Below are 144,179 nucleotides of genomic sequence, written 5' to 3' on the forward strand. Positions count from 1 at the left end.
TCCTCAGAGTTATGGTAGTAAGAAGGAATACTGACAACTATTTCATTTCAAATGATTCATATCTGTCCTGACAGGCTCACTGGAAATGCATAAAGCAAATTAAATACTTGTAGTCTCAAAATTACCCACAGTAAACACATTCGTGTTGCCTAAGCCACAGCCCATAGAGGTACATTGCACTGTTGTTCTCAACACAAGAAAATGCCATTCAGTTAATCAGCAATGGTTCAGCCTGAGTGTCAACAAGGTCACAAAGCTTATGCTACAGACATGAGTACTTAAGAGTTAATGATTAGACCCTCAAAAAAATACCAAACCAAATTAAATCCCAGCAATCAGCACACTGTGCACCAATTACACTGAACTGTGATGTGTTGCACGAGGCCCAAATTCAGTCTTATTTTACACACCTCTTTTCATAATGTATTCCCTGTAGAGCCAAGAAACCAGTAAGATGTTCCAGAGGGCAGTTTGAAAGACCTAGCTAGGTACTCTACACAAGCTGTTGCTTACATACTCTTCAGAGGCTCTGCTGAGCATGCAAAGAACAAAAATTAAACAACATGACTAATATTTCCACTCCTCTTCCTCACCCAATGCAAATATACCTTTAGATTGAAAGATGGTGTTTTATTGGTTTTTAATATTGCAAACAAAAGAAAATAAGAGGTTTATAGTTACTTTCAACAGCTAAATCCATAAATGATTTCATACTTTATTTGCATCTGCAGTTCAAAGGAAGTAAAAGTGACAGCTATAATGTTAAGAGCTTTGTGGTTTTTACTTACAACTGAAAATCCCATACTACAATCTTTTGAAGTATAGATAATATCACAATAGGCTTAAGGCAGTTAAGGTCTTCCCAAAGGCCAGTGAGTCTTAAGAATATGGTGGTTTAGGATACATTCAGGTACCTGTAGAAAAAAAGTTAGGCAAAATGACACAGCATGTAACATGCAAATGCACATTTTATTTAAAAATAGTCTACATAAATGCCAGTAAAATTCAAGAAGGGAACCAAGTGGAAAGCAAAATGAAAATAACAAAAGAAATTATTCCCTTACAGATTCTTTTTCTTACTAGAACAATAATAGCTATCTTACAAAGTTCGGATGTACTAGTGGCAAGGTACCTTGAAGCTGAAGAAACACACAGTACAAGAGCTACTAAGAAAGCAACACAAACCTAAACTGATTACAAGCTTTTCAAAAGTCAGTCCAAAATATTTTGGCTTAAATTCCCCAGACAGGCTTTAATTCAAGTCTTCATCAGCCTTCACTGCAGAATTGTTCGTGTGGTGCTTATAAGACAGTTGGTGCCTGAAAACACTGTCATCAGAAGTTGATAATAGGAATCTCCTGGTGTCCTCCAGTTCCTGGATATGAGCCTGTGCTACAAATAACCCCATGCAACACCTTTCATTACCTCCTTAAGGACAGAAATGTCTGCCTCCGAGGTATACAGAACTGAAATCTTTGCTGCGGCATGACATGACTCAGTACGCATCTGAGGTTTGTTTTGGTCCCGTGTGTCGTGTGTCTCGTTCCCCCCCGCCCCCGCCACCTCAATAAAAGATGACCAGGTGAAATTCCCCAGAACATCTTTCTTATGTGCCTAACACCATCAGAACACTCAGTCTGATACAGAATGCTTGTTCATATGTCAGGAAAGATATTTGTGTGCAATTGACAATAAAAATCACTTGTCATTCTACTAAATCATCATTCAGACTGGAAGTTGAAGAACATGTACTTAGAATTAATTGCATATGGTCATTTGTGACTTCACTGAGGGGATTATATTTTCCAGATGCTTGAAAGACATATAGAAAGGCAAGATCCACAGATGGTCAGAACTGCAAGAGTACAAAGTATTAGTTCTTCCATCTGAAGAAAAATGTTTATATTAAAACAGTGCCTCCTACTGTGTATTAGGATCCAGACATTCAGAAAGTTATTCTAAACACATTTGTTCACTAAAAGCTTCACTAAAATTCTGTATAGCATAAGCATTTAGCAGAGAAAACATAGAATAAATCCAGACAACAGAACTAGTTAATACTTAATCCTATGTCATGCCACATATCACTACTAGGAGTAATTTATGTCTGTTCTGCCTCTGCTTTCTTAGCATTTAAGTACTTACAACTGAACAATTACCTAATAACTCAATCATTTCTTAGAAAAATCCTATCCCACTCCCCCAAAAGAATTCTTCTGGTCTGGAACTGCCATCATGATTAGACAGACTAGCAAGAAGAAAAAAAAAAAAAAAAAGCCTTGAAACTTCTGAAGAGAATTAACAGACAGCACTCCTAGACATAGCCATGGAAAAAGTCAGCGCCTTCTAATAAGTGGCTCAACTCCTCTGTGCTGTTTAAACTATCTGTCATTTTCCCTACTCCATTATTTAATGGATTAGAATTTTCAATTATTAGTTCTTTCCTTGAAAGAAAAAGAGTTCTTTCCTTTCTTTCCACAAGCACTTGATTGTAGTTTAAAAGAATTCTTGAAAAGTTTCATTTTTGCTGCAATTGTTAATGCCATAGGGTTTTAATTCTTATTCTTTAAAATTGGAAATGTGGGTGATTACTCTATAGGAGAGGATAAGGGTCCAGATAGGGGGAAATGTTTAGACACCTATGCACTGCCAAAAGTGTTCAGCATTTAGATACCCTTGTGGAAGTAAGACTATCAGTTTCCATGAACATGATCTTTTAAAAATATCCAAGCAAAAATCATGCTGCAGCAAGGTTTTTTTTCAGAAGTATAGAAGTGACCATCATTCACCAGTGAATGCCTCTAAGGCCTTCTACAGAAATACACAATGAACAACAGTTAACAAATTAAGATCATTATGGGTCAATCTTGTTCTATTAGTACTTACAAAGGTAGAGTCAAAAACCTTCACATTACAGTTCAGAAATTAATAGCAGAGAACAGGTGTTGCATCTTACGGACTGAAGAACATTACCTTCTCCCAGTTAAGCTAACAGCTCAATTTCAGTTCTAGAGAACTCCCCCCCTTACTAAACAAAACCACAACATAACTTTTCAGTGGAAAAATACAATTTATTCAAGAACCCAGTGAAAATTTGAGACAATCATCATGAATAACAAGGAAAAATATTCACAGAATCATAAAAGCATTGTCCTCTGAAGCTCTCTGTTTCTTGAGGAAAGGTAAAGGTCATCAAGAGCATAGAAAATTGACACAGTGATCAAAACAAAGTATGTTCTTCAGGTTTCAAGACACCAAGGCTGGAGTGCTGCATTTCACCTTTGAAATAAAAGGCAGTCCAGCATAGGTATCTTTTACCTCTAAGCAAAACTGGAAAACAAAAGGTTAGATTTTTTTATATATATAATATATATAATCATGGTTACAACACCATCTTCTTTTGCCAACTGAAGTTACTTCTTCCTACAGCCAATGGAATCAAGTTATTTCTCCATAGCATCTGTGTAGTTAAGTGTCTGTTTTCTAAACTTGGACTTCTTTCCTTTGCCTCCCTCTCTTTTTGGAAGCAGCAGCAAGAAGATGAGAGTGTCAGTCTTTGAATACTTATAGATTTTTTTTTTTTCTCTCTGTAGTTGGAGAAGCAGAAGGCAAATGAGTACAGTCATCCTCATAAACGATGTAGACAAGGTCTTGAAACATCATCTAATCCATCCTGCTAGACTGAGCCAAGAGCTCAATACTGAAGTACCCTCAGCATTCCTAACATATTTTTAACACTCTACCCAAGGCAGCTCCAACTGCAGCTTATTAGTAAAAATTAAATTGACTTTTTGGTTCTATACAGCAGCCACTTTCGTGAACTTCCCCTCCCACAAGCTAAACAGGGGATTCCTGGGCAAACAGACTCCAGTAGAGGTACTGTAGGTACTTTTTCTTAGGGTTAAAAAGAAGGGAAAGTAATTGAACAAAGCACCAAGACAGGAATGAAAGGAAAAATAAAGAGAATTAAGTCCCCTTATATTTTTAATTACTTTGAATATATTTTTATACATATAAATAAAAGATAGAGACTATTTCATGCTCTTGAGCATAGAAATCACTTTTACATGCACTGAAAATTACTTTAATTTCAAGTATTTAAGTCACTAATATGGAAGAATCAATTAAGCTAAATAAAACCATCTGTCATCCAAACTCAGGTGAAAGTACTTGCTTTCAGGAGAAACGTGAAGGCCATACCCACAGATACTTGCAGAAGGATTCTTGCTCAAAGCGTTATGCATAGACCTGGCCACGTCTAGGTTTCCACAATCTCACATAAAGTATTTTACTATTAAGCCCATAATTTGGTTTTGGGTTTTTTTGGGTTTGGTTTTTTTTGTTTGTTTTGGGTTTTTTTGGGGTTTTTTTTTTTGTTTTTTTTTTTTTTTTTACTTTAAAGAGGAACTTTATCTGCTTCATGGTAACACATTCTCTGTCCCACAGCGAAGTCTCAGTAGAATTAGAGCACCACACAAGTCAAACACTGAAAAGTTTCTCACCAACCCAAGTAATAAGATGGAAATCTTTCTCACAGTTAGCATGCCCAACAGTTACTGGTAGAGTCGCTCTGATTAGGTAATAGAAGACTGGGTTGAAAACCAAAACTGTCCCTCATCATGTCTGTTACCCAGAAAGATTCAACTTATCCTGCAGGTACTCTGCTTTCACTTAAGATATTTTGCCATCAAAACCAGATAGCTTTACTACACCTAAGAAATTAAAATGCTTTCCTTTAGATCATACTGTTCACCAGTCATCATACTTTATGACTGCCTGTGCCAGTTCAAAAGCCAGCTGTCTTTTCAGGTATTAGTTGGACTTCATTCCACTGGGGTTTTTTGGGGGTTTTTTTTTTGTTTGTTTTGTGGTTTGTTTGTTTTTTGTTGTTGTTGTTGTTTAAAAGAACACCAAAAACCACCACACTGCTTTTTCTTCTAAGTCACATTGCATACATTCAAAAAAAGTCTTATTCAAAATAAAAATCAGTTGTAAGTTAGCACGCATTTTATGTGGAAGAATATTCAATCAGAAAAGTTATGGAATAGCAAGTATCAGTGGAAGCATATGAACATTATGTAGTGGTTTCATATGTAACCAGGTCAAGTGAAGACCAAAATGTCTGGGGTTTTTTTTTTTTTTTTTTTTTTTAACTCCTTTCACCCCAGCTAGGGGGGGTGAAAGCTGTTCCCTTTAAAAAGAGATGAAACAAGCATGAAAATAGATAAAAATCTTAAGTGTTACAATGTCAATGTTCTTTCCATTCAAAAGTAACTTGGTTATATCTTCATTTACCTCTACATTCTGAGTAAACTCATTTATTCCGTAGGAGATGTACACTTTCAAGAAGCAATATAAGTCATGATGAATCTTGCAGTCCTGACTCAGGCAAAACTGCCATAAACCTTAAAGCAGACTGAGCTTCAATCATTATCACCAGTAGTACAACTGCAAGATTACCGTATTGACCTAGTACAAGAAAATGGAGAATTTTCCTTGTGTTATGACACACTGCATACAGAGTATTCGTTTTTCCCCGCTTACAATTTTCAGGATCCAGCCTTCTTCACACCTCTGAGACGGTAAAGGATAGGCACATTTAAAGGCTTTTGTTTTTAACAGTGTTTCGTATTTGTTACAAATAAAGCAGAAAAAGCCTCACCACATTTTCTGTGAGGTCACATAATGTGCATAAAATGCAACCAAGCACCTTCATCAAAGAAGGCGGCCCTCATATTGTTCACCTCCTCGTATTGTTCTGTCAGTACCAAGTACTGGTAATTTTCTCACTAATCTCCTGTCAACGGATGTTTACAACAACCCTTGAAACATGGTCTCTTTCCCACCGACACAAAACATTTCTGACCTGTAACGTCGGCCCCGTTCTTCACTCAATCGCTAAGTGCGGCCCCTCCCGGGCCCACGCGCGCCGCACAGCCAGCGCACCGGGCGGCAGCCCCAGGCAGGCTCCGTGCACCCGCGGTGGGCAGCGTCACCGGGGGCTGGAGGGAGGCTCACGGATGGGCAATAAACTCTTTGCGACATGACCAAACGTGAGAACCCTTAGTGATTAAAAAAACCCCAAACCATCCTCAGAAGCGCTACATATAATTAACAGAGGGCTGAAGTGTGAGGCCGGCTGCCCGCACCTGCGGCGCGCAGAGCACCTGGCCAGCTGAGGGGATCCCCTCAGAGCCCGCCGTGCGGCTCCGGGCCGCCAGCCAGCGAGGCGGTGCCCAGCCCCTCCTCTGACGGGAGACGCTTCCCTCCCAGCCCACTTACCCCTCCTGATTCGGGGACACGCCTCCCCAGACCGCCTCCCGGCCGGAACGCCGCAGCAGCAGGGAAACCTCCCGCAACTCTCCTCCCGCCCGCCCCCGTGAGGCGCCCTAGCCGCCGTCTCACCTCGAGGCGCCCGCCGAGCGTACCGCATCCCCGGGCTCCCGAGCCGCCCCTCCCTTTTCTCGCTCAGACCTAGCGCTCTCCTCTTCCCCCGCCGCGGGCTGCCCCGCGCGACCCTCTCGCCGCTGGCCTCGCGCTGACACGCTGGGCTCTCCCTCCCCCCCACGCCCTTTTAACCACTGGGCGGGCGCGCGCATAACGGCCGCTTCTCGCGCAGAGGCGGGGCCGCCTCACCTGATTCAGGGGCTGCCCGGCGCGTGCGCCGCCTCGCGCCGCCTCTCCCTCTCCCCCTCCCCCTCCCTCCCTCCCTCCCTGGCGCGCGCTCCCGGCGGCAGCGAGGAGGGCCTCGGTCCGCGGGGCGGGCGGGAGCGCGGAGCCATCCGGGTCTCGTCCGCTCGTTGCCGGCGGAGGCGGTGGCCGCGGCGCTGCTGTCCCCAGGAGAGCGGCGCGGGGGGGCGGGCGGCAGCGAGAGCAGGCCGCAATGCATCTCCACCAGGTGCTCACCGGCGCAGTCAACCCCGGGGACAACTGCTACTCGGTGGGCAGCGTTGAGGACATCCCCTTCACGGTAACGGCGGAGAGGCGGGGGCGGCTGGGCCGAGGCGGGGGCAGGGGAGGGTGTTTTCTAGGCCCGAGGAGAGCGGTGGGAGGGGCCGGAGGGGAGATTAACCTGCCGGGGCTGGGGCGTGCGGGCTGCGGGCCCTTGTGCCGGGGTCAGAAACACCGGGGTGTGAGGTGGGGGCTACAAGCCGGGCGCGGCGCAGGCGAGTGGGTGAGCGGCGGGGTATTGATGGGTGAGATGGGGTGGGAGCGCTCCCGGGGGGCACCGGGGTGCTCCCGGTCGGCAGAAGGCGGGCGTGACCCCGCCGCGCAGCCTCGCCGCCCGGGAGGGGTCTGGCTGCTCGCTCTTCCCGAGCTGCGGCTGCGGATGGAGGCGGGGATCCGCGGGTGCGCCCGTCGCCTCTAGCGAGCGCTCCGTGGGTCCGCTCGGTTCGAGGGGGGAGCCAGGGAAACCCCCTAATCGTACGTCTCCGAGTTTTGCTGGGTGCTTTTTTGGTTTCCCCCCCCGCTCCTGCAAAGAGAAGATAGTCTGTTGCACTGGGCTTCTTAAGAAGCCTGTCCACTACTGATGAGCGTTTGGCTTCAATTGCTGTGGTCAGTAAAACACAAATTTGTCAAATGTGCCTCTTAAACTAGAGGAGTAAAGACATTGAAAGAAATATACATGAAGTAAATTTCAAGAGTTCGGTAATTCATATAATAAAATCTGTTTGTCATCACAGGCTACTTTTGTCAATTCTCATGTCAATTTCCACTTTTTTTAGTTTATGATATGCTTCTCTGATTTTAATGAGTTTCTGCAGTGTTTTGCATAATATCATCTAATCAGTATGTTATTATTTGGAAATAAATTGTCTCATTAGATTTCCTGTTAACATTTACAAGATATTATCCCAGGCACAAACCGATTCCAAGCTAAATGATACAGAGCATCATTTTTAGTCTAAGATAACTGTCAGCAGACTTGTCAAACATTTAAAAATTACTTTAGATTATCACAGATATCCAATTTCAGTAATGAATGCTTGAAAGTCTTAAGAAATAAAAGATGCCATGTCTGTCGTTAATTTCCTTGTTCTGCTGCTATGCAGCCATGCTGCTATTAAAGGGACCTCTGTTACTTTTGATATTTATATAAGAAGTTGTTTACTTCTTTACTTATTCATATTCTAATGTAGTTTTTTTTTACTGTGACAATTTGAAAAGTCAATCAACTGGTATTATAAAAGAGAACTATATGCTAATTCTCATAATAATTTTGATAACAAAAAAAAATGAGTAACAATATATTATGGTTTTTACAAGAATTTACCAAGAACTAAAGTCATGTTTTACAAAAAAAATATAGAATTATTTGGTAGCTTGTTAACTATGGAACTGCATATAACAGACCTCACTGTCTTGTCTGGCTGCTGCATCCAATTTTTTTTTATAATAAAGTAAAGAAGGAACTAAACGGACAAGTACATTTTAATAAAGGTATCTTCTGGACTTTCACAGCTATAACTTTTTTCTTCCCTTTTTCTACTTTCTCTGTATTCATGGTATTATTTTCTGCTGTTCTAGACCTTGATCCTGTAGTAAACTGTACAGTTAAAAACATCTGCTTGCAAACAGTTTGGGGCCTTATATCCAGATTCTTAGAAAATTAGTCACCTGTGTGACTCTCAGTAGCATCACAATGTACCATCTACTGCAGGTGTCACCTTTTACAGTGACTGACCTTGAATTCTCTTGATCAACATCAGTAACACTAGATTGACATAGGTCTGTCCCCCCAAACCACTAAGCTGTTTGGAGTCATAACTTTAACTGATCCTGAAGCAGCATTTGTGGTTTAAGCAAGAGATCATCTGTATTGGTGGCAGACATGCTCTTAAGACCCAGTACCTGTCAGCCTCTAGAACACGGCGGAAGCAGAGCAGTAAAAGGCAAGAGGTTAAGGGAGATCTGCACAGTGTGTGCTGTACTATATGAATCTGTGTGGAGTTAGGCTGTGGCAGAGGAGCCATTGTTTCTGTGCGCATGTGTTTGCTTATGTTTTGTTTAGGGCATTCATTTAAAATGTGTGAAAAAATAGTTCAAAATTGCTGCAACTGATTCATCCCAGGGACTTGAAAATACAGCTTTTTCATGTGCAGAAATGAATCACTCAAAGTTACTCCACTTAACAGTAGAATAACGGCTTGGCTATGTGTATATTCACTAGTTAATAGTTTCGGAGCTATTTCCCTTTTTTTTTTTTTTTTTTTTGAAGGAGGAGGAGAAATATGTTCTTAAGAGGAACTTACTTTAGATGCCTAGCTCCACCAGTCTTAGGATTCTGAGAGAAGGAACACATTTTCTTCTGACCTGTTTAGGGACACTGCAATTCTCAGGTGCTTCTTCATCCTTCCTATCCTCTGTGGTTTGCTCTTGGCTTGTTTACATTACTTCTTGCTGGGGATGAAGGTAGGCTTTTAATTTCCAAGTCAGCATAGCTAGACCTAAGATGATAAGATGTTCTGGCTCAACTTTAAAGCTTTGGTAAAAGTCATGTAGTTATTCTGAGAATAAGAAAGAGAGAAGAAATAATTTTGCCATTAATTTTATTTTACCTACTAAAAAACAAGTATTAGTGACTTCATAAAGCAAAACAAGTAAGTCCAAAGAAACAGAGCTAGGATCAGACAGCTACTGTAGGCTGGCAACAAAAGTTTTGTGCATCCTTTATCTGAAATGCATGTAGTGTTCTTTCCTCCCTATGCTCCCACATCTGCCTGCAGCAATTCTGACATATATCTAGCATTTCCCAAATAAGGGATGAAGCACAGAGATGTTTGGTAACAAACTGGCTTGTGGATGTTGTAGCTGTATTGCTCCCAGTCTAGTAGAGTGGGTAATACACAGGAAAAAATGAAGCAAAATAGCTTCATAATACTGTTTTCTACCAGGCAATCTCTTCAGCCTCCTTTTGTTTGAGCTCCAAATGGGACACTGTATAAGCAGAGGGTTTAAGCACTAAATGACAGAAGTTCTGGTTTTGTCATTTCTGGTAATAATTCTGTGCACTATTCAACTTGCTGTTGCTTCATGTTCTCATTTCAGCAAGTATTGCTAACTGTGTTTCACAAATGAGTTTACAGAGTTGAGCCTTATACAGAAAGGCCTCACAGCACACACCCTGCTTAGACAGAGGAAGGGTATATTATTTGAACCTCATAGTCTAACTGGCAGCTAATAAGTTTTTAAAGGTAGTAAACTGCATTTTTCAAATCATGGTTGATTTCACTTAGCTTTTGTTGTTAAGCAGCTAGTTTATGTTGAGCCAATTTCAATCACTGACCCTAACTGAGTGGGATGTATGTTAGCAACCTGACTTTACACAACATGGGATAAGGTGGTTTCAGATAAAGAAGAGCTATTCTGATTCTGTTTATATGACTTCTGCCCTTTGTCCAAGCTCAGGATTGTTGTTTTTTTTTTTCCGCCCTGAAACTCCGAACAGAATGTGGCTGTTTGTAAGGTCAGTCTAGGTTTAAAAACATTTTTTAAATCCATAGGCATGTCAATTACCTAAAGGCTAGATTATATGAGTCTAAAAATTCCAAGCTCCAGCTAGTGTACCAGGAACAGAAAATAATTAATATTTACTTCTTGTAAGAGGTGTTACCAAATGTACAAAATACCAAACTATTAATGAAAAAATCAGAATATCAGATTTTTAGGGATCTCATAAGAAGCTTTCTAATAGTTTTCTGATGTGTGTTTGAACTGGTTCACAAATACTTAACATTTGAATCCTTACTGAATTCTTTTTTCTCTGAAACTCTGTGTATAAGCATATTATAAAGTATTTAACCATGAATTCATCTCAAATATCAATTTAGGAGAGCCTGTTCTACAAGCCACAGGCTAGTAGTGGTTTGGATTTATTTTCAGTTATTTTGCTAGTTTGCATTAAGTGTATGCAATTCTGCTAGTACTTAGCGGGGGCAGGGAGGAGTGTAAATGTTGTGTCCATTGATGATCGTTTGGAGGTGTTTGAGAATTCAGGTGTCTTAATCGCTAATAGGAGGGTAGAGGAACTTCTGCATTTTATATGTTTACTATCCATAGCCAGGAATTACCAGTGTTGTTATACTGGAGGAGTACCATAAGGCCAATACAGGCTTTAATTCAGGTTTTAATTTATGTCATTTTAGATGTTTATGAACAACTTTTTTTTTGTTTGGTGTTTTTTTTGTGGGTTTTTTTGTTTTTTTTTTTTTCAATGCCACTGTGGTCTGATTCTGTTTCTTCCATGTCACTTACCATCTTGAAATGCCTCTGTACCCCTAGTAGTACACACTGGAGCTTGAGAACTTCTGGTCTATTTCACTGATGCCAAATTTGTAAAGAGTTGCAGGTTATGGAAAGAGAAGAATTGTTTTTTATACAGAGAAAAATACTTATGTAAGATGAGAATGTGAAGGAATAATTGTTTCCCTATCTGGTAGTTCCAGTGTTCAACATTAAAATTAGAGAACCAAACAGGAAAACATGGGCAGCTGAAAAAGAGAGATGCATATGCTGCTTTTGTATTATCTGAAAATTGAGGATATAGCATAAACTCTTACAGTAGGACAGAATGTCCTACTTCTGTCTAGTGCTCCTGCATTTGATTAGAGCTTTGTCATCGGTCATTTAGTGGTCCCAGACCTTGACAGTTAGAGCAGACATTGGCAAACTACAGCTTAGTAGTTGCTTATGGATCCTGCAAGTCATCCTTGCATTCTGGCAGTTTTGCAACTCCATTTAATTTTCTCTTTGAAGTTATTAGTGACATTAGAAATTGAGGTTGGCAGATACTCCATGTGGGTGGTTTTTACTGCATTTGCTTCATTCAGTGACTACTTATAATTCTGTTTATCCAAGACCTCTGTGCTGCTCTCATCCATTACAGTATTTCAGCATCTAGCTTACCAATTTTCCATTCCTTTTATCAGGCTATGCAGATTGTTAAGTCTGTTGCCACAAACAGTGGCCACTGTTACTCTGGCAGGAGAAACCTGTGGTGGCATGAACGATCTCCCTGAAGGTGTTGTCAGATGAATACTTAAGGAGAAACTACTGATGTTACGTATTATGACACTTCCCTGTTCTTTGCCAATGTAGGGTGCTTCTACTTCATTACCAGCTTAAGGAGTGAAAGGACAAAACGAAAAGAGGATTTAATAGAAGTGTGTTCTGTTCAAGTACAAATATGTTAATATATTGAGTGTATTAGAAAAGTGTCATAAAACTCGTCAAATGGAAAACTTGGATTTAGACATATAATGTGAAATACCTTTCAGTACAGAAAAGTATATTGACCTTTTCTGTTTTGGAAATTTGGAGACTATAAATGTAAAAAAGTGAACACTTGTTTTAAAATGAGGAGACATCTTTTCTCAAAGGTGAGGTTATAATAAAGGTACTTCTTAAAGTAAATTTAATATTTAAGATAAATATACTTTAATATATTTTCAAGAAATGAGAGGCAGTCTCAGAATAAATGTCTACACTGAGAAAGTGACCCCAGAACAAAGAGACAGCACTTGCTCAAAAAACCTGTAGCTGACAGCTGATACCCTGCTGTTGGGAGTGTGCTCTGACACACTCTAGCAGACTAAATCCTCTCTGTTGGTACAGGATGCTTAGGTGTGCTGAATCACTTGTTGGTGCAGTGCCAAACACAGGGCAAACAGTAGGAAGGGTATGAGTGACAGTAATAAGGTTTCACTTAGGAAAAAGATCTCTACATTTTGATGATTCTTTAACAAAAAAAAAAAATTCTACTGTAAACTACCCTCTTAATTAACAACCACCTTGAATCTCATCTTTCTTTCTCTTACTTTCTGGAAATGATCCTATTGCATTTTAATAATAAATTATTCCCTTTCAGACGGGGTCTAATAATTGCATAGCCTAGACAGCAAGGAGCTAGGATATTCTGTTACATAGATAACGTCCCTCTAACAATCTTTTATCAGGTTGGGGTTTTTTCCCCCGCCTCTACTGCTTGCATTGTGAGTAACTCCAGTATCAGTTCCTCAGAGCTTCCCAGAAAAACAGTTGTGGGCTTGAGGACTCAGACAACAGTGTGTCACTTTATTTTTGTGAGGTGACCTTGGAAGTCTTTTACACAATCTACGTTTTATAAGCAGTTTTCATTTTTATGTGTGCAGTTGTATGGTGTGTTAATTTCAGAGTCCTGAGCTTCTGCTTTGCTGCTTGTATTGCTGTTCCTTTCTTGTTTTCAGCAGTGACTGTACTTTCACTAAGTTAAGCCTTTTTCTACAGACTTTCTCACTTGTTGCTCCTTCCCAGGAGGATCAGATGTGGACAAAGAAGGTCATGAGACCTAAATTGTCTGTTCTAGTTCCAGAGGTTATCTTGCACCATTGTCTTTCTGTGCCCGTCAATGGGCACTGATCCTGTAAATCTGTAGAAACAACTTCTCAAAAACACACTTCTCAAAAATAATAAAGGTAGCCTTTAAACTGATTGACTTCAAAGGAGAGGGCTAGGAGTACTGCATAATTTGGAAATTATTGTGAAAGAAGCAGGGGACGAGTTAAAATGACAAAGTAATTTGGTACCATCTGAAGTTGACTGTTGAGGACTTGCACTCTCTGCTTAATTCAGCAATTGCTACCTACTGTATTGGAATCTGTGGAAAACTTACTTTGAGGAAAGAGACTTCTAGGTATAACTATTTATTTTAGAAAGGCTTATTGGTAGATTGATGCCAGGGAGAGATTTCTGTGCCTGAATGTGGGAGTTCAGTGGAACAGATCATCTGAAGTGATTACACTTTTTAGAATATTCTGGCATACTAGGACAGGTGAAAGGATGGCAGACAGATACATATTTATCCTGCTAAGAAAAAGTACTGCAAGCTATCATTGTTCTGTAACTTATTCTTAAACAAATTATTTAGCCTATAGTGTGCATTGCACAAGATACAATATATTCAAGGCAAGTCTTTGCTGTTCTACAGTCTTACAGTAATGTGCACTTGTTAAAACTCAGAAAGGCCCAGAAATTAGATTCTTATATAAAAGAATCCCTTCGTATTCTTTTTTTTTTTAAGGCAGTGGGGCAAGACACAAGTATATAAGAAATTTATGTGCAAACTCAATAAATGCACCTGAATAGTAAACTCTTGGCTGCCGTGCTCTAAGAGGCAACAAGAATTGGAGGAGAGAGAAAAAAAAAAGGAAAAAAAAAAAACAATTAAAACCTAAAAAACCTCCACAAAACAAACAAAAGTGAAAGTACGGACAGAGCTTAAACTCTAGAATAAGTTTGGGGTTGGTTTGGTTGGTTGGTTTTTTACTGTTTCTGTTTGCCATGATTTAAACCCTAGAAAATTCAAGGTTTCTTTTGCTACTTTGTTTTTACTTGTTGCTTATTCTGCTGGTGCTACTGAATTGGAGAGGAATAAACCCGCTACATAGTAACACCTTGTTCCAATGGAGATTTTCAAAGAGTTCTCAAAAACATAAGTCGTCTACTAAGTATTCAGTTAGTTTTTTAAATAAATTTTAAATTTTGTTTCTTTTAAAAATATTTCAGGCATATGGCTCTGGTTGTGACATTGTTATTCTGGCAAATGACTTTGAATGTGTGCAAATTATTCCTGGTGCTAAACATGGAAACATCCAGGTCAGTTGCGTGGAGTGCTCCCAACAACAAGGCAGGGTAAGGAGTTTAACAAATTTGTATAGAATTTTAAAAAAATTTGAATACTGTAACTGAAATAATTAAAGAGCAACGTAACACATTAATGGCATTAATGAATTAATTTAATGACAAACCTTTTACTGATCTGTATGTAACTTTCTGAGTAACATCTCTTGTGTTACTCAGAGAATTGTTTTAAGTTAATAGTAATTTATTTTTTAAAGGTGGGGACGAGGGGAAGCAGAAGGCATCTTGTAACAATGTTTTTTATTTCTTTCCAGGACCTGCAATAACAGGTCTCACAAAATGTGGAAACATGTATTAGTTATAGTATAGTATCAGAACTGGAATGTTGCTAAAATTATTGTTATTGTCTCCATTATTGTATACTTTCATCTAGCTAAAGAAGAAATGGATAAATCATTCATGAATACGTGTATATACACATACATGCATGTGTTTGTGTGTCCTGAAAAGTAATGAATTAGAAATACTTTATTTTTCAGAAAAGCTTAGGCATGTTCAATGTGTTTAGAAGTGCTACAGTATGAGCCATCATAACTGCATGGCCCCTTGACTGGCTATGTAGTCTTATTTTTAATCCCTAGACAATAGTAAAGAGAGTTTAGATTGTGAACAAACTACTTTCTATGGGTTATGGTAGTGCACTGAGCAAATTTTGTTTGTCAGTTGTCACTGCCTACTAATATTAGCTAGTTAAAAATTGGCTGCAGTATTGAGAAAGCCCTACTTAGGATTCAGGCAAGCTTAGCTGGCACGGCCCCTGCACTGCAGCAATGCAGTCCCAGTAGGACTGGAAGAGAGGTTCCAGCTGCGCAGGTGGCCCCCAGAACATCACCATGAACCCCCTTGGTGGTTCTGCATTCAGGACTCTGAACTCGTGGTCTGTTCCTTTCTTTGAGTGTGTGTTGTTGCAACCTGCCCTCCCCCCAAAGAGGAAATAAGATTTCATAATAAATGTCATGAAACTTTTACATCATTTCTGTATTGAGGAAACCAGGTCCTGAATGGGAAAAACTTAAACAGTTTTTCTTTTAAAATTATTTTAAGGAAGAAAAAGGAATTTTAAAGATAATCAAAAGTATTCATAAGCATATGAGTATTAGGAATGTGACCAGATAAATTCCTAATAAAGACCACTTGGTGTATGGAGGTTTCTGTGAAATTGAGATGTGCGTCAGTTTTTCCATTTACCATGTCTTCCCTGAAAATGTACTTAACTGTTCAAAATAGAATTGCATTTCCTCCTGTTTCTTATAATTATTATTTAGTGCTACAAAATAGAATCTGGAAACACAGAGACCCAGACACTAATAATTAATTTATTAGTTAGCTGTGAAGTAGGCAGAATGTGAGCAGAAGTAGTGAATTCTCAGCTTTCCCTTATGCCTTAACAGTAGTTACCCTAGAAGAATATATTAGATTTGATTGACAGTGTTTATCCCACTGAATAAGATGTCTTCCTTACTTAGAGAATCTTAAAGATGGACTTGTTCAGAAGTATATATTTCTCAACTTCCCTAAGAAAGTATACATATAACACAATTAATGATATTTGTATTAATTTAACTGTTCTTGAACAACAGCACATAATGGAAATTCTTTAGCTATTTTGGAATACTAAGGAGCACTTACACTTATCTCCTAACCTTACATTTTGAATCTTCCTTGGTTTTTTTTTCCAGATTGCAGCATCATATGGAAATGCTGTTTGTATTTTTGAACCACTTGGTATAAATTATCATAAAAGAAATTGTGTAAGTATTTGTTTCATTGTTATAATTTGGTTTAGGTTCTTGGAAGAAGCAGAAGTCTGTCTGCCAGTTATTAATATTATTATATTACACTGACACATTCATGGATAAACGTTTTCCACCATCCATAATAAAATTGGATGGATAGAATCTTCTACTGCATGAATTGAACTGGGGACTGCACTCCTACTTTCAGAACAACAACTTGTTCTTGAATAATCATACTAGAATGACACGGTGACAAGTTGGTGTTTCTTTAACTTGAAGAGGTCATCAGATCTGTGGTATAGAAATATGACTTAAATTTGTGTATGTGTTCCCAGGCTTGTTTTAACAGCACAGCCATGACCGAGCACTTATCTTTAAGCATGTTCTCAAGCAGGTTTCACCATCTTTGTTGTATCTATACTGCCATCCCTTACGTTGTTAGAAATGTATGACCTTACTAGTTTAAAGTAATGTACAGATATAGTTGTATATGATAGGTGCAGGTCTGGTTTGCAGGGCACTTTGTGATACATTTAATTTTTATAAAATGGTTTAAAAAATATTAAAAATAGATTCAGCAATATACCATGGGATCCTGAATGTTTTTGCAACAGGCTTAATAGCAATTTCATAGAGAAAGAAATACTGATACCTTTGCATTTTGCTGTTAATGTTAGAATTAATCCTTTACTGTTTTTAAACTGCAGCAACTAAAGTGTCAGTGGCTTAAAACAGGACAATTCTTCCTCAGTTCTATGACTTACAATCTGGCATGGGATCCTCAAGGTAATGTGAAGTTTGTGAATTATTTTTTCAACATTTGTAGCTAGAACTTGAACACAGATTATTTTGATTGTAATAAAGTGTGAGCATGAATATGGAACTTTTAGATTATCTGTTCTCAGGCAGTGTTGCCTAAAATGTGAGGCTACAGCTAGCATTTGTAAGGATGCTGTCCCAAGTGTTTGAGCATCTTATGCAAGATTTTAGTTCGGGAATCACAGTGCTAAGTTGATAACTGACTTAAATTACCACTAATTATAATTTCAATAGAATTTTATCACAATTAAAGTCAGCAATGTACCTGGACATAGATATTTAAGTCTAACAACGTGTATTTATTTGAAATGTGAATGGCTATTTAGCATCTCCAACATTCATTATTAAATATGATATATCATTTGCAGTTACCAAAAAACCCATGATATTCTTTCCTGAAAGGTATAATAAATTCAAGATGTTTTAATAAAAACAGCTGTATAATACGATTAATACTCTATCATATTTAAAATGAACTTCATAAAGTTGAGTTTTCAACCTGTTTTGAAAAATTCTCAACAAAATATGCTGACAGGCTTGATCTTGCAATATACATGCATCATCTTGGTTTCACAGGTTTGATATTACTCACTTGCAGGTAACAGGCTGCTGACAGCAACTGACTTTTTGCAATTGTGGGCCCCTCCACCTAGTGACATTCTAGAAGAAGACGATGATGATGATCCTGACAATCAGATCAAAAATGATAAAGTTCTCCCAGTTCTAAATGACTGGAAATGTGTCTGGCAGTGCAAGTAAGTGAGATAATTTTTATTTTAAGACAAATTGCTATGCTACCTCATCTATCAGCCCTATCTTCTCTCCAAAACAATATTTTAAAATTTGCTTTTAAATCAGTTTAAAATACCATAAAATTCAAAAAATGTAAGTTACCCCAAATAAAATTGCTCACTTTTTCAAGTGACCTGTCACCAGATACCCTATTCAAAGGCTTACTCAAATTGTAGCACTGGCAATGTATCAAAATTGTCCCTATTTTCTCATCTTTGAAAATAGCGCTGAGATACTGGATGAGACTGAACAGAGGAGGAGTAGCAGGCAGATATACTACACAGATGAAATGAGAGCTGTTCCCTGAATCTTAGGAAGAGGGTCCTGAAACTCCTTCTGCCCAGTTCTATTTGAGATCCGTGTTACAAGAGTGCTTCTATTCAGCCATTTCTATATAGATGCAGACCTGGGAAGCAGCTGCCTGTGTACCTGTTTTCTTTTGACTTTTCTGAAGCCCTTTTAGATTTTGTGCCCATAAAGCACTGAGCAGTAAGCTGTAGTCGTAGACAAATAGTATCACAAGCTATCTAAAAGATTGTCACTTTCGTTTCTTCCTACTATTTCTCTTGGCTTCACTAGGAATAGAGGAGCAGGTGGGACAAACTTCATTTCTGTGATCTCATCGGATCTAGCCTAGGCTTGCCGTACTTAAAGCAATTTATTTTATGGACTGTTTTGCTGTAAAACTCTGAAAATACTACATATTTTGTTTCATTATAGCAAATACTTTTTATGTTTCTGCTATTTCTAAAGTATACTTGAAGCAACAACTATAAAAACTAATATATTTCATTTAAACAATAAACAGCAATACATATGGAATAATACTATATAAAAATAGGCTTTACTTACAACTTAAAATTTACTCTCGTGTTCTTTAGGACTGCAGTATCAGTACATTTGATGGCATGGTCTCCTGATGGTGAATACTTTGCAACAGCTGGGAAAGTAAGAACAAAAAAGAATAATTAAATAAGTGTTTGCCATGTTTTCCATTTGTTTGAGAAAAGTAAATCAGTAATATAGAATAGTCCTGGACCATACACTTTATTGTAGTCTGAGCTAAGTTAAATTATCTCATGTGTAATGCTGTATTGTCATGTAACTCCATGAATTTCAGCAACAAGGAATTGGATTTAGCTGAATACTTGAGAATCAACCTGGAAGTACAGTAACAGTGATACAGACTTTTGTGTGTATATAAATTTTAGATAAAGTATACGTGGATGAACTTTCAGATATGCATAAACATTTTTCCACTTCTGTTGGAAATAATGAGGGGATAAGTATTAGATCATTATCATAGAACATATACACATTTAAACTGGTATAATATGCACACCTCAGTTGGTTAATTAGAAAGTATTTTCTATTTGAGATTTCTCAGTTCTTAACATCTATTTCAGTTTGGCATATTTTTTGTCGAATTGCTATTCAAAGTAAGTTTTGAATTAATAATTCTGTTTAATGTCAGAGTCTCATTTGATTGATTCCCTTTGGTTTTCAAGTCTGGATAGGTATGTGTTTACTGCTTGAACTTAATGTTGGTTGAACAATGAGATGAATTTTAGGAACATTTGTTTTCTTACACTTATTAAAGAGGACAACCAAATCATGAGCTGCATTGTCTTATGACTAAAAATGTACTTACAACACCTTAATAAATCTTACATTTAAAATCATAGCGGTTAGAAAATTATCACAATATTTACTTCATTTCATATTTCTATTTCCCATTCATGTACTTTTATATAGCTAAGAATGTGACTGAGTCAATGAGGCAGATGGTTCCAGAATTTTCTTTCTGTAGGATAGCTCTATATTAGTTATTCCATGAGATACACAGGTTTGATCATAATTCTTAACAGGGCTGCGTGTCAGAATGACTTCTTGCAGAATCTATGGTCAGATACTGTACTTTTTGATGCTTGTCAGGAAATACTGTCTTGTATCTACACTCGAAGGTTTGTAATCTGTTCATTTAATTACTTTATTCTGTATCTCCACTCCAGCAGCAAGTCCTGAAATCCACGGATGTGGCATCCAGCTGTGCACAATGTACTGTTATCATACTAGTAACATTGTCCTTAGCTTACATCAGTGTCGTCATACTCCAGGCTCGCTTATCAGAATGTGTAGTATTGCTGTGTCAGCATTTCAGTTTGGTTTCAATTAATTATGTCAGCGGTGCCAAATCATTCAAACCAGAAAGGTAGCATAAGTTGTGCTGGTGGAGGGGAAGGTTGTAATATACATCTGCTCCTCTGTTGTGTGTCTATGCTAAGTAGGTACAGTGCTTTCCATGCAAGTGAGGCTTCCGATGCATGGGAACCAACAGGGACTTACAGTGTGAATAGTCTCAGCAGAGAAGCTGTTAATGAGCTTAATATTGCAGTGTGAGTGGCAACCTATTTGTGGCTTCTGTCTTTGAAGGGAAATGGACATGGGATTTAAGCATGCATATGTGCTATGCATAAAATGCATAGAGAACCAAGAGGAAAGTAGGGGCCTGTGGTGGGTTGACTTTGGCTGGACACCAGGTGCCCACCAAAGCCGTTCTATCGCTCTCCCTCCTCAGCTGGGCAGGGGAGAGAAAATACAACAAAAGGCTTTTGGGTTGAAATAAGGACAGGGAAAGATCACTCACCAATTATCATCACAGGCAAAATGGACTCAACTTGGGGAAATTAGTTTAATTTATTACCAATCAAGTCAGAGTAGGATAATGAGAAATAAAACCAAATCGTAAAAACACTTTCCCCCCACCCCTCCCCTCTTCCCAGGCTTAACTTTACTCCTGAATTCTCTACCTCCACCCTGCTCCGAATGGCACAAGGGCATGGGGGTTGTGGTCAGTTCATCACATGTTGTCTCTGCTGCTGCTTCCTCCTCAGAGGGAGAACTCCTGACACTCTTTTCCTGCTCCAGTGTGGGGTCTCTTCCACAGGAGACAGTCCTCCAGAATAGGTCCTTTCCACAGGGTACAGTCCCTCAGGAACAGGTTGCTCCAGCATGGGTCTTCAAACAGGGTCACAAATCCTGCCAGCAAGCCTGCTGCAGCATGGACTCCTCTCTCTGCTCAGGTTCACAGGTCCTCCTGGGCTTCCCATGGTGCCACAGCCTCCTTCAGGCATCCACCTGCCTGAAGGTGTGGGGGGGTCCTTGACAGGTTGCAGGGGAATATTTGCTCCACCATGGACCACCATGGTCTGCACCACTGGCTGCACCCCCCGCTGCCAAAGCCTTGCCCCACAAACCAGATACGTTCTACCCCTTGCCTCTGTTAATAATTTATTTAAGAATTATCATTAAAATCCACATACATCACACAAACTTCACTCACATCAACAAAAAAGAATTCCTCATCTCAAAATCAAAATAATATTATCACAACATGGAACAAAAGTGGACAATTTACACACAAGCCACCCCTCATCCCTTCACCACAATTACAACACACTAAATTCCCCATGATCATTCCACTCTTTGCTCTCTAGCTGTGTTTAGTCCATGTTTTGCTTGTTACCTTTCCTAATTACTATCCTTATCTCAAATTTCTCTTGCCCCATTTTGGGCACCAAAAAGGACTGTGGTGAGTTGACCTTGACTGGATTCCAGGTTCCCACCAAGCTGCTCTATCACTCTCCTCAGCAGGACAAGGAGGGGAGAAAATAAGATGGGAAAAACCTCAGGCATCAAGATAAAGGCAGTTCAATAAAGCAGAAACAAAGGAAAACAAAATATTTATTCTCTACTTCTGTGTGAGCTGACACAGGAACAACCAGAAAACTACAGATGAAATGCAAAGAATAAATTCATTTTTGTTACCTTGCCAACCTGGGGATCCCCAAGGCAGCGTCTGGGCAGAGGCACACAAGCGAAAACACAGGCAGTGCAGAGCTTGGTCCATGCTCGAGGATCACCAAATCTGCTGTTTTCACCTGTATTTCAAGGATTCATGCAGGCATAGTTTACCACTGTTTGCTGATCTTGCCTACAGCAGGGGAGGAATTTCAACAGGGTGCCTCTAAGTCTGTCACAGGCCTATGTTATCTAAACACAGATGTCCTACGTGTCCAACACACAAGGCTAAGCAACAATTAGTACTATAGTACTATACCCAGGCTGCAAGTCACTTGAGCATGTTTACAATCCTTCTCACCAATCTTCCATTATTTTCTCACAACTTTCTATCAGCAGGTGATGTCCATCCACTTTCCCAGGAAGTAGGGCTTTAGTACCAGAAGCTTTTAGCTCCAAAAGACAAATGTCATCCCCTACCTTTCTCTTGGTTTTTACTGCTGAGTAGACATCATATGATATGGAATATCCCTTTGGACAGTTTGAGTCAGCTGTCCTGGCTATGTCCCCTGCCAAGATCTTTCCTACCCCCAGCCTACTGGTGAGGGGGGAATTTTGAAGGGACAGCTGTGATGGTGTGTGAGCACTGCTCAGCAGTAAGCCAAAACATTAGGTATGTTATCAACACCTTTCTAGCTACCCCTACAAAGCACAGCACTATGAGGGCTGCTGTAGGGAAAATCAACTCTGTCTCAGCCAGACCCAACACAGGAGCCAACTGGAAAAAAAATTCCTTATGGGATTGGAGTGTGCCAACAGAATATTCCTTCAGTCCTGCAACTCATTCCAGGATGACCATCAGTGAAATAAGAAGTCTCAGAAATGGGTTTTCTGAAAAACTGCAAATAGTTCTGGGCCACAGATCAAGTTTTCATGAAAGATACCAGAACAGCAGTTTCCTTATTATATAGAATTTTCTTTTTGTGGTATTTTTAATTAGAATTAACTAACTCCATGATTTTTTTATTGTTTTACCTAGGATGACTGTCTCTTAAAGGTTTGGTATCCTATGACTGGTTGGAAGTCATCTCTTTTGCCCCAGGAAAATGAAGAAAAGAAAAAATGCTCAGAGGTTGTCCACTTCTCGTTTGTTTATTTGGCACATCCTCGAGCAGTGACAGGATTTTCATGGCGTAACATTAGCAAGTACATGCCCAGGTTTGAAAGTTTTCTTTTTTTAAAAAAAAACAAGCAATCCTTTGACCAAGTATTTTTTAACACTGTACTTAAAGTTTGGCCATCAAGAGCATTATTAGATTTCTCTGCTTATACTTTCAACATCTTCCCATAAGCTTCTGTATTACCTAGTATAAGATTGGTAGTCATGTTAATGGGTGAGATTTATTCCAAATATGGTCTAAATTTCAGTGCCTTCTCAAGTTATGCCAGGAAGCATGGATATAAGGCTTTGTTCACCAAATGATGCTATGACATTGGAAATAAAATATTTGTTTAAATTATTAGCATTTTAAGCTATTTTCTGTGCCTTCTTATATATACTGGTGTTCAATTAGTTGTTCAATTTCACTTTTAATTATATAGTAAAATTTATGCCTTCTTCACCTAGTCTAGCAAGTCAGATAGTTTAGGCAGTTTCAAAACTGCAGTTTTATAATAACTGTTGCATTTATCAAATAATAACCATTCCATGTTCACATGTACTTTTGGCAATAACCTATAGGTTTATCAACATGCCAAAAATCACTACTGATATAAAACCTGTAATTAGGGGAGAGGCAGAAATTTGGAGGAAACAATAACTACTAAACACTTGTGTGCTCCCTTGATTTCTGCTGTGTCCATATATCTAATTTAATTACACTGGGTAGTAACCTTGATATGTCTATTGTTAGGGGTTTGGTCTGTAATGTATTACTCACATCGTGTCTTGATGGCATCTGTCGGCTGTGGGCAGAGACGTTGTTACCAGAAGATACTCTTCTTGGTGAGCAGATCTGTGAAACTAGCACTTCCAGCATTAGCAGCACCATCTCTCAATCTGGAAAGCAAAAGGACAAAATACAGCATGCACTAGAGGTACAAATAAATACTTACTTTGTCAATTTTTTATTTCACGGTTCTTAAAACTTAAATATTTAAAGGGTATGGAACTCTAAGAATGTGTACTATCTAGTTCTTATAAGCATAACAGAATAGTCTGAATTATTTCATATCAGGTTTTGAAGTCTATTACTAAACACTGAAGAAGTCAGAGACTTTGCAACTCTGCAACCAAGCTCTATGTTCTTAAAACTCAATCTACTTTTTCTATGGCTAACTAATAGCATTGGGAAGAGACAATATTTAATGCGGTTTCATTCTGATTGGGTCTGAAAGTCTCTAATCATCAACAAATAGGATGAGTGAAACCCAGTATGCGTTGGACTGTGGAATCAGTTGTGCTCTCCATGTGCTCTCAGCAATTTTCAGTTACACAAAAATAATTCATTATAAAATTATATTGCAAAGGTTACTGCTTTAGATTGTTGTAATCTTGTCTATGAATGTTACACAAAATAGTGTGTATTTTTGTGTTGTTGTTGGAGCAGATATTAAAGGAACTGTTAGAAGAACTTTGCCTTTGGCCAGAATTGATGTAAATAAGTGTTACTAATCTTTGTTGAAATCTATTCAAAACAATCCTTTTGAAATTAGTCTTTACTTTTTAGGTAGAGGAAGTTTAAAAACTTTAGGCTTTATGTAAGTGTGAATGTTTACCTTACAGTTTTTTAGTATTTCTAAATTTATTTTTTATAACTATACCAGACAATTCACCATTTGAAAAATATGAGAAAAGGACAAAGGAGATCTTCAGTTCTTGTTACCCACACGGATGTATTGCCAGATCAGCAGGGTACTCATGAAGTTCAGCGTCACATTTCACATCACGCAAATGCACTTGGTCACTTCCATATAGCAGCAAGCATCAACCCTAATACAGGTGAAATACAGCCATTTATTAAACCATAATAATATATTTGCACAAAATTAAAAAAAAAAAAAGTCAGAGATGAACATTCTTTGCTTCGCCTAATTGAATACAGGGAATTTGTAGGAAATTGAATACAGGGAATTTGTAGGAAGACTGTTATTTCACAAGTCTGTTACTTGCCATAGAGTTTTGTAATAAAAATGAGGCTGAATTTTTTCTGAATACCTTCAGCACTTCTTTTAAAAGCCAATTAAATTCATCTTTGCACATCGGAAAGCAAAAGAAACCTAGATTTCAAGTCTGCTTGGCATTTGTTGGGTTTTGGGAGGCAATGGTATATAATTAATAGAGTATTTACATCCTACAGAATATATAGTGAATGAAAAAAACCTGTACCAGATTTTTTGGCAGGAAACCAGCTGCTTTTTTTTTTTGTAGAATAATGCAGACTATTTTAAACAAAGAAAAGATTAAAGAGCAATCATGTGCTTTATCTAAAATCTGTACATGAAATCATAAACACTGCAACATATGAAACTGAGCAATTAGAACTGTTGAGTATCATTTACTGTTCACATAAGAATCAATTTTCCTGTAAATGTGTTGATATTCTATGTTTCTATATTAAAATATCTTTTTTTAAAATTACAGTTCCAAGTAGAAACTTAATCTGTATCTTTCCTTAATGTCTTAATTAAGAAATCTGTGTATATATGCATATGTCTGTATCTCTCTCTCTATATAAAAGATGAGTAGTTTAATATATAGCTTTTTTATTTTTTTCAAAATGCCCACAGATATTCCATCAGTCTTGTCTGGAACAGCTTTTAATATAGATGAAGGAAACGGAGGCTTCGTTGTTCACTGGTTGAATAATAAAGAATTTAATTTTACATCCTCTATTGAAGTATTTATGCAGCATCTAAGAAAACTTTCTGAAATAGAACTAGAACAAGATTTTGCTGTTGAGGTTGAAGAGGAAGAAGAAATGGAAGAAAAAGAGAGAGGTTTACATATGAAATTAGATCATGGTTAGTAATATTGAGATATGTAGCACAATAATTATTTTTAAGCACATTAATGCAATAATTAATGCAATTATTTTGCACAAGAATTATAAGTGCTAACATTTTATCACTGATCTAAATTAAATAGACATTTGCACCTGAAATTTTGGCTGCTGTAATTATAGGCATGAAGAATTCAATTATGTACTCTCTGTTGGAATGCAATAGTGATACACACAGTGAAAAAGAAAGGTAGCTTTTGTCTTTCATTTTTATTTTGGATATATTCCACTAAGCTATGAAATTATGACTAATACCTGCTGTCTATTTACCTTACAATCTGATTGTCAGTAATGACATACGAATTTATGGCAAGCTTTAAGAAGGGCTTGACATAGCTTCATTTTAATGCAACTGCACTGTTTCCAGTACTGGTAAGATTTGCATCTTAAACCTTAGATCACTCTATGATCCCAACCATAGCTGTTCACAAAGGAACAGAGAAACATATTTTGAAATTAATGATGGAAAATATATTCTACCAGAAATACTTTACACTGCTGTGAGAGGGTCACTTAACCAGTAAGAATGTGTAAAAATAAAAATCTGTCTACAGAAACCAAGAAGACTGATTAGTGACAGTAAACCTACAATACATTGCATCATTCACAATGCTTAGGTTTCTACAATCTAGATTACCAATGCAATAGTTAAGTGTGTGATAATTCTTACTGAACATGCAATACATACTACTTCATCAATTATCACATACCATATATTTCACCATTACCTTCTAAATAAGAAACCATGATAATTTGGAAGCAGCATTCATATAGAATGTGTGGTTTTATATAGGTCACCAGAATAATTTTAGGCAGGGCAATACTCAAGTATCTGGATTTTTAGTTATATTTATTATTACTTGTTTTGCATAGTTAGGAGCAAAGGCCAGAGCCTCATATTTTTGTACAGACAGAATGGTCAATGTGCATTGATGTTCTTTTCAGGTAGTACTGTTATCAGCATAAAAAATACTGTGGTGTTTTGAGTAGAAACTGATAGGGAAATCTTTGCAATGGATAAAATGGCACATTTATTTTCTGTTGCAGACTTGTCTATAGATAGAGAATCGGAGACAGGGACTGGTACAGGCTCTTCGGAACATGAAGATGGAGAAAGACAAGGAAGCCCCAAAACATCTCTACTAGCAGGCCCATGCATGCCTCCTCCAACAGTTTTGTTAGATCGGAAAATTGAGTTGCTCCTAACTGAATGGAACAGAAATCCAGATATGCTTTTTACTATCCATCCAATTGATGGTACCTTTTTGGTGTGGCATGTGAAATATTTAGATGAATACACTCCAGGCATCTTTCGACAAGTTCAGGTATTGTATATTTGAAATTGTTTTATTATTTATGATCTTAGTCAATAATCATTGTGTCCTTTCTTTTATATCTGAACATCAGTATGAATTTTATTTTAAGTATTAAGTACTTCTTGTGAAGCAGCTAACATTTGTTCAGACTTAAGCTGGATTGTTATATTCTAATTTTTTTTCTTTTTTTTTTTTTCTTTTTAGGTTTCATTTTCTTCTAGGATTCCTGTTGCATTTCCGTCAGGAGATGCTAGTTCCCTTAGCAAAAATATTATGATGTATGCTTGCCCTGTCTTTGTAAAAGATAACAGTAATGCTGTACATCAGAAGAGAATGGACTTTCCAGATAAGACTCTAGCAAATAAAGGACCAAGCTTTGCCCAGGACAGTGCAAATGTGAATATAATTTCTCCCATAGTAATGATGATTTCCAAACATATAGATGGCTCTCTCAATCAGTGGGCAGTTACTTTTGCTGATAAATCAGCTTTCACTACTGTGCTAACTGTATCACATAAATTTAGGTACTGCGGTCACCGTTTTCATCTCAATGATCTAGCTTGCCATTCTGTTTTACCATTACTGCTAACATCTTCTCATCATAATGCTCTATTAACTCCTGAATCAGACAGTTCCTGGGACTCTGACAAGATAAACAGAATAATGGATCCTATTAAACATGTGAAGGGTTCTTCTAGGCAGCAGCTTAAGAATGCAGCAACCCGTACATTCTATGACCCAAACGCAATCTATAGTGAGCTGATTCTGTGGCGTGTAGACCCTATAGGACCTTTGTCATACACTGGAGGAGTATCTGAATTGGCTCGAATTAACTCTCTCCATACCTCCGCTTTCTCTAATGTAGCCTGGCTTCCAACGCTTATTCCCAGCTATTGCCTCGGTGAGTACACTTAGCATGTTTCCATATAGAGTTAATACTTTGAGTCATAGAATTAATTTCTTAAAATAAATTACTGTTGTATTTGGAGTATATTAACTTTTTCAGCAACCCCCTTATATTATGCAAATTAAGCATTTTTATTTCATTTGAGGCTAAGCTACTTCAAAACATTTAATCTGGTCTGACTGTGCATAGTGGCTGTGGATCAGGTGACATTCAGTAACTTCTTTGTGTAAGCAATTATCACTCTCACAAAGAACAAGACGGTCCCTTTCCTCAGTGCTTTAGGCAGCTTTACTGACTGTTCCTTGCATTGGCATGGTTTTAATAATCTAGATGTTCTGATCACTTACACATCCGAGTTGTTGGCCACATACAGCTGCAGGAAGCAGGGGTTGAACAGAACTAGTATTTGTATCACTTGAACATCTGAATTATTGGGAAAGATTTTCAGCCAAAATTTACAGTATCAAAATCTTATTTAACATCATAAGAATTCTAGATCCTGAAACTATACCGAAATTCTTCAGGCCATCAGCCCGGTTAGAACACAGAATATTTTTAATGAGAAAGACTACATTAACTTTACAGAACTGCAAACAATACTTTTTCAGAGGTCAGGCAGTACAACATCTCATGTGTAATGCCCTAGGACAATTCTTCATTTTTTATTTAATTTTAGGGCTTTTTATTCTAGTTAGGAAAATTGCCTCCACATATGTTAATCTATTCAACCACTCAGACACTTCTTTTTGAATTAGCATAAAGATGCTATTGTACTAATTGTTGTCTTTGTATACAGTACTAAAAATGTAATTTGTGCTGTGGATGTACCATTAAATTTTATACTAATAATGCCAGGTTATTTTATTGTGGTAAGGCCAGTCTGACTTTTGCAATGATTAAATGAGTGTCAAAGATGTTGTGCAGCCTCAAAAATCCTAAACATGCTTAATAAATGCATAACATCTTTGATTTAAAATAAATTCATTCTCTCTGCTCACACAGTAACATTCTGTGCTGTCTGAATCCCACGAAGTCTTCTAAACACAAATATCTATCTGCTTCCCTCTTATAATGTAAAACGTGTATCATAATAGAAAAAAACCATGTGTCAAGCCTGTTCTATATACTGTAGAGAAGCAAAAAAGACACTCTGTCACAGTTTTTCATATGTTATCACTACTGTAGATATAATTCTCCCTCCACTGTTATATCTGCACTTTTAACTAGAGGGTAGGAGGAATATTTATAGAAGTTAATTTTATCCAAAAAGCATAGAGACAGTAAACATGGAAAAAAGCTATCGCTAATATAGCTTTTGTGAACAGTTTACCTTGCACTTGTACTCTAAATCGTCTCTGAGAACCTAGGGAAGCTAGAGTTAGCCCTTTCAAGCACCTCAGAGGTGACAGTAAAGAGCATGTAACCATTTTAAGGAATGTCAGTGGTTCCTTTAGGTGTACTACACTGGTTTTTGCATGTGTTGAGAATGTTTGTAAACATATATGAATTCTGCTTAGAATATTCAGCTTTTTTGAGGAGTTTCAGTTACATAAATGAGCAGAAAGGGAGTTATTTAAAAGGTCAAATAATGGTGTTTTAATACACACATTTGCTTAGGTTTTTTGCTTCAGTACTTTATGAAAATTATGTTAGAAACATATTCAGATATTGTGAAGTGGATTGTAATAGACTACCTGATGCCATTTGACTGCCATTTTTTTCTTTAACTATGAAATTTTTGTGTTTTCTATTAGGTACATACTGCAACTCTGCTAGTGCTTGCTTTGTTGCATCTGATGGCAAAAACCTGAGACTCTATCAAGCCGTTGTAGATGCACGAAAACTTCTAGATGAATTATCTGACCCTGAATCATCTGTAAGTTTTATGTAGCAATGGTTTGAAAGTACTAAAATAAAACTAATTAAGGTAACTTATTTTTTCTACCCTCCAGTGGTTTGTCTTCACTTAGCTCTAAATAATTTTTGTGCCATCCCATGTATAGGATCTTATGCATTATACCTTGCATAATTACATCTCTTGCAGCTGTCTGTAAACATTAGCAGACAAAAGTGCAGCTTTACTGCTAAAAATGGCTGGACTGAAACAAAATTTCCCTGAAAAGTTTTCTTAACCTGTAGCAAGTGGGGAAAGGAAAGACAGGATTTCTTTCTGTGTCTTCTCAAAAGAGGGGAGTCAAGAGCAGGTGGGAAGGTGAAGACAGGAAAGCAAGACTTACGTGTATACACCTAAGTTACATCTATACATGAGGAAGGGCAGAGATGGTGGGATAGGAGGGAATTGGCAAGTTATGGCTAAGGGTAATATTTTTTTTTTCCTGTAATAAGCAATTTTTAAATCCTCTTTTATCTTTCTTTTCTGTGATTTTAAGCAAACAAAAGCCTGACCTTGTACTGTTATTGTATAAAGAAGCACATCTTTCTTTTTTTCCTTTCTTCTGTTATTTTATAAGCTATTCTGCAAGATACAGCCTGTCAGTATTTAGATCAGTCTGAGAAACCTGTGCTAGGAGCAATGATTGTGAACATTCCACCAAAAATCAATAGAGCATTCAGTTTATATAAAAGCTGTACCGATATTTTTTTTTTACGTGTAGTGACAAAGCCTGAACCTTTAAACAAAAGTGAAGCAGTATATTTGAGTTTCTCATAGCACAGACACTAAGTTCTGTTATGAAAGGATAAATCTTTACTTAAACAACCTTGAGTTTCTATAAAAACTGGTGTGCTATCCCCATGAACAGCTGCAGACTCATAACAGTGCAAATGTCCCAATAAATGCATTTTTCTTAAGTGTCAAACTGACAGCAGGAAGAAGTCTGTTACAGGTTAGGCCAACAGGGAAATTAAAGCATCAGTTTACTGTAAATGACTGCAATTTCCTTTTGTCTGAAGGGAAAATATACTAACTCTTCTCATTTTGCTGTTTCAGAAACTTATTGGGGAAGTGTTTAACATTGTGAGCCAACAATCTACTGCTCGACCAGGATGCATTATTGAACTTGATGCAATAACTAACAAAGTAAATAAATGGTTAACTCTTTTAAGGGTATCACAAAAAAGTGTTTAATAGCTTTGTCTGTTAATTAACCTAATCTGTTGAAAAGAGGTAAAAGAGATGACATTTCTCTCTGGTGATAATGACTGCCTTGAATATTTGTGAATGTTGAGATACCTTGAACATTTTAGTCAGACAACTTTCTCTTAGCTGCTAGGAGCTCCAAGCCCGTTGTTAGAGTGTAACAATATTTTCTAAGCATAAATCTTGACAAAAACAAAAGTTAACTAAAGAATGGTTTACAAACTATCATAATTTAAAGAGGAAAAAAATTACAATCCCCCCAAAATCTAAGAAAAAAAAAAAAAAAAAGAACATGAAAAAAAAACCCCAAAGCTAAAAACTAGACCTAATTATTCTGAAACATAGGAATAGTAGCCATGTATGACTTCAATTTTTTTGTCTTGTAAGACAAATTTTTGTCTATTAACTAAAAAACTATACATGTCGAATAATGAGGAAGTAGTATTATTACACCTTGTTCTTACTCACCCTTATCTTGATCATACATGTTCCAGTGCTGTTTTTTGTTAGGAAGCAGCCTGTGAAAACACGTGGTTTACCATTTCTTAATTAGACATCTGGATGGTTTTGACATATATATATATGTATGTGTGTGTGTATATATATATATATATATATATTAAAAAGGAAGTATTTCTCTATTTGTCAATAAATTTCCAAGTCTCTTAAGTGTTAATCGCATAGGATCTTCAAGTTCAGATTTACAAATATTTTTCTAGAATTTTTATAGTTGAGTACAGGGGTTACTCTCTTTCCATGTTTCTCTGGATAAAGAGGGTGTTTTGCAACATGAAAACTTTGCCCCCACTGTCTTTGGGGGACATATTTTTCCTTGCCTGCAGGAAAGGATTTTACTGCCAGCAGCCTCCTTTGTAGAGAGGTGGAGGTACTGCAAATAAATCTATTGCTGTCAAGGACAGCTGTTGAGATATCAGAGAGAAGGAAAATCTGCAATTCATTCTCTTTTTTAGATTTCCCAAGCAATTCACTGCAGACATGTCTTTGCACTGAAGAGGGATAAAAGTCTTAAGAGTTTTTGCCTCTGTCATTTATTCAACACCTAAAGAAATAAAAGCCAATCAGATACTAATTCATCCGTCAATAACTGCAAAAAAAATGTTATTATGGAACTTGTCTGGCATGGTAGATCTCAGTGAAATTATTTGAATATACAGACAATAGGTTCTAAAATATGCTGTTCTTAATATAAGAGGAAAATGTTTAGTTTTTCTGATGCATTAAAATAATTTTTAACATTGTAAAAGAAAGTGATCCTCATCAATAGCTAGATTACACAAAAGAAATAATTGCATTAGTACAAAATGTTGATATACTATTCTGGAAGTATAACTGTTGCTTAATGTTTCAGTGTGGCTCAAACACACAATTGCTTCATGTCTTTCAAGAAGACTTCATTTTGGGATACAAACTGCATAAGGAAGATGTGGAAGGGAAGGAAACGGAGATATTTTTCCAGCCATCACAAGGTATAAAATAAAAATAACTAATATGAATGGATACCAAAAATATTCTTAAAGAATACTGAAATCTAGCTGGCATATACTAGTTTCCTGTTTAATGACATTCTAGAATTCAGTAAAATGTCCGTTTCATGTTGCTCATATGAATTGTTTACATGGTGATTATATGACATAGTCCATTTTTAAAAATACTGTATGTTATATATAAAAATGTGTACAAAATAGAACAGAAGAATAGTTTTTGCATCAATATGTAGTTCCAGGTGGTAAGGTGAATATATGTGACTTTCAAGTTAATACAATAGAAAGTAACCAGGGAACTTGGTAGTAGACTTAAAACATGAAAAGGAAAAGGAAGAAAGCAAGCAGGTGGAAGAGAGTGTTTACAATCTAGCAAAATAGTTCAAACTGTTGGGAAGGCAAATATATCTAATAAATTAGATTTGCCGTTAATACTCAGGTTGTCTGTAATTCAGTGTCTTTATTTTTGTAATTCTTCTGTAGCCATGAGCAAACAAAACGTCAATTAAAAAATGTTGGTAATGGTACTGTTTGAGTATTTTGTTTTATAATCAAGCAAATTCTTTCCAAGAGAAAAACAGGTTTTTTAGTATCAATATTTTTTAGAGAGTCTTCTGTTACTGAAAATTACTTATGTTGAACGTAAACTTCGTGATAGTGATAATATGTTTAAATTACAGGGTATCGTCCACCACCTTTCTCAGAAAAGTTCTACCTAGTAGTAATTGAAAAAGATAGTACTGGCTGCTCTGTTCTTCAGATGTGGCATCTTCATCTCAAATCTGTGCAAGCCTGCTTAGGTGAGTGACTGACAGTAATTGTCTTGGAGTCAGACATTTCTTTCATAGTATTTTAAAATAAAACCTAAAGTTTAGTCGTTTATTTTAAAACAATTATGTCATCTTTGCCAAGCAGAAGACTCAAAGTCAGGAACCTTCAGAATAATTTGTTAATGCAATAGAAGCAGTAAGATTCCTTACAAACATTGGTTGCATTCTATACCAATAGCAATATAAAAACTTGTTGATAGGGTGAGGAATGTACTTAAGCACTGGATTCTTTATTTTAAACTATCAGTATTTCAGAATGTTATGGATATCTTAAAACAAATATTCACAGCATGCAATGAAACAAACACAGCCTGCACACATCATATAATTATTTTCTGTGTAACTTAAGCACTGATAAAAAATAAGTCTGATTATAGGATATCCATGCCTTGTCCTTACTTATAAACATTTTTTTTAACACTGTTGGCAATTTTTTTTATATAGCAAAACCAACTGAAGCTACATCATCAGAGAATAAGCTTACTGTACCTGAGCAAAAGACTGTGGATTCTTCTCCAGATATATCACCTGGCATAAGTCCCATTCCACGATCTTCATCAATTGCTAATCTTCAAACTGCTAGTAAACTCATTCTGAGCTCCAAACTTGTGTATAGCCAACCTCTGGATCTTCCTGTTGGTGTAGAAGTAGTAAGAGCAACTCCTTCAGCAGGTAAATTTAGCATTTTTTCTGTCCACTTGGTCTACTCATTTACCTGCTAGTTCATACAATGGTATTTCCTCAGCCTGTCACATTCTGATTTACTGATACAGGGAACATAGGACTGAAAAGGCTCCAATAATTGTCTCCATGTCATGTTACCCTTTTATAAATGTATCAAGTGCCCACAGGAAAACTGTTTCTGAAACTTACTGCTCTAATAGTTGGAAACCTAACTTCTAGTCTTAATTTATTAATGAACAATTTATAATTGCTCATTCATTTGCAAGCATTAATGTGTTGGGTATATAGTGTTTTTTTTCACCTGATGCACTTACACTTTCTTCCGTTTGTCTCTCTTTCTGTGTCTCTCCTGGTTTGTTTTTTTTTTGTTTTCCCCCTCTTAGGGTTCATTTTGGTAGGCTATATGAACCTAATCTTAACTTCCTTAATCTCATCTGATTAAGGCTTTCTTTTCCTCTCATTATTCTAACAACCTTTCTCCGAATTAGTTCAGTTCCAGCTTATCTTCTTTGAATAGTGATCAGAAATGCAGATGATTAGTAATGTTCAAGCTGCAAGACTGTTAGCAGTCTTCATACATTTGCCCTTACCCAACTCCAAATTGGAAAAATAATACCAGGCTGTAAAGTTCTCTATCAGCATTTAGACAGTCTTGTCTCTGCCTTATTCGTATAGGCATTCTACTTTATATTACTGAAAGTAAATATGTTTGTTCTAACTTCAGGTCACCTGAGTTCTTCATCAATATACCCAGTCTGCCTTGCACCTTATTTGATAGTGACATCATGTTCAGACAACAGAGTGCGGTTCTGGAGATGTACTGTAGAGACAGACCTAAACAGCAACAATGAAGAAAGGAAAACATATCATTGGAGAAAATGGCCTTTAATGAATGATGAAGGAGAAGACAACAGCAGTACAGTGAGCATAGTAGGAAGGCCAGTTGCTGTTAGCTGTTCTTATACGGGACGTCTTGCAGTAGCATACAAACAACCCATCCAGCATAATGGTTTTGTTTCCAAAGAATTTTCCATGCATGTTTGTATACTTGAATGTGAGTCTACAGGAGGATCAGAATGGGTTTTGGAACAGACAATTCACCTGGATGATTTAGTTAAGGTTGGAAGTGTACTTGATTCACGGGTCAGTGTAGATAGTAACTTATTTGTTTACAGTAAATCAGATGCTTTTCTGAATAAAGACAAATACCTAGTGCCTAGTATCAAGCATTTGGTGCATTTGGACTGGGTATCAAAAGAAGATGGTTCACATATACTGACAGTTGGAGTTGGTGCCAACATCTTCATGTACGGAAGACTTTCAGGAATTGTAACGGATCAAACTAGCAGCAAGGAGGGAGTAGCTGTCATTACTTTACCACTAGGTGGTAGCATAAAACAAGGTATAAAGTCGAAGTGGGTGTTGCTTAGATCAATTGATTTGGTATCATCTGTAGATGGCACTCCTTCACTGCCTGTTTCTCTATCCTGGGTGAGAGATGGTATACTGGTAGTGGGAATGGACTGTGAAATGCATGTGTATGCCCAGTGGAAACACGCTGTCAAGTTTGGTGATGGAGAAAGTGATGTTTTTACTACTGAAGACTCAACAACACAAGATCCACTCAAAACAAGCTTGATAGTGAAGAAGACCAGTGTAATTGATGGGGCAGGTGTTGTGGATGATGTTTTTGGCACTCCAACTGTAATTCAAGATGGTGGCCTTTTTGAAGCTGCTCATGTTCTTTCACCTACTCTGCCCCAGTATCATCCAACCCAGTTATTGGAACTTATGGATCTGGGTAAAGTTCGCCGAGCCAAAGCCATTCTATCACATTTAGTTAAATGTATTGCAGGAGAAGTTGCAATAGTTAAAGACGCAGAAACTGGAGAAGGAACTGGTCCTAAACGCCATCTTTCTCGCACCATTAGTGTAAGTGGTAGTACTGCAAAGGATACCATCACAGCTGGAAAAGACGGTACTCGAGACTACACAGAGATAGACTCAATTCCCCCACTGCCACTGTATGCACTGCTTGCTGCGGATACACAAGATGCCACTTATGTTTCTGAAGAAACTTCAAAAATACCTCAGGGCTCTGAAGATCATGCTAAGAAAAAAACAGAGGATCAGTACTCAGATCTATTCCAGATTCAGCCTGTTACAACTGATGACTTTATTGATTTTGAGCCTGAAAAGAGGGAGAGTAAATCTAAAGTTATTAATCTGTCACAGTATGGTCCAACTTACTTTGGCCGAGAACATGCTAGTGTCCTTTCAAGCCACCTGATGCACTCAAGCCTGCCAGGCCTCACTCGACTGGAGCAGATGTTCCTTGTAGCTTTGGCAGACACTGTGGCCACGACAAGCACTGAACTAGATGAAAACAGAGATAAGAATTACTCAGGTTAGTAACTGACATATTATTAAATTAACATTCTTAATCTTCTTAGCAAAAGTAAACTTAGTCCTTGGGTATTTTGGGATAACAAAGTCAAAAGCTAGCATCAGTTATTCAGATTAGATACAGTAAGAGAGAAAAACACTTAAATATCAATCTCTGCTTATATTTCGTACATAATAAATAACTTGTCCAGGTTTTCAGCAAGTTTAGAAACATATATTCCTCACACACTGCAAATGATAAGTTGTATATATGCTGCTTGTAGTCACCTGCATGTTCAAAAGTCAGTGTTTTATATTTCACAGGAAGAGATACCTTAGATGAATGTGGCTTGCGGTATTTGTTGGCTATGCGCCTGCACACCTGCCTTCTGACATCACTCCCACCTCTGTATCGAGTTCAGCTGCTTCACCAAGGTAATTCTTAGAGCAAAGTATTGCTTTCATTTGATCCACTTGAGCTGACAGGATCTGATTATGTTTGATTTATAATATTATGATATTTCTATTATCTGCATATTCATTCTAGATTATATCTATTCCATTAAGGCTCTTATCCCTACACGCACTGCAAATATCAGAAAAGTATAGCTCTATAACAGAAGACAGATTCTGCCCCATTCTGTTTGAGGCATGAATAAGTTCCCCAGCCAGACAGCATACAGATTGTATATATGTTTCATTGTGCCTGCTGGTGGAATGAAGATATTGCTTTATAAGAGCATGTCTTTTATCTTACCATAAAGATTATTTTATTATTTTCATCACAGCAGGTTTTTCCCTTGATCTGAGTAAATGCTGTTGCAAAATACAGGAAAGAAAAGCCGTTACCATCTAAACAGCAGACAGAAAGGTTTCTGGCCCAGAATGGGTCTGCCTCAGAGATAAGAGAATATTTTTCCTTCAGTCTTTCATATAATTCTAGTACATATATGAATGAGCTACTGGAAAAGAATGGAAGAAGCACTGAGGAGAGGACATCCCTAGTAAGGAATAAGATATTTAATCTGTTCCTTTAGCAGCTCTACTTCCTGTTCAGGGAATCAGTCCATTCTCAGATCTACCGAACTCTTGGGCTGGAGATCCCACTTTGCATTTCTGACATATTCCATTTGCTTATTAAAACGTCTTAATCTTCTGAATGTTATTATGTTATTGTTTAGGCCTATCTACTTGCCATTTTGCATGGGCTTTTCATTCTGAGGCTGAGGAAGAGCTGATCAATATGATTCCTGCTATCCAGAAGGGAGACCCACAGTGGTCTGAATTAAGAGCTATGGGTATTGGTTGGTGGGTCAGGAATATCAACACACTCCGAAGGTGCATTGAGAAGGTACATTTATTCCTTACAAATGATAGTTACATGCTGTTAGGTATGCATTAACAGCTACGCTCAGTGACTTGTATATAGCAGATTCCTTTGTACTCCAGGCCAGCCAGGAGAATGCATAACTAGGGGGTTTTTTGTGCTAACTGATGTTGGCAGTCCCATCTCACAAATTTCATTATTCAATAGTAAGATATAATACAATTAATCTAAGGAAAAGCGATTTCTGAAGCACCTAATTTCTCCCTTCCACATATTTTACAGTATGTTAAAGATCATATTATCTACTCTATTTTAAGAATCATCTTGTTTTCACATGTGAAACAGTATATATCTGTAGATTAAACAGGGAATTATGCTTTGAGTTCAGTAGTGGGTTTTATTTAAGAAATAAATATATCTACAAATATTACTCAAAAACTATATAAAGGGTCTTTTTGCAAATTTTGTATTTTTTTATCATGGACTACTATAGAACATAGAAGATCTGAACTGCAGATAAATGCAGGTTTTACTTTTCTGAAGAGTTGCAAAATTACTGTTTTATAGAAATATGCACCTATATTATGTAAAACCAAAATAACACCACATCTCATTTGCATGCAGAGTTTTCTTATGAGAGATCTAATAATGGATAAAATGCAATATATTTTTGAGATAATATCGTAACACTGTTTCCCATAGGTACTAATGAGATTTAAATCTTTAATAAGAATTTCAGCTTCCTTTTCACTTGCAAAGTTTGATTGATTTGGATAATTGCTAGCTTTTGCTTTAAATTACAACAAATAATGAAATCTCTGCAATATCTGTGGAACAGAAGTACTTATGGTTTACTAAAGTTTCAAGAAATCTGTTGTGAAAATACATTTTAAAAAGTTACAGGATATTAAAAGAATCCAGGAGGAAAACTTCGTTATCCTAGTACTCCAAATCAAATGCAATTACATCTCCGAGTCTTACACAAAAAACAGTGTTCATTAAAGAAATACTTGTATTAAGTATATGTAAATAATGGATTCTAAGAGGAATTTCAGCTAATGAGTTACTGTAACATTTTTAAACAAAGTATTTTTATTTGCACATTTTTAATGTCCCACTGTGGTTGAAAGGGGTTAATGCCTGCAGTAGTGCTGGTTTTAGACGCATAAGAACATTTACAGTGTAATGAGAGCTGTCACATAGGAATAAAACATTCTGACTGAAATTACTGTTGCTTTGTAGATATAATACAGTCACCTAGACCATCCTCCCTGACAAAGAACATATGCTATTTAGCTAAAAGCAGCCTTTATACTTTCAGTAATAATAGTAGGTTTTGTTTACTACAGGTTGCAAAAGCTTCATTCCAGAGGAACCATGATGCCTTAGATGCAGCACTTTTTTATCTTGCTATGAAGAAAAAGGCAGTGGTGTGGGGTCTGTTTAGGTGGGTTCTGCTAACTGTAAGTTTGATTAAATTGAACCAGGAATGCAAAGTGGAACTCATTCAAAATTAAAGTGATGTTGTTCAAGTGTTTGTATGCAAAGTTATATAATAAATACTTGTATACATTGCATTTCTTTCTGCAGGTCCCAAAATGATGACAAGATGACTGCCTTTTTCAGCCACAACTTCAGTGAAGACAGATGGCGCAAAGCTGCTTTAAAAAACGCTTTTGCTTTGTTGGGAAAACAACGCTTTGAACAATCAGCTGCATTTTTCTTGCTAGCAGGTTCACTAAAAGATGCTATAGAGGTATCCACTTTTGAGAAATTAAGTTTCAGTTTCTAATTTGACCTATGTAACCTCATCCTTTCAAGCTTTTCTCTGCTGATCTTTTCACAAATGGTGGCAGCACAAATGGTATGGTATGTCTACATGGGCCCCCTCATGCCCTGGAGGCATACCATATACCTCCACACTACTGTCAAAAGCAGCTTGCAAGCTGATCTAAAAGCCAGAATAATTGTTCACATACATCAGTCCTCAGTAGAAGCACTCTTGGGAATACCGTTCATGACCCTTCTGGCAAAACTTCCTATTTGATCAGCACAGTTAAGTTATAGCCTCCAGCTATTCTGCATGACCTATTGTTACAACATTAAGTTAAAAAAAAGTCAGAGTTCTCTCCTGAAGCAGCCCTAAGATCCCTTTATAGTGGAGTTGTGATGTTGCCTGCCACAAGGGAGGTGAGGGCTGTAAGCAGGATCATAACCTAAGCGGTACCTCTCAGATTAAGAATGGGAATTAGAGAACCTTTAGTTATCCTGTGTATTTATAAGCAGTATGTTTGTCTTTACCTGAGAATGTAAAGAATTTTCCTCAGAGATGTAATTCTGCAGATGAAACACTGTGAAGAATATCTTACCTGTGATGTATTCACATTAAAGTTGGAAGTTCTGTTTATTCTACTAGGTAGAATAAAAATAAACATTTTCATCGTTACTTCTGCCATATTAATTTTTGACATGGTGATGTACTGCTATGCATATCATAATTCTTGAAATAGAAGAAAGTACACCTCTTTCCAGAAAGAGAACAAAATGTGTTACTTATATATGTATCACTTACCACATTTTTGACCCAAAGATGAATATATACTTTAAAGATCAGCTATAATGAGAAAATAATTATTTGTTCTTTAAACATATATTGCTGTTAACCTCATTGTTATTTTAAAGAACTACCTTTCCCTCATAAAGCAACCTTTTCCCCACTTCTTATCGTAGGTATGCCTTGAGAAAATGGAAGACATCCAGTTGGCTATGGTTATTGCTCGTTTATATGAATCAGAGTTTGAAACCTCTGTCACATACACCTCCATTCTTTATGAAAAGATTTTGGGTTGCAGTAAGGATGGAGCTGGGTTCAGCTGTACTAAATTGCATTCTGATCCATTTCTGAGAAGCATTGCTTACTGGATAATGAAAGATTACACTAAAGCACTGGACACATTGTTGGAACAAACACCTAAAGATGATGATGAAAACCCAGGTAAGGGGAAAACATTAGTCTGATGAGATAAACTTACTAAGACAAATTAGAGGAGAAGAAATACTTTCTGTGTATGTATGCAGTCACTTCTCCTGAGATGCCATTATGCTGAAATCATTAACTGGCTTATGTACTGGCCTGCTCAATTTCTTCATATTATTGAAAAAAAAAGTCTTTTTCCGATATTTTCCAAGGGGCTGTCTCCAGCCTTCCGATATTGAACTTAGTTCTGCTGTCAGATAAGCTTGGGAGAGCCTTCTTTGTTTGGTCTACAATATCCCTCCTACTACTGAATGCTGGCTAATCTTTATTCTCATTCCTGCTTCTAGGAATTAGCAGTATTCTAGCAGGATTTCCTATCCTATCTCTTCTGAGATTAATGTTGATTGGTATTAATGACAGAAGGCTACATATGTTTCTGTGGCATATTCGCTCCCTTGGGTGATGGCCGATCATCTCAACTTTTTTTAGGCTTAGCTGAGTGCAATATAACAGTGAGGCAAATAAGAGAATTTAGTATCTTTCTACTCATTCGGCTCATACTTTTAATCTTTTTGTGGGGAATTAATAATTTTTAAATGTTGTTTTGGCAACTAGATCCAAAACTGTCTTTGTGTTTTGACAAACCTCCGTAATGCGGGAAATACTGCAAAACAGAATACCACCATTTTAAAGCCGTTTTCAATAGATGTCGTATCTGTTTGATTCCTTAGTTATCGTCAAGTCGTGCAATCCTGTGGTATTCAGTTTTTACAATTATCTTCGGACTCACCCTTTGCTCATCCGGAGATACTTCAGCTCACCAGAAGGGACTTTGGCCACCTTAGGTCTAAAAACTGAGAAAAGCTTTGTTGATAAAATTAATCTTATTGAAAGAAAATTATTCTTCACTACTGCAAATGCTCATTTTAAAGTGGGCTGCCCTGTACTAGCTCTTGAAGTGCTTTCCAAAATTCCAAAAGTAAGAAAAAAGTCTACTGTAGCTGCAGAGAAAGATTCATCTAGTCCTCCAATACAGGCTGGTGTTTCAGATTCCAAAGCCCTGAGGGATGGTGCTGGAAATGGTGATACAGACTGGTCAAAGCCAATTTCAACTTCCTTTGCTTTGGAGAATACTGTTGAATCTTCAGCACAATTTGACTGGAGTCAACCAGCAGTAAAATTTGATGATGAGCCCCTTACTCTTGATTGGGGTGAAGATAAAAATGGGTCAGATGAAGAGGATGAGGATGTTGGTATAATGATGAAAGACTCAAAATCTGATTCTAAGAATGGAGAAGATGATGAGAGAACCTCAGACACCAACATCCAACAAACACCACATGAACAGATTTCTGATGCAGGAGACACCGAGGTTGATGTTATTGCTGAACAACTGAAGTTCAGAGCCTGTTTGAAGATCCTTATGACTGAACTGAGAACTTTGGCTACGGGTTATGAAGTAGATGGAGGAAAGCTCAGATTTCAGCTGTACAACTGGCTTGAAAAAGAGATTGCTGCTATGCATGAAATATGCAACCATGACACAGGGGGCAAAGACTATTTTAAAACATATACCAAAGTAAATGGGGATCTACTTGATCACGATGATATTATGGATAAGCCAGACATTGGTTCGTATGAACGGCACCAGATAGAAAGACGTAGGTTACAAGCAAAACGAGAACATGCTGAAAGACGAAAGTGGTGGCTGCAGAAGAACCAAGCTCTTCTAAGAGTTTTTCTAAGTTATTGTAGTCTTCATGGGGCACAAGGTGGTGGTTTAGCATCGGTAAGAATGGAGCTGAAGTTCTTGCTGCAAGAGTCACAACAGGTAAAACAAATTCAAATAATTTCTGTTCACAAGTGTGAACAGTTCTGGACTGTCAGTTTTGTCAAATGCTTAAGTTTGTGCCTAGATAGATGCTTTTTATGTTTTGCAAGTTTATGATCAAGATAATTTTAATGTTCTTGGAGAAAAAAAACTTGGTATTTAAGTGTGCTGCTTTTTCACATCCTGATTGCTTGATTCTTAATGATCTGTTATAGGACACTGAGGATTTGGCTACCTATAACTATGGAATGTAAATGTTGCTGTTTATATTATAGTTGCAGCACTATATGTGTGTGCCAATGAACTTCTGGGTACCTATATAATAAATTAAATTCACAGTTGCTGAAATATGACTAAATCTCGTTCCCTACACCTCTTCAAGTCATACAAGGGAGCTATAAGGAATGGGATCTTGGCAGCAAGGCTCAACAAATACTACCAAGTCAGAAAGGGTAGTGCTCCTTTTTACTATATTATGGTATTTTCTACATTTATTTCATATAAAAAGATATTATTTTCCAGCAAATATTAATGACTAACCTGAGCTACAGCAGATAATCTGACACTGGGCAAGTCATTTATCTTGCTGTAGTCCTAGATTTCTCACATTTCAAGTAGGAGCAGTACAGAATTGTTTTGGTGGTACTAGGCTTAGCACATACTTTCAAGAATTAAAAAAAAATACCAAAACTGTTTCCACTTAAGAAACTCAGATTAGTGCAAATTTGACTTTTGTTATTAAACTTAGACCAGTGAGGAGTATGTCAACTTATGCTACTGCAAGTGTGTTTTTAGTTAGTGTTTCTTAACAGACAACCTCAACACTTCCTAATGAACTACATAAAAATACTCTTCCTGCACTAAATCGAAAACTGTCAATACCAAACTAAATCTTCCAGCAAACTTGGCTATCAAGTCTGATCCATGTTATTACAGTAAATAAGAACTTAATTTTCATCAGTCACAGTAAAATCTCATCCATACTGAGTAGACAGTAGTGAAAGAGAATAAATAACCCTGAAAAAGCATTTAAGATCTAAAATTATCAATTTTTTAACCATTTTTCTCAAAGCAATAATTTTAAATATGATCTTTTCTTTTAAACAGGAAACTACCGTAAAACAACTTCAGTCTCCACTTCCGTTACCTACAACACTACCGTTGCTTTCTGCAAGCATAGCATCCACAAAAACTGTGATAGCTAATCCTGTGCTGTATTTAAACAACCACATCCATGATATTCTTTACACTATTGTGCAGATGAAATCACCACCACATCCTAATATTGAAGATGTCAAGGTAATGAAAAGCTTTCAGGAAATGCTAAATTATTTTTTATATAATGGAGAGTGAGCATGCAAAAATAAAATATGGTGTTTGAATTAACTTTTCAACACTTAGCCTTTCACAATACTGACGACCTCTCTTAAATCTGGCGAACTGAAAATGCTAACTAACCACTTGCTTTCTGATATCTTTTTGAATCCCATTAATTCCTTTTCATCCAAATCCTAGTCATGCTCAGGACACTATTCCAAATGTGAATATTCACTAAAACACTGAATTATTGGCTCTTAAAACAAAACGGTCATGAAAGTTAACTAGTTATTATCATTCTGGTCAATCCTGTAGGGGACATTAATGAAAGTAGAGATAGGAGACTAAGTTACGTTATAACCTTCTATTGATATTATAAAACTTACTCCAGCACAAATTTCCTCAACTGTACTGTTTTTTAAGGAATTGTAGTGAATTACTTTATCTGACTCCATACTCTGGGGTGAATATATTCTGTTCAGATTCAGTAAGTAGGGGGGAAGCCAAAGAGCCTGAAACTATGACAGAATTAATTAGTAAGAAGCTAAAAATCATTCTTTTGTATGTTTAAACCAGTACACATATTCATTACATTAATTTGAATTTCTATTGACTAAATTAGGAAAGTAAATGAGCTGCCCCACTGCAATGCAGTTAAGTTTCTAAAACTGTAACCCAAGCTCATCTACATCTCATTTTCTCTCTTATATCAGTTGACTCCATTTCCATTCTGCATTAGGCTATAGCAAACATGTTTCTTACTCTAAAAACTCCTGCTTCACATGTGTTTTCTTTTAAAAGAGCATTCAGAAAGAAGAGCTGACACTTCCTAACTGCAAAGCAACTATTTGGATAACTCATAGCTTTAATCTGAGGTCTAGCATTTGATTAAATGGAAAGATGGAATCTAACAGAAGGCAGATTTAAGAGAGTTTACATTTTTAACAGTTTGACAGTACCATTTTCTTCATACTGTAGATTTCATCGGACTTTCCAAGAAATCCTTGCATTTCTTCTGTTTAAGAATTGGAGTGTTTCTGTTGCATTATGAGGCAATAACCAAGTATTATTCTTGTTCCTCCTGGAGACTTCTGGAAATTTATAAGTGCATAATCAACATTAAAAAAAGGAGATTATAGATAAAACATACAACAATTACACAAACTTTTGAATTTTCTGCATATTGAGAAACTACTGCTACACTGAACTGTGATGTTACATAATATGGCTTTCAGAAACCATTCTATCAAATTCATTATCATAAAAGGCCATACTTAATCACTCCTTCAGTATACTCATTCATTGTGACAGTTCTATATTAAAGTTAATTATCTTGACATAATATTACAAGGTTTTGACTGCAATGAAATTATCTTGAACAAGCAGTTGTGATTTTCAAAGTACTATAAACTTAAAGTAACAAGATCTTCAGGATAAACTCAGTTACTAGTTCCTGCACCTGTTTTAAAACTAGGACATTCCTGCATAACACATTACAATGCTGTTTAGAAAGAATTGTAGTTTACCCACCTTTTATCTATAAATTATGTATAGCTTATTAGTTCTTTTTATTTTAGGTGTACACACTTCATTCTTTAGCAGCTTCACTTTCTGCATCCATTTATCAAGCCCTTTGTGACAGCCACAGCTACAGGTAAAAATGAACATTTTCTTACTGTCCTACATTTGGAGTATACTTTGTGTCTCCAAAACGGAAATTCTTCATGCACGTCTCTAAAAAAGGGATTAAATATATTTGTATGGGTATAGATACTTACACAGTTTACACATTACTAGCTTTGATATGCTAGGTCAGGTTTACACAGATAAAATAACACCAATCATTCAAATTTTTTCTAATAAATAATAGGAAAATCTGGTGTCGCTCTCACTTAGGATGCTTCTGAAAAATATCGAATGCTGTTTTCTGCAGCACATCCATTGCTGAATAGTGGTGCAGGGGAAACATGAGCCTAAATAAAGTCATGTTTCAGGTAGTTTATATTCCAAACTGGAACTGGAAGAGAATGCTTTAAGAACATTTTTTAAAGTTTTCAGAACAAGTATATTATTAGCATTTTTGAAAAAGCCTTTGTGGAGCTATGCATATAACATTTTTTAAATTGATAATGGAAACATTTGAAGTTGTAATAAAAAAAAATATTTTGTATACCATGAAATTATAACATTCTTGACTTAGTCCTAGAGAATTTTAAATGTTGCATCTTCTGATTAAAATGAGAAGCATGTATATATACTATACTTTATTACAAAAATATTCTAAAATCCTTTCTCATCAGAAAAAAAAATTAATTTGTATTTAGCAGTCAAACAGAAGCAAATCAGTTTACAGGGATGGTTTATCAAGGACTGCTTTTGAGTGATCGACGCAGACTGAGGACAGAAAGTATTGAAGAGCATGCAACTCCAAACTCATCTCCTGCTCAGTGGCCTGGTGAGACAAAAATAAGATTAACTTTTAGCACCCCTGGACCAGCTCCACATTTCAAAATTATCTCACTGTCCCGTAATATGATGGATGAAATTGTGGATGATCAATGATAGATAAATGTTTCTGATCTAGTTCTCAAACTAATAACAGCCTTTAAATTTTTCAAAACAAATAAGAATAAACTTTCTATACAGCAAACAACTTTCTTTAAGAAGAGACCATGATCTTCAGGATAAACTCAATAAGCTGATATTTTTTCATCGTAAAATGTTTTCTTCCAGTCTGCTGCACCCCCTAGCAAAGATATTTCCGTTAGCTGTTTCTACACTACCGTCTTACATCTGTGCTTTACTTGGTATAGCTATCAAAGCAACAACTCCCAATGTACAAGCATAAGTTTAGTGTTTTGAGGTCAGCTGTAGAAACAGTGCAGGAATTTCACAGGCAAGCCGAACTGCCCATAGTATTTGCAGAGAGGTAGAGTGCAGAAGTCCCAGACCAAAGAAGGCTTTTTAAAATTTTCATCTTTATGATTTTAAGAAAAAGATTAGTAGTATGTTTCATCTGAATAAAATTATTATGTGGCTATTGGTATATGTTTAACATAAAATGTAGAGGTGAAATATTTCCTTTTTTTTTCTATTTGTACTCCTACTCATTTAACGTAGAACGTTTCCTCTTTTCTGTTTGCAGGTGTGAGTTCACTTATAAATCTCTTAAGTTCCGCTCAGGATGAAGATCAACCGAAGTTAAACATCCTTCTTTGTGAAGCTGTTGTAGCTGTCTACCTGAGTCTCCTTATACACGCCCTTGCAACCAATTCATGTAATGAATTATTTCGACTAGCAGCCCATCCTTTGAACAGTCGAATGTGGGCTGCTGTTTTTGGTGGAGGAGTGAAACTTCTTGTAAAACCTCGAAGGCAGTCAGAAAACATTCCAGGTACTTTGTTCCCTAAAGGTCATACTAATGATGTGCCTTTTATATCTTTTAGTAACCTAGTAGGAGAGATTTCCTTCCTTTTAAAAACAAAAACCTAGAAGAATTTAAGTATCTGCTGGCAGAAAAAAAAACATCAGTCTTGCAGTTGTCCTTTGTAGTGGCACCCAGCACATTTTGATTTTGCCATAAAAACTGTACAGTTATTATATTGCTAATAGCACTGTTAGATGCTTGCTTAATGCTTTTCAGGACTTTCAGTCTTTTTTTTTGTGAAAAAAAAAAAAACAGATGGCATAAATCAGTGTTAATACCTATGGTTTTCTGTATGTGAGCAATGAGTGTTATTGTTTCGCAGTAACTTGGAAACAGTATTTCTGAAACCAATTTCTATTGCAAGATATTACTTTCACCTTGCACAAGACTACAGAGAAGAATATCAACTTTATCTGCCAGAAGAATAGTTCATGGATATATAAGCTCCAACTAAAACCAGTAGTTTTGCAAAGACAGAGGAGCATGTCTTTAATATACTGCATGAGGAAAAGAAAAAGTGGAGACTGAATTCAGGCTCTGGAGACAAAGGCAAATACAACCACTTGTCATAGACTTCACACTCTGCAAAATCCTGAAAATCATGTCGCATAGACTTTCAAAACAATGACAGGTTTGAAACTTAGACAAAAATTAGATGTTCTATATCTCAAATATAAACCAAAACAGTAGTGAGGTAATGTACCATTATAAGTATGCACAACAGATATTTGTCATTCATGAAATACCTTAAGCTCATTTAGGGCAGTTATTTTTACAAGATATTAATATGAATAACATATAAAGTCGTCTTCATTTGAGATGTATTCTGTTTTCCTTTAATCTACAAGCTGCTATAGCTTCTGATGTTTCAGAGGATGGTAATGAAGGTTTGTAAAAACTTGCAGTGTAGATGAATGTTAGTAGTGGCTTTAAAAAAAGAAAAAGTTTTTAAATATCTAGCACCTTTGTAATAAAGTAAGTGTGATCTTCAATGTTGCCTAGACAACAACACTTTCAAAAATAAATTCTACATTTATATTTTGATAACTATTAAGACATTTTAAATCATTACACTTTAAAATAGACTTCAGTTGTCAAAAAGCCTGTGTGTCTAATTCAATTTTTTTTCACTATCTTAAGAGTTCCTTGGCTTGTATTCTGAATAACTGCTGCTACTTGTGCAGTTTACTGAAATTGTACATATTACTTATTTCTCAACAAAATTTCTTTCTTAATTTCTTTCTTGAGAAATTTTTCAGATAAAAGCTTTTTACTTAAAAGCTACATCTCCTGAGAACTTAATCCAGATAATAAAATTTATTTCTTATGATATAGCCAATGTATAAATGCCACAGTTATTGAATTTATCGTAAGTGAACTTTTTGTATGATTACACTTACTTTATTTAGGCTGGCTTTGATTTCTGAATCAGTAGAAATTAGTACCAATAGCAATGTTTTCCGTTGCTTCAGTTATAAAATACAGCTATTTCTAAAGATGCAATATTAATATCAGCTTTTCAAATTACCTGAATTTAGCACCACCTCTTCCATCAGAAGAAATGGATAAACATCGTCGTCGATTTAATATGAGAATGCTAGTGCCAGGAAGACCAGTAAAAGATAGCACTGTACCGCCACCGGTACCTGCAGAAAGACCCTCTTACAAAGAAAAGTTTATCCCTCCAGAGCTCAGCATGTGGGACTATTTTATGGCAAAGGTAATTTAAAATTGAAAATATGTTACAATTCATAAAAGCATACTTCTTCTTCTCTGTAAAGTTTTAAAGGACAAAAATAATGTGAAAATGTTGAGTGCTGCAGAATATTATCGTCATAATAAAAGATGAAGAGCCTACAAGTCTGTTACTTAACTTTCAAAACATGTCTCTTGCCAATAACAGAGATTAACACTTTTGGCCTTGCTACTTTTTTATTTTTTAGGGAAACTTATTTATAAGTTAAGCCGTTATTACTGTCATAGAGTTTAAATGACAACTAAAGAAAGAGTTGAGTAAGAGATTAGAAAATTGCTTTTATAGCAGACTTTTATTTTGCATTGCAGCCATTTCTTCCTTTATCAGACAGCGGTGTTATATATGATTCCGATGAAAGCATTCACAGTGATGAGGAAGAGGATGATGCTTTCCTCTCTGATATACAGATCCAGGAACACAAAGATGCCAATTCTTACAGGTTAGCAGAAATTGCCACTATTTTAGAATAATTATGTTGTGTGCTTACCTTTTCTTCCAAATTAAAGAAAATACAGGTCCTCTGCACACCCCACAGTTTAAATCAAATCATTTTAGTACTAGTGGCTAGACTTATCTGCAGTAACAGGATTACAGGGGTGACAAATTCTCATGACAGTAACAGTTCCCCATTTACTTTGCCTAAAAAAAAAAAAACAGATTAGGAAGTCAAAGCTCTGTGGTTTTTGGTTTTTTGGGGAGGGGAAAAAAACAAATAAAAAACCCCCATCTTCATTTTTAAGACACAAAGAACATGAGGTACCACGATGCCAGCTCTAGAATGATGTTTCAGAATACTGATTCAAGCACGACCTTTAGTTCTTGAATGAGGGGCAGATTAAATAGAACACTTAAAAGAGAAAGTGTTGCGAGATAAAAATGAAATAAAGTGGATGACCTCAGCATTATAATAATGGAGAAAAAAATATTGCTCTTTTATGCAATCCTTAAGTCTCCCATTAGTCCTTACAGCTACGCTGTATAGAATTTGCATCTTTAATATCTGTGAGAGTCTTTCAGAGTGAAAGCTTCTGCCATGAATGCCAAACTAAAGTAATGTCTCATCTGTATTCACTGTGATTTTGTGGAGAGTTGCAGGAGGTGTTTCAGGGGGCTTCTCAGTCTTGTAGAGGCTCCTGCATGCACACTCTTTTATCTAGGGGAAGAGTACAATAACCTAGGATTTGTAAAAGAGAGAAGGGGAGAGTATCTGTTAAAGCGAGATGCCCTTAGTGGCACCCTTATGTTGCACAGTTGATATAGCAGTATCTTTATGTGTCCGATACACCTCAGTGAGCCCTCTATACTCTGTTTTTTAATCTGTGTATTTGGTAGAAGGAGAAAAATATTCTGCAGATAACTGTGTTAATGTTGCTTTAACACAACTAAACCTACTCTTTTTATACAGTTGGGCTCTTCTGCATCTGACGATGGTAAAATTAGTTCTGCACAATGTTAAGAACTTCTTTCCCATTGCTGGTCTAGAAGTCACTGGTACGTTAAATGCTGCTTTACGTTTTAGTTTTCTGTATAAGTAGCTTTCTGTCAGACTTGCTTTTTAATTTTCATTTTTAAATTTAAAGAATTTAATACATTATTTTTTACAGTTGTCAACAAGTACATTTCCTTTCAAGATTTTTTTTTTAATGTTTGTATTATTCTCTTTTTTTATACATGCTGTAACTTAAATGTTTTTTTTCTCTAAGCCTTACTTTATTAGTATTTCTGTTTAGATCTGCCTGTAACATCACCATTGGGCATTGCTGTAATTAAAAATTTGGAACACTGGGAACAGATTCTTCAAGATAGAATGGACCAGTTTGAAGGCCCACCACCAAACTACATCAATACTTACCCTAGTGACCTTGGAGTAGGTGCAGGACCAGCTATTCTCCGCAATAAAGCGATGATTGAACCTGAAAATACACCATTCAAGTAAGTATTTTTTTCATAGCAAAACCACATTCTTTGATCACAGAAATACTAAAGACTATTTCCACCTAAACAGCCAAATAAAGGTTGGCTAGATCTTGGTTCTAGCCAATGCTTTACAGAAACCACTTTCCCACGTCCCTTTGTTCCTTCTTATCTAGCTGTCTCCTGCTGCAGCCTTTACTTATTCTGTTGCACCTTACACAACTGCAGCAAAAAAGGAAAATAAAAAGGAAAGAGTGGAGCATGAAGGACTGCAAATCAAGGACAATGGCTGCTGCTGCAAAGACCCTATTCAACCTCTTTTACTGTTCCTCCAGTAGCAGCTGTCTTCCCACCCTACCTCAGCAACAAAAGAAGAGTTATATAATACATGCAGATATCAGGAAGAGGAAAGAAAGTTGTAGTATGGTCCTTGTAAAGGCAACCCTCCTATGTTTAGAGTAATGTCATACCTCAGGTGTCTTTAAATGCAGATAGTGAACCACATTTTCAACGCAGAAATAGCTTGCTTTTCTCAATATACTAAAATACAACTTTAGGTTTGCTCACTATATATGACTTTGGATTTGCATGGTTGATACTGCTACAGGATTTTATTAAAATATTCTTACAAACAAGCACTGCTTCTTTAGAAATAGTTGTCCTTAAATCTGAGCCAATTAATTTTATTTGGCTCATATTTGAGCTAAATATTTGAGAATTCTTTTGAATATTGAAAGAAATAGGTAAGGAAATTCTGTGGGGCCAGCATAATTTCAATATAAAAGCAGTTTTAGTACAGTGCAAATATTGACATAAATGCAAGCCAGCAGATTAAACTGTAATACTTGGAAGTTAGTAACATAATGGGGATTTTTAAGAAATGCAAGAAAAGTATCTCTTAATATTTGCCTTAAACAAATTAGAGCTTAAACTCAGTTGTTTTTGTTTTTTTTTCTTCAAATTGGAATTTCATCTAAAGTCATTGGTAGAGTCTTTCTTCAGAATTTTTTTTTCTACTTTTAATTACATTGCAGCTTTTTCCCTTCCCCCTACCCCCTTCTGTGTCATCCAGATCAAAGGATTATTCAGCTCTTCCAGCAAAAAGGCTCTGGCATTTTCTTGTGAAGCAAGAACTTCTTCAGGAGACATTCATAAGATACATATTCACAAAGAAAAGAAAGCAAAGTGAGGTAAACAAAGGATGTAACTTTTTTTTTTTTTACAAGAAAGCTCAATTATAACTGTTCCTCAGTCTCTTCAGTATTTCTTTTCTTTTTTTTTTCCAATTTTTTTGTTGACATTTCAATTTCCTTTCTTTCATTTAACAATGTTGGATTTTTTTTTTAAATCAACATGGCTGTCAAGTTGTTTATTGATATATCAACTGAACCAAATATTTTTAGACAAGACGTATCTCACCTTACATTTATGTATTTGAATACCGTGCTAATAAAGAAATAGAACACTTGTGATAATAATAAGTAAATAAATCTTATTATTCATATATTTTTTGTGTGCCATATTGGAAAAATAAATTTAAATGAGCTATTACTTTGTGTATATGTATATATGCATGAGTAATATATACATATAAAAGTAATATTATATAGTAATATATAATATGGGGCTTTACAAATTGTACTAGTTACAACTGTAATGAGTTGTAATTGAAAATTTACAACACATAAGTACTATGAGAAATAAGTATACTTTTTAATATCTTTAAGACTTCCTGTAAGTATGGAGTTTGTGTGTGTATTACTCCTCCATTTATTTACTTATATCATACATTTTGTGTTCATCTAGGAGGCATTACATTTTAAGTGAGTTTGTTTAGATTCCTGTCTTAGTTTCTGTGCCTTTTATAAAAAGTTAAAAATACATTTGTCATCATTTACTGACAGAGTGGCCTTTAAAATCTAGTTTGGAATGTTTCATTCTTTTTTTATATTTGTTTGTGCATGTGTTTTGTGTTTGTGACTGTGTGATGTTATGTAGTCTGTAGAAGATCGTGTGGAGCAGGTCAGCGTAGCAGAAGATCACAAAAACAAGGTAGTATCCCTTCTCCCAAACCTCTAGCACATTCTTAAAAGTTCTGTGGAACTGGCTTTTCTTTTTCTCTTGACTAACAGAAGCTATATGTTCTGTGTAGTCTGTGTGGCAGGCTTTTAATCAGTGAATTAACTTTGGATGTCCTGATAATTGGAATGAGTAAACACCTTGTAAATAGTATTACACACACAACTTTGTGTTTCTTACACTCAGATATAACACTTTTGGCTTCTAGAACACCAAAAAGTATGAGAAGTCTAAAAGTTTAGCCTCCTAAACAATGCTGAGGCCACTGAACTTTTCTTGCATGAATTTTGTATAGATTTTTTTAGTCTGAATGTTCTTCTACAAAATCGATTTTCATGCTAATTGAAATTTCTTATAAATGTTTTGTAGGTTGAAGCAGATCTTGGCTACCCTGGAGGAAAAGCAAAAATCATTCACAAAGAATCAGATATGATAATGGCATTTGCAGTTAATAAGGTAAGCCTCAAATACTACAAGAAGTATAATAAAAAGATCTTAATTATAGTTAGTATAAATTTTCTCTTTGTGCTGCATAGGCAAACAGCAATGAAATTGTTTTGGCATCTACACATGATGTTCAAGAACTTGATATTTCAGCTCTACTGGCTGCTCAGTCATTTATATGGATTGGGGAAGAATATGACAGAGAGTCTAAAAGGTACGATTATTTCTTTGTGTTTATATTAGGAGTATTAGCTTACTGTGAGGCTGCATATACAATACCTGTGTAAGCACAAATGGATCATACAAAAAAAAAGTTAATTATTCTTCTTCAGTAGGTTTCAGATCGCTTTAGGAGTGAAGGAAGGCAAAAGAATATTACTGTCTTTGTCTTATACATGGAGAAACTAAGGTTTTGAGGGGTTTGACTATTTTGGGCATGTCTGCACTGAAGTAAAATCCCATGATGCATAAGCTAATAAAGGAAGCGCTACCTCCGAAACACTGCACTTGCATCATTGCAGTGTTGAGGCTAGTTGTGGTAACTGATGCTAGAAGTATAATGCAGTGGCCTGAATTACTGTCCCCTCCATTACTGTGCTGAGAACTGCGAATGTATCAGCTGCAGCAATGCACTTGCGTAGGACTCTTCAGTGCACAGAATTGATAAACAGATAGACACGTAGGTCAGGAATATTCCAACAGTATTCTTCTCAAGAAAGCTTATATTCTCAACGTCTACCACGGTTAGGATCATCTTTTGAGGTTAAACACCAATAGATTTGGAGCATGTGGAAAGTGTTTGTACAGTGTAAGTGCAGGAATTATTATCAATTTATGGTCTTATTATAATCACTTCCTCTACCCACTGCCATTAGGCTCTTGACAATGAGATAAGCAAACAGCATTCATAGCAAAGAAACATTTGTTTAAAGGAGAACACTGCTGCTCTTTTACAGTTCTGATGATATTGACTTTCGTGGTTCTACCACAACACTAACTCAGTCAACTGCACCATCTTTTGGAGTGAATCAGATACAACCATCTTCATCTATGCCATGGTTAGGCAGTGGTCAAACTAGCACTGGAGCTGGTGTGGTAAGTACTTTTGTTGCACGCAGCGCAGGAGACTGTTGCTTTTTTTAGCTATTATTTATTACAGAGACCTAGCATGAATTAGTCATCGTACTGTTAATTCCACGTAGACGTAAAAGGGCTACAGTGACCAAGACTTGGCCAAAAAGAAGGCCAAACTAAGCATTTTCTTGTATATTGTGACATAGAGTTATTGTGACACAGAAAATAATAGGATAAAATAATAGGACAATTGGGTGTTTCTCTTTCTTACAGCAACTTTAAGGTAGGACCTGGAGTTTCTAGGGACGAAACAAAATAAACAAACAAACAAAGCCAACCAGAACTAGAACAACCCCAAACTTGAAATTCTTGCACAGGGACTAATATCAAAAGCATGCACATCAGCACGTACTTAAGTTCTTGGTGTAACAGAAGATAATATTAATACTATTTGTTTCATGTCTAAACCAGCTGTCATAAACAGGCTTTAATTACTATATTGCAGCTAAACATAGTTAGATGCAAATAATGTTAGCTTAACAGGCTTTTTTAACTGGGAGACATTCACCATGTAGCAGTATAAACCAAACTGAAGAGTGTGTTTGTGTCCTTTTTTCAAAAATATTTTAATTTTTGTTTCTTTTATATGAAGCTTATTAAAAGAAATCTGAATAACGTCAAGAGAATGGCTTCACATCCCGTCCATCAGTATTGTAAGTGAATCATACTTACCAGTATGGGGTAGATAATTTTCTATAAAATTATTCAGTATTAATGAACATCTATCTTTTAATTTTAGATCTTACAGGAGCACAAGATGGTAGCGTTCGAATGTTTGAGTGGACAAGGCCACAGCAACTGGTATGCTTCCGGCAGGCTGGGAATGCCAGGGTGACAAGAATGTATTTCAATTCACAAGGCAATAAGGTAAGTACAACATTTAGGATTTTTCCTGTTTTTTTGTTCATAAAGAAACATTTGGTTATGCTATGACCTCTAAACCAGTTTTAAATGGTGACACAGAACTGTTAAGGTGTCTTAGAAAAACAGCATAAGCATTATCATATCATTCATTTTGGTTGCATATGGAAGCTTTGTAATAAACACTGACCTTATTCTCCTTTCTCTTCTGTCAGCTTCGCACCGCTACCCCATTTGCCACATTTTCAGACTGTTCTCCCTGTTCTGAAATCTGTGTTCCTATGTGGTGACTTTTTTAAATTAAACATTTAAAAAAAAAAACTAGCTTACCTATTTTGTAGAGGCGAATTTTTATCAATCTAGGCACAGGTATTTCTTTTAAAATTTTGTAATGCATTTATAGGTATAGAATATACAGTATTAATTATATTTGCTAACCAAAATGCATTACAATTCATTCATTTTACCATTCATGATACAGTACAGTCCTTCCTTTTATCACTTGCTGTCATTACTAAGCATTTTCACATAGAGTCATGCAGTAATGATGCCTCTGTAAGCTTTAGCATTTAAAATTGGGATTTGAAAGGTAAGCTTCCACACTTAAAAAGCCTCCATTTCCAGAAAACAGTTAAGGGTATATAGGAGAGCATCGATCATTAAATAATCATTAAACAATCAGGACTGAACTCACTTGGCTTCTAAACTTTTTGGTACCTGACAGTCATTGTTTTAATTTTATGTGCAGGCAATGGTCTGGTGTTTCAGGTAAATTTCTTTCTGAAGTCAACTGTTTACTGTCATGAAGTAAGCATCCAGTAACCAGTATGTTATGCTAATAAATGCAGTTCCTTCCTTGCAGTGTGGTGTTGCTGATGGTGAAGGATTTCTAAGTATTTGGCAAGTAAACCAAACCACCTCAAATCCTAAGCCCTATCTGGTAAGTAAAGAGAATTAAAAAAAAAAAAAAAAATTATAAAGGAAAGTTGAGTCTTTGAAACTTCAGACAGGCCAAGAGCATAAGAGTTTCACTAAGACATTTTTTATTTTCCTGCTTTTTAGTTGGCATACTTTATCAAAACAACTGTAGAGTTTCAATGATACATCTTCAGAAAACTAATTGTAGAATAACTGTAAGCTTCAATGTAATTACAAACACTACCTAAGTATTACCCTTGATTAAATTAAAAATCAGAGCTGATAGTAACGACTTTACAACCCCAAGACTTAGTAAAAATACAGTTTGTTTCTTTTCCCTGCTTCTTAACAGTACATTAAGACAATGCTTAATTTGAAACTCAGGCTATTCTGATAAGCTATACTGTTGATTTGTTACAATTGACTTATTTTAGTAATTTTTATTTTATACTGGATTTTTAATCCATTCCTCCATTCTCCAAGGTTTCAAACTGCACTGTCCATCAGTTTTTAAACTTTGTTTAAAAGACTGCATGTGTTATGCTATCAGTGCCATCAGACTGATAGTAACTTTTGATGCAGACTACAACTGGTAAGATTGCATCTTTTTTGTTTGTTTTGTTTTTAATAGAGTTGGCAGTGCCACAGTAAAACCACAAGTGACTTTGCATTTATAACCTCTTCAAGTCTAGTTGCTACATCGGGACAGTCCAATGATAACAGGTGTGTTTAAAGAAAGAATGAGGAATTTCACCAAAGCTACCTATTCATCTCCATTAAACTTGCTTGCTCTTGTGCATTAATGTGTGGCTGACGTTTTAAGGCTCAGTGTTTTAAGCTTTGTTACAGCTCAAACTTGCCAGATGATTTATCTGGCATATCATTCCTTCAGTCACTTGTTTCCCAAATTTAGGTTTTGTGAGGAGTGGTCAACAGTTAACCATTTTTTTCAAGGTATATTCCAAATGCAACTAGTTTGACATGATGCTATTGCTGGGGGGGAGAAATATGTTCAGGAAAGGCAAGATAATTCTTTTTCGCTGAAAAGAACAACTTTTATAATTTCTTAGTGCAACCTAAGATTAGTACACATCTTAAAGGCAGAAAGTATAGTTCCACTAAGAAGCATAAAAGAGCATAGAAAGAATTAAAGCTCTTAACTCCTTGCGTATGCTCTCCAATGACTGCAGAGAGTCAAGGGCTCCTTGTTTAGTTCTGCTTTCTAGGCTTTGACATAAAATGCGAACACTTTCTGAGTCATGTCACCCCGTGAATCGCTTAGCAACAGGCCATAATGACTTTTTTTCTCCCATACTCAGAAATGTGTGCCTCTGGGACACTTTGGTTTCATCTGGTAACAGTCTTATACATGGTAAGTACTGCAGTGAAAATTGAACCTCTACTTCTTTTTGACTGAGGAAATACAGCATATGCATGCCTTTGGGGCAAAAGGAGCAATCTGCACGGGGGAACTGGTCTAAATGTGTTGCACGCTAACGATTGCACCAGAACTGGTACTATATAGTAGTCTCTAGCACAATGACAGTCTGCGTTATATAGAAAAGTATGAAGAAAGTCATACATAAAGGTAGTTTTGTGACAGTATTAATAAAGTTTGAAATATTTGAATACAATCCTGAAAAAATTAACAGCTGACAAAACCAGAATATATGTGTATGCAGGCTTTCACTTAAACTGGCACTTAATATATCCGGTACTCTGTTGACGCACAAAGAAAAAGACGACGTAGGTAACAGTAGAAGCAACTCCTTCTGCCTACTGTCCTTGATTTCAGCACTTGGACTGGATTCTTAAAAGGATGTTTGTGCTTGTTGGACCAAGTTCAATAATTTTATCTTTATATAATGAACGAAAGCAAAAATCTATCATGTTGCGCTATGAAAGAAAAATATATACAAATCCAAATACAATATCCTGGGCTTTTAAAAGAGCAAATTCAACCATCGTAAACATCTGCCAACAACTGCAGTACTTGAATAAGCAATAGGTGCATTCTGAGATTCATATTTAAAAACTAGCAGATTGCACGGAAGTTCACACTCTTTTTAAATACATTGAGTCCTATGAAAAACCAGTTAGGAAATTAGAATATAATAATATATATCTGTAAGGTAATTAATATTTACTTAAAATTTTTAGTTCAGCTATACTATATTTTTAAGTCAGGAATTTAATTGAACTTAATTTGGTGAATTTGATATTTTTCTCAATTTTTAAAATTCAGGTATGTGCTTATATTCTAAAATAAATCAGACTGCAGATCATGCTTTCTTGTGCATTAGATCTATGCAGCTGATACGACGTTACTCATATGAAGGAACATATCTGTCAAGTTAGAAAACATTTGGATAACAACTTACAGAAGAAATGCATTTTAAGATAGAAAGTTACATACAGTTTTAAATCTATTAAATTCTGACATCCTCCTTCTCTTCTTCAGCTTTCACTTGTCATGATCACGGTGCCACGGTACTTCAGTATGCACCTAAACATCAGCTGCTAATTTCTGGGGGTAGAAAGGGATGTATCTGCATCTTTGACATCAGACAGAGGCAAATCCTTTACACCTTCCAAGCACATGAATCTGCTGTTAAGGCCCTGGCACTGGATCCTTCTGAGGACTATTTTGTGACAGGCTCAGCAGAAGGTAACATGAAGGTAAGGTACTGGGGGAGCTGAGTTGTACTGGAGGGTATTTAACAGAAGTAGTGTATTGATGTATGTTGATCAGCACGCTGTAAATAACCAGATGAATGCGGTAACAAAACAAAAACAAACCCAAAAAAACCCAAACCTATAATTTGATACACAGGATGCTTGCCTTACGTTTATACTGTAAACTCAAATATACTAATATCCTTCTAAAGCAGATAGGTTTTTGTTTGCTGCTAAAGAAGATTAGAGAGACTTTTTAAAGTTTTGTGATTGAATTTTAAGTGGATAAAGCAAAGTGCACGATTCTGAAATCTTAGCTTTAATTTTTATCTCTTAAAAATTTTCTGATTTTGCCTTTGGATGTTTCTCTTTATAACAGAGGGGGTGCTCTTGATGCTGTAGCCCCAGACAGCTACTGAGATGTCACAGTAGTAAGAAACAAACAGCAACAACAGACAGAAACACAGTCCCTGTTTTAAAGGGCTTATTTCCAGAATGCTAAAGGAAGAAAATACAAGAACACGGTAGAGAGGAGAATACAGTTTCTTTCCTTTTAGCTGGACTGCATACTGTTTAATAGATGCTTTCTGTGTCTCCACATACCTGATGTTGTGGTCTGATGTTGATGAGGGCTCCTGCAGCTTAGGACACAAGAGACAGCTTGGACAGCTGTGCTCCCACTCTGCATGCTTAATAATTATGCAGCTTACTCTCTGCAGCATTCCTTACCAGAAAAGCATTTCCAGCTGCTGGAAAACTGACAGTAGTCATCTTGGATACAAATGCAACCTGTCCATTTCTGCAGCTTTCATAGTGGGGGGAAAGCTGGGAGGGGCACTACTGATCAGGTAACACATGGCAGCTTCATCAGAGCCTCTCAAGACTCTTGGACTTGTAATTGTTGCTAATAGACAACAAAAAATACCATGTATCTTTGCTGAACAGGGTTTAGAATAGCCAAGAATCTGAAACATTAGGGCAAAAGTACAAATCCTAATTTTAATCTCCTTTTTGCATTTGTTATTCTTTTGATACAGGTGTGGAGACTGACTGGCTATAATTTAATTCATTCATTTAAAAATGAACATGCGAAGCAGTCCATTTTCAGAAATATCGGTGCTGGTGTCACCCAGATTGAAACCGTGCAAGGCAATCGTATCTTCTCCTGTGGAGCAGATGGCACGCTGAAAATGAGGGTTCTTCCCAATGCTTTCAATGTACCATCAGGCATTTTTGACATTCTGTAGTGTTATGTGAGCTAACCCTGTTTTTATATAAAGTCCCTTTAAGTAGCTGAAAAGCACAGTGATATGCACTGTGGAAAGGAAATACTCTGTTTCCTTTCAAAACAGTTACTGCAGCATTAAGTATTATGGAAAGATTTAAAGAGGGAAAAAAAAAAAAAAAAGAAAAAAGACTTTTACAACGGATATATTTTGAGTACGCCCACACGGATCAATGGGGCAGAAATGCATGTACTGTCTTCTAAAAGCAAAGAATTAAACCCAGTACAGTCGGTCACGGGGGGGTGGGGGAGGAGGGGAGGGGGTGTTACAGGTCAGTAACCCGCAAGCTGCATTCAGTAAGTGTATTGTAAAGATTCTGACAACTGTCACTCACTTAACAAGCACTGTGGCTCTACAAGTCAGTAAGCAATTCTGATGTGACTCTGATTAGTTTTATTCCAGTTTTTCCCACTAATTGAAGCATGTATACAACTTCTCATTAAAAATAGTTTAGTTTTAATTAAGGGTACTCAGTGTATTTGATATTTGCAAGAAAGTGTAATGGATGCAAATGCCGTGGAATATGTGCAATCAAGAACGTACTGTGAGAAATGTATCATTTTATGCTGAGATTTTTTTCACGATTAGTATTAATACACAGTTAATACTGTAACTTGCACATCAACACATTTTTAAGTGCAATGTTTTTTAATTTGCACACTATTTTCCTTTCTTTCTGACAGCTATGTTTTCTATTGGACACCTGCCTTTACTTTAGGAATGTATTGTAAGCACTAAATATTTGTAGTGAAGACATCCATGTTTCTAGTCAGCTTTTAGTTCTGAAATTCATTTGTCCAGAAAATACTTCATTAAATGAAGCTGTTAAGAGAATACCAATAGAACGTATAATGCCACATTTCAGATGAATGTCAAGCTTTATGTGGCCAGCTAGTAAATAGTGGATAAAACTGGTAATTAAAATATTACCATAGTATATTGTATAAACTATGCAGAGTTCAATATTGTTTGCTTGTAATATAAATAGTTACTGTTGTCAGATGTATTTTTCTGTTGTAAACAAAAAAAAATGTTCTTAAGAGACTGGAACAGATGTCTGTGTATTTAAGTGTTGACAAACTGTCTGATTCATCCTATGAAAATTTTGATGTCTATGCTGTATTGTAAAATATACTAGAATAAAAAGCACCTTTTTCCAAAGGTGATTTTAAATTGCAGGCTGTGAAGTATGAGAGGTATGAAAAGAAAGAAGAGTAAATGTCATTGTTCAGTTTTCCCTTTGTAAGTTAAATAAATTACTTTTATTTCATGGAACAGTCCATTCCAGAACTCTTCCTTATATATAAACAGATGTAACTAAACCTCCAGTAGATTGACTGGATACTGCCTGAGCTAGCTTTAACTCGACCTCAGATTGTACTGGGATAAAAAGGATTAGCTGTTTGCATTTTATTTTCAAGTGTCCTAGAAAAACGTAACGTTAACAGAATTTAGTTCTTCATCTCCATCAAAGGCAGCTGCAAGAAACACAGCCTGGTTCTGTCACTGAGAAGAGAGGCAGAATTTGCTGGCTCTCCTTTCCATAGAGTGATCCACATGGTTCAACAATTACATTCAGAAATTTAACATGATTTAAGATAGGCACGTTATCTGGAAACTCATATCTGGCTTGAATGGTGTTTGCCCAAGTATATTACCAACCTTTTTTTTTTAGCCGAGAAGTCTACTTTATTAGTATCATAATTCATTTTTTTTAAAAAAAACAACAACTAAAAGCCCTCCCAAAACCCCATGAAAAAAACCTACCAAGCAAAAAAAAAAAAAACAAACCACACTACACCCCACAAAAATCAAAAGCAGCCCACATCCACAAAACCATAACTTCGGACTGTGAAGTTCTGCACTCTTTATAGGTATAGATGGAATTCTTGGCATACGAGTTTTGATGTCTATTCTAGTTCAAAGTATTAATTATGCTTTTGTTTCCCTCTGCATCTCACTTCTTAGCATGCAAGGCCTGAATCTCCTGGCCTTAGTGAAACCAGCAAGTACACTGAGAAGAGAGGATGCAGCCCAGGCCCAACCACCACCGTTACCACACGCTGAAGCTTAGCTGCAGCAGAGGTATTCTTCTAGCACATTTGCTAGACAAGTTTCTGCAGATATAGACATTCCCAAGTTCATTAATCCCTTTGATGGTGCCTGGATGTCACATAAGCATGTTTACAGCTCAGTGCAGTTCAGGGTTTAAGTGATACTTTGCTTCTAAATATTTGGATGAGCTCTGTGAACTTTACCAATATACACAGGTAGCTTAGAAATTCATGTAGATGGTTTCTGAGAGCATGACTTTGACCATAGATGCACAAAGCAATAGTAAGGATTTATGTTTCGAAGTTAAATTTAGAAATCTGAAATACTAGAACAAAATGAAAATGAAGAAGTTCCTATTATTTCGTACCTGTAGCTCTCAAAAATTTGAATGTAACTGGGCAATCTCTGAATTAAGATTGACAACAAATTAAGTCACTAAACACTATGATGAATACATGCATTCCTGCTCCAGATATTTTAGTTTTCTAACAACAGCAGCAAAAAAAAGTATGCCCTTCATTTATTATTTCATTTGTATGGATGAACACGAGGAAGATTCTATTTTTTTTTAGAAATATACCATACTATATTTCAGTATAGTTATAAGCAAGTTATAGTGGTACAGTTCACATGGCAGTGAGGAGCAAGGAAGAGTCTGCAGCAACACAAGCAACTCAAACACTGTTAAAAAGGGAATTTTAATCATAATTTTTACATCTCTTCAATTTTATACCGCATTACTTTTTTCCCATACTCCATTTACTAAACACCATTTCATGTATATTCAGTATTTAATAATGCCATTATTCCCATTTTCCTTGTACTTAGGCTGGATTTTGCTTTGATTATATAACAGTTCACTGGACTTGTCAAATTTTAAGCTTTCTGATATTTTTCTATTTAAACAACTATTTCCATCCCCATTATTTTTAACAGCTGTATATCTTTGTCCAAAAAAAAAAAAAAAAAAAAAAAAAAATGTTCACAGAGAATCAGTGGAAAGTATTAAGTGAAAATGCCAAAGGTATTTGTACACAAAAGCTCATTATTTAGACATTTATACCAGACTATAATCACTGACTAGAAAATGATTGCAGATAAGATGACTGCAACTGGAAGTTATAAATAGTCTCTGCTGAACACGTGACCATGGAATAATCAACGTACATTAGATATAATTATCAGCTGAATAACAGGGGAAAAACAAATGCAAGCCTGTGCTGTGTTGAACAGCTATTCTTTTAAGACAACAGCCTATATAATTGAAGTGTGTTTATACAAAGGCACCTGATCTCCCTTTTATGCACACTCCCAAACCACCATCAGCGAACAGAAAATCATATCAAGTGAAGAGACCCCCATGTGTATATCATATAGCTTTAAATAATCTGTTTAGTCAAACATGGCTCCCATACACGACATTTTAAAATATATTCATCTGCCAAAATGTACAGGGTATATCATTAAGCTCCCATTCTCCCATGTGTACAAATTCTTGTCTCTCAGACTGTATGAAAGCATAGCAAGAACAGACTGTGAAGACCGCAACTCAAACCTTGCATCAATCTGCTTCTCTTTCAGTAAATCGAAAGCAAAACTTACTGTCATATCCTTAGTATCAGTAACATACATAACGCCACACGCTATGAATGCGTTACCAGCCTTGGACTTAGGATATGTAGTATTGATATGCCGAATGACTGAAAATGTTTCCTCATCAACATGTGCTACTATTATATTTTCGTCGGTGCTTGAGGCATATATAATCCAAAGACCCTTCTCATCCACTGCAACGTTAAAATATGTCTTCGAGTTCGAAAACAGGTAGTTACGACCATGATATAAGGCATTTTCGATCAGCAGTGTGCCCAATGATGCTTTATCAAGCCCAAGTCTGAAATGAGATAAATCAAGAATTCAGTATGTTGTGGTAAAAATTCATTTTTATACACATTGGTTGGTTGAATCAATTCAGAGTGCTGATAGAAGCACTGTTGAAAATACTTGAGTTCAAGGACCATTCTGATGTCTTTTAGATGAAGTACTCCACTTAAAGTACCTTCCAAAACGCTAGGAGAAAATTCCAAAGTAATAAACAATCTAAAAGGTGCACAGGAGCATGAACTAGATTTGGTAGGTTTCATTTTATTTAGTCTATGAGCTTTATTATCACTAGGATGAAAGAAGGAACTAAAAGGAATGGGTATGAAAAAGAATTAGATACCAGGTGAAGGCTCAAACTTGTGAAGTGAAATCTGTACGTAAGTTTGCTTTTTACTAAGTGGGAACTAAAGGGAGAAAATTTGATTGACCAAACCAGCATGAAATCTGGGCAGGTTCACCTAGTCTTAGAGTTCCTCTTTTGAAAACAATTCAGATAATGCAGTGATTTGCTCAAGTAAACATCAAAGGAATAAAAATTCTACTTTTGCAGAGCCAAAATTCTGACCTCATGCTGGCCTCCAACAGGACAGCCTGAATGTCTCATCTCTGATGTATAAAATTGTTTTTATTCCTTGAAATTCCTTAATAGGATGGTAATCTGAGGACAGCAGCATTAAGCAGCTGAACTGAGTTCCTCCACTAGTTTAAGAGGGTAATCAGCTGCTATCAAGACACATTTGCAGTTGGCACTCAATCACTGAATAATGCAGTGCTTTGGCAAAGGCACACAGGGTGTGCTTTATCCTTTTAAGATGCATTCGATAACGGAGCACATTTCATTGTCTGACTTCTACCTAACTGCATAGCTCCATTCCTCAAATACAGAAAACACATTACTCAAGACAGAAATCTGCTACAGTTAAAAAAAGTTTTATGAAAAGACAGGCTTAATGACAGGAACATTTCAGATCCAGGAACTTAAAATAGAAGGAAAAATACCAGAGTAATTTTCTGTTGAAGAGGCGTTGATAGCATATACTGGAAAAATCATCCTAAAAAAAAAGTCAAGAATGACTAACTAGATTATTCCTCTCAGCTTTTGTAAAAGTCATGTCTGCAGCAACTCCATATTCCAGCAGCACATACGTGCCATAAAAAAAAGGCTTCAAGGCTGGAGAAGATTTCCGAGAAACATGTGTCAACCCAGCTAATCTTATTAGTTGTTTCACGTTTGTTAATAACCTCATGCAAGGGCAAGGACTAGCTATAAGGACAGCCCTTAGCAGGAACAGTCACATAGAAATGCAGATTTTCTTCAGGATCTTTTTCTATAAAGAGCCAACAGGATAAAAAGCATCTCGAGTCATTAGAAATGTGCAAGATCTGCAACACAGAGTCTTTTCCTCTTTTATGTGAAAATCCTGAAGAGAGCAGGTAATTGAGGTTTCATTCCTAAGGTTCCCTTCCGCTCTCCCAGGCAAGGACAGCCTAGCCTAGAACTCCAAATGGTTCCAAAATCCCTTAATCGTCTGGCACCCTGGGGTAAATGACAAGATATACTGTAATATTTTCACCAACTGCAGGGAACCCAAGCTACAAACACTTTTTTGATCCCTAAGATGAATGAAGTCACCCAAAAAGAACAGAGGCGGGAAAATATCTTATGAAACAAAGGAAGAAAGGACAAAGCAGTCATAGTGTCAGGGATCTGACATTAAGATTGCTTCATGAGAAAGCCTGTGAAAGGTCAGACAGACTTAGTTTTACCAGCTTGTAAATATGACAGGAAACTCCTTTTAAATATTTTTTTCAACATTTGCAAAATAAACCAAGTCCTCACCTGTTCTTTCTATTAAATCAGTACCAAAACTCTCAGAAGCTTTTCTGCAGTGCAAAATCAAGGACTTGACTGTCACAGAAAGGATAGTTCCTCATCCTATCTGTGCTGAAGGTAAATAACCTTGGAGTGAACAACTGAACAGAAAGGCCATCTCTCAGCAACTTCTTAAAGAGATTTTGAAAATTCCACAAATAGCTTGAGTCCATCTGTACGTGAAGGCATTTCCCAATTAACGGTACCCAAGCAAATCTGAGGAACCTCTGTCCTATCACTGTGTATTGCTTAGACATAGATGGTCTTTTACAGATGTATGAACAAAAAGCCCTAAAGATATTTACAAGAGATTGCCAAAAAGTGGGCTTGTCTTTGGCAGAACAAATACTCCAGAATCCAAGCAGTTTGCTCACATTCCTTGGCATCCAAATGAATGTAAGAAGGCAGCACTCACACCTGCTTGGGAACAGACATCAAAGTATAGTAAACTTGGCTCAAACATCAGAGTCATGTAAAAACTTGAAAGCAGATGCAATCTTGCACTTGCCCTTGGACTGTGTTTCTTTGGCTCTTCCCACAAGATGAGATTTCGGTTTTGATTTGTATTGTCTGTCTCTGTCCTCAGTAGAAACTGAAGAAATAGAGATGTAATTCTCAGTTCCAATTCAGGGAGATACATTGGGAGAGTTGTAGGAACTTCTTATTACAAGGAAGTCAAACAGTGGAGCCACTCCTCCACAATGGAATGCGCAATTCACCAGGTCGCCATGTCCTCAGCTGGCGCCTCAGCGCACTCCTCTGCGCTAGCAGCGTTAACTCAGCCCCTACCAGCTAAGCACAGCGCCATGCGAGAGCAAAGCTTGTGCATCAACCCAGCAAGCAGCTCCGGAAAGCCAAGTTCCACAAGTGGGCTATAACCATATAACCACTCATCTGTGTCCCCCAAACTGCAACTGAACCAATTCTTACTTTGATGCAGGTAGGTGCACAGCTTATTTTTCAAAATCAAATACTTTCTTCTGACCCCAAAATTCCTTTGTCAGTTCCCATTTCTTTCTCACAATCATGAATACAGCAAAGGATCCAGGTGCAAGAACACCCAACAGCAATGTAATGTACAGTAGAAACAAGACGGACCTCAGGATAGTCAAAAGAAAAACCTGTTGTCAGCTCTGCACATGGCATCTTGTTCATCTGGAGGCCCGGTTGTCCTATCATGTAGTACAATGCTTCAAGTACTGACTGCCACAGCAGAGTAACAGACCTAATTTACCCTCTCCTCCCACAGCATTTGCACACACAGATGGAAGGCCGGTGCCCCACATTCTAGTTACGGATTGGAAATAATTAGTTGTTCCGTTCTAGAAAGAATTCTGAACCATTCTTCCTGTTCTAGACAGGACCAAAAAGAAACACAAAATGGCAGAAGGAAAGCGGTCTGCTTTGCTGAGGTTCACCTCTGTCACTCTAACCCATTGCTCCTCCCTCCACAGCACCACTTGCCTTAAGCCAACTGTCTGACTTACTTCAGAATTACATTGGTTCCCCCCTTCTGATAGTACAGATGATTGTTTTGTACTGCATGACCACATCCATAAAAAAATCCTGTGATGTTAATGATCCTGTAGCTGTCATTCAGCAAGGCATTGGAATTCTCATATTCTTTTATAGAGTTTCCTAAACAAAGGGGAAAACATGGAAAAAAAGGATTATAATTTGGTTCATCTAATTTTGAATACTCTAAAATTCAATCTCCTACTGAAAGCCAATCTCAATCAAATACTGACAGACAACAACTATATTGTCTGTTTTCAATAGTGATCCAACTTACTGGAATGTGATACAAATAATCCAGAGATGAACATATGCACAAAAAAAAAAAAAAAAAAAAAAAAAAAAAAAAAAAAAAAATCTATAGAGGTGGTGTTCAAGGGCCCACTTCCCACTGACCTGATGGGCCCAAAGCCTGAACACAGTTGGAAAATATACAGAAAATATTTCCTTTTTCCACTTAGGTCCTGGAATTTTTCCCACATTCATGTACCTCATGCAGCCTCTGATTAATTTTCATGCCTAGCTAAACAAAAAGGCAAAACTCTTAGCTACAGTTTAGGGAAGTAAAGCCATAGCAAACTGTTGGAAGAAAAAAAAGCATGAACAACAGGCATTTAAACTCAGATTCATTAAAAAAAAATAAAATCCTCAAAGTATTTTCAAAATCTGATGTTGACTGTGTAAATGTCTAAAAATACTACAAATGTCTATAACCACATGTATAGTCAAGTATTATACAGGTGATACAAGAAATATTTTGAAAAAGATGTGGGTAAAAAACCCACCATACTTGGTTAGAAATTTTAGTTTAAGTTGAAGGAATTAAGAAAGTGATGTTAGTATAACAAGTGATTTTTCATCAGTTACTACTCCTAGTGTACCTGAAAAATGCATGGTAAGCCAAATCCTTTCATCGCTTATATTTGCAGGTTCCCGCATCCAAGTTCCAAATGTTTGCTGTACACTGACAAAGTGAATAGGACTTCCTACAGATGATATGACACATTCTAGTAGAAAAAAAAAAAAGCACATGTCCATTATCTGTGACATTAAAATAGTAAGTAGCAGTTAGTCACATTCTGTAGCAGGTTACCAGCTTTTTTTGAAGGACCAGGGGTTCTGTCTTCAGCTTTTCCAGCCAGGGTATCATCATTTGGTACAGCACAAGTCTCACCTAGAGTTGAGAGAGAAAGGTTAAAACGTCATTTTTCTATATTTGACATGACTGACGTGCACATCCATGAATCCACTAAAATAAAGAAATGATGACTTGAATTTTGTTTCATCTGGGGAAAAAAAAAAAAAATCTTAGGTTGGTCTGGTCAGAAAATGAGATAAAAAAGACTTGCTCTCACTTCTGCCAAGGAAATTAAGTGTTCAGGCCGGTTCCTGTCCTTACGTTGTCAGGCTGACAGTCAACTTTGAGGAGGAACTCATTTTGCTCAACAGATTTAATTCCTTAGCTGTTAATTTCTGAGTAGCTGCTTAGAAAGACAGAGCTGCCCCTTTCCTTAGATAACTTTAGACAACTGAGATAGCTGGCAGCTGGCTGTTAGAGCACCAGTACCAAAAATGCTTCCTTGGGAACGAGTGATGGTTACACTCAAAAGCTTAATGAGCAAACCTACACACACCAGCAGAGCAGGGGTACCCTGCAGGCAACACTGCAAGTTTTGCTTTTGCTGTTAATGCCCAACACCAACACACACACTGAGCACATAATGTATAAGAATGCAGGTCAGTCATCCATGCCATTAAAGAAGCAATATGAAAGACTAAGGGAGTTACATACCATTTTCCTTGCACACAGAGAAATGGACATGAAAAACAAACACACACCTGGAAACATTTTTCCCCATCCCTCAACTATTTAAAGAGTAACTGGTTGGGTTTTCTCTTAGCATTTACAGTTAAAACAACGCCTGAATGAAGTTATTTATGGACCTTTTTCTATAAACCCAGATACCTCTTCTGCCTTTAAAAACAATGCAACACATTTTGTTTTGCTTAGAATGAATAACCACAGAGAACAATTCCCAGCTCTTAGCTGAAGATATCCTGATTTCATTGTAGCCTTAACTGTCAACTCCTTACACATTTCACACTGCTTGACATGCAGACTGCAGATTCTTCCGGACGTGTATTTTTGATGTTACCTTTCAATATATTTCTGGGATTTATAGGGATGTGATGAAGTTTAAATGAAAAAGATAGTAAAAGTATGAAATAACTATGAAGTAATGCTGAAAAGGTAGTGTGACATTCAAGAAAGAAAGGATAGATTATACTGCATTGTCATTTTCTTCTTTAGGTTATGTCCTGTCTTTGTTCAAAACTACTCCAAGACAGAGCAAGAACAGCACGTGTTTCTCCCACCCATTTATCTAGGACATTTGGTGATATGACATTGAAAGTTTGTAAGTGATCACAGCGCTTCTCCAAAATAAGGCACGAACAGTCAATCTAAACACGGGAAAATGAATGCCGATAGCTAGAATCTAGCAGTCCCTCTAGACCTCTTCACAGCTTCTGATCTCAAAATATCTCAAAAAAAGGAATCCACTCAGCAGAAATTATAAGTTGCAATGCACAAGTTAATTTTCTTGAGCTGAGTCTAACAGATATGGTTAACTGAACACGCAGGTCCCTATACAGTAGTTTATCTAAGATTATAGACTAGCCAAGGACCAGGTCAGTGTTTGTAGCGAAGCTGAGTGCACTATTTGGATTTGAGAATATCTGCAATACTTGCTGAAAACTTACAGCTGCATGAAACAAAAAACAACTAAGATTAAAAAGACAGTTTTCAATAAGAGACTCTTACATGAAATTTTCACTGCTTTTTGTCCATCAAAAGAAAAATAAATATCCTACTGATTCCGATCATAAAATATTCTGGCTGAGAGCTAATGGAGTGTACAAGACATTAAAAATATTTATTTGGTCTGTCTGAGGAGGATGGGAAGGATGGATCGAGGCAGCATGGAGCAGGGACGTTTTGTTTCTTTTAGAATTAGCTAAGAGTACCATTGAGAACAAATTCACTTGGGCTTCCAAGTAATTATTCTCTTCTCAAAGAAATAAAGTTTTACCTGATTCAAAATTTAATTTAAATAAACCATTCTTGTATTCTTATTTAATAAGTTAATTACAGTTGTAAATCAGCATGTGTATTCTCTTTTCTTCAAAGGGATGTGAATATTTAATTACAAAAGTTAGTTTATACTTTGAATTTTGGTAATAAGATCTCACAGCCTACTGACTCATAAAACATAACTGTTCACTGAGGAAGATCTCTTTGCAGAGTTATTTGAGTGTAACTCCCATTTGCACAGTGGGATTTAAAAATCCATCAGATAGCTTATCCTCCAAAGCTCTCCAGTCTGAAAAGAGGCTACTTGAGTAAATGGTCCAATTATATCTTGCACAACAGTTCATGCACTTCTGAATTTCAAATTGGATGAGATTTCTGCTCCAGCTATCTACTTTCCACTGTAAGGAGGCTCTTTGGGCTCTGTTCTAACACTTCAATACTCAGTATCTCCTGATTGAAGTTTTTACATGCTGCTACAGTTCCATGCCATATTAAAAATAAGAGGCAGAAATAATTGATACATGTTCCAATTCAGTATTAAATATTCACTATTTAATAGCATTTCTGATAATGAAAAAAAGAAGGATTTTTTTTCATCTCAGCAAACTGTACAGAACGATGGTGACATAAAACCATATCACCCTATTAACAGTGAGACTTACAAATTGCTCTGCTTGTTTCACACTTTGTAACTGCACAGAGTTCTTGTGCTATTCCCTTTTGTTATCCCTATCAAGAAACTACATTCCCAATTAAAAAAGAAACCCCACTTTACCAACTTTATATGTGCTCCACACAGCAGAGGCAGTGCTTTACTCATAAAAAACACACAGGCACATGCACACACACAGGTGGATTTTATCTGAGGCATGATTTTAATCCATTTGAGAACAAGATCTTCTAAAACATGGATAGAAGTTGTGACATGAAACACACATGATTTTTCAACAACCCACAATATCAAGTTCAATCCATGAGGATTTATTGGTATCCAGCACACCTAAAAATCATACCAGAGGTGTCTCACGGCAAACTCTCATGTCAGCACTCTAATCAGTGACTTAAAAAAAAAATAGCGTAGCAGCTCCTAGACTTCAGCATACAGTTTATGATCTGGCAGTCAGGATACTCGTATTTTGGTTCTAACAGTATCGGCTGTGCAATTTGCAGCCGCAGTTTGAATAGAATCTACTCTGTTTTTAATATTTTCTTTCTGAATATTAGAATTAGCCATAAATCTCACCAACACAGCTACAGTAAAGGAAATAAAAGGGACTCATGATCCACCTGTCATTCAGGATACAAGGATACAATAATCATAAGCAGCAAGAATGGAAAAGAACTCCAGATCACCTTTCTCCAAAATGTACATATTCAAATGGACAAAAAGTCTCAGAGAAGCCTTTGTATTCCTCCAGCTTTTAAATGTCTTAGCTAGTTCAAGCTTGCTTCCATTCTGCCAATGACCAGGCAACTTCATTTTACAGAATACAGTGAAATGCAGCCTGGTTAACAGGTGTTGTATTTATAAATAAAATTAAAATTCAGTATTTAAAAGCTAAAAATTTCAACTGCATTTCTCTTATTGTCCAAATATACCCCATCAAACCAAAAACATCACGTGCAAATGCTCTGCCTGAGCATTAGCACAGCACGATTAAAAGACTAATATTATACCGGAGATACAACTGGATAAGGCAGCAAGCTATTTCAGCAATACACCTAAGCACATGCTCAGCTTTAAGTTTGTGCAGTTTTACTGATGCCAGCAAAATTAAATGCATTTTCACTGGTTTCTGAGACTTGAACCATGGGTTTATAATACCTGTTTATAATACCAAAAAGAACACTGGAAAGAACTAACCTGTGCATTTACTGCTGTACATGTTCTCCTGGAGCTGCGCTTTACCTTTACCTTTACGTTTTCCTGGGGGGCCTGGGGGTCCCGGTGGTCCAGGGGGCCCTGGTGGTCCCGGTTCACCTTTGGCACCTATATACAAAACCGAGAACAATGTCGCAGGCCCTGTAGGCAACAGGCAACCCGCAGAGAACTGTACATGTCCACGATGGACTTTGAGAGACCTCTGAAACAGCCTCTCTTCTTAAGAGGTTCTGCATACAGAAATATGGCACAATAAACTCACTGCGATGCTGTTTGTTAGACAGCGAACCATACAGAATGTCACAAGTGCTAGGACATCAATGCAATTTATCTGTCTGGATTACAGACACATTGGAGTTATAAAGTACTGTTGCCTTTCACTTACTGCATTCTAAGACTTCAACTTCAGAGGCTACAGCACTATAATTTTACAAAACTTGTATTTGTGACCGCTTCATATATTCCTGAGTGGAAATACGCCCCTCATTTTCTAATAAAAAAATAAAACTGCACTGCAAGAAAAAGCAGGAGGTCAACTGTCTGGAAGTGTACTGGACAAGGTGGAATTCATGTACACCTCAACCCAAAGCCCAAGCAGAAAAGCTTTCGCGAAGACTTGTATCAAAAAAAAAAAAAAAAAAAAAAAAAAAGAGAAAACCTCCTGGGTAGATTTTTTTAATTTTTGGAGCTATACGCACCCTTGAAACTACTACTGAAGGACACTACCATCTGAACTGTAGCAATACTTAAAAACTTCACTGTGAATAACGTGGTTATGCTGGTTGGCCCTACTCTTGCAAATCGCATTCATGCTTCAGAAGTAGAGTATATCTTTTTCTGTCAACTCCACTGTTGCAAGAGAGCTCCTAAAAGCACTTCTTCCTACCTTCTAATATCACATCATTGTTTACATCCCCCTTTTCACCCTTTGCTCCTCTTGCGCCTTTTCCTCCTGGCATGCCATCCTTGCCAGGTAAACCCATTTCTCCAGGTTCTCCTTTCTGTCCCTGATCACCTTTTGGTCCTGGCGCACCTAGAAATAAAAAGCATTTCAGTACCAAGAACACTGTTCCAGCATTAAGCATCAATCAATACATTTTAAAATACAAAACATATTCACTCTAGTTGGTTTTTTCGCCTGTACTTAACTAGGTAGCTATAATTTGTTCAGATTTCAAAGCAATGTTGTAATCTGACATGAAGGGAAATGGTGTATAATCTGTCTGATGCAAATAACTCACTCTTTACCTAGGGATCTCTGAGTTTTGAAGATGCAATATACAGACTTGGGCCTTGTTAACACTGGCTGGTGAATTTCTGGGTAAGTAGGAATACTAAGGAAAGATGTGAAAAATATATATATTTCACATTTGTAAGGCACTTATGAAGGGCATTTCCATGGTTCCTACAGACTACTTAAAGTAATTACAAACTAACGTTACAACACACAGTGTACTTTTAACATTTTCCACTGTCCCAAAAGAGCATAGATACAGCTACCTAGTAACACCTTCACCTGGCTGCTATAACCCTCCCTCTACACTTGCTAGAAGGCTGATCAGTCCACATACTTTTGTGGGCTTGATCATTTGGTAGAAGTAACATACTCAACAATTTGTCCTCTGTGATTCAGTGTTTGAACAACTGACACATCAAAACCTTGCACCCTCTGCTTTTGTAGCAGTTAGTATTTTCTTGCTTTAAGAGAGAGAAACGTTGTATAAATAGAAATGTCAGTGTTCTTGCAGGCATAGATTTCAAATAAATTACATTTCTTAATAATGAGAGGAGAAAAATGCTTAGTTTTCTATTTATGGTTTTACTATTTAAATTGATTTTGTGAAATCAGAAACAGATTTACAATTTTGGGGTGAAATATGAAATGTGTCTATAGCCACCTGACTCTGAAGCCACAATAGCCACCTGACTCTGAAGACTGGTTGTCACCTTCATTTCCATTTTTAAAAATTTGTTGAGGGTACTGAAGTAACAGACCATGTAGTGTCTCAAGACATAGTAGACAACTGTTCCACTTGTACCTGCCAGGTACAAGCCACACAGCAAAGTGCAAAAGTCAGAATAATAATAGATGGCCCACTGTAAATACCAGCCTGCTAACATCAGCCTGTCTACTCAACAAAACACCCTTCTCTCTTCTCTGCCCCCCCTCAATTCGGCCATTCAGATGCCCTTTTGTCTCCTTACCCTCCTACCACGCACAACCTGCTGCTTCCTCACCCTGCCTTGAAGACACCAATTATCCATCAGTGCTTGCCCATAGCTGTTGTGCACCAGGTAAGTCAGCAGACAAACCAATTACTGCTTTGCAACTTTGCAGTAGTTTACAGGCTCTGAGCACAGTAACTGCCTACCTGCCACTTCAGCTACCGCGCAGCGCTCGGTTGAATCTGGCGTGCCAGGGCCACCACTGTTCTCTATACTCAGCCTTTGCCCTGTCCCATTTCCTCATGTGCTGATGAGCTGGACAGCTAAGAGACAGCACTGCTGCTGGTTCTTAGCAGAAACGTGTCATGGTGAAATCAGTAACTTAGGCCAAACAGTTTCCTCAACCAGCATGGAAAATTGCTTGTGGGCTACACACAGCCTATGGGCTGTTTAGCTGAGCTGCTCTGTCTGTGTCAGCTATGTTAAAATAGTACCTAGAGATCCCACTGTATTACAATGTTTATCTGAGGCTAAAAAAGATTAAAAAAAAAAAAAACCCAAAAAAAAAAAACCACCACTGCTCCAAGTGTTTCCAGCCTAAATGGAAAAAGAAGAAAAATATGGAACTGCTCCTGCCATTGTTATTATGATGTGGTACAAAACTGTGGTAACGTATAACAACTTCCACTCCCAAATCCTGGCTTTCTGTTTTTGAGATATCCGAAGGCAAAGGGCCATTATGTTGGCAGGTTGAGGTAATGTAAATATTCTTACAATAACAGTATTTCCTAGCAAGTTCACAATACTAAGATTCAATGAAGTGCATTCAATAGCTTAAATTTGCAATATTCTATAATGTATTTACACCATCTTCCTCACTGGGGAGTAAGTCTGAAGTAATCTACCAAAGCTTAGTGTAAGACAATGAATGCTACGGAATTCTGTAACTTGCAACTTCTTTGTAAACATTGAAACTCTTCTTCCTGTACAAAGTTCTTAAAATAACTATATCTGAATATAACTGTAAGAAAGGATTTATTTTTTAAAACACCACCCAAAAAAAAAAAATTACCTATTTTTCCTCTTTTTCCATTTACTCCTGGTTCTCCCTTTTGTCCTGGTATACCTGGGACTCCATCTGATCCATTGTAGCCAGGCAGCCCATCAAGTCCAGGAGGCCCTGAACAAACCAAACAGCATAACTGAATTTTCACTGTTAAATGCCATTTTTTTCTGAAATCTACTATATTTACATATAGTATGTTTGTTTATATATATTCCTAAGACATACAAAATCCTCTAATTGGCCATTATGTTCTCCACACCAATAGAGTATCCTCCTTAAAACAAACCAAAAACTAAAACCCCACAAACAAAAAACACCCACCACCAAAACAAACAATACAAACACAACACACCCACCCACAACAAACAAACAAAAACCTATGAAACTAAACAAACAGAACCTATGAAACTTAAAGGTAAGGTGCTTGTTTGCCCTGGCCTTTGAATAAGAAAACTGACTGAAATGAACACTGCACTCTTTTTGCATTAAGGCCAGCACAGATCAGCCTTTTGGATTCCACTTCAAGGAAAAACACAGTGGCACCCATCCTATTTCTGAATTGACAGCGACTATAACATTCTCCACAAGCCACAAAGTTTAATGTTGCTTATGGTACCGCTGGACTAACCTAACACAAGAAAAGCATTTACCTACCTGTCCAGAATACTGCAGTGCCAAACCATGACTGGCTGATACAGAAGACATCACTCCCTCTTTGTCACCACTTGAACCCCCACAAACAAAAAGCAGCTGATGTTTACTTTTCTGATAGAATTACACTAAGCAGACCCACAGCTAAAGCAGCACAGAAGAAAGCAAGTAACCATGCACAGAACCTAGCAACCACATGAGTGAGAGCAGAAAGAGAGAATTAAATAAGAAAGGAAGAAAAGTTACGGGGGAGGTGGGAGGACGGAATTTGTAACAAACATTTTTTTAAAGAGATGTTTTTAGCATTAAATTATAATATCAGTTCACTCGTGGGGGTTTATATATATATACACACACACACACTCATCTCTTCAGCTAAATACTGCTTAAATACTCCTAATTAATTCAATCTGCTTTTGATCAAATATGTTTTAGCAAATATGAAGCTATTCTATTCCCTCCAGTAAAAAAGCACAATGCCTAAAACCTCCCCCCCCACCCCGCCCCAGAAAGGAGCACAAGTTGACCTAAATACAAAAATTATAAAGGCAGCCAGTCCTCATTCTAATTAGCAATGCAAGACTATCCTACAAAGGATGCATTTCAGCATTTTGTACCAGCAATAGTTTTAATTACCCCAAAGCATTACTACAACTGTCAAAGTCTCTTACCTGGGGGACCTGGGGGGCCTACAACAAGAACAAGCAAAAGAAGACAAGAAAGAAGAAATGGTGAGTTTAACCTAGCAAGAAAACAAAAAGCAATTCCAAATTGAATTGATTAGCATTAGATCAAAACAGTAAAACAGGTGAAAGCCCCTCAAATTTCAAAATGAACATCTATGAATTTAACACTTTATATTATAAATAACTATTTGAGCATTACCAGAAACTCAGACTGCCCTTAAAAGCAATTACATATACACATACGTTCTGCCTTCTGCAGATTTCAGCTGATAAAGGTTTGGCAATGCAATCTCACTGTCAGAAGCCTCAGTGCCTTTACAATGTCATGGATGCAAGGCATCTAACAACCATTAAATTTCCTTTATGTAAGTATTCTCCAGGATCCTGCTGCAGTAGAAGAATAGCTTTACAATACTGATGAATGTCACAATTAAAAACTCTGCTGAAAATACACATTAAAATACACACTACACTTCTCTCTGTTTTATGGGTATTCCATTGCAGTCCACGATTCAGACTTTTTAAACAGAAAAGAAAAAAAAAATCTTGTTACTCCTATTAACTACATTTAAATCACAATTGAGCTTTTCACATGGAGTTGTTCTCCAGACTGGACCAAGGTCCCCACAAAACATGGTTGGTGTGTTAGAAATTAGACTTGCTTCAGTTATTCAGCAACATGTAATACAATACAATCTGTCTCACACGCTCTTAATTCAAGTATAGGGCGTTAATAAGAAGAAAATACAGCAGGCAAGAGTAAAGCAGAAAATGTTTCTGTTACAAGATTTGTCTTATGTAATCCCCAATACGCATTAAAAAAAAAAAAAAAACCACCACACCAAAAACAAACACAAAAAAAAAAAAAACAAACAGGAAAAGTGGATTAGGGGAATACAAAGAAAGGTGGCAGCTGCAATTAAAGAACCAAGTTAGCTCTCTGAACATTTTTATCCAGTCAAAGTACCATCTTGTTTCGACAAAGTTCTGTACAATAGAAAATAGCAGTAATGACTAGATTTCCCTAAAGATTACACTTTTCAGCATTAATTAGAAAGCGTTATGAGTAAAGTGAAAACCATTTTACAACACCACTACAGCAATTATCCCTTTTAATCAGAACAGGCAGTAACATCAGTTAACTTCTTTCTGCCAATTTTGCAGTAAATGACCATGTTTTCCACACTACTGTGTCACACCCACCAGTGTGTTCAATTACTACCTCATCTCAAAACCTGAGGGTCTCGATTATTCTTCTACAAGCATAAGATAAATAAGAAAGGTGCTTGGAAAGTAGCAAATGTTAGAGAGGCCTGTAGCAGAGAAGGCCAGCACTAGAGAAAACATTTAATAGTGCCAAAGAGCAGCATGAATTCCCAAGTCTGGAGACCAAAGAAACAAACTTTTAGGTTGCCTGTGGCTCAGCCTCAGTTGCAATCAGAGTTGATCTACAATTTCAGAAGTAATATTTAACATCTGTGTGTACCATGGTAATTCTCATTTATGTTGCAGTCAGTTGAGCCAAATGGACCTTGTAGCCAATTGAAAATATGAACCAGATAGCAAGCAAAGTGTTGTCTTTAACTCCTAAAAAGCCGCTTATTTCTAATCTCCTTATTTCCAAAAAGAACACAACTCAATCTGTTATAGACTTCAAAGCTAGACCATAGTCCCTTAAAGTGGTTACTGCCTGATATTTCAGTCACCAAATCACACAGAAACTTCTCACACCTTCTCTCGTCCAAGCCACCAACTGTGCCGGCTCCTCATGGGTAACACGTGAAACCCAACACCCTCTGTTACCGTGGTCCGAGGTGTGGGAGGCAAACACATTGCTCATTTAAATCCCACTACTCCACAGCAGTTACAACAGTGGAAGCAAGTTTCTACTTGTATTATAAATATTCAGGCCTATAAGATTTGCTTATAAAAATTGCATTGGAAAAATAGCTCCAAGTAACATCAACTGAGCTCCTTAAATTCCAGAATTTATAAGTAGGTATAGATAAGTCCCAAAGTAGCACCTATTATTCTTTTTATAAATAAAAAAAAACAATTGATATATAAATTCTGACAGAGTAAATGGCGTAGTTCTTGATGTAGTCATCAACCTCAAGTTATTTGAAAACATCATAATTCTATATTCCTGAACATAGCATAGGTGTAATGCTTAAGGCAACAAACATACCTGTTAGGCATATCCCTTTTGTGCTGTTACATAAATCCACCATCACTCGGACCTAATATTGCAAAGAAAGTAAAGTTGAAAACAATGTATGCCATAGAAGTATCTAGTTTACTCTGCCTACAGAAATAATTCGGAAAACAGACATAACTGTCCACTCTGTGCTTGTAAGAATAAACTATATAGAACTACCTTAACATTGTGACACCATCCATCTCCTCAAGCAGTGATTCTCTTATAAGAATCTGTTCAACAAATCTCATTTTAAAGCTTACTAAAAATATGAAGAAAATATTGGGCAGACAACCGCGTACATCATTGGCATTAAAGTTCACACATTACTGTAAAACATGCATGGTTGTCCATGCACTGACTCTATTAGGGGAAGCCAACATCAGCCAATAAAAACTACATTCAATTTTATTTTATATTTGTATCAAATGATGGATACTTTTCCAACATAGCATATTCAGTGAGAAAGATGACCTATGTTCCAAGTAAGCTATTTCTTATCTTGGAATAACCAAGAGCTGGAAATTTGGAAAGGACTTTTGTCCATTCAAAATACTTCATCCCAACAACAACAGACTTTATAAAAACCAAGCTAGAAGAGACATTCATACAGATGCTTTTAATCTAGAGTAGACCAAAATTTATCAATTAAGAAGTCATCTTGACAAAACACATAGTTTTGTCTGGGCAAATATTCGTGTTACATGTCCTGCATGCTGAAAGTCAACACACTAAAATGTTTTGCAACTTCAAAACATCCAGCAGAAATATTATGAACATGAGCACTGGAAGGGTAAAGTCCAAAGTTTACAGTCAGAAAAGAAAAAGATTATTATTTCAGGGCTATGCAATATATGATAATTTATTAACATATTTACCCAGAGTTGCACATTTTTTCATCTTTGTACAATGACTCTATTTACAAATAATGGAATGCACTAGTCCCCAAAGACAGAACAAACAAGTGCAAGTCAATCTGAAAGGCAGACTAATCCTAGCAAGGTTGTTTGTCGCTCTCAATCTTTATTTTTGAAATTAATGCATCATTAGTGTCAAATGACAAATCTAACAGACTCAAGTAAAGGACAATTATTTTGATGGCAAGTATTCTTCTGCTGCAAAATTAAACTATATTTGACTATGGATTTCAATTCTGTCAGATACATACTGAGAATTTACTGGACTCCAGACCATACTGGAACAGCTCTTAAATTCAGAAGTTTTAGACTCAATTTAAACCACCTAAGAAGAGCTAACTGGTTTTTAATTTGCTTCAATCAGAATTTGCTTGTTCTTTTTCCCCTCATACCCCTAAAAAACACTTGGCTTTTACCCTGTAATTTGTAAAATACATGTTGTCCATGTGTGCTCTAATTCAAACTCCATTTTTATCCAAATGGTTTGTTTGAGATTGCTGAAGTGGTTACAGCTTGCTTTGGGGCCCTCCAATCATCACAACATTATTTTTATCAATCAGTGCAATTCAGGTGACAATTAAAAAACATGGTGCTCAAGAAGTGAGCATGTTACAGCAAATTGCCTACAACAGAACCTCCAGCTCAGCTATGAAAGATGAGTGCACCAGGTAGCATCACCTTTGCCATGAAGAAAAGATAGAAGTATTTATTTAAATGCTAAAGGCCTAGTTTTCTCATGAAGAAAGGAAAAAAAAAAAAAAAATCACAACCTAAACTATGAAGCGACTACTCAGACAATTAGAGACATATCCACAAACCACCACCTCTAGCACTGTTTTAAAAGTCACTTTCAAACTTCCTGCTCACAAACGTATCGGACTGTTACCTTCTTAGCAGCCCTCCTTACAGCAGCGGATTTGTCAATTTCCTATTTTTCTTACAATATAAATATTTATAAATACATTAACAAACAAACAAAAGGCACAGAAGCAAGAAAATACTCACACTATTAAAGCTAAAATACGAGATTTTTTTAATACCTAAAGTTATTTCAAAGATTCTTGAACAGCAGCTGCAACAGCTCTCCCCGAGCAGCAGGATACTGATACCTGTAGTGCCAATATGCAGAAATCTGTGCTGCCACGAGACAGATCCTGCTCAGGCAAACCCTCCGTTCAGGGCTCACATTCAACAGAGGCTGGAACACCATTCTAAGGCCCACCAATGCAGCAGGGATCATCTCACCAACTGTAAGAAACTTTGTCTCACGCTACAGAAGTATTTAAGTCTTCATATTACATTAGCGGGAGCTAGATGCACAATACAAAAAGGAAGGAGTGTGCTTGAAAATTTTTCTAAGGACTTTTTTCCCCTTGAGCAAGTGGGTCTGCAGTTACACACACTCCCGAGCAGCAGCCAGAATGAAAAATATTTGGTGGAAATTTGGTAAAAACAAAAAGGCACCCAAAAACCCCAAAGAACTCCCTGCAGGGGATGTGCTACATTTAAATGAAGCACATTACACACAGCAGAAGTCACAGTGGTGATGTAAATGGAGGAACAGTCTCACCACGTGCTGTTAAAATACACCCCGTCCCACCCGGTGCTATTTGGAGAGGGCGACAGATTTCATTCAACCAATGCCTGCTACCTAACGACAGCAGAGCTGTGCGTTTAACCGCCTGTCAGTCTTATCTGGACATCCAGATGTCACAAATGACTTAAACCTGAGCACCTAACAATAAACAGCACTAACAGCATTCAGTCCCTGTCAGGATCTGCATCTTTAATCTAACGATAATTTTATTTGTAGATCCCTTAGATTCAAAGAAGAGATTCATATTGGATGGAACAAAATGAGCTGTAGCTGCCAAACACAAAGACGTTCTTAGAAGAAACCGGAAAACGTTTTGACTAAATGTGATGAAAAGTTTAGATACAGCACACAAAAATTTCACTGGCATAGCAAAGTTTTTAACATACTGTTTTTTTCTTTTTTTTTTATGTTTCTAGAAAGTCATTTAAGTTTCCAAATTTGAAATAACCCTGCTCAGTAACAGTAACTTGAGAATTATGGTTCAAAAAAAATAATGATTTACATTCCACTTTGACCTAAAATAACGTTTAATTTTTCTTCTGAGTTACCAAAGAGCTGAAATGCTTAATAGTCGTGCTATTTTCAAGAGTGTTTTGAGTACTACACCACGTGATTTTAAGACTACAGGACATTAAATGCTCTGGTAAGATGCACAGGGTCCAGCGAAAAATGTTGCTACTTCAGTAAGTGGAATTAGAAACTAGAGTTGAATAGCCAGTGTCTTCCAGCTTTGTCTCTCAATAAAAAGACATTCTTTGAACTGCAGAAGTCTTGCACTGCAAATTCTAAACTCAAGGCAGACAGAGTTAAATTGGCCTTAGCTAAAAAAATAATTTACTCTAAAGCCCCAAACAACTGCATTATCAAAACTCTATGCTACAAACACCTACGCTCTGCAGTCTCCTTAACTCTAACATTCACAGAGACGCCATCACTGTAAAGCCACCATTATAGTAGTTTATTAACAAAAATGCCAGCAGAATGCAACTAAAAAGTTATTTTCTGTAAGTAATTTTTAAAAGCAGTAACAAGAGTTAGATCAGTAAGAGCGTGAGTGAGCCGCTTTTTTGTGGGCCTAGGCCTGCAGTCCTTACTGGGACCGAATTTCCACTGAAGTTCCCTCAACAGTGATGTTTTTCATGCATTTCTTCTGACTCAGAACTTAAAAGCTTTTCAATCTATTCAAAATTTGTCAACCATACGACCTGTATAATTTTTCAACTACATGACCCAGTTCCTACTGAGCACTGAAGCGCAAAAAACGATGTCATTTTGCCAGAGACAGAACACACAGTTCTCCTCTTCTGACTCATCCACTACGACTTGAAATTTAAAACTTTCGGGAAGGGCACGATCGATTTCAAAGACCTGTGAGGGCAAAGTAACAGCTGGTACCTCCTGAGATGCAGAACAGCAGAAAGCAGGTGGGGAAGCTTCCTTAGCAGCACAGAAACTTAAAAATCTAAGACCTTAGAAAGTGGAAGGCTGACTTTTTATCGCAACTGAGTTTTTACAGTTTCACTAAATCCACGCTACTAACAAAGAACTTTGCTCCAGTTGTCCACGTTGCCATCATTTTAAGAGCTCACTCGCAGCCTGTAACCTGTACCTCAGCTCCGAGAGCTCAGCGCGCACGGGTGGCAGCAGGTGACCCCTGTTCCTGGGCACCGCACCCCTCGAGGCGCCATGGCACCCTTGGTGGGGGGCTCTTCGCGCCCCAAGGCCCCCAGTGCCGCGGGCCAAGGCTGCCCTCGCCGGGTCGCCACCCTCCCAACCCGGGCCCGGCCTCTTCCTCCTCCTCCTCCGCCCCCGGCGCAGCGGCAGCCGTACCGGCACCACGGAGTAGGTCAGCAGCAGCAGCGTCTCCTCGTTCTCCGCCCGCACGTGCCCGCGGGCGCGCTCCCCGCGGCGGCTCCGCTTGCTGCGTGCGGCCGCAGGGGGGCGCGGGCCGGGGCCGTCGGCGCCCGGCGGGCCGAGAAGGGAGCTGTTGGCCGCCGCGGGCCGCGCCGCCTCCAGCTCCCGCAGCGCCGCGCCCAGCTCCCGCCACTGCGCCAGGAGAAAGAGCGTCCCGGCGGCGCTCAGGGCCGCCAGCAGCCCCACGGCGGCCAGCAGCCACCGCAGCCACCGGCCGCCATCCCCCTCCATCGCCGCGGGCTGCGGAGCCGCCGCCGCCGGGGAGGGATTTATGGCCCGGGCGCCGTGGGACGGTGGCTGGGCGGGAGGGGAGTGGCGGCGGGCCGGGGGCGCGGGGAGGGGAGGGAGCGGCGCCCAGCACCGGGACCGCGGCCCGGGGAGCCCGGCCGCCACCCAGCTCCCGGGCTCGTCGCCCCCTCCCAGGAAAGGCGGGCAGGACGGGGAAGCCGCCGCCGGTCATGTCCTGGGGGGAATGCCTGCGACAGCCTCCCCTGCCTCTGGCCGCGGCACACGGCTCGGATGGCAGGCGGCGAGGTGCCCGTTAACTCCATTCACCGCAGCGGCGAGGCAAGCGGCAAGTGACAGTGCCTGGTAAGAGTCCCTCCCGAGTAGGCACGCTGTCATTCTGCCGCTCGTACAGGCGCTTTGCTGTTTTAGGAGCAGCCTGTGTCGTTCACTAACACCCCACTGCCTGCCGCCTTAGACGGTCAAAGCACAGACTTCTCCCAAATTATGCCTGATAACCCTTCTGCGACATGGGATATCTTTCATGAAACAAATTTTGCTTCCAATTCATTCATCATAAAGATAAGAAAAAGAATTATCCAGAATTTCACTGCTGTAACAAACAACAGAATTTGACCAAATACAAAGACTTCTTCATGAACAGTATGAACGTTACTAAACTCAGGACATTTTTCAGGAACGTTATTTTAACAGCTGGTATTTTAATTTCAAAGAAAAAGCTGTTGTCGTTTCTCACACTGTTACTCTTTCAAATTGATCTCAAGAAATTCACAGCTTTTGAATGCCAAGTTTCCTACAAGAGAGGGTTCTTGATCTCGACTTTGTCAAAGTGACAGTTCCCTGCAACTGGCCAGGTACAGCACTGTCTCCGTTCTGACTACGCCATTGACCTGCAGTTCATGCTAATCCCGCAGTGCACTGAGGGGTGAACTATTCAAATTTGAATTTAATACACACAGTTCGGCTGCAGTCAGTTACAGACAGGAAAACAACTCCATCATATTTAAATCCTCATATCTCTGAAATAAACAATTACTACAAAAAGCATTGGTGTCCTCAGCCATCACATTAGAGACTCTCCTGAAACTGTCATGATGGGTTTATAGGTAGAGCTGGGTGAAAGTAGAGGGGACAAACATCGTGCCATCTTATCCCATAATGACAGAAGAAAATCCTTAATACAACAAAAGGTGTAAAACTTATATAGATTGACAGAATGGTTTGAGTTGGAAAGGATCTTTAAAGGCCAGCCCCCTGCAAGGAGCTGGGACATCTCCAACCAGATCAGGTTGCTCAGAGCCTCATCCAGCCTGGCCTTGAATGTTTCCAGGGATGGGGCATCCACCATCTCTCTGGGCAACCTGTGCCAGTGTTCCACCATCCTCAGTGTAAAAAATGTTTTCCTTATATCCAGTCTGAATCTGCCTCCTTCTGTTTCAAAACCATTACCCCCTTGTCCTATCGCAACAGGCCCTACTGAACAGTCTCTCCCCATCTTCCCTGTACCCCCACTTTAGGTTCTGGAAGGTCGCTATCAGGTCTCCCCGGAGCCTCCTCTTCTCCAGGCTGAACAGCCCCAACTCTCTCAGCCTGTCCTCACAGGAGAGGTGCTCCAGCCCTCTGATCACAGCCCCATGTGCTGCAATACAGGATCACAGGGATCTCTTGGGTAGCTCATACATATTGCAAATATATACAAAATGGCTTTTTCACCCTGTATTGCAGACAGATTTTGGGGGTGGGAAAAGAAAAAAACAAACCAACAACAACAGCAAAAAAACCATGTTTCATCATATTGTGCAAATACTTCCTACTTTATGGTCTAGGAACCAGTTACACTCTCAGATCTGTTCTGCTCAGCTTCTGCCATATCACAGAAAGTTTTTCAGCTTTCTATATTTTTCAAAACAAAACCAGGAATCTAAGGCCTTTAATTAGTATTTTCAGAAACTAGAACACTATTTAAAACTTAATTTGGCTTAATTTGTTAAAAATTAAAAATTCTAAGAAATAATAAGAAATACAAGTATGTAAAAGCCTCCTGAAAATCACTTCTGAGGTCCTGGGCCTTGGCAGACAATTCTGAAGCTATCACAAAATTTTTATGTGTGTGTAGTCTTTCTGATGCCAATGGAGACTACAAGAATATTTATTTACTCTGCAGCTGATATCCTAGCTTATCATAGAAGTGTATATTTGAGTTTTACTTATAGTATTAATCTTGTGAAGGAAAAAAAAAGGAAAACAAATGAGACTTTGGATAGAAATTCCCAGAAGACATTATATCCTAAACGAGCTTAGTTTATAATTTCATAGATTTAATAAAACTAGTATCTATCGTAACAGCAAACTAAAGCTTTCTTTCTGAGAACATAAATAGAACTGCACTCCAGAGACCATCTAGCATAACAAACAGCAATTCTTCATTTTTATTGTCCTTTTCTGATTGCACTAAAAAGAGTACAATAATCATGAGCTACCATTTGGAGAATAACAGAAGCAATACAGCACTCGTTTCCCCATCTGTCTAATCTTGCAGGATTTTCTCCACATTACAATCAACAAGAAAATTAAGATTTTTTCATTAAAAAAAAAAAAAATAGGCCATTGGATCACTGTGAACATCCTATCCAAGGCTGTGGTACAGATCCTGCTTACCCGGCAGAGTTGTAGGATTCTTCCCCAGGCTGTTAATTGCTCCAAAGCTGCTGCCTGTACCACAGGTTGTGCATCAGTCTGTGCAGTACTGTGCTAAGTTTGCTAGGACGCAAAGGGTTTCACCTCTGTCAAGAAATTGCCCTGCTTTTGAAAGTCAGGAGTCAGTTGTCAGCACCGTTTTGTGGCAAAGGGTTCCCAAGCTCAGCCTGCTTGGAAAGTCCTGTTAGCTCCTCCAGCGGCACAAGCAGCCGTCTCAGCGGGCTGTAAACGTGCTTTTCCCAGCTTGCTACTGAGCTTCTCCCCATACCACATAACCAGCACTTCATCCAAATGTCTCCATATCCCCTCATCCTTTGCTACCCCACTGTAATCCTGTGTCTCCTTCTTGATCTCTTGTCGCTATAACCCACCTGAGACTTTGGCCCGTACATACAGCACTTATCATCGAGTGCAATGCAGCCTCATGCTTGATGGCTCCGTTCCTTCTCCATGACTAAAATCCAAGGTCCCAATGGTAGACTGGTGATCAGCAAAGCAGAATGGACGCTTGGGAATGCTGCTGGTATGTTCTAGAAACCTCCTATTTCCTTAACAACAGGACAGAAAAAAAATATACTCAGTAGCAATCTAAACCTCGGAGAGAATGATGTTATCCCATATACCCAGTCTTGTTTTCAGGTAGGCAGAATGCCAGCAAACAGCACGTCCATTATTTCCTGGCATTTCAGAACATGTTTCTCTAAAGCACATCCCAGCACAAATGTGCTTCGTAACAGACACGCAGTGAGGTACGGCATGTGGAGATGATGTAAATCCACTCAAGTTATATGGGAACTAGAAATAAACTCTCAATATAAATATGCAAGCTGCAGACATGACATCACATTTATGCTTTTCACAATTCCAGCTTAGTCGTACAGTTGAAATAAATTGTTAGAAGATAAAACATCACTTTACCACAAGAAGTATTTTTGTATCCAAATTGCACACCATGTGTGTAATAAAGAATAACACATGATTATTCTGAGGCTGGGAATGTATTCAAGTGGTATCACACTTAAGTAATGCTCCCCCTCATGTTTTACTGTGCAAAAATTGTTATTACTGAAATCTCATCTATTTAGGCAGCTGTCTCAGTGATAACTGTCTCAGTGATAAAGCACCTTGGAGACTGGCACATTGTTTTCACTTGGATAACTAATGCTGAAAGATGGACTGAGTTGCTGAGGATGATGCTCTTCTAAGACAGATAAACAAACTTCCTCAGATTATGCCATTAAAAGATTATACAGATTATTATCTTTATGAATGCTATTAAAAAGAAGGTAATCTCTTTTCCTGAGCTAGTTACATAGTCTTATAAAGCTTTCATAACCCCCCATGATAGCCAACAGATTTTATTGAATCCGCTTCTTGTCAGAAAATATGATAGACATTGAATGTATTTGTTTTAGGATTCCAAATCTACTCTACTCTCCAAAGAGGAGGAGGGGAGGATCATTCATTGGACTCTCAAACTGATGAACGCTTCATGCTTTTCAGTAAGTTTCTTGTGCTTTCCTTTGCAATGCAACTGTGTGTTCAGCATGGATGTCCTCAGGCAGGCAAGCCACAGTAAGAGCTGTAACTGCCCCTTCTCCTCATCTCGGTTACCACTGCCCAAACCACGTCACACGTCAGCAGCTGAGCAGCTGCAGAGTTCCTCCATCCAAATTACAGTTGCAATTCAATATTGGCACTGAAGCCAACATTGTTTCCGTAGGAAAGGCTTCGCTTTTAAAGGTTAAAAGGCTTCTGACCACATGCAAAAAGAAAGACTTGATTTTGAAATCTATTCACGTTCAGAAAAAAATGGAATACGTAGGTTTGAAATGTCTTTGCAGTAACTGTAGGTCAGCTACAATAGCAGACTTACAGGGATCCAAACGACACTCAGCTCCATGATTAACTGCGCCCCATGGAATTACTGCAGGCTTGTGTCAGTGACAGACACCAGAGTGCAACCCACTCCATTTCTGCACATACATTCCACACAGATTATAGCATATTGGATACACAGGCTTGCTTTTCAAGAAGAAAAAAAAAATACATATTTTTAAGAAGTAGAGGAAAATAAAATACAGAGAAAATAGTATAATTTTGATCATTTTATGTCAGAGGAGGTGGTTTTCCTTCATGGAAGAAGCCCTGGATGCTCCTATAGAATAGGAGCAGAAAGGTTAATGCAATGAGTTTTGTATATCAGCCTGAAGTGAAAGGCAGTAATAGGAAGAAATGCACATGGAATTATTTTTTCATTGCTATACTTTGGCAAGAAGACTTAATCATTAATTCAGTTCCAGCAAATGGGTGGGCCCTACAGAAATGTATATTATTACCAAAACAGCAGGCAGCTTTAAAAAATTTACATATTGGACAGTACTGGAATAACTACAAGTAATGACAAGACTATTTAATTGGATAGAGTAACATCCTTTCAAGCAATATTTTACAAACAAATAAAAATTCTGCACGGAAAGTGTTGGAATTGCTAGATGATGCTTAACAAATTACTGTCTGGAAAAGCTGGAGCTACACTCCAATCCCTTTAAGCTTCCATTATGTATTTCAGTGGCACAAGGATACAAAGGTCCTTAAGGAATCAGCAACATACACCTTAAGAAGTACCTCTGATTTCAGGAAATTCATACTTGAGTTGCAAGAATAAATAAATTTATGCACAGCAAAGGATGTACCAGCTGTATTTTGGAATATCTGGTCTCAATGATAAATCATAAATTAAGAAACAATTAAAAACAATTTCTTACTAGATAAGCCAAGCTGGTGTTTACAATTCAAAATAAACCCCATAAATATCTGCAAGTAGTGCAGCACAAAGAGTACTGTTCAATAGCATCAGCAGAATGTTTCATTCTCTTTGAATAAACGTTCAATAATCTTGGAGGAAGATGCCTTAGAGATGCATCATTAGGGCACTGGCAGCTAAAGACTATTTTCCCAGAAAACTGCTCAGAATTCCTAAAAAAAAAAAAAAAAGAAAAAAAGAAAAAAAAATCAAAGCTGAATCATAGAGAAAGATGACTTAAGGAGCACAGTCAAACAGAACAATTCAAACACCATGACTACAACCACCCATTCATTATTTAAACTATGGGAATAAAAGCAACTGATCAAAACACATGACAAATGACAAGTGGCTCAACAGATTTAGCACATCTTTGTAACACCATTGGAATCTGAAAACGACGAATAGAACTGGAGACATCACAGATAGCTACCCTTGAAAAATAGTCCTTGTTTTGCAAAGGATCCTGCCATTCAGGAAGGAATCTAAAGAAGACGACGACACTCCTCAACCACTCCAAAACCCAGCCAGGAATTTAATATTGAATATTCATTATTAAACAAGTTATCAAACCAAAATTGTCTCTATACTGACAGTGGCATAAAAAAAAAAAACAAACAAAAAAACATGAACATCTTTTGGTAAAGGTATTCCAACAACTCAGGAAAAATTTTTAGTTTGTACACTATGAGAACTGTCTTACATCACCCACTTTCCAGGAATCTGTCCAAGGAGATGGATGCCTCTGTGGCCCAAGGATACCAGAATGGAAGAAGAAAAATAGCTGGATATAAAGTACAGCAGCATTAAGGTTGCCCCTCTACTTCGGAAATTTCTCCTTCTCTCCACATTATGTCAGGTATACATTGCATCCATCCCTCTTACAGCTAGTATTGCACATAACTTTCATCAGCTCTTTTTTTGACTGCACTGTGTCTCTTTGTCATTTTCAATCAGAAAGTATTGCATAAAAACAGTATTCCAGCTTGTTTCCCCTCAACTTTGTCATTCATTTTATTTACCGTTGTGATTCACAGGGAATTAAAAATATTTTTGCCTATTTGAGCACTTTTAACATGTTAATTTGATATATCACTATACATGCCATAAATATACATCATAAAACTATTTATGAAGTCAAGAGAAAGAAATATAACCTGTTTAATAAATCATATAGAAGACATTTCAAATAGTTAATTTACTACTACAGGTATCTACAACACAATAATAGCCACAAAGTAGCTGCAAAAGAAAAACACCAACTGCATTGAGATTATATTATTATTATTATTATTATTATTGATACACAAATGGAGACGATGGCAACGTGATCTCAGAACATTCACAAGAAAAAGAGAAGTGCTAGCCATACTAGGTCAATTATTATAGGCATTATATATATACTAAAATCAAAATCAGAACATATTCTTTGAGATTCTGATAGTAAAACACATTGTAATTTTAAATATAGAGTGATAAATGAAAGGTAACTGAAAGACTATATTAAAGATAGCAGTAAAATAACGCATTAGAATGACATTAAAGACAACTATATTAAAGCAATTTAAATGAATCTGCCATTTTCATCTTAAAGTCTCCTAATAATCTAGAAGTGGATCTTCTTTGGCCAGAAGAGTTATTTTTCCCATTAATAATCAAATAATCATCAGCTACCTATTTACCCATAATTAGGATAAAAATCACATACACTGCATTAACTAAAGAGGAACCTGAAATTAACTTATGCATGACACCTCCCTGCCTCTTACGGACAGGCATGGAAATTAAGTGACCACGCAGCCTGAGAACACGATGGATCACCTCCTAGAAATGATGGCTTTTCCTCTGCTGCTAACTAAGCAGGTCTGGGAGACAGGTTTAGACATACATGTGTGAAGTTAAGGAAAATTAATCATATCCATGGCAATATTACCACTCAGGGAAAGTGGGATACTAAGCTAGACCTTATTCAGGCATACTTCCTAAAAGATCGTCTCTGTTTTTATTGACTCTATATTTTATAATCTCAGGTCATCACACAACAGGAATAGGAATCAAGCAAAGAAGCAAGAGATGGAGTCCTTACAGATTAGATTTTTATTAGATTAGACTTTAAATTTCAGTAGGTTTTTTAATACAAATTATCTAGATGCACAATTTTCAGGAAAGCTGCTTATATAACTCAATAATAGCATGTACACATGTAAACCTGCATTTTGAATATTTTGCCTTATTTAGGGAAAAGCATGAAAGGCGCTGAGGTTTTTCCAGGGAGAAAAAGGGGCACATTCCCTCCCCTTCCCCCGAACACCCTTGTTTCAGAGTATGTCTTCCTTTCCAGAACAGAGAATTTGCAAGTCTGGGCAGATCTCAAAATGGCACACGGCTGACACAACATTCAAATTGTTCTGGGAATACAGGATAGAGGGGGCACTCTGGCAGAATACTTAGTTCCTTTACAGGCATTGTAGCTACAGCCCACGTCAACAATTTGGCACATTCCATGTCTGGGAAGAACACCCTCAGATTGCACTGTCTGAATTTATGTTCCTTGTCTCCACATTAAACGAGCTGAAGATAACACAAAAGGATAAGAAATGTCACAAATAATGACTTCAAAATAAGTCATTTTCTAAACCAGTAGATGAAGTCAGAAAGACTTTTAAGAAAAGAGTGATTTTATCAGACTTTGCAATGTGCGTGACAGACCGGGTGCTGCAGAAGCGCAGTCTCAAAGGTACTGAGCATCTACACCTTCTGCAGGTGGGGAGGTGCTCTATAAGGAAGAAGTTGGGACTAATAATCAGATCTAAATATCCTTGATGGCGGTAAGAGGTTGTATTGGCAGGTACCTTTTATATTACAGAAACCAGCAAGAGAATATTTAGGCAGCTGAGCTCCAGCTTTTCTGCTATACAGCTTTTTTTACTACATGGTCTTTTAACCCTACAGCAACATTTTTTTTTTCTCTGTAACCTATGCCATGCTATTCAGTGTTTCCATAAAAGAGGAACCAGAGAGCTAAGTACAGTTGTCAGTCTTAGTTCAGTATCTCAGCAACCAAGGTGTAAAACGAATGTATTTAAACTTTAACAAAAAAAAAAAAAAAAGAAAAAAATTACAAACTGAGGATTTAATTACACGATAAAGGCAACTGGCACAGCAACACAATTTATGTTCATTTCTACCTATGCACTACCATTATATTTGCTAACATAACAGACAATTACTAGGTCATTCAGGACTTTAGTGCAGATCACTGCAAAGTCAATATATGATTCTCAGAAACACATTGGTAACTTGCCTTTTCTTCTTTGACAGTTTTTGTCACTATGGTATACAATTGCATAGTCTTTCCACTTTTCTTCTTACTTCTAAATCAAGATTTGGATCTTTGTGTCAACAATGACAAATAGAAAAATACATTTTTCTTTAGTTCTCTCAAACACACTTCTAATTTCCCAAGCTCTTTTTTATTGCTTGCCTCTTTTCAAGGGTTTTTTCTTAAAGAAAGACAAAGAAATTGCATCCCAAACAAGTGCCCAGGATATTCATCCCTTCTATTTGTTTCCTCTGCTTCCCTAGTTTTTTTTTTTTTGTTGTGTGGTTATTTTTGCACTGTGACTTTGAAAATTTTGCATTGTTTCTGCATAAGCTAGTTTATTCTCCTATTTCCATAAAGTCTTCTTCAGTGTGAGCATGCCCCCCCTCTGCTTTTTTTAGTTTTCTTGTTTGTTTAAACAGAATCTGTCTACAGGATGTGATGCAGACTTTTTGCTTTTTGTCTTATCAAAGCAGCATTACCAAGAATACAGAGAAACAGTGCTGACACCAACCCAGGGCCTTGCATTTGTATCCTGCCCTTTACAAAAAAAAAAAAAAAAAAAAAATAAAAACAACCAACCAACCAAAAAAAAAAAAAAAACCCCGAAAAAAACCCCAACAAAATAAGCAATCTGAACTGCCTGTTCAGACAGAAGGCTTCTTTTTAGAACCCTGCAGTTCTTTGTTGGCTGCACTAATTGCTTAAGAGTTCATCTGTAACAATGGAAAGGACTGTTAGGAAACCAGACCAGACATCGAGAACCAGGGAGAACAAGGAGGAGGTTTTGCTTGAGGTATTCTACATTGTCATTCATACGCAGTCTCAGTTACAATTCCACTCCAAGTTATATCAATGGACAGACCATTACCTTGATTCAGGATAGACTCAACTGCCCATAGGGAAAAAAAAAGCTTCCCATCTCTCTCTATATATATGGATAAATACGATGAAAAATGAAGTGGGAGTTCAACTTCTACCAGATGTTGATTTCTATTTTCACGTAACAAATTGATTGTGTTTTCTACTTTTATTTTTCACTCAGTTTCAGATTAGGTCCTACTCATCACTTCTTATATGCACAGATTAAAGTAGGAAAAAAAAAAGAAGAAAGAAAAAAAAAAAGAAAAAAAAAGAAAATCACTGCATTTCCTTAAAAAAAGATTCAACCTTTCATCCATAACAGAAATAAGTGCAAAATTTAGTGTATTTAGTGTATTTCTTATCTGTATGTAGTTACAGATTTTACAGCTAACGTTAGGATAGGTTTAATATCAATGCAATTAAACATGACTATACAGTTCCTTCAGGTGGGAAAGCTAAATATCATTACTGAAGGCGCTAGGTAAAGGAAGCTTAGCAGTGAGGAAGAACTGTCGCATCTCCCCAGCCAAATCAGCTACTTAAAAATATGACCGTTCTAGGGTGATTCACCACAACACATTACTCTGGCAGCAGAGACCAGATGCAGCCTGATTGTGGGCTAATCCTGAGGTATTTATATATATATATATATATATATATATTTTTTTTTTTTAATACAATCTGGAGGCTGATGAGTTTTTTTGCATAGCTAACTGACTATGAAAAGCTGGCTAGTTTGTATATTTAGATACTAATTTTAAAATTAATGCTCTTATGCATGGGTGATTATCGTTTGTGTCTTATAGAATTAGATCAGCACCTATTGCAGGTATGCAGGGAGTCTGCTGGCAAACAAAGATGAGGATTACTGAACATATAAATTTTTATATGAAGCAAAGTCACAATTACTGATTTGGTTATTCATTAAAAAGAACACTCAAGCCATTGATCAATTATTTAGTTAGTTTTTATAGAAGATCTACTGGACTTGACTTTTTTTTTTTTAGGCTTAGGAGATGCCATCTAAATTGTTAAGAATAATATTGACCAGGAGATTTCCTCTTGGTTACATCTACCAGCCATTTCATCTTGCAGAGCAAAGCCAGTGGTTTCACTCACCCAACCGCAGCAGAGAACATTTACTAAGAAGCTGAGAGAATTATCACAGGCAGAGTAGGCTAACGTGGTCATTCTGCTAGCAGCCAGCAAGGTATTTCCTTCAGAGTTAGTTTAAGTATTACTGCGGAGTACCGCACTGCCCAGCGATGCTGGGAGACTGTTTACAAAAGCTCCATTTAGAATTGCTAATAATCCTGAGTGTTTCGGGTATTAACGTTGCCTGGATTCCACCAAACACTAGGTTTGCAAAGAGGATTTTGCACCGTTTCCATTATGCTGCTCTTAGACGACATCTTCAGCAAACATGTCTCTTCAAGGGAATAAATTTCAGTACTACTTCTTCAATTTGAGTCACCAGTAATTGTGAGCAATTTTGTAATGGACAAGTTAACATCTCATTGTAGGACTATCTGTTAAACATAATTACAGATTATTCAGAAGTCTTACCTGTGCAGGCTATGACAAATTCTGCTTTGTTTGCATTTCATAGCTTATCAGAAAGGACCCAGATTAAGCATACTTACTTCATATAACCTTAAAGTAAAAAAATAATTTTTTACATGTCACAACATTCAAGATATATTCTGGGTCACAAGCTAGATTATTCCTACAGAGTGCGTGAATTTTGAGCTCACAACCAAAGGGCTATTTTGGTTGTTTTGGTACATAATCACATGTAACTATTTTGGTTTTGCCAGCAGCTTTTTCTGCAGAAAATTACAATTATTGCACTGTGTTGTATAGCGTGAAGTTGTAATATTTGCATAGCACTTACAGGAGAGGGCCTAAACATACAACACCTGTTTCTACAAAACTAACTTTTAGCCTTTACACGGTGAAGGTAATACAGAAGCTTAGAACAATATATTCCAGAACAGAGGGAGTTATTCTAAAGGAGCATTTTCAACCTGAAATACTACATAGCTTTAAGTCATTAACATTTGTGGTATTGTTTTCTCCATAGACCATTTAAAAACATTTTCTTCTTGTATTTGCCAAAACAGCACAAATGGAAAAATACCCAGCGTTTTCTGAAAAGCTGATCAGTCACAAAATACTTCCTAACTTGGACTGAGGTACTAGCAAATTTATATAACAGTAAAAAAAAACCACTTACTGAAAAACTGTCTTATAAAAGCAATAAGGACTGTGCCCAGAAAATGCTTTTGCAAACCTGCTGTGCCTTCAAGAAGCACGGTTCGAAAGCAGGTACAGAGAGGCTTCTCTGAATCCTGTCCTCTTCAGAGCTTGTGCAGCCAAGGCCATCTTGACAGAGAGATTGGTACCATTAACAAAATAACCAACAGCTCTTGAAGAAGCAGTTTAGAGGATTCAGAACAATGAGAAGTGGTTAGCAGGATTTTCATTTGATCACTGCGTACCTTCTTTCCAAGGTGAACTTGAGTATTGTATCGAGTGTTTTAATTCTACTGAAGAAATGCCTGCAGCACCAAAAGTGTTCTGTTCTGTAAGCACTCTTATAATGACTGCTTTGACTGGTTGGGATTATACCCACTAGAAGTTTAGCTATACTTTTAACAGAAGTTGAACATTTTTGTTTTGAACTTTTGGTGGAAAACATCCCTATTTGTTAAAAAAAAAAAAATATGCCAGAAACATCCCACAATATACGTAAGTGACCGTTAGAAAGACTTCTATGTGATACAACAAAAAGTACAGTGGAGTCACTATACTGGCCAAATAACACAACTTTGCTTGCGGAAAATCACGTGGATACAGGAGGATTTTTCTAAAAGTTGCACCAATAAACAGCAAGTGTATTAAAGCTTCTGAAGTCATCCCCACAAGAACATGTAAATCCAGCGGCCTTAGCGGACCCATTGTCCCTACCATACCTGTAACAATCCCAAGGAGCAGGAAGGTAGTGCCAGCCCCTGGCCAGTACACAGCGACTACCTGGCCAAAGAGCAAGAAACCGCACCTCAGTATTCATTCCTTCAAGACTGCAATCCTATCTTTCCCCTTTAAAAACAGGCCAAGAACTAGAATTACCGTGCAAAGAAAGCTCAGAGAGGCAGATAGTGCCAATCTTCCCTAGCTGTCTGTAGCATAAACTGATAGGAAGAGAGAGGATTGCTCACAAGTCGATCAAGTAGGAATAATTAAAGCAACAAAAACCGTGCTTAGCAATTTAAACTTTTGAAGAAGCAACAAACAAGGTCCAGAAGTAAGGAAAAGTCCTAACAATGGAAGAAAGAGATACCTAGCAGCACTGTGTGTAATCTCTTTGGAAACTACTTCTCAAAGACAGAAAAACCTGAATCCTGCCAAAAAGTAGAAAAAAAAAATTATATATATATATATATATATACTTGCACTACATACTACAGAAGAGGAGACTGAGCCATTGCAATGGGCCCACAAACATATGCTTAGTGATACTAGTGTAACACAGATCAGCTTTCAATTCCTTTTATAAACAAAAAAAAGTTGCCTATAAGAAATAAAAGTTTTAAGAAAAGATTTTTTCAACTCTTACATTTTCCAGCTTCCTGATGAAGAATTATTTTAACCTCATTTTGTGCAAAAGAGGAAATCGATTTACTAGCATGAACTGCTCAGTCATTCAAGCAATTACAATGTAAAGTAGATAATGTTCACACTGATTCAGTGTGATAAAATTCTGAGTAAATCAGGTTCTTATAAACAATAATAAAAAATACTTGTATAGCATGCATATTGCTTCAAAGAAATTAAAATGGAAAAAAAAATGGAGGAAGTGGTTTGAAAGTTCAGTAAAACATACTGTGCCTCCGCGGCTGCACATTCAAGTACAAATCCTGTGTCACTTTTATTATAGGAGATTCTCATGTAGGAGAATGCTGCACAAGACTTGCAGAGATAGTCACTCCACTGTGGCAGCAGAGTTTACTCAAAAAAAAAAAAAAAAGAAAAAAAAAAAAAAAGAAGGGTTTTTTCAGCCTGTAGCTATTTGAAGACTCATCCTAAAACTACTCTGAATAGCCTGCACATTTTTCCATAACAAGGGAATAGCTTGTCTCTCAAAGCACCTTGCCCTGCGCCCCAAAGAGCTGCTCTCAAATTAGTCTCATATCCATGAACAAAGAGATAAAATCTCAGATAGTCCTCACTAGTTCCTGCACATCAAGGACAAAGTAGTCTTCACACACCTCTCCCTTTTTCTCATCAGCTGCAGTACCAATTCAGGAGAAGATAAAAAAGTAAACAAGTTGACCAGGTAACAAGCTGAAACTGTAGATGCTCAGATACTGAATGCAGAGTTGGGCTTAGGCAGCACATCCGTGACCCGTTCCTGTAACACTTCATTACAGCTGCTCTGCCTGTGACAAGAACACTCTGTCCTCGGCTTCAAAATAAGTATACTACTTGAATTAAAAAGTTTAGTCTACCATCGTCTGAAGATCTGAACTTCTGCAGGTAGACTAAGAGGAGAAAAGTATCCATATTGTTAACGCTTCCCATTTTTACTTTTATTGGGAGATTTTTTAATACTGTTCTACCAACCTGATGTGGACAGAATAAGATGACTGATTTTGGGGGGAGTCACCAAGAAAACACAGCTTAATTTTATTACAAGGTTTAAATCTTCTTAATAGGCAAGAAGAGTGCCGAATAACAGGTATCTAATGCCTTTTTTCAAAAGGCAATAGCAACAAAACCCTGCAATACTCTTTTTTTTGTCTGTTTTTGGTTTTTTTTTTTGTTTTTTTTTTTTTTTGTTTTTTCTTTTTTTCTTCACAGATCTCAAAGCCCAGTACATCCATTCAGCTCTAGGATAATCATTTAAAAAGCAACCACCTTATTAAATATAGTTAGAAAACAAGGCAGGTAAGTGAAGTTTTCTAGACAACCATAAATCAACATGAAAGATAAGTTATTAGTACACACCCCTACCATATGCTTTATTTCCAAGAGAAGACTTGGAGGTAAAATTAGGCTGAGATAGGTCAAGCCTCAACAATCTAACTTCAAAATCTGTTTCCTGGAACTTTACCTTATCATCTCTTATCATCACCGATTTGAGAAACAGAATTACCTAATCACCTTGGTGTTAGAACTGCAAGCAATATAGATCTTCTAAAGCTAGACATAAAAGAAAAACTGCAGGCAGTATAAATGGATTTCAGCCAGTCCCATGAGATAATAGTCCTTAGGTGATCTTTTTAAAATGGCATTAGCTAGAGGAGTCAAACTCTAATTTGCATTAAGATAACTTTGCTCCTTGTGGGACTGGGGAGGCAAAAAAGGAAATAATCTCTGCACTGAGTGTAACGTTAGAACAGCCACATAGGCCAGCTTCTCCCAAAACCCTCCATACATTGCATAAGTAAAATGTGATCACAGGAGCACAACATGTGATTTCCAATATCATGGTTCTTACTCCCTCAAAACACACCTGTATATGTACACACTATTCTTCGAAAGGCTGAATTTATGATGACAGGTAGGTATGTCACTGTAAAAGGACGAAAGAGTAACTCAGAAACACTGATGAAGAGATACCAACAGGTTTCAGAAGGCAGTGGGTGCTGGCCAAATGAAGGAGCTGCTTAGAAAGCAACACTCAGGCACCTCCCAAGGCAGCGCTGCACGTCCTGACTGGAAATGGAAGACAATGGCTAAAAGAAGATTGCCTGGAAAAATTCTGCTGTGCCTTGCACTACTACTTATCACTTTAACAGTGGACTGAAACAGAATCACAACACACAAAAACTACAAGCAGTTCACCCAAAGCAATTTTAAGGGTATTACAAGCTTTGACATATCCAGTATATATTTTGTTGAACAATTTTGCTTGCCAGTAAGAGAACTTGACAGTTTTAACATTAGTTACTCCCATGGCTGATACACACTTCTAAATTATAAAGTAGCACAGGAAGTATTTGAATACAGATACTTTCTGTACTCTCAGCTCTCTTAGTACTTGAGAACTGACTTGTTTAGGATAACTTCCCATATGTACTATTTTCCTGTTTAAGAGAAAAGGTAAGTGCAAGATGCCTGGTTAAACTACTAAACTGGCTGTCTTGAAGTTCATAAAAAAGATAAATTTAAGTTCCATTATCCTTGAATAATGGAGGGAAGACAGGAAGAGGAAAGTATAATACTTGCCCCATCCTTATACTCTCCACTTGGCACCTGGTTTTGGCCAATATCTGAGATGGAGCACTGAGCTAGATGGATCTTTAACGTGACCTAGTGCTGACAGTCTATGTTCATATAGATGTCTTTGTTCCCTTCTATCCTAAAACAACATGGATTATATTAGAGACAGATTTACCAGTGGCTATCCATCCTTGGGGTAAGGTGAGCATGTGTCTCATACCCTAATGACTGCAGTGAAACCATCAGCACATAAAAATAATTAAAACTTGAGCCTGATTCCATCCCATCCTACTAGTTTCACAATACTGATTCTTATATTAGTGATTTCGTTTCCACTGATTTAATTGAAGTTATTTTCTTTCTATGTCATTACTAGATAAGATTCAAATCCTTATTACTACTAAAACAGAACTCTAATCAATTTTATCATAAGAGCAACAGGGTCCCTACAGGGATGCATACCCTTCTGCTCAACTATGAAGAGCATTTTGCATCCTTTTTCCTCAAAAGTCTATTGTAAAATATTTAGGAAAAAAACCCTGCCTTATTTTTAATGGTATAAAAAAGAACTTTGTTAATTCGGTGAATGCCTACTCAGGCTCTGAAGAATTTGCAGTACTCAACCATAGATCTTTGTAGTGAACAAAAAGTCCAATCATTCTGGTTGCATTATGCAAAGTTCCAGGAATTCTTTGGCATGAAAGAACTTAAATACATTTTCTTTGGTATATGGAAATAATATTTGATTTAAATATATATCCCACAAAAGTCAGTCTTGACAAAACCTAGTTTAACTGTAAACAAGTATTTTCACATTATTTAACCCCTTTTGTGACTTCTTCATGACCAATTCAACTGGCTTCTTGCCCCAAATTACGATTCATGCACAAATTCTTTGTATCAGTAAGTAGATACACATCACTGACAGAGAAATGAGCCTCAACAAAAAACTTTACCAGATTGTTCATTTTTAGAAATCAGTACTTTTGATTAAGTAAATGAGCAAGGGATCAAAACATGTTTGTGTGGGAAACTGGCCAGATAATTCTAGGCCTCCCCTAAACCTCAAGCAATGCATGCTGTCAAAGGAGGACATGGTATTGGTTTTACTTATATTAATATCTTATTTTACCAAACTTCTTGTTCTGAGGCTTTTAAAAATTAGTAAAGTAGTTTATTCTTACTATTTGCATGTATAATAAAGACTATTTAAGAATATAGATGTTTCCAAATTAAGCTAATATTTGTTTTAATTGCAATTCAGCAGTAATGAAAGCAATGCCTCCCAGAGCTCTCTTTCCAAAAGCCGTGTTCCTCTCCAATACTACAGCCTGACCCAATACCTATGAGACAATACACCATCTCCAAAGTCAGAGAGAGACAGCTGCAACCACGCAAGTGTTTGAGGTGTCATAGCTTCCCTTTATATCCTAGGCAAAACACAAAATTATGCATTTGCAGCAGCAACAAATACCAGGTTTGACTTTTGATGAAAATGTGAGGGGAACGTGAAGAAAAACACATGAAAACCAACAAGCAAAGTTGTAGCAACCCAGTTTCAAATAATGAAGAGCTGGAAACCTACCATAGTAGCTTTGTTATACTGCTGCATAAAGCTTTCTTAATTTGGTATCCATGGAAAAATTATCCATCTACTTCAGAACTGATCATTCATATGAGTTTGTCCACATTAGCAATATATAAGAAATATACCATGAAACGGATCAAAACCAGACTGAAAATCTAGCTCCTCCAGAATGTAAATGTTCCTAGTCTACAAGCAGTAAAAAAATACAGCTGGCTTGTTAAAACCAAAAATATTAATGTATGACTTACCCAAAATTTTTACGCGAGCTTAAAAAATTAAAACCAGTTATTATCTCTTTTTGAAATAAAACAGTAATTTTACACTTTCAGAACATCAGATACTACACAACAGATTTTAACTATCATTGTGACCAGCTCTAAATACAGGACACAATAGAATTGTTCACTAAAGTTCTGCCCATTTCTGCTTGTACTTTTGATTCCAAGAAAATTATACAGTGAAATTATCCTGTAAACAAGTGTCTGCATAATAAATATGGAAGTGTGTGTGCTCATGGAAAAAAGAATAAGAGTTCAGTTCTTCAGTTCTCAAATTGAAATTACATTGGCTTCTGGTTGTGTAAGTTGTCTATCTTCAATGAGGTTGCAGTAATGCCAGAAGCATTTCCGCATGAATTCAGTCCTTATTCTCCCCAAACGGGCAGCATTATTTATTTACTTACTTAAAGAAAGGCTTCTCAAAAGCGATTTCACATTCAATAAAATTCTAGGCCTTCCCCGAGTTAAAAATATTCTGTCACTAGAACTATTGTATGTAAGTCTTAAATACCTTTTGTGCCAAGTGAGATCATGCTTCTTTAGATATAAGACCCTTTTACCCATTAGATGAGTTTTCTTATTAAAAGGGCTCTAATTTGTTTTACTGATTCCTTTTAAATGCTAATGTGAAAATCTTGAGTGAATTCAGAGACAGAAGAATGAAAACATTTGACAGGAATAATTTACATTTGTGGCCTCACAGTGGAAGACAAGGATGCATAGTGTCTTACTGCCAGAGGACCTAAGACGGCCTTGCTGAAAACAGGCTTGAGTGACTGGATTTTCTAAACTTGAGAGCACAAAGCAAAAAAGATGATTTTGACCTATTTCACAAAACAATCTATTTGGACTCATAAGGGTAATTTTAGAGAAGAGGCCGCTGAGTCAGCTAAGGATTTCCCATAGCAGAAATTGAGAAAATTCAGACTTCCATTGGTGTTTCAAAACATCAGACACAAGTACCTTATTCGCCTTTCTCTGTTAGTCTCATCTTTTAATAAGATCATCATCTTTTCCTATAGATATTTAGTCATTATTTAATGTTTCCTGTAATTGCTTAATGCAGTTCTTGAAAACATTTGGGTTTTCATAAGTTAAGTTCGTTCAACTTGCCCAAGGTTATGGCAACAAAGAGAAGCATCACAAAGTAGAGAAACCAGCCTTTAGTTTGTATAGTAATTCTGAAGAGTTATCAAACCAACTGCGAACGTAAAGGAAACAGTATATACAAAAAATATATAGCGTAGTTACTAAGACCTTTCCAATGTCAGTGCAGGATTGCATCTTAGAAAGGGTTATCAACAACTTTGTGCATTCCAGTTTTGGAATAAAACTCTTGGACTTTTCTCCCTTTCTATTGGAAATTAAAAACACATTTAGATATGCTAGGCAAGGAATTAATATAATTTCTCCTAGTTGCACCTCCGGTTAAATGACAAACCTCTTTTCATGATATTCAGAGACAAACATAATTATAAACTTTGTTTACTTTTCTGTTTTATTCTCCAGTTACAATTCTAATCAGCGCTAGGCACGTGTGTATCTACCATTGGCTACTTTGCAGCAGATACATTGAGCTCTAGAGGTAAAATTACAAAATTTTCTTTTAGATAGCAATGGCCCCTGATCTATTACAAAAAAAACAAACTTCCATCTCTAAGCAACTGATCTCTTAGCAACAAGAAGCACCTGCATAAAAGATGCCACAGAGAGGGATCACCAGAAAACCTATTCAGATCTTTAAAAGGAGCACATCAGTAACAAAGATAGCACTCTTCACCGGTACAAATCAAGAAGTAACAAGAGGACACAGGTAAATTTTTAATTCCTATTCTAGCATTTTTCTTGAAACAATGTGAATAGGACATTACAGAAACGGTTTTAATTTTATTTTTTGAGTGGGAAGTATGCTTTCTGGAGCTGCTTTGATCTGAGTTACTGTAATTAACTTTGTGTAAATTATATGTTGGCACTATCTAAATTGAGACTTTTTTAAAGTAGAAAATCTGCAGGTCTTAAACCAATTTCTTGGTACTGAAATTATAAGGTGTTACTTATTTTTAAGTATTCTACAAAGTTTCTTTTTAAAAAAAAAATGGCAGTGTTCTTGCAGAATAGTCATCCTTAGAAAGTGTTCACTTCATTCAACCTCTCAAACTGTTTATATTACATCAAGAAATATTCAAACTTTTTAGGTTTTACAGATACAGGCTCCACTGAGCAAAACAACCAAAAAAAAAAAAAAACCCCAAAAACCCACCAAAACCAACAAACCCCAACCTTTCTAGTGTTTCTGTGGTTACTGATTTCATTCAACCTACTCTAAAGTAGATTTTGCTCCATTTGCAAAGGTGTGTACGCAGGACAAAGTTAAGGAAGAATACGTAGCATGGAGTAGATACTGCCAACTGTTGAGGATGTACAGCAATGTAGAATTAGTTGGAAAGTGAGTGAATTTGGGCAAACCAACTTTTTCAAGCATCATTGTCACAGCAAGTAAAAAAATGGACTGTGAGTGAGGTTAAAAAAAAGGTCATCATATAGAACAAGTCTAGAGCTGACCCAGAGAACTTGTTTATTCTATCACAGCTTGATCTCTCTCAGTTGGTGCTTGCTGTGGAAAATGTTATCTTTCTTTAAGCTACTACATCTTAGTTAATAATTATTTCTGATGAAAAAGTAATTTGCAGGGAGAATGGTTTGAGAATAGTCATGCCTTCTTCCTTAGTCTTGTTTTTACAGGGTTTTCTTCACAATTAATTTACATACTTTGACAGAATACTTGGTATTTATAGCCACAAAAAAAAAGTAAAAAAATTAATTTCTTTTTTCTCACAGAATGGCTCCTCTGTGTCAACTAACTTTTTGCTTAAGTTGATCAAAGTACCTGCAAGCAATAAAAGTACTACAGCAGAGACATAACAATGGCAGAGTGCGCTGCCAAATTAGAAACAAACCCACCTACTCAGTAGCAACAGTAAATCAATAGTAGCTACATACAAAAAAAAAATCCTCCTTATACAGGTCTGCTTTGCCATAGCCATAACAAGGGACTGTGATAAACAGTGTGTTTGAGAGGAATTTCAGTTTTCTATCCAGAACTCACTTTCTGGTTAGTTTTGAGTTAATTAGAGCTTATGGTGTTCTAAGGAAACTTTGAGGTAGACAGGCAGTAAAATAGAGTCTTACCAGTACCGCAGAAGTTTGCATATCTCCATAGCTCTTTTTGATGGCTTACACGCACTGACATACCTATTCAGCTTCAGCAGATGTACGTTTCAGATAAAACCCTTTTACCATCTCATGTGGATAGTACTTTTCATGGACATTATGTTGGTTCCTAAGCAACAATGAGACCTTTTGTGAAAGGTACTAAAACTGACAAGTTATTTTTCCCAATCATACATCAGACTGCAATTAAAGCCTCAGAAGAGCACATAGTCCAAATTCTAATTTCAGATCATTATTCATCTGAAAGAAAAATCAGCGTATCATTACAGATTGTTCAGAAAGCAGAAACTCAGTACAGTCATTTGGGCAGCACATAGCGTACTTTGCCTCACACAGCCACATGGATACATAGCTACAAGAAAATAGTATGGACACTGGCCAAAAAGGAGAAAGATGACTACCAGATTTTTAGTTACACAGAGCAGGTTATCACTTCAAGTCTTGCTCACTACAGGCAGTCGTGGTTTTATGACTGGCTAGTTATTTTGAAGGCTTAGCACTCTAATGGAAAGTGATTTTTCAGGATGTGAGTATTCATCCTCTGAAGATCAATTTAGATATCTAAAGGAACTAGCAATTTCTAGAAGGATACATTGAATCAAGACTTTCAGAATATCAGAACTTTCACTGGCTGGTCTCAAAGACAACATCCAAACAAGCCTGAGAGTATATTATAAATACTGTATTTTGGAAGCTTACTAAGCTCCATGATCAATAGCAACATAAAAAGCTCCTTCAGCCATTTCAGCAATAATTTATCATCTTGGCCAACACTTGGTTATATGCCAGCAACATCAGATCTTTGGCATTAAGAATCACTAAAAGGATCCAGTAACTTCTTTGGAACGTTTAAAGACAGGACTTACAGCTCTACCGTATCAAAAAAAAAAAAAAAAATCACGTACATAAATCAAAAGGAGAAGAGCAGCCTGTAGGATACCTATGTGACTATCACCTTGCAGAAATTATAGCTCCAGACTCATTACAGTGGCATCCAATGGCTCCTCCGTGATATCAAAATGTGTGTGTAAGTGACCCTGTTTGATACATGACAACTTCTGATTTAACCCAAAAAATATCTCAGTAGATGACCTGGAATGACAGGTGGTAAGTTCACAACATGAAGGTTGCAACCACTATGTAAAAGAGACATTGCCTTTACTACAGTTGTCCAAACAAATAGTAACACTCAAATAGAAGTTCCGCACTCATAGAAGTTGTTTTTAATGTATTTGTTTCCCTGTCAATGGATTAAATCTGCATTGACCAGTTAAGTTCCAGACATATGCTAGTACTAGCTGGTGCTCAGAAAACTAATTGACCAAACAGACTCCAAACAATGGGAATGTCAGCATTTACAACAGTACCGTAACTCAAACCTCCTCTGCGCTTTGCAAACTTACGGTACTCTTTGAGTAGTGGGGGTGACAAGGAAAACAATCTTTCTTACCTCACACTACAGACATGTTCTTTCAACACCACAAAATCACTGGTATGTTGAACATTTCTGTCTCACTTGCCCTCTGACACAATGTTAGGCTCCCACCTCTTCGTTTACTTGTCAAGAGCCCCTTGCCAGGATGAACTTTATTAAATTCCTGCTGCCAAGCTTCTGCAGAAAGCTGTCACCTCTTTCTTCCCTCTCCCTCCTCCTCCAACCTAAACAACAGATAAATTTATAAGTGCCATTTAGATTAGTTTACATAGTGAGCAAGTGGTACAGGATTATTCTACAAGGCTGTAAAAATCATTCAGCATTGCTAGAATACATTTCCATAGTAATTTGATGTGACAGACCTTTACGACTACACAAACTCTAGCCCACTGACTCAAACTCTAGAAATGGCTGAAAAAGGTAACTGTTACACAGTGTATTAATTCTCTAATGTTCATATTTTACTATAATTATTTTTCTTTTGAGTTGCAGAGGACTGAATTAAAAGTAGGAGACAGACCTAAACAAACCAGGGTGCTTTCAAACACAGAGTAATACATACACCTAACTTTAAAAAGGCTGCTCTGCACATTGTAGTTACAAATGAAACCATCTATAATAAGATAGATGTCATCTGGAGCAAAGGATCAGATCACTAAAGCACAGATTCAGAGCATGTGAAAAATGAAGAAGAAAAAAAATTATAATCAATGACAAAGAAAGTCACAACAAGAGTAGCACAATATCAGACGACCAGTAAAGTGTAATAGAAATCTCTTGGTGACATTCCCATTGCATCCTGGCAGAATTACAGCATTAGAAGAGATGACAGAATATCAGGGAGCAATTTCCAGGGTGACACTAAAGAAACATGTGCAATCTGATGCTTACAGAATAATTGTACAGCTCAGTTTACAAGGAACGGTAAGCACTCTCAAATTTTAAGAAGTTTTTTTATGTGTTCTCAACTTTATATCCCACAGACTTTCAAGGGAACAAGACAATTCCTGTATCAAGGCTTATGCGACATATGCTGTACACCTGGCGATAATTATCCACTGCAAATTAATTAATATTTTAAAAGGAATGTAGCAAACAGGTATATTCTTTTTAATGGTTCTTACAACATATTCCACGCAAATGCAACTAATTTTACAGTAGTTCCCCATATGATTTCTTATTTAACAGCTAGGAAAATGATTTCTGACTTTGCAACAAAATACACGATTTGAAGTCAATGTTAACGTAGTTGTATGGAACTCCATCAGCACAAGCTCTGTTGAAGAGATCTGACATGCAGTTAAGAGTCAAAGACATTTCTCATCCTATATTAAGTGCTATAATCTCAATACAGCAAGATAGTTATGTGCCTAAAACTAATTATAAACATGTATATATATGTACTGTGTTCCGATATCAACATTGGCAAGCACTGTGGGACAATGGGAGCAGATCTGTAAAACAAAACAGCTGGTGATGATCCACTCCCTACACAGTACACATCTCATGGGAGTTCACTTCAATACAGATTTAAACTGGTTTTGTCATTTGAATCTCCATGAAATGCTGGTGTGCATGAGAGACAGCTTTGGAGTACATTACCCGATTTCTTTTCATCAGAGAAGATCCCAGTTTGCATGCTCTGAGATTGCTCTGGGATACGTACTGAAGCAGGGGAAAGGGAAGAATCTGAAGGTTTGCTATCAAAGCAAATATACCCTGATACAAACTAAAACAGCAGTGTGGACCCCACGAGCCACTGTTCTAGACTACTGCACATTCAGGCAGCATCCACAGAAAAAAAAAAAAAAAAAAAAAAAAAAAAGGAAAACAAGAAAACCACTACTTACCTCGCTAGACATTAGCCTTCTGCTTGTGAAATGCACACCAAAAAGCTATCTACATAATTACATATAGAAGGCTGAACCTTTTTCTGCGTGAAACCATCAATCTAAAATGAGCAAAAACTCAATTAAGACTGAAAACCGCAGAATCAGCTTCTAGAAAGAGAGGAAGGCTACAATATTCTATCTGGAAAGCTAAAGACTTACTGGGCTTATATAAGCCAAAAGATTTATTTTTATGTGAAGTCAGACTACTTAAAATTTTATATTTTTTTCAAACTGCGTAGTTAAACCTAGGTGAGTTGCTTCAGATGCTGCTAATATTGGCCACTAACATTTGGGAATTTATAACAAGTACCAGATTTTTTCCCCATGTCCCTCCTGACTGGTGAACCACTACAGAGAAAAAAAATCCCCCGCACTCAGTTCTTCAAGAGTTTTCAAGCAGTTTTGAGGTCCTTCTCATAATTATCAGAAATTTTCAGCTCGAATTCTATAATACGAGAAATAATTTGCCCTTTTACAGACAGTCATTAAGTACAAAGCTCTAGCGGGCAGGAAAGGAGTCAACACAGTTGTCATTTAGATACATGGACTTTTTTCTTTACTGTAGACCCTGCCATAATTCATCATATCACCTTTCACAAGGAAACATTTAACTGAACCTAGAATTTTCTCAGAGTGCTTTATAGTGAAGACCTCAAGATCAGCAATCTAAAGGGCCCTCTTCTGGCAGATGCTTTCCCAGCTGTTAAGATCCACAGTTACTGTCAGGTCAGGCAGCCTGTGCACATCCATCTATTTTGTCACAAAAGCACTGCCTCATTATCAGTCTTTCCTCCCACTATTTAATTTTAAAAGCTTTTTTGTGCCATATCCCCGTTCCCCCTCCACCATGTAAGCGACAATCAGAACTAACAAATCCCTCTGATCAGACGCATACCTTAACCAGCTGCAAAGCGAGGAAAATTACCTGTACAAGATTTCAAGACAAAATGAGCAAGAATAGTGAAAGCTTCTTTCATGCATAATGAGCACTCTAGCTTTGTTCCATTTCTCAATGCTTCAGTCTATTCAGTGACTACTTACCGTCAAAATTTACTCAGCTGAGTTTTTATTAGGAGCAATTTACCTAATCGACAATTCTTCTAAAAATAAAATGGGTACAAGCAGGATGGGCAGTTCAGCTGAAATATTTCTAAGGTGAATTTTTCATGGTCCAGTTGGCTTTTGAAATTTAAAAAAGAAGCATCAGAATTTAAAACCCTGCTCAGGTCACACTCATTGAAATGACACAAAGAATTACTTAATACAAAAAAATGTCAATTGTCTGTTTTAAGAGCTTGAGGAGCCATTTTGACTACAAATAAGACTGCTTCAGATCAGTTCAAGAGTATAGAAGGATTCAAGTTTTATACTGTGCCTTTAATAATTTTTATCTACATGAGACCACAATCTAGTATATAAAAATTTCAAATCTAACAGCAAGGTGCACATTGATGTATTGTATATAATATCACATCCAAATAAGATTTCATTCTTTTACTAAAAAAATATAAAAATTATGAAGTTGGGGTAATCTAGAACCTAAAACCCAATTCATTTATTTTCAAAAGACAGAAATCTGCCTCCATTTCTCTGTTAATGCAAAGATAAGCTTTAGCTGTGAATAAACACCAAGCAAGATCAAAGAGGGAGACTCAGGCTTGCTAAGTACACCGTGCAAATGTATCAACACCTTGAACTCTAGCAGGGCTTCCCCTACAGATGTAATATTCAATAGATACACAATTGTACATGGAGGTGTGTTTATTTCATGCCAGGGAATGTGAGGCAGAGAAGTTACTGTACAGACACACCAGAATGCCTTGGACATGAAAAAAAACAGAGCCTATCTGTGGCAATGGAGTGTAAAGATGAAGTTCACTCAGATCCAGACAGAAAGCACCAAAAATGTGAAACAATATGTCCTAAGTGTAGTCATTTCCTTCTATAATGCTGTAAACTCATCTTGTGAAAGGAACTGAAGCTAATAAACATGTTGACATGCACATGCAGGCATGCTTTTACTGTGATAACCAATAGCACTCATGGAAATTTAAAGCTAGCATTTTTACTCATACTAAACAAATATTATTAGTGAGCAAAAGTACATCAGTAAAACTAACAAATATTATTACATTATAAAAATGCTTGTGATTACAAAAACACTTTTCACAACATGCAACACAGTACAACAGCTGAATGTGCACAAGGTGTGATATGGGCATGGACACTCTCCCAAGAGGTGTACTGCTAGTTATCAGAATGGCACATGTTTCCAAAAGGTCACCTGCTGTATTTGCTCATGGTTATTTTGGATCACAACACTACCAGAAGCCTTCCATAGCAATCACACAAAATACTGAAGCATTGCATGCCCCTGCAAGGTTTTGAGCCGCTGCCTGCTCCCTTCCCCAGGGTTTTGCCTACTCTATATATTTCCTACTTTGACCATAAATACTATTTTTCTTACTGTCTAGAAAGCATCTACCGCATTCTGGCTTAGTTTAATACAATTATAGCACTGATAGTAACTACAAAGAAAGCTGTACTTTCTTCTGCAGTGTGAGTCCAAAGTACAAGACAAACAAGAAAGCACTTGCTGAAAAGTAAACGGTAACAAAAAGCTCCCTATTCAGTAAATACATCCTTCAATTCTGAAATATTTTCACAGGAAGGAACAAAGCAAATCTATTCGTAATTATTGTCAGACCAGAATTAGGAAGGTGTTTTATTACTAAATTACAGGTACAAAAGCAAGTATCTTTCTGTGGTTATGTGAGTTCTTAGTCATAGAATAACATCTTCCTTCTCAGGTACAATCAGTTATCATGTTTTGTTACTTAAAGTCAAAAATACACGAAATGACTTTGAAGGAATCCTTCTACTCCCCCTGTGCATAACAGACCTGTCCTTTTGCTTGGTTTTAATTTCCTGTGCCAAGTGCTGATTACTGCTTGAGGAAAAATATGGTACCAGACAATCCATGCTCTGTCTCTTATGGCATATGCTGTATTTTTCAAACAATTTCGCAGAAGAACCATAAAGAAATGCAACGCACTGTATTGCCCCCAAAGGCTGACAATTAAAAAAACCCATAACACATTGTTTCAGACAAAAACCTGGGATACTCTTTTATCTGCATCATGAAAGCTAATGCAGTTATTCTGGAAATTCAAGGACTCTGGCACTACAGGCATGCAGTAAGGAAAAAGCTGAGTAAGAGAGATAAAGTTTGCGAGTGAACTTGTTCAATGCTTCCACATGTGCTGAAAGTTTAATTTCTTGTGTTTTGGTTAGAAATTTGCAAGGAGTAAACCTCAGTGTTGGCCAGCCAACGCAATATCAGAGATAAGAGGTCTGTCAGCCAAAGTATCCAAAACAATGCTTCAATATCAAGGTCAGAAAAGCTTTGTTATTTCCAAGCAAAAAGAGTGTCTGCTGTGTGTCTCTTTCGACTTGTGACGTAGCTTGTCCTGGCAATCAGTCCAGGCAGCCACTCTCGTTATAAAATAAAGCCACCTCAAGTGCTAATTTGCTCATTCACAAGACCTACACAAAGAGGCTGAGAGGTACCGACAAAAGCTGAATATATATTTGAAAAAAACTCTGCCTCTTTTCCCTTTCTCTCTCCCTAAAGCAAAGGGGAAAAGATGGTACTGGACACCCTGAATCCAACGCACTACAACATCACCAGCCTAGTACCAGATACGATGCCCGTGGCCACAGTGCCCATACTTATTCTCATGTGCTTTCTGTTTCTAATATGGAACCACGAAGAAACTTCATCAATACCAGGTAAATTAACTTTAGCCATAGTATCAACTGAAAAGCTATCAGAGTATTTTTTTGTGTCTTTTTCTCAAATTTAAGTGAGAAAGTAATGCTGAATAATGACTGTATGCCAACAAAATTTACCAAGAGTCAGTTTAAATAATAAAACTTTTTATAAGAACTGATAAAAGAAATCAGGCTCTATTTAACCTCAGATTTTCCATAATAAACCTGGCTTGGCTATATAAATATATGACATTTGGGTTTCTGCTTTATTATGTATATGCTAGAAAGATATAATACCATTTTACGGACTCAAGATGTTCATATTTTCTCACTCTAGTATTAATGACTTTGAGAAATATAATTAATTACATTTAATTCCATCAAAAAGCATATTGACTTGTGTAGGTGTTACTATGACAGTTCAGCACAAAAATCACTCAAAGGATTTGTTGGAATCACAAATTAATAAGCCATATGCATTTTTTTCTAGTTCATTTCTTCTTCCTGATATCTAGCTGTTGTCCCTTCAAATGTAAGCAATCTCAAAGCAGCACTTTGAAGTTGTAGAAAGAAGTAATTAATGCCATTTGTTGCATGTACATTGAATGGACTGTAGGCTTCCATAGATATTTGAGGCTTCAACAACAGAGATGCAAGTTTCTCTAAGACAGAACTTCAGAACTGGATTGTATATATGTGAACTGCTCAGTGCAGACCTGGACTGTCATCTTGAAAAGCTCATTTCAAGAGAGTGATGCTCAGAGGTACATTCTTGTCAGTGAGCACTGCTGAGACCAAACTTTTCTTACTCTGTTTCTTAGGGCCGGGATACTGCATGGGAATTGGTCCCCTCATTTCGCATGGGAGATTTCTCTGGATGGGAGTAGGGAAAGCCTGCAACTACTACAATAAGACATATGGAGAATTTGTGAGAGTTTGGATAAGTGGGGAAGAAACATTTATAATTAGCAAGTAATTCCTTATTTTCTCTCCTTAATAATATGAAAAGCTTGAGTATTTTTACAACCTCTTTGCTATCTTTTTTTCTAACCTAGAACAGAAGTTATTATTTTCAAAAAATATTCTAACACAAATCATCTACTTCCTGATGTTCACAGACCTTTTTCTAATATTTTCTTTCTTTAAAGACTCTACTATTGAAGTCCACAAGAATTCTCCCTTTTTTTTTTTTTGTGGAAAGGAAGATGAAGTACTGTGTCTCAATCCTAAAAATTATTTACTGTCTCTTTTACTATTCCATTTAGTATTAGGATTACATACTATACAGGAACCTAGACTGACTGCAATGCAGGATTAATCTAAATTTTAGTTTCCTGTGTTCTTAAGTTTCTCCTTAAAATGGGATAAATGCTTGAAGATCATGACTGCAATTCAGCAAGTTAATTAAGCAAATGCAGCATTATGGGATTATGAGTAAATCCACTCCAATTAATGGGATTTACTCCTAGACATTGGTTATACACAATATTAAGTATAATGCTAAACCACAGTCTATTATTTTACTAGCTCCAGTGGATGGTTGCTTATTGCATTGGATCCTCCGGATGCTTATGAGTTATGCCATGGAAAATAAAGAAATAGCAGTAAAACCTTTACCCATCTGTAACTGATAAAGAATCGCAACTGTTTTATTAGCAATATCAATCCCTACTCAGCTTTCATTATGTAAAAGCTTTTAAAGATAATGCAGTACGGAGAACTATCACAGGATTTCCCATCTGAAGCAAGTTACCTTCATCTCTGTCTGGTTCTACCTCTGTAAAGAGAGGTAATCATGACAGGAAAACTATTTACATTCCTATCCTACATAGGTGTTGCTGCTGTCTTCCATTTTCTGTACTACCAATTCATCAGAAAGAAATCAGGACTGCTGATAAAACAATGCCACAGCTGCATCAGACTTTACAGTCAATACATCACTTTTGAGATAAGTTTTTTTTTTGCTTAAAAGCATTGACAGTACATAAAGAACTAGTATTTGACTTTTTAAAAACAATAATGTAGAATAAATATTTCAGTGAATCATAAATATACTATTTCTACCAATGTAATCTGAATTACAGATCAAATCTGATCATACTTAGACATTAATGCACAGAGAGAAGGACTTGCATTCTTGGTTACAACAGATGCTGTCTTTTAGAAGACTTCATTAAATAGTTTCAGGAAAATCTGCTTATACAAAGTCCTATACTAAAATCCTTTCTTAAAACTTTATTGTGTGTCTCCTGTGTAGATGTGTGGAATGGAAGGGAGCAAAATGAGCCTCCTGCACCTTTCCAATCCTGGAAACAGCTCTCATAATTCAATATAATCTTTTCATGTCCATGAAAATACCAATGATGTTCCCTGACATGCAAAACACCTTTCAGGAAATTAGAAAATACAGCAGGTGTGGGGAAGTGTAGCAAAGAGAGAATATGCTGAGTTGCTTGGAAGGCTGGATCTGCAGACACACTCCTCGTTTTTATTCCAATCCTTAATCTGCGTTTGTCTATTTGTACCATACAGCATCTCACTGCTAACTGTACCTCTGGTCATGCAAACTATAGTGAAAACCCAACACTGCTAAACTCAATAGCAAAAGCCTCGTTTACTTTGCCTGACTAAGAAAATAAGCTAATCCATGTAGGAAGTATGGGATTTTGTCCACAGAGTATGCTACATGGTAAAGAAAATCGCATACTATTTCATTTCAGTCTCTGTCTGATTTTCTTTCTTTTTGTTGGACTTCATTTGATCAGGTTTTTGCTCAGAGAGGTGGTGGAAGCCCCATCCCTGGAAACGTTCAAAGCCAGGCTGGATGAGGCTCTGAGCAACCTGATCTGGTTGGAGATGTCCCTGCTCCTTGCAGGGGGGTTGGACCAGATGACCTTTGAAGGTCCCTTCCAACCCAAACCATTCTATGATTCTATGATTTCTAAAATGCTAGCTCCCTCTAAAGGAAGTTGTATCTTAAAGCAATCATGCTGCTCACCTGTTTGCCAGCACATGTAAACAAACCTTGTCAAGTGTAAAAAGAATTATACCTATCACGGATTTCCCTAACATTTTTATTTCGAAATATTTGTCCCATACATATCTTCATATTAGGATGCTGCATATTTAAGTGCTTTCTGTATATATCTGCTGGAAATGACTGAATAGCTACCGTACATGTTTAATTTAATACACATCATGATTAAATTATCAATTGTCAAATATTTTATATCTCAGTTTCTGACGTAACTGACATTGGTCATTGCCTGAGTATATCTTGTATATTTACATGTTTCTAAATATACAAACTATTCTGATTAAAATCTTCTGGTAACCATTTGCATTTTAAGGGAAAAACAGTTTTAAATCTGAACAGAATATATTATTGCTTTAATATACATTCTGAAGGCATTATCATCAAGTTTTAAATTATGTAAAAGGAACAAGATTTAATGCGAAGCATTGTACTTCCTGTTAAATTGAAAATGCAAGTCAGCACCACTTCAGAGCAACTACAGAATGTCAGAATAAAAATTCTGTATACTATCTATGGAACAGTATTTTTGGTTTGGGCTTTTCTCTTCCCATGTTTCTTTCCCAGATCCTCAAGTGTGTTCCATGTAATGAAACATTGGCATTATGTTTCTCGATTTGGGAGCAAGCTTGGATTACAGTGCATTGGCATGTATGAAAATGGGATCATATTTAATAACAACCCAGCACACTGGAAAGAAATTCGACCCTTTTTCACCAAAGGTAAATCAGCGTGCATTAATACATTGCGTCACTGGAGCACACACCCTGCCTTTTCTGAAATGCTGTTTGTCCTTTGCACCCTTAAATTACAGAAATCAGTTATCTTTAAGTATCCAATAGAAACTTTTTTTGCATGTGTTCTTTCACACTTATCCTGCTTGCCATGCTATTTGAAATGGTCCTGAAGTAGTTTTTCAGATTCTTAATCTCGCCCAATTAAAACAAAATTAAATTATGTCCACAAGCCGTGTTTTTGAATGCTTTGATGTTTCAAGTCCAGCATTTCTATTAGCTCAACTGCCACTTCCATAAATGCAGTTGGCTCTTCCTATCCCAGCCTCCCCTGAATTCAAAGACTTTTCTGTCTCATTCTAATTTGGGGAAAAAAAAAAAAAAAAAGTGCTTTTGTTTAAAAATTAATTTAGATCTGTACAGCAGAACTATTTATTAATCCCTTTAACATGCCAGGAATTAATGTAGTAACAGAGAAAAAGACTTAAGTAATTAACATCACTAGTTTGCAATCAAATAGGAAATTACATAAACTCCAGTGTTACTGTTTTATGAATGTGCAAGTTTTGATTCACCTTCTTTCTGTAAATGGAACATTTTCAGTATTTGCATACCATTAGAATTAGCTACTTCAATGATCTTACAGCCTTCCTAACAGAACTGCCACACTACTTCTGCAAGCTCCACAGCTCAGAAAATATTCTCAACAGCTGAGGCTGTGGTAGTTAGCGACAGTGATTCCAGAAACTGAAAATAAAAATAAAGTGGCACCAAAAATAAATTAATTATATTTTGGCTTAAAGTTGTTGGGGTTTTTTTGTTTTGTTTTGGGTTTTTTTGGTTGTTTTTTTGTTTGTTTGTTTGTTTTTTTTAATCTATCTGTGCTCTTATATGACACTTGGGCCTTTCCTACCTGATTTTGCTATAGAAAAATATCAGCAACTTAGTACTGGTTGAAGAGAGCAGGAAAAAAAAAAATTTATACTTATTCCTAGAACTACCAGTTCTCTCTATTTACGAAACAGACCTCCTCTCTTCTCAGTTAGAAACACACAATCCCTAACCCAACCTCTCTCTCTATATATATATGATAAAATAGTGTCCTTGAGGTAATTACAGCAACTCTGGTATGGAAAAGTAATTTAAACAGAATACTTAGGGCAAGATTTCCAAAGTCATTCAAAAATTATGTGAATCAATTCCAGCTGGAGCCTCCAAAATTCCACTGAACTACATAGCAATAGAACAGACCACTGCTTTTTGTTGCTTTTGAATTCTTAAAATGCAATAAATCCATCATGACGCTATCTCCACTGCGCACGGGTGGGCAGACTCAGGTGGGCTAAACACGCAGCATGCTGCCAGGCTGGGCTTTAATGTTTGTCTGAGATACAAAGTAGCTGGGTACAATAAAAGTTTGGGCTTTGAGTTTATTATCATTTTAAGTCAAAATGCTTACATTTTTACTTCAAAATATGAAATCAGTAAGTTTCAGAGCAATTTTATACCAATGATTCACATTATGATGTTTTTACATTTTATTGACACCATTATTGCCAATCAATAAGTTATAAATAAGGTATGAAAGTTAACCAATCTTTTTATCATTTTGCACATATATTTCAGCTCTGTCTGGTCCTGGTCTTGTGCGTATGATAGCAATTTGTGTTGAATCGACAGTTGATCACCTGGACAAACTAGGGGAAGTAACCACTGAAGCAGGAAACATCAACGCGTTGAATCTTATGAGACGGATCATGCTTGACACATCTAACAAGCTTTTTCTTGGGATCCCTTTGGATGGTACTGACAGCTTGATTTTCATGCCTTACAATGAATCTAAAGTGCATGTCCAAGGAAAATTCATCAATACCACTCAGAAGTTTTGCTTCAGAAAGCAGTGCAAAAATAGACTCTTCTATCACCATATAATTAATTGAAATTGGTTTGAGTGATTTTAGTTATAAAAAAAAGAATTCTATATGACAAAAAAAATTATACATTTATCTTGCCGCACTCCTCTAAATAAATAATACCATTTAAAGAGACTTTCCTGCACTGAATTGGTAAAATCCCAGTATTACATGCATAATCAGAAATCTTTCCACCAAACTAAATTACTGCCTTGAAAAGTTCATCTGACAATTTATGTCTTCTGTGATTTCTTTATCCTCAAAACCACATGACAGAAATAACATCATTGTGATGTATGACTTATCCCGTTTCAATATGCTGCTTCTGCTCTCCTGTGGGAGACTATTTGGCTCTGGTTGACACACCACTATCTCCTTTTAACTAGCTACCAAAAGTTTTTACAAAGATCTGTAAGTTTTCTCCAGTGTGCTACAAATGTTTCCTAGAGCTGTCGACCATGTATTAAAACCACTTGTTTATCAAATTCCCACAAGCATAGTCGGAGTAGAGAACAGGGCCTTTTCATTAATTTTTCTGAAGCATTTGTGTTATTTGACTATTGAGGCTCATATTTAACAAAACCGCTTTTTGTTAACATTTCTTTTCAGAACATGCCATTGTACTTAAGATTCAGAACTACTTTGATGCTTGGCAAGCACTTTTATTAAAGCCTGACATCTTTTTTAAGATTTCTTGGCTGTGCAAGAAATATGAAGAGGCCGTGTAAGTATCAGCAGTTTTATAAATAATTTGCATAAGATTCTTTCTTTCTAAGGAGGAGCTCTTCCTTGATATTTTCCTCTGCCTTTTAGAAAACAAACTGTGAAACTTGCAGGATTTGGATGAAGTCCCCTGTCTGCAAACCCCATACAACAACAGAACAAGATCTGCTGCTGATGCTACAAGTGGCAAATCTCAGGGGTGATTTAAAGCCCTTAACTATTCAGTCCTAGTTTACTCACCAAAATACTAGTTAATGCCAGCTCAGATGTGAAACTAAATTGAAATCACTGGTTCAGTTTGAACAGACAAGGAAAAGATGGCATGAGGGGTGAAGTTACATTTGCTATCTAGTTGAGGACAGCCAAATAGTAGGACACAGTTCAGCAAAACAAGAATATCCATCCACATCCATGGGACTGTCCCAGAAGAGTTAACCTCTGAGTATAATTCTGGTTTTGGCAGCCTCAACATGAATTTTTGAATCAACAGCTCATTTTAGAGTTAAAACTTGGTGCTCAGCATGATAATCCATTTCAAGGGTGTTGTATTTGTTCCTTATTTAGGAAAAAAAAAAATTTGTTTTGCCATCTTCCTCTTTGCAAAAAAATACGAAATGCCTATTCTATTTTTACGATCTCATTTGCTGCCTTCCATCAAAAGACGACTAGCTACAAAAAGAACTGACAATCATTTTTTTTCATTCTGGATTCCATCTAGTGAGAGAAACTACTTACGAAGCACGTCTAATAAATTGTTTTTATAGTACTATGTAACATAAAGTCTTTAAGGGAAAGATGGAGGTTGATTTAAAGTCATCGACAACTCTTATGAACTAGACATAAGATTTACCTTCTCTAACATTTGCTTGCCAGTTTTATTATGGCACTGATTAGTGCTTTATCCTGTGATTCTAATACTAGCTAACTGTGGTGGCCCAGTTATTACTAGAAAGTCCCTGCAGGCAAATATTGATGTTTCAAAAGCAATCTTATTAAAATTGAACTTATTCATAGATTTCTACTGAAAAAAATAAAATATAAAGATTGCTGGACTTAAATTCAAAGAACCACTACAGGATACGATGACTTCTGATATTCTTCTGATAAAGTTGGAAATTTGCTATTTCTAATGCATAAAAAAAGTGTTATAAATAATAAGAACTTTACTAAGTTTGAAGTTTCAATGCAGTTATCTCTACAAACCCAGTCAAATTTTCTATCCCAACAATAAAAAACAAGTGGAAAGGCTGAGAATTTCATTCAAAAACTTTTCAAAATACTGTTTAAGAAGAATTGCCTTCAAATCTATAGCTAATCAAAAATCCCAAATAAAATTATAAAAACTGTTGAACTTTGCTTTTTTCCCCACCACTGAAATACAAATTGTTCACACAGTATTACTGACTATTTAAATACAAAAACTTTAGATCAACCCTGCCTTCAAGATGGTATAATTTTTCTAACATTTATCTACATTTTTCTATCAATTATCCCCCAATGTTGCCTAAGTTCATTTTATTCACTGATAAAATACAGCATAAAATAGAAGGAAATAAACTAATCCTTTGGGAATGTTAATAAATCTTAAAAAAATCTATTCATTAATAAAATATACAGATATATTTTCATCCTTTTCCATCTATCCTATAAAAAGAGAACACTATTTCAGTCCAAACTAACAAGAAATTACTTAATAAGAAATAATAAGAAAATTCACCTTCCTTTAATATTACTGCTTTTGTAGAGAACCATATAACCACTTTTAGGAATACTTAACTTCTGCCATTTGTAGATGTTTTTACTGGGATAATGTCTATGTTTTTAATCATATCCTAATGTATACTGAAAGTCTGGAGATGTTTATCAATACGTTGGATTTTATCTGTTTTCAGAAAGGATCTGAAAGGAGCAATGGAAATCTTAATAGAACAGAAACGACAACAGCTTTCCACTGTTGAAAAGTTGGATGAACACATGGATTTTGCATCCCAGTTGATTTTTGCACAGGTATTGTCAATGTACTCAAAATATGGCTAACTGATTTTTCTGACGTTCTCCTGTCACTAACAACACAGGCTTTGCAACTTAAACTGGATGCATCCATCTGAAAGTCACGTCACCATAAAGGGACACAAGTTAGTTTGTTCTGGGGAGTCCCTAACAGTATCCAAACATTGAATAGCTGCATTTTCAGGAACTGAAAATGTCTGATTTTTCTCACAGCTTAAACAATGTCCTTAAAACTTTTGCATTTGTCCCTCAATGTCCTCCAGTCTTTCCCTAACCCCTGTATTTTATCTCGATGCATTGCCTTTTTTTTTTTTCTCAAAGGCTCCAAATGCTATGTAAATTCTATCTTGCAAAAATCTCTGACAGCTCACAAACTCTGAGGAAAGGCAATAAATCAATAAGAATCTGAGCTAAGAACAAACTCTTGCTTTTCTGTGATGTAATGTAATGAGTTTTCTATTTTTCTCTGAAAGACAAAAAAAATGCTATTTAGCATGAGATAAACTGTGAAGATTTTTACTTTTGTTTAAAGCAGATATTCTAGGTCATTCCCTTTCTGCTGCTGTAGGACCTTTGTTGGCATCAGAGGTCAGCAATCAACGTTTTACCCGAAATTTCAATTTTTTTTTTTTTATAGAACAGGGGGGATCTGACTGCTGAGAATGTGAACCAGTGTGTGCTGGAGATGATGATTGCTGCTCCTGATACTCTGTCTGTGACTCTCTTCTTTATGCTAATACTGATTGCAGAGCACCCCACAGTGGAAGAGGAGATGATGAGAGAAATTGAAACCATTATGGGTAAGAAAGAGCTGCAAGGCAGTGATGTGGGAATATAGTTTTCCTTCAGCAGTGATCTAATTTTGATTATTCAAAGGTTGAAAATTCTAAGTATTTTCTTCTAATGAAGTATTTGCTGTAAAATATATGAACTACCATTATATATGAAAGAATGTACTCAAGATCAAATGAAAGAAGATGAGCAATTTGTAAGACAAATTCAAACAGGAATCAGAATTGACAATCTATTAGAAAGAATGTGCTATATTCACTTCTCAGCAACAGCAGTGCAAATCAGCAGTAACCTTGTAGGTTCTACTGAAATTATTTTCCATTTACATTGAAATACCAAAAGATGATACTCATTTCAAATACTTCTAATCACCAATATTTCTTTGTGCATAAATAGAACTTATGTTTCACTATTACTGCAGAAGGGAAAGATTAGATAATATTGAAGTTGTATTCTACTGTCATCCATTTTGATTTCAAACTAATATCCTCGTTAATTACTAACCATTCAAAACACAATCAAGATATTCCAAATTTGTATTCTTCCCTTTCTCTAGACTTCATTCAAAGCCTGACACTGAACTAATATAGAAATTAATTTCATCCACTCTTATTCAACATTAACTTCTGGTCAGTTAAACACTGGAAAGTGTACAACATCTTTTACTGTTTTTTTCTAAAATACTTTTTAAAAAATCTTATTTTATTGTCCTCATGAGAGTTGAGTACTCACTATTTTCCCTCTTCCTTTCTGATAGCCTTGATTTCTAGGGCAGTAGAATGTTTTTGTGTTTTTTCCTTAAGCAAATGACCAACTGGAGCAGCAAAGCTGCCTTTTATCTTGAAAACCTACCACTGCACCGGTCAGGCTGCAGTTCTTGAATTGCTTGTGCCGTGAGAGTTAACATAAGGCTCCCACTGGCAGTGTGTCCTGGCACAAATACTGCTGCTGATGGAATCCAGCTGGGAGGAAATTACTCATGGCAACTGAAACAGGCCACAGCCCTAGCTCCACGTCCAGCCAAATCACACGGTGAAAATATAAGGTCTCTACGAAGTTATCTTTCACCCACAGACTATTCTGAGATTCCATTTTCTGTCAGCTCTCAGAAGATTTCTTTATTGTGTCTTGTTGCTCTAAGTCATAAAAAAGTCAGGGAAAGACTTTCAGAATTTTGTCATTGACAAAAAAGCAGAACAAAGACTCCTAAATGTATTAAGAAGAAGACAAGGTGAGAAGATAATAAATTAATAAACTGGGGTTTATGCTGATGAACAATATACCAGATTTCCCAAAAACGTAAAGCAACATAAAACTACTCAGATGCTGTTGGATCCCTCCTACCATTTCAGCAACCAAGAATCTTCCAAAAATGTTTTGGTATTTGTACAATGAAGCTATTAAATTCATAACCAACTTTTCACCATCTTTTTTTATTCCTCAAGGTGACAGAGACATACAGAGTGATGACATGCCAAACTTAAAAATCGTGGAGAATTTTATTTATGAGAGCATGAGATACCAGCCAGTTGTGGACTTGATCATGCGAAAAGCTTTACAAGATGATGTAATTGATGGCTATCCTGTGAAAAGGGGGACAAATATTATTCTCAATATCGGACGTATGCACAAGCTTGAATTCTTCCCAAAGCCAAATGAGTTTTCCCTTGAAAATTTTGAGAAAAATGTAAGTTTTCTATCTTATTTCTTACAGGCTAAAAGGTGTTATTTATTGACCATGTATCTTCCTCTTATTTTGATCAAGAACTTTGTAACTATAAGACTGTTTCACCTTTGTCTAAATGCTTAATTAGCTATACATCCTGTTTATTACTATTATTATTAAAAGCTGGGCAGATATTTTCCTATCAAAGTGCCTTTTAACTAAAAAAAATAATTATGATATTGAAACCAAAGTTTTTCTAGACATTTTGATTAAAAATTTCCGATTAAATTTGTCAAAACCCACACATTCTGTATCCCCTGACACTGGACAAAACAAAGTGGCTTTAGGGACCTAGAGCTATGCAAGCAGTCCAACACAGAGCTGAGGCCACATGAGGATTTTCTGGAGAGGTGAAGCAGTATAGTAACTCCTGAGAGACTGAGAATCTAGCACCCATTTTATTCTCTCTCCTTTTTTTTTTTTTTTAAAAAAAAAAATCCTAAATAAACAAACATCTTTTATAGACCAAAATGGAAATCCCATCTTTTAACCAACTCAATACTGCAAATGTAGAGTAATTCAGTCCCAGTTCAGCACAGCAGCTTCAATGGAAGTTACATTCTAACTCACAAAAGAACTAGAATTTTCTTTAGTCTACATTACTGAGCTCTGTATCAAAAGCAGTATGTGAACATTTTTCCTACTTGTAATCCCCTACTATGGTAAATTGTCCTTCAGATTATTTACTTTCATTTAGACCTCTGCATTTCTGATTACTGATCAAACATTTTATTGCATAACTGTATTTGTTCAGTAATAATCATCTGGAGAGATTAAAACTACATTGAAAGAAAATAGACTGATTCCATGTGGCACATTGGACTCCTTGGTTTTGGCTGTTAATCAGTGCAGATGGAAGTGGGAGATATTGCTACACATGTGACAGAGCACAAAATATTTTCAAAATACTAAGGTTCTGTTAGCACTCCTGTGAGGGGAATTAGAAAGATCTCTGGAATAAACAGAATCACAGAATGGTTAGAGTTGGAAGGGACCTTCAAAGGTCATCTATTCCAACCCCCCTGCAAGGAGCAGGGACATCCCCAACCAGATCAGGTTGCTCAGAGCCTCATCCAGCCTGGCCTTGAACGTTTCCAGGGATGGGGCATCCACCACCTCTCTGGGCAACCTGTTCCAGTGTTCTACCACCCTCATTGGAAAAAATTTTTTCCTAATATCCAATCTAAATCTACCCCCCTCTATTTTAAAGCCATTACCCCTTGTCCTATCGCAATAGCCATGCAAGAGTGGAGGGCATAAGCTACTTAGTTCTGCTAAGGGAATCTCAACTGCAGAACTGCCTTAATATCACAGATGCACACATTTTCCTGCTACACAAACTTTCTCTTACATTTCTAGTGGCTTGTCAAACATTAAAGTTGAATAGTGTTGAAGCTGAAGGATTAATGTTTTCTACAGTTGTTATAGTTCTCATTTTGTCTAACTAGAAAATATAGGAAATAATTTTATTACCTAGCAAAAATTCTTTTCTTTTGAGATGTTAGCAGCTGCACATATAAGCATCCACAGACAGTAATTTCAATTTTTGAGAAATAAATAGATGACCCACTTTGATACGCTAAAAATGGGATTACTAGTAAAGCCTAAAGAAATAATTAAGAAAATAAAGAAACAAAAGATATGAATGTTCAAGCCAGACACACACCCCTAAGTTTTACATTTTTCCTATCAAAAATCAAGGAGTACCACATGTGCCACACACACAGATGAGTGCTAAACAACGTGGTTAACCTTTCTAAACTGCTGCCTGATTACCCATAGCAAACTCTGCACACAGTATTAAAAACAACAGCTCAAGAAAGAAGTAATTTTGAAAAATTCAAGAAGAAAGTAATTAAGTTTATAATAACTATTCACCCGTTATTTTCATTCTAAGTATTTCTATCAAAATGGATTTCTTGCTTATAAGTACATTCTGCTACTAAAATATTTCCGATTCACCAAATATTTAACCACACATTTTTGATCTTATTGCATTCTCTTTGCCACATAATTATTTTGGCAGGCACAATTTTCACACAGGTCTTTAAGTGAATAGCAATCCACATCATTATTTATTATAAGATGGCATTGTTAAAATCTAAACATTTTTCCATTTTCCCAGGCTGTGCGTTTGTCATTGCGCTGTACTGCCAGATGCTGTACTTGCTTTGTTATAAACATTTGTATTAAACCATAATTTTTCAAAAACTACAGCTCAGTTTCTTTGAAAAAAAATTGAATAGAAAACACTTTTCTCAGTCTGAAAATAAGAAAAAAAAAGTACATTTTTTTCTAGATTATAGAAAGCAACCCTTTCTACACTATTCTTGGGTTAAATAGGTAGTCAGAACACAGCTCATACCATTCTTTCTTAAAAGAAAGCTACACAGATGAAGAAAAATAATTTATTTATAGCCAGACTTGCTTTTTCTCACTTATAACAAGTAACTTTGTACTTCATTAGGAGTACTACTCATGCTGCTGGGATTGTTTTGAATAACCGATCTATTCAACGTCAATAAAAGTAGCAGAAGCTGTCTAGGCATTCTTCAACAGTTCTGGGAATCTTGCATTTTACACTTTAGTTGATAGGACAGGATACAATTATTTTATAAGTGTTATCTCTGTATTAGATATAAAATTAAATTTTCACCATTACATTTTATGATAAATTAATTCTCATGAACACTAGCTTTTTAATGACAATTGTGGGAGGTGTTTGCTTTAAGATTTTCTTTCGACAGGGCATCAGCCTGCAGCTCATTTATGAGCTATGTAATGAACACTTTCTGAAAAAGTTTTTCATGAACTTTAATGTGTATTAAAGAGTGAAAGCTTCAGTCCATTTCACAGCTTGTGGTAAAATCCTTGTAGTTCACAGGAGAAAGACTGAATTACATGAGCAGAATCCAACTGCTTCACTTCGGATTCCCTGTTACCATCACATTCACAACGGCATAGCTTCTGTGGGGGTCTGTGCTTCGGCCTGACTTGGGTGGGAGGGCTGTTCAGTGTAAAGGAAAGAAGCAATTGCTCCTAAGCCATTATTCCCACAAGTTTTTCAGAATATATTTACCACCAATCTCCATCATAATTTTGTTTATGTTTATGAAGAAAAATGTGTCTTAAAAGTTTCTTCCTCATGTCATTCTGTGCAGGTTCCTCCACGCTATTTCCAACCGTTTGGATTCGGCCCTCGGGGCTGTGTAGGAAAGTTTATTGCCATGGTAATGATGAAAGCAATTCTGGTGACTCTTCTGAGAAGGTGCAGAGTACAGACAACGACAGGAAGAGGCCTTAACAACATCCAGAAAAACAATGACTTATCCATGCACCCGATAGAAAGGCAGCCTTTGCTGGAGATGGTTTTCACACCAAGAAGAGACAGAAACAAGAACCAAGGTGACTAAAACAGATCAGCATCAGCATTAAAGTTACAGGGCTTTCTCAGCCACAGCCACTAAGAAATACTCGTCATTCCTAGGTAAATATACAGAGTAAAATATTTTGTTGCCCCTAAATCATTATGGCTTGTTCTGCCTGCACAGCAGAACGAGGTTCTGGCCATAACTCCCATGCAATAGAGCAAGATTAAAATTGCAAAATAGTCCTGTTGCTAGGTGATGCCACACTGTATGCAGAGTTCCTGGCTACTTTTTAAAGCCATGAAGTTCAAAGTTATGCCTTGCTTTTCAAGCCGTGCAAGTCCAGAGGTTTGCAGGTCAACAAAAGAACATGCCTGACGTGTTTAATTCCAGGACTACCTGCATCCCCTTTCCCTCGACCACCCCAAAGTTGAACCTAGCAGTATTTAACTACTGCAAAAGCTCTGATTATCTGGTTTTGAAAACACCTGAATGAATAATATTGAAGCTGATTTTAAGACTATGAAACAATTTAAAATATTTAGAACATATATAAATTGTAACGAATGTTTGTACAAGAAGTCATTTAAACATTTTTCTTTACCGTGTTTTGCTGTCATATTAAACAGATACCAAAGACTTACAGTGTCAGATTTTATTGATGGTAGTAACTTTCAGAGTACTAGGTAATATGACAGTGGACATAACTGCTCTATGTTTTTAAAACCCAGTGTCCTCCTACAGAGTATGCTACAGAGGATCTGGAAACATCTTAGTAGTGACCAGCTGAGAATAAGATAATGAGTATGGAACATTACCACCAGTATTACATGGCGGTAATGCTCATGGCTCCACCTCATCCGGTTAACAGCAGAAATTTCCCACCTCATCTCAGTTTGGTGACAAAGTTCAAATTCTCTCTAAGCTGCCTAAGCACCACCAAATCCTGTCTCAGTCTGGTTTTAATTGATCAATTCTACTTCAGAGAGTAAAATTTGGAGTTGTTGCCTGTGTTTCCCACACCACAGCGGGGGACAAAGTCCTCCCTAATTATCTACAGAGCTGTTATTGCTTCTCCTGAAAGAGCACTGGGCTGTACCCTGCTCCCAGACATCTTGCTTCACACCCACTGACTTAAAGAGTCAGTAGCATAAGAGGAGAAATACTGGCTCAAGAGGTAAACTTTTTTTTTTTTTTTTTTTAAAGGTAAAATGGGCTTCACTCATCTACTCAAGATAAGATGCAGGTCTTATTGGGTAAATGCTCAAAGTTTTGTAGTAGCAAAGTAGAAGAGTTATGAAGCAACAAGCAGATTTCTAAAAAACATTTTTTAAGGGTTTTTACATATGCAGATCTTTATTTTAATTATAAATTAAGCTTAGTTTTATATTTGGTCCTTAACAGGAAAGCTACGTAACTACCCAAAATGTCTTGTTGAAAATGGACCTATCTTGAAATCTGTAAAATCTTTACATTCATCGATATCTCTACTACCCTAATGATGAGTTGCTAGTTTGGTCAAGAAGAAAAAGACCTTCCTGGCTTAATGACAACATGCCTTGACAGAACTTTCCATTTTCAGTAAGCTTGAGTTTTGATACCGTGCAAGCCAAAGAAAGGGGTTTTCCAGATAAAGTGCCTTGATAAAGCCAAACAGCCAACGTACAATAGGCTTTATACTAAACTTGTCCTTCCGACTCACTTAAACTAGAAAAATAAAAAAGAAAAATTTATTACTTATTGTTTACGTCCTTACTTTAAAAATATGATTAAAATTAATTACATTAATTAATCTGTTCCCTCAGAGCACTGCTGTCAGGTGCAGGTCCAGCAGAGGAAGATCTACCCAGTAGCACATAAAAACTACATAAACCCACCAAAAAACGTGTGGTATGTTCCAGGCAAAGGTAATGAATTAGGTCAGGTTGAGACGTGATAAAGAAGAGGAGCCGTACATTCAGGTCATTTCTCAAAAGAGCAGGTAAATTTTCTAGAATAATTAAAAAAAAACCAAAACAAAACAACTTGAAAGCAGAATAGTTTATTGTAGCTAGGTTATTTTAAAGTTTTCTCCATAGCATTTGCATGGTACTCAAAAATTACAATAGTGAAGTGCAATCCCATACCACCCGTAAATATAGACAAAATGGGGCATTTGAAGATGTATAGAAATAGGACTTCTATTATTTAAGTCATGATGTGACATACCAGTATGAAACTTTGGAATATCTAATGCAACCTCTATTTCTACATTCTCTGGAGCCTTTAAACTAGGAAACTGTTAGAGCTGTTGGTAGACAAAAAAAAAACAACAAAAAACCCAAACCACCAACCTCCTTCAAGTTTTAAAATCCCATTCTTACTCATTCTGTATCATAAAACATGAAAAAGGGTACTTCAGAGGACACACATTTTTTATTTGCATGGTAATTTTAAGAAGAATTACACTGAAGGATCTTTTTTCTTGTAATGAGGTATACTTTATACATAGTATACATCTTTACTCATTTCACTCAAAAAAACATTTTTAATAGAGATAATTTACTCTCTGATTTTCCGTCTCAGAATTATAGGTCTCTCCCTGAGTAAAATTTTTCACAAGGTTGGAATTAATAAATTACATTTATCATTCCCATTTTGAAATAATTATATTACATCACATAGGTAACATAGAAAATGCATGCTTCTTTGATCTCTAATGTACTATATATTGTTGAATTTGTAGACTGGAATTTGAGAAACATGATTACCATAATTATTCTACAGAAGAAATAAAGCAGTTTCATTTTTTACTTTTTGTAAATAAGCCTAAGAATTATTTCCTATTGTATTTTAAGTATATTCTTTCTGATATGCTTTGCGCGTAGTGTTTCTGGTCCTCAAATTTCTACAGTACTTATTTTTTTCCAACATTTGGACAACAAACCTGTTAATTAATCTGAGCTGTTAGCTAATCTGAGCCCCGTTCTCCATGTCTTTATTATGGCTGTTACGCAGTGGTCTATTTGCATGAATATCTGCACAATAAGATTCATTTCCCCTCCTCATATACTTATGTATGGTTGAGAGCTGCCATTGCCGAAGCGGTGTTTCAAAGCTTACCATGTGGATATAAACAGTTTAAATCTTTTCAGTGTATATATGCCATTGTACAAAATGGAGCTCTGATTTTAAATGGTGTTTTATTACCAGGTACTGTAAAAATTTAAGTGACTTTTAAAACTATAGCAAGTCTGCTATCAAGTGGCTATTCCATTAATGTTCAATACATCAACATAGACCAAATTTGAATCTATGTCTTTTACATCACTGTGATTATGGGCTGTTCACAGCACATAAATGTGGATGTTGTTAGAAAATAAAATAATCACCAAATAAAAATTGTACGCACAAAACCAAGTTTTAAATCGTGTTTCATCATGTTTTCTCAAGCTAAGAATCACAAAAAAAAAAAGTGTTTAAATGTATGGGCATGTATGCATGCAGGAACTGGTTAGTAAAGTATTAGCTACAAGGATGAAATCTGGTATGTTCTAGAACTGATTTCAGAGGATATAGTACTGCAAAGATATTTTTAATAATAGTAAGAAAGCAGAAATAGATCAAGTAATTTCATTTCATACAAGACTGCCTGCCTAGGAATGCACTTCATCAAAGCTTTAAAAGAGGAGGTAGTTTTTTGTGATTCTTAAGATAATAGGGATTTGCAGATGTAACAAAAAAGCTTGGTTTGATGACAAAAGAAAAAAAGGGCTCAGCTATCCGTGAGAAAAGTATCTAACGTCCTAAAAATGAAACAAAGTAGAGAAGTAAACTGGCTGCATAGTTCAAAGTAAATTTCGTCTCTTTTTCTACTCATATCATGATGGCACAACCAATTCAGTTTGTGTCTCTAATTTATTTCACTTTCAGATGAAAGTTTTCAGAGTGATAATCCTTGTATTTGGCTAAGTGACAGAAAACTAGAAGGTAGTACATGGCACACTAAAAAAGGAAAAAAAAAAAAAAAAAAACAAACTCCCCACACAAGAACTCTTCACCATAGCTGCAAATGGATAGATTTTTCAGGCAGTAACCTGATCATGAGACACTCCCAGTGAAAACATTTATCCTAGAATTTTACAAGCTCTATTCATAATTTTTAAACATTAATAAACAACTGTCATTTTATTAGATTGCTCACTTTCTGCATTCTCCAATACAATCCAGTGTTATAGCCTCTGTTAATATCCCATTAAATTCAATTCTTGACTTTAAAAGAAAATCCCAGTTGAATGTTTACAGCAGAAGGGAATGTGTTACTCTTGGATAGAGGAAAACAGTTAATATGTTGGGCCTAAATCTGCTCTTATCTATGGTGAAATAAGGCCTTCTCTAATCTAAGATTGGAATTTGCTCTTGACATACTCATTTTAAAGTGGCAGTTACTCAGGACTTGAGAGGTTAAGACTGTTAGGGCTCAAAACATTACTTATCTACTATTATTATAAGTCTTAAACTTTATTATATCTATTTATAAAAGTGCTGATTTGGCATACTGTTATAAAACAAATGTTTTCAAACACAGATCTTTAATTACACAATGTAGACAAGCACTCAATTCCACAAATCTATGCTACTGTAGCAACAATTCCATTCAAATGCATCAGTGCATTAAAAAAAAATATCCAGAATTGTCTTTTTTATAGTTATATATTGTGAACTACAGTTACTCAAAAAACCCTACTGCTTTCATAGGGTGAGATGATGTAATGCTGTTCGTATTTTTGCTATCAGCTCTTTGGTCGCAGACAACTTTATTTAGGTACAAAACTAGTTGAAAAGATCTATGAGTTAATGTTGCACTCTGAGCAGGGCCCAGCAGATGGCATACACAGAAAATTTATTCATGCAACAGGAACAGCTTATGTATTATTGAAGTCCCTGTTGATATACAAAAGTCAAGAGCCAATAAACTCCTATAGTCTTACTCAGTTACTAAACACTGTTTGAGGAAGAGGTGGAGTCATCCTAGAGTCACTGAAAGTATAGAGGTGGAGACACAACTAACCACCAAGAGTGTGGACAGAATTTATTGGCATTATTCTAATTAGCACTGGCATTAGAACATTATTTTCAAATATCACCTCTTAGTAAAAGTGTTCACCCAGTCTACTTGAGTGAAATCTGTATGTATCATAGAATCACAGAATAGAATCATAGAATGGTTAGAGTTGGAAGGGACCTTCAAAGGTCATCTAGTCCAACCTCCCTGCAAGGAGCAGGGACATCTCCAACCAGATCAGGTTGCTCAGAGCCTCATCCAGCCTGGCCTTGAACGTTTCCAGGGATGGGGCATCAACCACCTCTCTGGGCAACCTGTGCCAGTGTTCCATCACCCTCAGTGTAAAAACAAAAAATTTCCTTATATTCAGTCTGAATCTGCTTCCTTCTATTTCAAAACCATTACCCCTTGTCCTATCACAACAGGCCCTACTGAACAGTCTCTCCCCATCTTTCCTGTAGCCCCCTTTAGGTACTGGAAGGCCACTGTAAGGTCTCCCAGAGCCTCCTCTTCTCCAGGCTGAACAACCCCAACTTTCTCAGCCTGTCCTCATAGGAGAGATACTCCAGCCCTCTGACCATCTCTGTGGCCCTCCTCTGGACTCTGAATCATTTGACATCAAGATTGATAGAACCCTGCTTGGCAAGTTTCAAAATTATTTCTGAGAAACTGTAAGGGTCTGCTGATATTTTAAGCATAATTCAGCTTAACTTAATCAATTTGATGCATTCATACTAACTCCTTTTCTTTTAATATGATATTTTATATGATATTTTATGTTGTTGCTTGGTTTATTTAAATAAGTGCCTCTATGGCATTCTTCCATAGTCCACAGTAGAACAGGAATCTCTAACGCAGGTCTCAATAGTTCACCACAGTTCTACAGTAGTTATGAACTTATCAGTCCAAGAATTGCGCAGATCTTCATAATAACTCTTTATTCTTTAAATAATTGTTAGTCAAAAATCAAGACTAGTCAATGTAGCTGCAAAAAAAGGGATACACATGGCACAATGTGCATAACACCATTAAACTGCCTGATCAGAGCTGAAAATACCTCCCATCAGATTTCAATTATTTAATTCCACTTTAGTTTCAGAAGAGCTGATTAGCATCTCACTCAATGCTTTGCAAACTTATCCTCACCTTGTAATGATATGTAGATGGGCTTAAACTTCATTCTCCATTTAGCAGCCACTGAGAGATTCTTGGCAAGTAATTACAGATCAAAATAGCTATATTCAGAAACTGCACCTTCTAACACCTATACACATATTTGTATTTGTATTCACCTTTTTTTCATTCCAGCAAATGTTAGAAGATATTTTTCAGTGTTAAACAATAGTTCAAAAGAAACATGAGAAGAGAATAAATCAGTATTGTTATAATATTAAGTATGGTGCTAACTACATTAAGAAAATTGCCACTTACTTCCATTTCAGAAAGCTTATGATTGAATTCTGCAAAAAGATTAGATCCAGCTACTGAACGAATACTAAAGCAGCTGCAAATGGATCTTTTTCAGTTTGATATGAAGTGAAATGTTTTCAAATAAAATTTCACCAGCTCAGATGCGTAGATACAAATGAAACTATATTCAGTGGTAGTGTCTTCCTTCCTCCACAAAGAATAATGCAAAGATAAATTCATACTACAGAAATGTTATCAATCCATTATATTACTTCACCTATGAATCTCAAAGCACGTTATCAGTACCAATCAGTACCAAGTCTCCAAAACAGAGCTGACTTGCTAAACCCATGCCACAGGGAAAGGTTACAGTATATAAAAAAAAATAAATTATTGTGTAGCTCAAGAGTTAATTGCCTGACGGCCCCCTCACTCAGATGACAATCTTTGGTCAAAACCCCAAGACACTGAGGCCATAATCCAGTTAAAATGTGTTTGCTTAGATGCCAGGATATACGGCCAGGGTCTGCAGCTACGAGCATGTGTATGCATGGTGTGAGTAAATAAGATTATGTATACAGTAAATATTTCTCAAATGCTATGTAAATCATATGGTCTAACAACTTAACCAAATGTTAGTAGAGCAGGAAATACATAATAGATGACAATACTTTGGTTAGAATGTACAGTAAAACTCAAGGATAGCAGAAGGTTGCAGACAAAAGAGAAATGAGAAGGTAAGCCAACTGTTACTGCAAATGCATAGATGTGGCTCCAAGGAACCTACAGGTGAAGATGACAACACCATCATCAGGAATAACGCCTCCTTGTCAGAGTTTGGGACACTAATGTCTTGTTGTGGCATGCCACCTAGGGAAGAATAGCCATCAACCTTGACGCTCCGCACATAATCAAGATGCAAGGAGAACACTTCAAGAGGAATATATACAGCTTGCTAAAATGTGGTTTATTATTGCTTGCTTATTGTTATTAACTAGGTTACCAGTAAATTATTGACTCTATAATCATGTGTTTTCCTTTGTTTCTGGCAAATATCCTGCTCAAAATAACAAGTGCAGGAACCTCAAGGGTTTTTTGGGGTGGGTTGGTTAGTTTTTTAACAGCTACTTAAAATTATATCAAGGAATTACAATTCCCCATTTTCAGTTCCAGCTACATGCTAGAGCTCTTTGCCATAACAGGAGAATGTCACCTAGGAAATACAAAAGCCTGTTGAAATCCTCTTACATTTGAGTCATTTATCATCAATCATTTCTGAAAAGCACCATGGGAACTGTATCACAACCCAACAAAGGATAAATTGTTTTGGAGAACTACATCTTACAGGGTTAAAAAGGTTTTCATACAGCATACTAGTTGGCATGAGATAGTGAGGTTTGCGATTCACAGAACAAGAAAGCTCACACAGACTACACAAAGAAGATACACTCTCTAGTAAGTATTCTCTTGCAGGCTCCCTCCATGCTCTTTGGAAACTGTGCTCATCCTCCAAAGCCCTGTCAAAGAGCTTGAGTTTGAGAAGGTCAAGGCTCTGCAATTTAGGTACTAGCACTAACAACAGAACTTAAGGCCCCCCCTCACTAACAAAACCAGAACAAATATATATATATATATATATATAAATAATAATAAATTTATAATATATAAATATTATATATTTATATAAATTTATATTTATATAAATATATATATAAATAAACAAATATACCAACCCACAACCCGCCATATTTTGTGAAAGACAGTACAATGACGCAGCACACAGTATTAATGTGCAGGAACAGCTTCCAAGCATCATAACTCATTGACAGCCCAAGTTTGCCATGTTCTTTAAGGTTGTCAAGGTACAGATCATCAATTTGGGAGCAACTCAAAGCATAATACTGGATCTACTTCAATTTCAAACTATTTATTGAATTTTCTGTTTGAAGTCTGTTAACATGACTCTGTTCCCACTCTTTTTTAATTAAATGATTGAACTTCCAGTTCTCCTCTGAGAATTCAAGGAGTTCTCTGTAGAGCAAAGCGTAGGGACAGAGCATGAATAGAGCAATGGGAGATTAAACCAATCCAAAATGCTGCTTCAGTACTTGGCTTCTGAAGAGGCTGATTAATTAGCATGGTGGGTTTGTGACACCATAGTCTTTCAAACAAAATACCACAGACTAGACTTGGATCAGAGTAAAAACCCTTAATGAATATTACTGCAATGGAGCCTTTGCGAATCCAAAGGCTATTTATATATTAGTGCACAGTGTGAAAAGTTAAAAAATAAACTGAAGTATGACAATTATTCACCAAGTCTTTTTAGAACTTACAATGTGTGGTTTACAGGGGTTCATTTCAGTATTCTGAGTAGGTCTAAAGAAACACCACGTAAAGTCAGTGGGATTTAGAAGTTTAAGTGTTACAATTGGTCCTGAGAGCAAGGAAAAAGTCATTCTAAATATATTTTAAAATTAATAGCAAAGATATCATGTTGTTCTAATTGATTAGCAATAAATGGCAGTACCTACGTACAGCAAAAATCCTATAGTAACAGTCTTTTTTCAGCCTGTCGTTTGAGATATTTTATGCTTTGCCTCATCGGCAAAGCATTGCCATTATTACTTTTCATAGTATTTTAATTCTGAAATATTAAGGCTGTACTTTGTGCCACAATCTGGTGTTGTGCACTAACTCCAAACATTTTCTTTTTTTTTTTTTTTTCAGGGATCATTCTATTGCAGTACATATTTTACTATAACTGCTTCCTATTTGTAGTTTCATTGTGCTATTTCATTACAATAATAAATTATTTTTCTATGGCATTCTGAATCCTTTCATTTACTTATCCATCCATTTTGCAGTAACATGACAAAATACAGCTACAACAGCCTAACCAATTTATCAAGGGAGAGACTTTCCAGAGCAGAGACTTGGGCCACATACTGCACAGTATTTAGTCCTTGATCTCTTTTTTCCACCTATGAATGTCTGAATTAACCTAAGGGATGTGCTGGAGCCTTCCAAAGCGGTATGTTTTTATGCATAAAACTTCACAAAGCTAAAGGTTTTAATGGACGCTTTGAGATAAATAAGGGATCACAAGAAAGATGTAAAGCCTGTTGGCGCAATGAAGAAAACAATACTTGGATTCTGGAGGAAATTTATCTATCACGCTGTCCCTCTGTCCTGGAGAAAGCTAGATGAAGGTCTCCAAAGTACAGCCAAGGGACAGGCTAACATTACTACACCAGAGCCAAACAAATGGTCCTGTGCTCAAGTTCATTCCTTAACCCTCTCATTTAGCAGCACACAACTCTTAAAATCAGGGAGCTACCATTTACAAGTAAACATCTCCAAACATTATAATGCATTGTCAATGGAAGAAACTACAGAATTCATCAGGAAAAACACGTGATAAGAAATAAACACGTATTTTGAGAATTTTTAAAAGTGTTTTGTTGCCCCTTAGGAATGAAGCCCATTTCCAATGGAATTCACAATAGTTTACAAAGCTTCCCCCTCTGCCTCACTGTATGACATTTAAACAGCCTGCTGAGAGGAGAAATAAAACCCAACAAACCCCAAGCCTTTCTATTTAAGCCTAGTTCATTTTCTTTAGTTTTGGTTGAAAGTCAGTTAAGACTAGCACGTAAAATGGATTCAGATTCTGAACTCCCTTTGAGAAAAAGGCACTCATATCTGATATTGCCTTCAACTGCATTTCCAGGGGTGGAAACAAACAAACAAAAAAAACCACCCCAATATTTAAACCTTTTCAACTTTGGGAGATTTAATTTCTGGTTAACATTCAGTGATACATTTTTACAGGTTCCTGTAGTGGCCAGATATCCGTATTAATCTCTGTTTAAAATTTAAACTATGTACCTAAAAAAACCTAAGAATTTAATTAACATCTGTTAACTGCCATTTTTGAAATCACCATATGACCACAGGTATGTTCTAATCCATCCATATAAGTTTGAGTTGTGGTGTTACAGGAAATGCAGAAATGGATATGCAGTAGCTCTGCAAGACTATAAAGCATATGGGCATACGTCTCCTGATTACTTTAAATAGGCACTCAGAAGTTTAATGAAGAGAAATAATTGTCTTCCCTTTACTAATGATGATTCTGCTAGGTTATTAAAAGAAATTTAATGCACCACATATTTTGTATGTAACCTAGTAGGATATTGAAATGGAGAAATGCGGATTGTTTTACCTAATATACACATAGATAAAGTATGGAAATAAAAGAATGACACATACATTGCTAATCCCATTTACTCCAGAAATAAGAATTGTAGTCATGCGTTATTTTGATTTGTGTGCTCTCTCCCCAGAAATTTCTGCACTAAAAAAAAAAATTAAAAGGGAAGAAAATTTTTAAAAATATGTTCATTCCAACAAGTTTTCTAAAATGTGCAGCAAGATAGAAGAGAGAAATGCCGTAACTGGAAAAAAAAAAATTGAAATCCCACACTATTTATTAGACATTGGAATATGTCTAATGGACATGTGGTGGAACCTTCTTACATAAATCCAACTCAGGCACTCACAGTTCATTAAAAAAGAGAAAGCTCAAGAAATAAATCAGACTTTCCCAGTCCTGGTGCCACAGAACTATCTATTAGGTTTCACCAAACAGAAGTTTTGTCTTCCTTCCAGCTCTTAGGAGACAAACTGCATTTGTAAACCCCAAAACAGCAGCAAAGAATAAATTGGGACAGCTAGATCCAAACTACTGAACTTCTTGAGCAAAAGGAATTACTTCTATTGAGAACAAATTGGATGAACACTTGAACCCATCTGTTACCCCCTAGAAGATGACAGAGCACCACATGGATGAAAAATAGCCATCAAGAGTCATGCTTAGACAATACACTTCCCAAAAAATCTTCAGTTTAATAATTCTTCATTAGTAAAAATATCAGATAATAAATCTAGACAACAAAGTAGGACCAATTGTTCATTCCAAATTAACTGTACAATAGAAGCAACATCAAGACTTTTAAAAATTAATTTGGGAAAAAGTTGTCAGACCTATTTTAAATCCCCAGTCTTCCAATATCTTTAAAACGAAATACTTTTTGAAGACAAACAACAAGAACAAAGCAATCATTGCAAATTGGCTTAAATTATTTTTCAGAGCAGGTTTTGTATATTAATAGCAATGTGTTTTTGCCAAGTGGGCATAATATCTTTGGGCCTAGAACAATGATTCACAAAAATAATTATTTTTGTGTATACTAATGCTTGCGCATAAGGTATACAGCTAATAAGCAACAGATTTGTCCACAGCAACTATACTGTTAGATTATTATTAAAGAATATCAAAGGACTGATTATTATGGGGTGGTGATTATATTAAGTATGCATCTGTATATAAAAGGTTGTACACTTTTTATTTACCCATTATAGTCAACGGCAAAACCCCGTCAACTTCACTGGATGTTGGTCAGGATACTCACAACAAAAATACTTTTTGGAAAACAAAACTTTCCCTTTCAATTTTGCACAAAAACACTGGGGGGGGGGAACCACAAGGTCTCAAAAAATGTTTTGAAATATGCAATAAGACTTTTGCCTCACAACAGACAGTCAAGCCAGATTATCTAAGATATCATCATTGTATTTAATTTTAAAAAGAAAATAAAAAGCAATACAGAAACCTAATCAGATTTTATCCTGCTCCCAATTTTACCCAAAAGAGGTTTTACCAGTACTGTTAAAGATATGATGCATTTACTCTTTTGCAACAGGAAAGCCTTATGTTCTCATTCAACTCTGCCGCAATCTTTTCTCACAATATCTATTATATTAGGGAAGTACATCTTCCTATAGACCTCTCCTTGACACCTGTGAAGTGCCTTTTTTATATTTCTATAGCTAGAAGTGAAGCTGAATGCAGGTCGCCACCTATTTGCTCCATTTCTGCAGTTTTAAGTTTTTGGAAGAAGATACTGGAGAAACTATAATGGTACCTGAACCAAAGGAAGCCTTATTTACCCTTGTGAAAACCAAATCTACCTTTAATTCATGAGCTTTCAAACTTTGGAATTTTCGCTTGATATCTAGAGTTGTGTAAATAAGCAAGGTTGCCAGCATTTAAAGTAAAAAAAAAATAAATAAAAAACAAACCCACACTCAAAAAGCCAAGTTTTTACTCTTCCTTAAACTGAAGTACAACCCAGATGGATACAGAAAACTCAAAACAGGTCACAATGTTTCATGTGAAGTTTTAAATGTTTTGGTGTCTAATATTTGTGAGGGGGAAGAGAAAGAAAACAGAGAAAGACCGATTTTGGATTGCTCCAATGTGGTAATACTGCATAGAATCATAGAATGGTTAAGGTTGGAAGGGACCTTCAAAGGTCATCTAGTCCAACCCCCCTGCAAGGAGCAGGGACATCCCCAACTAGATCAGGTTGCTCAGAGCCTCATCCAACCTGGCCTTGAACATTTCCAGGGACGGGGCATCCACCACCTCTCTGGGCAACCTGTGCCAGTGTTCTACCACCCTCATTGTAAAAAATTTTTTCCTAATTTCCAATCTAAATCAAACCCCCACTATTTTAAAACCATTACTCCTTGTCTTATTGCAACAGGCCCTACTAAACAGCCTTTCCCCATCTTTATTGTAGGCTCCCTTGAGGTACTGGAAGACCGCTATCAGGTCTCCCCGGAGCCTCCTCTTCTCCAGGCTGAACAGCCCCAACTCTCTCAGCCTGTCCTCATAAGAGAGGTGCTCCAGCCCTTTTATCATCTTCGTGGCCCTCCTCTGGACCTTCTCCAACTGTACCTCATTCAGTTCCAGTTGCTGCTCTGTCAGAGGAAACAAAATCTCCAGTTTTTTGAACAGGATAAAGGGAATGAGCGTGAAATTACAGACTTTTTTTGGGAGTTTTTGTTGGTTTGTTTTTCCTTTTTAATTTGTGCAGTAAAAGTTCAACTAGCCTATGGACAAGGCAAGATTTGTTGTTGTAAAAGCAGTTACGCAAACCCAAACCTACAGATCTAACCACCAGTAGGACACACTTCAGAATGTGTGTTGAGATGGATTTTGAAGAAAAAAAAAAAAAAAAAAAAAAAAAAGAAAAAAAAAAGCAGCATTACACCACAATATTTACCACAGGCACAGTAAAACATGTATGACCTCTTTTTAGCTGTAAGGATGGAATGCTAGATGAATCTGAATCTGTGTTCTGGTTTTGTTAGTGAGGGGGGGCCTAAGGTGGTAGCTTCTGTAGGAAACTGCTAGAAGTCGCTCCCCTTTGTTCAGTGGACTCGGCCGGGCCTAGGGCGGACCCGCTGCTGGCCAAGGCCGAGCCAATTGGTAGCAGAATGTCCCGTGATAACGCCTCTGCGATAACTTATTTAAGTAGGGGAAAACAGGAAAAAAAGGAGGAGAAGATGTGAAGCAGCTGAGTGGGGGGCAGAGAGGGGGAGGCGCGAGCCTCATGGGCCTTGCAGGCCTCACCCTCTGGCCTCCCGCCGGGCAGCCGACTGGGCCCAACTTGGCCCGGCCTGGCTGCAAGAAGTGGAGAGGAGATGAGAAGTGAACAAGATGTAAAAAGGATCCTGAGAGGCGTCTGCCAGCCTGTTGTGAGGAACGGCTGCAGACGCCAAGGTCAGTGAAGAAGGAGGGGGAGGAGTAATATGGCTCCTGGCCAAGATTCCCCTGCAACTCGTGGTGAAGACCATGGTGGAGCAGGTTGTGCCCCTGCAGCCCATGGAGGTCCACGGAGGGGCAGAGATCCACCTGCAGCCCGTGGAGGACCCCACGCCGGAGCAGGTGGAGGCCTGAAGGAGCCTGTGGCCCGTGGAGGGCCCGCTGGGACAGCTGTTCTAGAGGGACTGCACCCGTGGAAGAGATGACCCATGCTGGAGCAGTTTCACGAAGGACTGTGGCCCGTGGGAGGGACCCCACGCTGGATCAGAGGAGGAATGCGAGGAGTTCTTCCCCCAACCATGAAGCAGCGGCGTAAAACAACGCGTGATGAACTGACCGCGACCCCCATTCCCTTTTCCCCCACCATGCCACTCGGGAGGGGAAGGTAGTAGAGATAATGTTAAGCCCGGGAAGAGGGAGGGGTGGGGGGAGGTTATCTTGTTCCCTGTCTCATTCTCCTCCTAATTTTAGAAATAAATGAATAGTTTTCCCCAAGTTGAGTCTGTTTTGCCCATGACGGTAACTTTAAGGATTTCTCCCCGTCCTTATCTCAAACCTTGAGCCGTTTTTCTTATATCATCTCCCCCTATTCTCTCGGAGGGTGGTGGGAGCGAGAGAGAGACTGCGTAGTCTGGTCCCAATCGGGGCTGAACTACGACAATCTGCATTCCCTTATTGTTTGTTTTTTTTTTTTTCCTCCTTTTTAAAGGAAACCAAGCCTTTCCTTACTAGGAAATACTTCTTTTCTTTGCATGCCATCTTATGTTTGAATACATGTAGCAAATCAAACCGCTTATTTGCAGTCATATCCTTCTGCTCATACACTGGAATTGTATCTATCAGTATTAACTATTTTACAAGAAAGACATCTTGCTGTTCTCATCTCTTTTCTGCTAGATTAAGCTTCTCTTCACCTTTGCAACTGTTATTAACTGAGAATAAACAGGGAGCTAATTTTACATGAGACATTCAGTTCCAAGGGAAGTCTAAACCATCTGGAATGGATGTGAGAGGATTCTTGACGCTCAGTTTTATTAGACTCTCATGTGGTCCTGAATTATTATCTCTCTTTTTTTTTTTTTTTTTTTTTTTTTTTAGACGATAGGGAAGTAACAATATACCGCAACAAGATTTTCCACATCAAAGCTTATTTGCCCCCAGCATTAATGTGTGGTACTGTGAAGTACAGGACATATTTTATTTATTTTACTTTATCTAGTCAGCCTGGTAATGCCATTACAGGATAAACACACTTAACTTTTTTTGAGGGGCTAATATTTGGAATCACATTTTTAATCACTGTCTGTCAGCCACTCCGCATCCTGATTTCAGGCTGAGCAGTAGCAACAGTTGCTGCAAAACCACATTAGAAAAGGATACTCTTGTCCTTGTCTTTATAGAGCCCAGATGTATACAGATACTTCTACTACTATGGTCTAGCATAAATCTACAGGAGATTCTAAAGCCATTAAAGCTTTTGAGAAACTTTCCAAACTAGAGATCAGGTGTAGTAACATCAGCAGATACCAATGATTTATTTTCTTTCACTGTTATGATGTACAGAACACACCAAGAAGGACAACAGAAAGCCATTCAGCAGTAGAGGAGTATGTCATATTCCTGCTTTCCAAAATGTTTGTCATTGAGGGAAGAGAGAGAGGAAAAGAAAAGAAAGAAAGAAAGCAAAAAAAGAAAAAAAGAAAACCACCACCAAAAAAAAAAAAACACACCACCACAAATACCTCTATATTTTACAAAAAAAAAGATTGAAAACAGAAAAAAAAATGACCACAGAAAAAATGATCACTTCATACAATTCTTACACAAACTGATGTTTCACCTCCACATCTACATGAGCACAGCACATTAACAGAAAGAGACAGGAGCAGTAGTTATCCTCTTTAAGGATAACTGCTCTCCTCTAGCTGGGAGTAGGAAAAAAAAATGTTGTTGAAACATATCCCTTAATAAAAGTAAAAGCTTACGGAAAATATCTTTACTAGAACAATCAGAGATAATTAATTCTGTCTCTACTGATCCTTGTTCTTAATAATCAAATACTGTTCACAGCAGGGGTTGCATGAAGCCCACTGAAGGCACAAGTGCACTTTAGCTCAAGCTATGTACGTTTTACAAAAATAAGATGACTGATGAGCGACACTATGAAGGAACAATGGAAAAATATCATATCAGATTGCAGACATTTCCTGCACTGCCAAATGCTGCTTAAAAGCCTGAACAAGGTTCCGCTATGACTGCTACTTCACTTGCAGCAGCAGACATCATAGTGCGATTCATTCCAGGAATGGGTTGCTCTCCTTTTGCTCAGCTGTTTGTTTTGACAACCAGCAGTCTCATTTTCATCTCCTCTTTAGCTGTTGACTTGTTTAAGGCAGCCCTTACTAAGAGTCGTAACACAGTCAGGCGTTGCTCTCTGGATCACTAGAACACACAAGGCCTCCTCACAAGCCATGCCAATGTCAAATCAATAAAGCTTTAATAGTACACTTTGGAAATAGTATGGTTTTATCCTATTTTGTTTTTAACAGCTTTACTGTGCTTGTCAACGATAAAAATCAGAACAGAAATACTATCAAATAAGTTTGGTTCCACCATAGTGGACAGCTGAAGAATCAATCAGTAATCACTTTTTGCTATCAAAAAGTCTTATAAGGGTGTCCTTGCCTTTTTCATTAAAGTGTGTGCACCTCTGACTTCTCTACCTGCAGTCTCAGATACCAGGATTTTTTCTTATTTAACACATGCTGTTGACACACAGAAACCTGAGGGTCTATAGCTGGGACACAACATATTATTTTGCGTTGTTCAAGTCAGCTAGCAGCTGGCAGACAATGGCTGGCTTTCAACAGTACTAGGAAATCTTGTGGAGTGTTCTCTTTCCCCTCCTATCAAAGTTCTCCTTTTTGCTACTTAGACATTTCAGACACTATAGTTCTTAAAACTAGGTATTATATAGGACATATTGTACAGATCTCAAAGTCAGATGGCACTCAGAGCTGTTGTATCACCACAGCAAGTTGTGAAAGGATCTTTTAATAAAATTATTGAAGACATCTCTTATGAGTCAATCGGAACAATGTCAAAAAAAAAAAAAAAAAAAAATCCCTTCTCTCCTGACTGTCTGGTCCTAGTCTGTCTCTTGATGAGAAGTTTTCACAGACTCTACTCCATTCCCTTGCTCTTCATCAAAGCTGCTGTTTGATGGTTAAAAAAAAAAATCTCATCTCACATCAAACCCCAGACACTTGTCCCATCATAGCAGTTAGTAATAAGTGATATTTCACATAATTCTCAGGTATGGTTCACTCA

The 144,179-nt window shown here is 36.9% G+C and overlaps 3 protein-coding genes across 4 annotated transcripts; 2 read left to right on the forward strand and 1 right to left on the reverse strand.

The window, feature by feature from the left end:
- Positions 1-6,838: 6,838 nt before the first annotated feature.
- Positions 6,839-61,834, forward strand: DMXL2 (Dmx like 2). 2 transcript variants are annotated; one of them, XM_086756912.1, is made up of 44 exons: positions 6,839-6,970; positions 14,545-14,670; positions 16,359-16,430; positions 17,123-17,201; positions 17,833-17,989; positions 18,908-18,974; positions 22,867-23,045; positions 23,741-23,924; positions 24,654-24,828; positions 25,617-25,850; positions 26,936-27,213; positions 27,409-28,105; positions 29,866-29,987; positions 31,062-31,151; positions 32,581-32,698; positions 33,394-33,513; positions 33,988-34,215; positions 34,952-36,634; positions 36,937-37,047; positions 37,794-37,963; positions 39,289-39,386; positions 39,530-39,695; positions 40,670-40,934; positions 41,648-42,747; positions 43,855-44,046; positions 45,642-45,718; positions 46,389-46,519; positions 47,210-47,458; positions 49,030-49,211; positions 49,556-49,686; positions 50,653-50,738; positions 50,978-51,179; positions 52,234-52,351; positions 53,160-53,213; positions 53,610-53,696; positions 53,777-53,898; positions 54,641-54,779; positions 55,411-55,471; positions 55,558-55,685; positions 56,542-56,619; positions 57,229-57,320; positions 57,917-57,969; positions 59,059-59,276; positions 60,311-61,834. In XM_086756912.1, exons 1-44 carry the CDS (start codon positions 6,884-6,886, stop codon positions 60,518-60,520), a joined length of 9,216 nt encoding a protein of 3,071 aa, XP_086613038.1. In that variant the 5' UTR covers positions 6,839-6,883; the 3' UTR covers positions 60,521-61,834. The 2 variants fall into 2 exon arrangements, with proteins under 2 accessions (XP_086613038.1, XP_086613040.1); XM_086756914.1 differs by lacking the exon at positions 53,160-53,213.
- Positions 61,835-63,288: 1,454 nt separating this feature from the next.
- On the reverse strand, positions 63,289-84,287 carry GLDN (gliomedin). The gene is made up of 10 exons (XM_086757316.1): positions 83,973-84,287; positions 79,620-79,671; positions 77,417-77,434; positions 76,101-76,208; positions 73,749-73,895; positions 72,845-72,970; positions 68,980-69,060; positions 68,768-68,893; positions 67,859-68,009; positions 63,289-64,508 (listed from the first exon to the last, which is right to left on the reverse strand). Exons 1-10 carry the CDS (start codon positions 84,285-84,287, stop codon positions 64,049-64,051), a joined length of 1,584 nt encoding a protein of 527 aa, XP_086613442.1. The 3' UTR covers positions 63,289-64,048.
- A 28,003-nt stretch (positions 84,288-112,290) lies between these two features.
- On the forward strand, positions 112,291-127,356 carry CYP19A1 (cytochrome P450 family 19 subfamily A member 1). The gene is made up of 9 exons (XM_010120802.2): positions 112,291-112,435; positions 113,239-113,389; positions 116,019-116,173; positions 117,812-117,988; positions 118,708-118,822; positions 120,714-120,828; positions 121,469-121,631; positions 123,069-123,310; positions 126,511-127,356. The coding sequence occupies exons 1-9, from the start codon at positions 112,291-112,293 to the stop codon at positions 126,760-126,762; spliced, it is 1,515 nt and encodes a 504-aa protein (XP_010119104.2). The 3' UTR covers positions 126,763-127,356.
- Positions 127,357-144,179: the final 16,823 nt, after the last annotated feature.

This window comes from Chlamydotis macqueenii, chromosome 12, assembly GCF_036417535.1.
Source record: "Chlamydotis macqueenii isolate bChlMac1 chromosome 12, bChlMac1.mat, whole genome shotgun sequence".
Classification (NCBI taxonomy): Eukaryota; Metazoa; Chordata; class Aves; order Otidiformes; family Otididae; genus Chlamydotis; species Chlamydotis macqueenii.

What these genes read in the sequence shown, in the direction of transcription:
- DMXL2 (XM_086756912.1), top strand. Translation starts at nt 6,884, where the DNA reads ATGCATCTCCACCAGGTGCTCACCGGCGCAGTCAACCCCGGGGACAAC. An exon ending in AAGCATCAACCCTAATACAG is followed by an intron (nt 24,829 to 25,616) that starts GTGAAATACAGC and finishes AAATGCCCACAG; the next exon opens with ATATTCCATCAGTCTTGTCT. An exon ending in GGACAGTCCAATGATAACAG is followed by an intron (nt 57,321 to 57,916) that starts GTGTGTTTAAAG and finishes TCCCATACTCAG; the next exon opens with AAATGTGTGCCTCTGGGACA.
- GLDN (XM_086757316.1), bottom strand. Translation starts at nt 84,287, where the DNA reads ATGGAGGGGGATGGCGGCCGGTGGCTGCGGTGGCTGCTGGCCGCCGTG. An exon ending in TGGTCCTTCAAAAAAAGCTG is followed by an intron (nt 68,894 to 68,979) that starts GTAACCTGCTAC and finishes TTTTTCTACTAG; the next exon opens with AATGTGTCATATCATCTGTA. An exon ending in GGAACCAATGTAATTCTGAA is followed by an intron (nt 64,509 to 67,858) that starts GTAAGTCAGACA and finishes ATCTCATTTCAG; the next exon opens with ACTTGGGCTTGATAAAGCAT.
- CYP19A1 (XM_010120802.2), top strand. Translation starts at nt 112,291, where the DNA reads ATGGTACTGGACACCCTGAATCCAACGCACTACAACATCACCAGCCTA. An exon ending in CCCAGTTGATTTTTGCACAG is followed by an intron (nt 120,829 to 121,468) that starts GTATTGTCAATG and finishes TTTTTTTTATAG; the next exon opens with AACAGGGGGGATCTGACTGC. An exon ending in TTGAAAATTTTGAGAAAAAT is followed by an intron (nt 123,311 to 126,510) that starts GTAAGTTTTCTA and finishes CATTCTGTGCAG; the next exon opens with GTTCCTCCACGCTATTTCCA.